Source organism: Triturus cristatus, chromosome 5_2, assembly GCF_964204655.1.
Source record: "Triturus cristatus chromosome 5_2, aTriCri1.1, whole genome shotgun sequence".
NCBI lineage: Eukaryota > Metazoa > Chordata > Amphibia > Caudata > Salamandridae > Triturus > Triturus cristatus.
The window spans coordinates 1,108,168,040-1,108,312,218 of NC_140588.1; the positions used below are offsets into that span (position 1 = coordinate 1,108,168,040).

The 144,179-nt window shown below is 45.8% G+C and overlaps 1 protein-coding gene across 1 annotated transcript; it reads right to left on the reverse strand.

The window, feature by feature from the left end:
- Positions 1–7,772: 7,772 nt before the first annotated feature.
- Positions 7,773–70,852, reverse strand: LOC146829791 (nicotinamide N-methyltransferase-like). Its single transcript, XM_085606732.1, has 3 exons — positions 70,675–70,852; positions 13,642–13,849; positions 7,773–8,582 (listed from the first exon to the last, which is right to left on the reverse strand). Exons 1-3 carry the CDS (start codon positions 70,820–70,822, stop codon positions 8,129–8,131), a joined length of 810 nt encoding a protein of 269 aa, XP_085462858.1. The 5' UTR covers positions 70,823–70,852; the 3' UTR covers positions 7,773–8,128.
- Positions 70,853–144,179: the final 73,327 nt, after the last annotated feature.

Below are 144,179 nucleotides of genomic sequence, written 5' to 3' on the forward strand. Positions count from 1 at the left end.
CCAGTCTGCAAATGTGACTACTAGTTAAAAAAACAAAGTAATTCACTGGGAAAAACAAAGGTTATAGGGACATTAAAGTTAGGATTTTGCATTTAAAAAGCCTTAAAACTTCACAGAAAAACCAAAAGGTTACAGGGATGCGACAGGTAGGTTCAATTTTCCCTTGTACAAAACTAGTGGAATCTTCAAAGGCTGTGTGAGGAAAGAGAGATATCCATTTATGAAGTGATGCTCTTGTGGCACAATTCCCCCTGTAAATGCAGCCCATATGTGTATGCATCATCATTATGGAGACAAATAGAAATTTAACATATTATGTATAAAACATTCAATACACACTAATCTTACCTGATTATAAGGAAGTGTAGCATCCAATTCTAAGTTACCTAAGTTACCTAAGTGACAGACATATATAACCACTTATATGCATTGTCTTAAATGACCTTATCATTTTATCAACAATCTGTCTTTATTTAACCTGTTGTTATCAACCCAGTAAAAATAACTCAATGGACTATGAATTGTATTTAGCAATAGGTTTTATTGATATAAAAATACAGCTAAAATATTATTATTAACTATGCAGAAAAATAAATAAAATAAATAAAACTAAGTCAAAAAATATATTTTCAGACACTGAAATAACAAATGTGATGGACATAAACTATCAGGGTAAAGACACAGTAGTTTGGGGTCCATGTTCGCAATAGATATTGTCACCCCAAGGCAAATGTACTCCAAGAGTGACTGCTTGTGTCTCAATAAAAATTAGGTGTTGTGCCTCTCCAAGGAGTCGATTGTTCTCTTTGTGGAGCAGTATGGCCTGATCTGCATGGTCTTAGTGTATGGAGACTGCTCCAATGATGCTGTGGCCCATAGTCTTAGCTGTCCCAATGTATGTCTACCCCTATCCACACTACACTCTGGCCTTTGAACAGTGTGCACTGTAACTGTGGCTACAGGCTCAACTGCAGATGTACATTGGAATCATATTTTTACGTCCATCTTCAGTAATGTCCAACACAAAGTTAGATGTATATTTTGAATGACACATTACTCCTTTATTTAAATCATAGCTGTAAAGTGGCAGATATATGTGGACCATACGACAGAGACCCATTTCCAAATATGTCATCAGCTGTCGTACTTACTAGTACAAAATAACAAAAACAAAATTCACAACAGAATGTTATTGGCAACAGCAGAAACAAGCCAGGCATAGCCAGGTTTCTCATAAGTACAGTATACATAATAGCAATAATGATGTTGACTTTTTGTTTCCAATAAAATATTTGAGGATCAAATGCAATTAAACATGTTACACTAACAATGAACTGAAGTGTCATAAATCCTATATATAAAACAATACATATCAAGTAGCCGGCCGATCGTAAAACAAAGCATTTACAACCATTTTCATCCCACATCATGCCTGTCCCCTCTATTGCTAATCTATTAAAACAGCTGGAACAGGTTTCAAATACAGTCCCTGATAGTCTAACCATCTTTTCAATATCTTGAGTTGATTCTGGGGGCATCCTCTTGCTTTAAATATAGAAAAATCAAGACCCTTCTTCTATACCCCAACTAGTGGCGGGGAGGCATCTTTCCAAGCCTTTGCTATGTTGAGTTTCAACAGTGTAAGGCCTAAGAGTAATAAGTGGCATTTGTATGTGTTGCCCCCAATGCCATCAGTAATGTGGAGATGGGCAATTGGTGAGTAAGGGATGGCCCACCCAAGACTTCTGACAGACATGTAATGATCCCCGCCAGAACCTTGAGAGCGTTGTTCACTGCCATACAGTATGTATTAGGATACCATCTGTACCATGGCATCGTAGGCAGAGTGGAGATTCAATTAGCCCAGCGTTCCAGAGCCTATATCTACTGTAGTAAGCCCGGTGGAGCTATTTAAATTGTATAAATCATAGTTGTGCTGCAATGTCTTCACCTCGTGGGGACTCTTGTGATTCAGTCCAATCAACATCTTTGTCTCCCTGCCAAGCCTTGCGTGTTTTGCTGAGCATAGTGGAGCTATTCGTTATGAGTGTGCAATATATTTTGATGATCCTATGCTCTCCAAGTGCCCCCATAAACACTTTAGCTTCAATAGTATTAAAGGCTGGTATGGTCTGTTGGTGCGTGAGGTATAGGGTGAAGGCATGGTGGAACTGGAGATAGTTATAGAATTGCGATTGAGGAATCTCATATTCTTGTTGTAGGTCCTGGAAGGTTTAGGGTCTGACCGTAGAGAACATCTCCCACTGTAGAGAAACCAGGCAGCCCGGCCAGTCGTGGCAGAAGACCATTGTGTCTAAGTGGTGCCTCTTTTGTTAATCTGCTCCACCACCCCATTTGATGCAGTGTTCATTTCCAGATCTTGAATATCGTGGCTGTTGCTGGCAGTAGCATTTTCAGGGTCAGGCTTGCATGGAGGATCGTGCGTAGGGACATATTGCCCATCAGCCATCGTTTCACTGCATATGCGAGATAGCACCTATCTCCATACTACCAGTCATTCAGGATAAGAAGGTGAGGCCCCATAATATGCCTGGACATCCCGCATTGCTAAGCCTCCACAATACGTAGACTGGAAGCATGTTTTCAATGCTACCCAGGACGAACCGCCACCCCATCAAAAGTGTTGAAGAATTACATTCAATTGCCTAAACCGGATTAATGGTATCAGAAACGGGTGGTTTTGGAGTTGATATAATATGCGGGCAGGGAGACCAGCTTGAAGATGGCAGATCTGCCAAATAGGTAGAGTGGTAAACGTGACTAAGAGCAAGTCTGCTCCTTGATTTGCACCCACAGCGGGGCCAAATTCCTTTCCCAGTACAAAGGCTGTGATGATGCCAGGAAATCTCCCAAATATTTAAACCAGTCCCACACCCCCATTAAATTGCATGACCATTTGCCCAGGTGACCACCACCCCATACAGGCCACATCTAGGATTTCTGGGGACTCATGTAGAGCCTGGATGTTTTGCCAAAAATCAGCATAATCTTGAGCAGTCTAGGTCCCAACTGGTCTGATTGCATGAGAAAAAACTGGAACATCATCCGCATAGAGTGCTATGCGGTCGCAGACTTCCCTGGACCACTCAACACCACAGACTTGTGGATACATTCACACCCAGGCTGTGAGAGGTTCTATGGCCAATGCAAAGAGATAAGTATAGAGGGAATAACCCTGAAGGGTACCCCACCCTATGGGGAAGGTTTGTGATGTAGAGTCTGCGACACGGATGAAATCGGTGATATCCGTATAAAGAAGATGAATGTACTTAAGGAGGCCGGGGCAAAAATGTAATCTACTCAGGAGTGCAAAGATGTATGTCCAGCTAAGAGAGCCGAATACCCTGTCAATTTCAGCCAGTAGGAGTGCAGCAGGGTTTTTAAGACTTTCCACTGATGCATTGGCATTGTGTGCACAGCGGATGTTAAGTTGTGTGGCGCAGCTCGGTATGAAACCGGCTTGGTTGGTGTGAACTAGATCTGTGATGTGTGGTACTATGTGGTTGCCATGACCTTAGAAAGGAGCTTGGCCTCCATGTTGGGGAGTGACATTGGGCAATACGAGGCGTAATACTTGGGGGGCTGGCCTGGTTTTAGAAACACCACTATTTCTGTATGGTGCCAGTCCTCTGGAAGGCTCAATGCGACTAAAGCAGAATTAAGTGCCACTAGATATGGGGTCACCAGAAGGAATTGATATTTCCTGTGGAATTCACACGGGAAGCCATTTGTGCCTGGCGCCTTACCCGGGCGCATCTTGGAGAGTGCCCTCAAGAGTTCCTCTTCTGTTATTGGGTCATCCAATCCCTCTGTTGCTGAGTCAGTGAAGGCATGTGGAGGCATGTTGTCTATGAATTTATGGACAAGGTGTGGTGAGATAGCCTCTATAGGGGCATACACATCTCTATAATAGTCTGCAAAGCTTGCTGCACTTGTAAGTACCTCCCAAGTGGTGAGGGGGAAAAGTGCCCTCTGACAAAGGCCATGTAGTAGTGCACTGGATTTATCCCCAGTGAGAAGTTGGCCTGGCATATGCTGGTCACTAGTTATAGTGGCCACCTTGCACCAGTCCAATTCGACTCTTATGGTAGATAGGTTTAAGACAACCTTTTAAAGAAAGCTATCCTAGTGGTAGCTGTGGATAGCAGCCTTCAGGCTAAGTCTCAGAGGAATGTAAAGCAGCTTGTTTTACATTATAATCTCTTGAATTACCAAATGAAAGGACACCACACAGGTATATATATCAAATATATATGTGTTTATTACTAGACACACTCTACTATTCTCTTTATGAGATTAGAAGCCAGAAACACATTCAAAATTCAACGTTTCACAATAAGTTAAGCACAAATATGGCTGGAGCCCTAGGGGCGTACCAGACCATATACTAAAAAAATGGTATAAGAATGTCTACTTGCAAAATGACAAGGCCTAGGGCCTGGGGAATCGCTGGCACTTCACTACTGCAGTGTTAGCAGGTAAATAACAGGCCTACAGGAGACGCGTGCAGTGTGTGAACACAGCCGCGGGTTCCCCATTGATTACAAAGGAGCAAGTCGCGGTTGGAATTTTAAAGTTTTAGGGTACTTCGAGGAAGTCTACAAGCAAGCCACTTACAAGGTATGTATTTCGAGGGCCAACACACACTAGGGCACTGGAGTGCACGAGTTACCTCACCCACGGAAGCCGGGTGCATAGGTGTCTTTTGGTGTCGGGTCGCGTCGCTGTTTTCTATGGAGACCAAAGAAGACTTTCTGCTTGCGTCGACTGAAGAAGTGTCCGGTGGAATCCAAGGGTGGATTCAAGATGGAGGTGACCTGAAAATTGAGGAGACAGTGTTCAAAGTCACTTGCCAGTGACCGGTGGCCAGGAAGATGGATGACCACAGATGTTGGGTGATTTCAGGTCGTCGATGGTGTTTTGACTCTTCACTCACGAGGTCCAGGAAGGATCGACGATGACCAGCACCTGGATTCGAAGTGTCCCACAAAGTCTGCAGCAGACTGCGGTGTTGGCAACCGGATTGGAGCCAACAAGCCTTGGCAACTGCAAGTCTCGTGTAGACTGACGAAAGTCGATTGTGCAGACCAGCAAGGTCTGAGGGACTCACCCAGCAAGGGTAACTGAGGGCAGGCCTGGAGCAACCAGGAGAGCTCTTTTAGAAAGTCTTCAAGGGACCCACTAGCCAATGGGCAAGGGATCGCAAAGATGCCTCTTCAGGAAATGCTTCACAGGAGCCCATGGTCACTCGGGATGGGGTAGGCCTCTGATTTTTGCTGCAAAACCTGCTGGTGACTTGTGCCACAAATGGTCTAAAGCACAAGTTTATAGAACTTCGTGAAGGGATTGCACTTGACAATAGTGCTCAATCCCTGGGTATAGCTATTCCTCGTCACTCGTGGGGTCCACTCGCCACAGCTTTGCTGGGGACTCACAATGGCTGTCGAGAAGTCAGGAAATCTACTTCCATGGCAGCAGGGACTTTGAACTCCGGCGGGAGCGGGAACGTTTGCAACCGCTGATTAAGGTTTTTGGTACCTGCCAAGCAGGGGAGTCACTCCTTGACTCCAAGGGAGATTCTTCTGTCTTCCAAAGGTAGTGAAACATCAAAGGGCCAGTATTCTTCTTGTAGAGCATCATTCAGTGATATCTAGTTTGCAATGGCAAGGTTTGCTATCTTATACTGAAAGTAGGGGAGGGACCAGCTCTATGACCACTCCTCTGGGAGGGTCAGGGTATGGGGTGGTTACACCCACTTCCCTTTGTCCAGTTTCATGCCATAGCAGGGACAGGCATATGCACAGAGGAGCCTACTGCTCCCCCAGTGCAGGACTTCAAAGCACTCTAGAAGTGCACCCACCCAGCCCCAATACACTAAATCCTGTCTGGAAGGTGGTGACACCTCCCTGTGACAGGATGCCTTTTGTTGGGCTTCCTCCACTGTGAGTTTCAGTCAGCAGGAGGAGGGCATCCCAGTGTCTGTGCTGGTGGCATACATTTTGTGATGCCAGGGCTCTTTCAGATTTCCATTGTTTTACATGTCGTCCCCTCTAGAAGGGTGTGATCATGCCCCCACAGCATGGACTGATGTGGGGGTATGTTTCCAAGTTGTTTGACACCAAACACGACATGTTTTGATGCAGTCATTCCAAAGTTAGCATTTACCGTTTGGTTATAATGCACTTAAGAGTATATGGTTTAACTGCATCCACAAACAGCCACAGAGAATAGACTCTGCCAGTTGAAGAGGGGTCCTGCTCATGCAGAGGCACCCCCTCGCATATTAAACCAAGCACCCTGCCCTCAGGATTGATAGGGCCTGCTATAGGGGTGACTGATTGGTTTATATGTGGGTGTAGGGTGAGATATAGGAACCTATACCACAGTGAGGAGTGCTTACACTACCTCACACAGGCTGCAGTAGCAGGCCTGTGGTGTCAGATTGAGTCTGCTTCCCAGGGGTGGATAATACATGCTTCAGCCCTGGTAGGCCTGTGAAGTACCAATGTCCTAGGTACCTAAGGTACCACATACTAGGGGCTCATAAGGTACCACAGTATCCAATCACTAGTGCATCTAATATGCACACCAAGTTTTTTAGAGAGAACAGAGAGACTGGAGCCCTGATTAGCAGGGACCCAGCCAGACGATAGCCAGAAACCAGTGTATACATCAGAAAAAATGTGGGGGCAACATAAGTGCAGATCCTACTCTCCTACATCCCCCCACTGGTATATCCTGCTACGGGTAGCTAACCATGCCCCTCTAGCCTCATCCATCAGCTCACTGGCATATATCTGCTGTGCATTAAGTAGTTGTCGACGTGCAGTGTTTCCTTCTTCCCACCTAATCTTGTGCTCTATATTTATAAGCTGGGATTCCATCTGTGTCAGCTTTTCATGGCGCTCTCTTCGCCGTGCTGTGCCTTATGCAATATCTACCCCCGAGGTTTTGGCTTCATGGCCTGTTCATCGTGTAGATGCCATGGAGATAGTCACCAGTGGAAGGGGGGGTGTTTCGAGTCTAGTTGCAGATCCAACTGTACCGGGGAGTGATCTAAATGTCCCTTGATAATATCTCTGCCGCCCTGAGTCTATGTACATGTGTTCTGGTTATAAAAACCTAATCTATGCAGGAGAAAGACCTGTGTGTGCTGAAAAAATATGTGTAGCCTAAGTCAGTTGGGTGCAATCATCGCCAGGTATCCACCCAGTCCATCCCCTGCACCAGGGACTGTAGTTTCGACTCACGTGTTTCTACTGGTCTACCTGTGCTTCGGTATATATCTGTATGGGGTCATAGAATATCATTCCAAAAAACCCCATCTAGAGTCAGGCTGGGGGGAATATCTACCCACAGTCTCATCAAGCGTTTTCCTAGATTCCATGCAAACAGAACCTCTTTTGTGGTAGTTCTGTTGCTATATGTTCTTCTAAATATTTATTAAAAATTAATTTAAACCTAAAATGAGTTTGCAGAACTGGATGGATCAACTGCATCACATAGTGTACTACAAAATACCGAAATACATCATTAGAATTACTATTATTACACATTTAACTAGTGCATTTAAAGCTGTATTTAACTATTGTAAAATGCACATCTGGAATTCATTGACAGTAGAAAGAGTGCTATATCTTGTTCTCCAATGGGAAATATCCACTGGATATCTGAACCTTCTATTTATGGGCATTGATGGACACACACAAAGAGTTAGAACATTGTAGAACAAAACACACAAGATTTTAATTCTTTGACAAAATGGACCATCATTTTATTGTAAGATTTAAATAATCTTTCCAGCTGAAAATGGAATCAAATGCAAGATCAATTCATCACTCCTCCCCGCTGTTATTGACTGAGCCTCAATCCATTTAACTTTGCAGTAAAGGACAAGGGGATATTGACTGAATCAAAACCTGGCAGAGCCAAGGGAAGGCGGTCCCAGCAAAAGCAATGACAAGTTGTCAAGAAGTGACGAGAGGCAGAGAGCAGAGCACCACTGGTGTCAGCAGCAATAGGGTGAACAAAGGAGGAAACAGAAGAAATTTGATTCAGGACAGGTACAAGCTAATCCTTTCCTCTCTGTAGACATTATATCAATCAATTAGGATTCATAAGTACATAAAACCGGTATTTCTTTTCGAGCATGAACAAGTATTATACTACTGTAATCTATCACGTCATACAATTGATTAACCGTCCTGGGAAACACCTGCAGCTCCACAATGACATAGTCAGCATCCCCTAGCGCTTTCCTTATAAAACTCTCATCCATACATAGATGGGGAAACTTAAAGCTCCCACTCATGTAATAAGTGGCATCGAGGCCCCCTATCAGGATTAAATGCCCTCCATTTTTTAACAGTGATGAGACATTTCTTAAAGCACTGCAGAACTCTTCTTTATCTGTCGTGTGGATCTCCAAACAATGAGGCAAAATCAGACAGTCAGCCTTGGGCAGGATGGTGGGAGAGAAGGGGTTACTTTGGCTGACGTCATAGTTAAGAATGCACTTGATTCTTCTTTGTAACATATTTTGCTTCTCAGCCCACGCGTCTCTGAAAATAAATATACAAACACAAATAATTTTGATTTCGTTATTGATTAAAAAATGTTCTTAACTCACATGCTTTGATAATTCTTCAAAACACTCAGTGGCCGATTCACAGAACTAATCTGAGATAAAATCCTAAATGTACTACTTTCGGTATTCACAAAAGGCATTTAGTAGAAGTAAAGTTAGGAATCCATGCAACTGGTGGGCGTGCATGGGCAAGAGGAAACACCTGGATCTGGATTTTAGATGATGAATTTTATATATTTAAATAGCCTGTATTTTATCAAAAAATGTACATGCTCTAATGTATTTGTTACTGTCTACTCTGGAACATTTAAAATGTTGACTGTTCTGATAACCTGAGGACAATTTTAGAAATTAATTGCTGTTTACTTTATTGGTTTGGTTTAAATTGTTCTCACTATACTTTTATGATCTTAATTGTAAGATTGAATAAAGTTTTGTAAAGTACAGTTGGCAGGATTTGAACAAAACTATAGGGCGTTTTTTTACAAGCCCCTTGCGTCACACCTATGTCACTTTTCCTGTGTTGAAAATGATGCAAAAGTGGTGCAAAGGGCTTGTAAATAAGCCCCTCTGTGTCCAAACAGAATGCAGAGTCACCATTCCATTCACCCTAGTCATATACTGCCTTGTCATTGGCATGTATACCCTGCACAATATATTCATAAGGGACAGATTCATGGTTGTATTGCTGTACCATTGAATCAAAACTCTATGCCACTGTGCTTCACTCTATGGCACTTTATGTGCAACTCCCTTTCTGCCACTCTACCCCAATTTACTCAACTCTAGTCTATGACACACTACTCCACTGCCCCACTACTCCCTCTACGCCACTCCACTCAACACCACTCTATGCCACTCAATTCTCCAACATTCTACAACGGTTTTAGTAACACTATGTATCAAATGCCACATCAGTACACTGTATGACATGCCAATCCACTCTGTGACACTTTACTCCACGCTGCACTACACCAGTCAACTCTACTCAACTCTACTCAACTTCACATCATTCTACTTTACAACACAACACCCCACAACACTTTATTTCACTCTATGCTACGCCAGTCCACTCTGGTCCACTGTGTGAAACTTTACCCAACTCATGGACACTCGATGCGGCTCCACTTCACAACATTCTACTTTACTCTATAGAACTCCAAACTACAACACTCTACTACACCCTACACCACTGTAAGAAACTCTACTACAATCTGTCGCAACACACCACTGTACAACTCTGTATGCCACTGTACGACACTCAACTCCACTCTAGGACACACTAAGCAACTCCTCATATGCCACTATACTGCAATTTATGCCGTTCTCCTCTATGACACACTACTCCACTGTATTCCAATGTACTCCACTACTCCACTGTACACCACTTCTTTGTATGCTGCTCTATGCCACTTGACTATATACCACTCCACTCTACCACCCTCTACAGCACTATACTTTCTAACACTCTACAAATTTCCACTTCACTCTAGGGCACTCCACTCCATGGTAGTCCACTCTACACCATTTCACTCCACGCTATCCCACTGTACGCCATTTCACTCTACCCAACTCAATTCCAATCCACTCCTTTCTACTCCACTCTATGAAACCGTACTCCACTTAACAACACTCCAGGCCATTTCACTCTTCCACACAATACTCCACTTTATTGCATTATTTTTTTCTTACATTTGAAATAATGAGTTAGGCCATTGACATTGAGGGACACAACAGTAAGTGGTGATCTCTGTTCTTTGGTGGCATGGTTGTACTCAGACAAGGGAGAGGATGCGGCCTTACGGCTGGAGCGGTTGACCTCAAAGCTGGGGAACTGGGTTCGAGTCTCTGCAATGACGCTGAACATCCTGTGATTCTGGGCAAATCACTTAATCTCACTGTGCCTAACAAAAATGAGTCCATCTGTAACTAAAGTGGTGCTCATGTAAAGCACTGTGATACCTGAAATCTTCAGGTCAGGTTTGCACTATATACCTTGGCTTTAGTCATAAGTTTGCTGGAAAATTAACAGAGGAAACTGGCCTTCTGTTTTGCGCTGTTGTGCTGATGTAAATAATACTATAAGTGATAGAATTATGCTGCTTGGACTCAAATGCATTGTAATTTATAATTTGCTTTAATGCTACATTCGGATTTGAAGTCACATATCTGAAAATGCCTCTTTTTCTTGTCCTAACCATTTGTGCCTTCTTTCAGGGTCACCTGAATGTTAATTGATCTGGCGCTAGGGTTTGTGTATTCCTTCCAGACAGTAACACAAAGGTGACTAGCTGTTGGCAGGATGGCTGGACTCAACGTTCTCTATGACCCAGCAAGTCAACACAGTTCCCTCCTCCTGCTTCAACACCCTCCGCATGCTCCGCAAGATCTACAGATTGATCCCCACCAAAACCAGAAGAACTGTCACCTAGGTCCTCGTCAGCAGCAGGCTGGACTACGGCAATGCCCTCTACTCAGCAACCACACTCCGGAAGAGTATCCAATGCATATAAAACGCCTTTGCACACCTCATCCTTGGACTCCCTTGCCACAGCCATGTCACTACCCACCTGAGGGATCTGCACTGGCTCCTGGTCAACAAGTGGGTCTCCTTCAAGCTCCTCACCCACATGCACAAAGCACTCCACAACACCAGACCAGCAAACCTCAAGGAACGACTGTCCTTCTAACACTGAACCGCCAGCTCCGCTCCGCCGAACTTGCACTCGCCACCGTCCCACGCATCCGCTGAACATCCTCATTCTCCCACCTCGCCACCAAGACATGGAACACTCACCAAATCCACCTGCATCAGACCCAGAACCTGCTGACATTCAGGAGATGTCTCAAGACCTGGCTGTTCGACTAGTAGGTGCTTCCCTCTCCCCTCAGCGCCTCGAGACCCTCACGGGTGAGTAGTGCGCTCTACAAATGACTGATTGATTGATTGATTGATTGATTGATTGATTGAGCACCACATGCTCCCAGCTCACCACAAAGAACACCACAGCCATTGTGCACCCATGTCCCTACCACATGACAGAACTATCAGCAATGATCTCACCTACATCTTCAACACATCCATCACCTCGACTACCTACCCAGAAGTCTGTAAACATGCTGAAGTCAAGTCTCTCCTCAAGAAACCGTCTGCCAACCCCAACGAGTTCAAGAACTACTGGCCTATCTCAATGCTCCCATTTAATGCCAAAGTCCTCCTCAACCTCTCACAAACCGTGGAACTATGAGCCACTATACCCTGATCAAGAGGCTTCATCAGGTCAAATTTCAAGTGGTCATCCGTATATGGATTGCATCCTTAGTCACTGGAAGTACCCAGAGAATCCACGGACCTCACAACCCAAGAACATAATCTGCTGCATCCTTCAAGGTTCATCCTTCATGCCCACTGAAGAGCCATCCCAATGAGCGACGACTTCCACCTGTGCATGACCAGTGGCGCTGACTGGATGCAAAAATAAACTATCTCAAACTTACCTGCAAAACAGCAGTACTGATCTTCAGGAATGACACCTCCCTGTGGCAAGACTCTTGGTGACCCATAGAACTGGGGCCCTCACCCACCCCAACTGACCTTGCATAGAACCTTGGCATTATCCTGGACAACAAACTCACCATGAAAAACCAGATTAACACAGTCTCCGTTGCCTGCTTCCTCACTCTGTGCATGCTCTGAAAGATCTTCAAGTTTCTCCCAGTCACCACAACATGCAGTGTCACCCAAGCCCTTGTCACTAGCCTCTTGGACTACAGCACTCTAAGCAGGAATCAACACAGACTTCCTGAAGAGATTGCAGACTATACAGAACTCCACTGCAGGACTCATCAACCTCCCCAAACAGACACACATCACCAATCACTTAAAAAAACTCCTCTGGCTCCCCGTCCACAATTCAAGATGCTAACCCATGCCTACAAAGCCCTGCACAATCAAGGACCACTGCATGAGATTCCACCAACCCACTAGACACCTGAAATCTACCTCTCTCGCCTTTGCTCACACCCCAGAAACTACCAAAGTGACGTTGGAGGACTGGGAAGGCTGTTAGGTCTCCAGAATTTGGTTGGAGGGTGATAACTTCCTCTCCCCACTCTCCCGCTACCCGCCGAAAAAGCCTTACTCCACCTCGGGGAGGGTTTGAACCAGAGTACACACATAATACGTTTCTCAAAAACACATCATGTTTACACAGCCTCAATGAAGGTTTGTTAGTAATATAGGGCATCTTTCCCTCATTCTTTTCTCTCCCCACTATTATTTACAGTCCTGATGAAGCGCTTCAGGATCCATTAGGGACCCAATGACAGCGCAAAACATATTGAACACTCTTGACTTTTAAACATCACAAGAACACTGTTATACACCTGAGAGTAGTGGAATTATATCTGCTCTATCCCCTCTCCATTAGCATAAAGTGCAACTCCATCCCCGTCCTGTTTTTAACCTAACCCAGAGGACTCACCAATAAACCTATCAGGGTACCAACGGGTTATTTTAACATCACTCACTATCACCACTTGCACAACTGCGGCAACTCCTAAAAGATCTCCAACAGAGAGCCCTCTTGTAGGGCTCGTGAGGGACTGCAACGCCACCCCCACGAGGAGCAGTGCCCAATGATGATGCTTTACACCTGAAATGGTGTGTGAGGGCACAACACATACAGGAGTACCACTCCCCACTCTTACACATGCATTCCTCATTTGGAGATACCTAACCTTTCTTGCAACCATAACAGGCTGCTGTCCCTCTATCTTTCTTTAGGAAATCGTACCATTTGTAGTATTTTACATTGTCTTTAGGAGCATTGGTCCAGGACCTCATTCCAAACAGCACCCTGTCCCCCCTCTTCAGAATTTAGTTTTTTACTCTATAGGGTAACATATCCTGCTGGGGTGTCCGGTATCAGTCTAGACACCAATGCCTTACTTTATTTTATCAAAACAATGAGCAGATTCTACAAATTTGCAGAAACTACATGACAATACATCATCAGGTTCAGAATACATACCTATTGCCCTGAAGCTCACAGACCTCCTTTGCTACATGACTCCAGTCAACAGCTCCAGGTTCATTTCTCTGCCACTTCTCTATCGCTGCAACAGACTGGTCAGTGGAGCGACCAATAATGATGTCTGAAAAATAGTCACAGGCTGATAAAGTCCACTGGAAGAAGGGCGCATAGGTCAGCTCGATCAGCAGCTCCCCCTTTACATCACCTGATAAGAAAAATGTACACAAATAGACCATTCATTAAGTTTTTGAAGAAATTAAATGAAATGAAATTAAATGCAATGAAATGAAATTAAATTAAATTAACCTCTGCTCACTGCCTAGTAGCTTGGCTCAGAGCAGTCAATCTTAACTTAAGAGGCAATTTATAAAGTATTTCTCAAACACCTCAAACAGTATAACAGTGAAAACACCACACAAAAAGATACCACACCTGATTAGACAAATAGAGTTTAATGTAGTGAGCATAATAAGACCAAAACAACACAAATCCAATAAGCAGAACTAGAGTTATGAATTTATAAAAAACACAATGAAATCTTTTGCCTGAAAGCAGAAACCGCCAACTTGGGCTATCTGGTCATGGGTGACCAGACAAAATGTAAAAGTTCAGGCCGACGATGATGGAGCATGGGCCTGGTACAGAGACCAGGGTTGGCATGCTGCATAGTACCTCGGTTGCATCCTCAATGGAGAAGAGATGTTTGGTTTGAATTGGGGAGCATTTCGGTAATGCCAGTAAAACATGAATAATATCCAGGAAGAAACACCTTTGAGATTTTGGAACATTCTGTGATCACTAGTCACATCATTTTAGCTGCTATGATCACAAAATCATTATCATTTCGTTATAAGGTAATAATCCAAAACATATTCTCTCATTTCAAATAGTCACTTATCTTAAGCTCAATACTAAAAAGACAGAAGTACTGATCTTTGGCAAGAATACTTTGCCATGGCATTCCAACAGGTGACTGCCAAACTCAGTTCACACCCATATCCAGCACTGACGCCAGGAACAACATAATCATCTTTGACAGCACAAGTCATGCTGCTTTCCACCCTGTAAATACTTATGAAGATCTTCAAATGCCCCCCCTGGAAAGACAAGAAAAAATGCCACTCACAGCCTAGTAACCAGCATGTTAGACTACAGGAACACCCTTGATGCTGGGATCACCAAGCAACTCAACAAAATACTACTTATCATCCACAACTCAGCAGCCAGACTCATCCTCAACCTCCCAAATTTAGCCATATCTCACTACACCTCATGGAGCTCCATCAGCTTCAAACACAGAAACATGCACATGTCAAACCTCTAACATTCAAGACAGTACACAAATTAGGATCCACTATCTTAAAGAGTAGCATCTTTTCTGTACCCCCAAGGACCTGGGCACCAGATATCTCCTACTCACCACATCCCACGCATAAACAGAACCAGATCAAGAGGATGGCCATCCGCTCACATCACTCCTAAAGTGGGGAATGACCTCCCATATCCACATCGAAGCTTCCTCTTCTCTTTTTGAATTTTGGAAGAAGCTGAAGACCTGAATTTTCAATTAATCAACCTACCCTAGGCAGGGCTAAACACACTCAACTGCTCAGTACCATGGTACCCTATGCAGAAAGCAGTAGCCTGTAAAGGAGAAAAGATAGAGAAGGGCACAGAATGACCAGATAGTAAGTTTCAGTTACAAACAGATAAATGTTATGTTTTAAGAGAATAAGGTGATGATTTTGTTGATGAGTTATTGGTTTCTTGTCCTCTTCCTCCTTATTCCCCTGAACGGTATACCCCACAGTCCTGACGTCTCAAACCTCGGCCTCTAGTGCCTCCCCCTCTAGTGTTTCTGTTTCTGGTGCTACGGCCTTAGCCCCGGCCCCACTCGCTTTGCCTCTACTCACACCAGTTACCGGAACGGGTGCTGTTAGCTCCCCCTCCCTGTCTATTGGTTCCCTGTTGGGTGCTACTCCCCCTTTCACACCTACAACCCTGTCTCCCTTCATGACAGTACATGTGTCTGCGTTTGCTCTTTCCCCCATGAGTGTGACACTCCATGCACTGTTGAATGCCAAAACCCCTGCGCGTGGGATTCAGGAAGCGAATTAGGCAGCAGCACGAGACCAAAAGGAGAAAGTATTGGTGCGTTCTGTTGTGGGTGATGAGGAAAAGCAAATGGTGGCAAATCAAGCAGCTGAGTGGGCTCACAACCCGATCTATAGTGTGGAGGATGTGTGGAGTGTGATGAAAGATTACGAGCCGTTTATACAGCAGCACGCCCTTAAGCACATGTTGGCCATGCTGATAGGGTTGTTGGAACAGTGTTTTCAAGGTGTTGCAACCCCAAATCATCTATGACATATGGGACAGGGTATATGCTACAGGTATGTCTCCCAATTAGGTTTTTAGCAATGTAACACCACTGGTGGGTTAACGAGACAGATTGCTTCAGAAGGTTCCGACGATAGGGATGCAGCATCCCATGAGGGAAGCCCATCCCATTTACCACCCTGAAGTTCCAGACTGCGTGATTCCACAGATACTGTGATTAGACCATGATTCGATGCTCGGTTTCAGGAACAATGGATCTATACTCCTTGGAAGAGGAGTGAGGCTCCTATCCCTAAAGAGCCAGCTGCCGGACCCCCGGAAAACCCTACTACATATTATTAAGAATTGATGGAGGCGGCCTCCTCCACAGTGATGACGCTAGCTGATATAGAGTTGTTTTTTGGTCTGTTGGTGCCGGTGGATATATGGAAGCATGTTCATACGCAGTTTCGTGCACTAGAGTTGAGTGGCACATGGGATGAGATCAGGGCATGGGCTAAGGAAAGTAAGCCCAGCGACAAGCCAAAAGCGGAACTCCTGGCTTTGCCGGGGTGTATCATAAGTTACATGTACTCCTTTACCACACCGAAGTGAGTGGACTGGGATACGTTGACTGCCTGTTCTCAGAAGTAGGACGAAAGTGTGTCGGATTTCTTTACTAGATTTGAAGGGGTATTTTTAGATTTTAGTGGTCAGGACCTGTCACAGGAGGGTCATGTTTGTCTGTTTGTTAACAGATTTGTCACTAACTTGCTTCCCGAGATTGTGACATGGTTGCAGGCTTCAGAAAGCACTTGGATGACCTCATCCCCATCAGTGATTTTGAATATGGCACAGTATTATGAACACAGAGAATGAGGACTAGGAAAGGGTAGAGAAAAAGTAAAAGGATTTTAAGACGAGGTTTTGATGCAGCAATTTGCGAGGTGAGGTGGAAGAGGAAGAGGGTCAGGTTCGGCTCCATGGCTACCTCGGTCTAACAGAGGTGGTGCTTCGTGCGTGCCCCTTGGACTTAATCAATGTGCGTACTGTTTGAAGGATGGACATTGACCGATGGAGTGTCTGGAATTGTTGCAGAAAGGTGAGGCCCCGAGAGGTCGAGGGTTTCGAGGATGCAGACATGGAGGTGGAGGCCAAGGGGGCAAGCAGTCATAGGATATCTCACACAATAGGCAGAGCGGGAACTATTTTGACGACCCCTGAGGGAGACAGTACTATCATGACGACTATGACATGGATGAAGTGACAGGGTTGTCTCACATCTAGGACATTACACCAGTTTCCACCAACCGTCACTGAAGAACCACTTACCATTTTCACAACTACTCAGGGTGAAAAGAATTGTGTCAGATCACTCAGAATTGCAAGGCCAAACACAGGCTATGGCACGCCGATTCACCACCCGCGGATATCCCCATGAGATAGTACAGAATTCCATCACCAAAGTGGCCAGCACACCACGTGATAGGTTGCTACAACCGTCTGTACGAAGAGAACAGCATCGCATGGTGATGGTTTCCCGGTTTTCCACCATGAGCCAAAAGTTCAAACAATCCATCAGAAAACATTGGCCAATGTTGGCCCTTGAAACAGACTTTAATGGCATTTTCAGCAATCCACCGATGTTTGCATACACCAGGAGTAAAAACATCCAAGAGTTAATCCGACCAAAGATTGAAACACCCATCACGCCATTTCGGGGGACAGTCCCCTGTTTAAACTGCAGCAACTGCAACAACATCATTAAGGGTAATACAGTTGCACATCCCATGAGAGGTACGTCGATTAAACTACAAGTTAATGCCACCTGTGACACAAACAACGTGATCTATCTATTGAAATGCCCATGTGGCCTTGTGTACGTGGGCAAAACCGTAAGGAAGATCAAGATACGTATACATGAACACAAGAGCAACATACGCATTGGCAATTTGAAATCAACTGTGGCAATGCATTTTCTTGAAAAACAGCAAAACATCGCACATCTGAAATTTCTGGTACTGGAAACTGTGGCAAAGATGGAAGGCAGAGACAATGACACCTTTTTGTTACAGCGTGAAAACTATTGGATTTACAAACTGGAATCCCTGAAACCTAAGGGTCTCAACGACCGCTTGGAATTTGCTTGTTACCTATGAATTACGATACTATCAATTTATGTGCATCTCTGCATTGTTTTTCCAGTTTACTGCTTATCTCTTTTTTTTTTTTAATTTTTTTATTATGTGTTGTGGCACTGTGTACACGAAGTATGTTCCCCCCATTAACACAGTTAATTGACAGACAATGTGGGAAGGGGCAATGTGTTTGCGGATCAGATAGCTGAGGAGACAGCTAGATCGAAGATGAACAAGATGTTTGTGGCAGGTCCCACTAAATGGGTTCCAGACAATGGAATGTTTGAGGACACATTGGAAAATGTCATGGAAATACAAAGGGAAGTGACTAGAGATGAAGTGGCAGTAAGGGAGGAGAGAACAGGGCGTCTGGACGAGGATGGGTGTAGGACTGACTTGTCGGGGAAACAAAGGTGGTTGTTGCCCAACGCCTATGTTCTCCCTGTTGTTACTATGGCTCACAGCCCAGCACACATTAGTGCTAAAGGAATATGTAAGCTACTAGACCCAGTATGGCAGAATGGTAATATCTATAAGGTAGCCACACACCTAGTGAAGCACTGTATTATCTGTCTGAAGCACATTACTGGGAAGGTTACCCCGATACCTGCAGGTAACTTTGCGCTACCTTCCTTCCTTTTTGAGGTCTTCCAGATGGATTTCCTCAAAATGAAATAAGTAAACAACTTGAAATATGTGCTAGTAGTGATTTGTGCATTCAGTAAATGGATTGAATCTTACCCCACTAAGCAGAATACGGCCATGGCGTCGACGGATGCACTTTTAAAACAGTTCTTTCTGTGCTATGGATTGCTATGAGCAACAACGGAAGTCACTTCAACTCAAAAGTCATTGATTTGGTGTGCATGGGCTTGCATATTAAAAAGAAGTTTAATGGTACTCTCAAACTGAAGCTAGCAAAAATACAAGAAAACACAGGATTGCGATGGCCAGACGCATTACCGTTGCCTTTGTTGTCTACAAGAGCAACAGCACATTCTAGAACAGGGTTGTGCCTTTATGACGTGGTCTTTGGGCGCCCTGGCAACGCCTTGGGCATCTCAAGACCTAAGCGCTTCTCTGAGATAGAGTCCTCCCTGTTGATAGGTTATTTGTATAAGTTGTCTAAAGATCTTCGTTCTGTCTACCAACAGATTAACGCCACGCTGCAACCAGTACCAGAGGGCCCCGGGCATCAGCTGCAGCCCGGTGACTTTGTTATGGTGAAATATTTTCAACAAAAGAACTGCTTGGAGCTGAGGTAGAAAGGGCCCCTCCTTCTGTTGCTTGCTACGAGCACCGCCGTGAAGCTAGAAGGCTGGAAGAACTGGGTGCATGCATCGCATGTGAAGAGGGTATCTCTACTCCTTCCATATTACCATTGGGTCCTCGAAGGCATCGCTGACCAGAAAATGGAGCCGGTGCCCCGATTTGTTCCTTTCTCTGATGCCCTATTGAGGTGGGCGCAAACAGACGAAGAAAGCAATGTGGCCCTATTCAAGGCGGTCCCCCTGGAGATAAGGGCCACACCGGATGCTCACGCTTCTGGTGCACAGATACCTGAGTCTTGATGCCCTGCTGAGCCTGAATTTCTTCCCCTTTTGTTGATGTGGAAGTACCTAGGACTGCAAGGTACAACTTGCGGCCCCGACGGATGGACAGTGTGCCAGAAGGGCAGTCCAGGAGTAAGAGAAGGACTTGAGCTTAGGGCAAAGGTGTTGTGTCTATGGTGCCTGTTTTAGATTAGAGTGAACAGCATTGGTGCACTGCCCTGGACACTTGCCAGGATCGTTGAGGGTATTTGCGCAGGAGGGAGGGTGGCCTATCCTGAAAGAAGAGCATTTGTTTTTCTGCAAGGGCTGTGATCGTGCAGCTCCCCCGTGGGAGTGCTTCATAGCACCATTGTTGATGAATAATAGGAGCCTACCAGTGAGGCTCCAAAGGACACTCAGTAAATTGTACCCCTCTGGTCGGTTGTATTTTTTTGGCTCCAATTTGTGAACATGTTTCTTTTGAAGTTTTTGAAAATGTATCCTTTTGGTCATCCTATCCATGATGAGGAGGATCCCTTTGCAGCCGCCATGTCCTACTTCAGATGGGCCTGTTTGGTCCTCTTGGTCCACTAAGAGTAAAGCAATGTTTGTCAAAATAATTTTGCTTTCCCTGATAATTGTATTTGGGGTGCTAATGCTATTCTTCCTGGAAGAGAACTACCTTGTGCACGCTTGGATAAGTACTGCACCAGCATCTCCTGAACATAAAGCAGAGCACCAGAAGTCCTATGAAGACAATGTTTTTATTCAGACGTCGCACCAAAAGCATGCTGCCTATGATACAACAAAGTGTTGAGTATGTGGTTTGCTGCCTTCTGTTACACATCAAAGTGAGAACTTGTTGCGTATGCCCTTATACTATGTTAATAGTTGTGAGGGGTGGTTTACCTTACTTAGTATCATCCTCTCGGTCTCTCAGGTTGACTCCTTGGAACAAAGAGACACCCATTCACGTTCCTTGACAATGAATGTGTATTTCCAGCATAGGGCGCTACTTGGTGTCCCCCCGCGAATGGGCAGTTTCATTAAGTATTCTGGAGCTCTTGTCTCAAAGCAGCAGATCGAGGTAGAAAGGCAAATAGAACAGAGATGGACAGAAATGGGTTGCTCGCAGTTCAATGTATAAGAGTATTATCAATTTTTCCAAGCCCACAATGTCACCGAAGATAAGCCCATACCCCTGGCAGTGGTAGATGTACTGACTCTTTTTTGCATTCAAGGGCCGGAAGACATAGAGGTGACATAGAGGTTTGAACATTCATCACCTTTAGGTGCAGCTGAGTTATTGAAAAAGAAAACTGGGGATTTCATTCCGAAACCCACTGTGGTATTTTATTAGTTTAAAAGAAAGGATACTGTTACCGAAACTGAACCCACATGGGGAATACTTTGCTTGGACTCAAAACTACAGGTACCAGCATGCTGCAATTGTGACTCACATGAGAAGCCCACGTGGGCTGTATATATAATGCATGCAGTTATTGGTGCCTACCTTGCATTTCAGTTTGGCAGTGTCATCCTCTGAAGAAAGAGCCTGGGGGCTCTGAAACGCGTCAGGAACTTGTAAATGTTTGGAGCTGAAAATGCCGGTTTTCAACAATAAAGGCTTTTGAAAAGCAACTCAGCTGGGAAGTTGCGTCCTTGCTTCAGGGCAAACTTTTTTGTGGATTTATACTCGGCAGCCTGGCCGAGAAGGATGCCTCACCATGGAGTCAAAATGGGGCCACAGAGGTTTGAACATTCATGACCTTTAGGCGCAGCTGAGTTATGGAAAAAGAAAACTGGGGATTTCATTCCGGAACCCACTGTGGTATTTTATTCGTTTAAAAGAAAGGATACTGTTACCGAAACTGAACCCACATGGGGAATACTTTGCTTGGACTCAAAACTACAGGTACCAGCATGCTGCAATTGTGACTCACATGAGAAGCCCACGTGGGCTGTATATATAATGCATGCAGTTAATGGCGCCTACCTTGCATTTCAGCTTGGCAGTGTCATCCTCTGAAGAAAGAGCCTGGGGGCTCTGAAACGCGTCAGGAACTTGTAAATGTTTGGAGCTGAAAATGCCGGTTTTCAACAATAAAGGCTTTTGAAAAGCAACTCAGCTGGGAAGTTGCGTACTTGCTTCAGGGCAAACTTTTTTGTGGACACCACATGCAATACAACTTCTATATTGAGGATGCACAAAAGACCACCCTTGATCCCACCGACGAATGTTTATTTTGCTTGCAGGTCTTGTGGTTATGTGAGGGCTTGTCTGGGCGATGTTACCTTTTCTATCTCCTCTACCCAGTCTATATAGCCCCTCCCAACTACCACAAAACTCATCTCTTACAGAGTAGAGGTGTCCTAGCTTCCCAGTTTAAGAGGATGATTAGTACAGATGCATAGACAAAGGCTGACATGACCTTCCAACAGTTTACTGACGTAATGAAAAGCATCCTACCCTTCTGGGGCCCAATGACCAATTGCCTCAATATTAGACGACTCACCCAGGTAGTAGAGGGGGTCATCAACATGATGGCAGGAATATTGATCAACATTAAGGTAGAAGTTCAGGCTACGAGACTCATTGCTCTTCAAAACCGGATGTTTTAGACGTCATTCTCAAAGATGGGGTACAGCTTGTCGCGTCATCGGTAGCAGTTGTTGTGTTTACATCCCTGACCACGCCCCCACTGTCGATTCTGCTATACAGAAGCTCCACAAGGTTAGATCTGACATTCCCGTCCCCTTCCTGTTCCCAGCCCCTCCCCTTCTTATGGTGACCGCTGTGCCAGGACCGCACTTAGCGCCTACACCGCACCAAGCACCATACCCCTTGACACCCGTAACTGCCACAACACCCGCTACCGCTACGAGGCACATACCCTCCATGCGCTCAATGCTGGCTGCTTTCCCACCCGCTTCCAGACCACCCCAAAGCTCACCCATGGACCCTTTATCTGCCAAAACTGCAACTACACCTGCCAGCGCACACCACGTCCTGCCATCACACAGCCGCTGACCACAACAAACTTAGCTACATACTAGTCAACACCCGCTCAGTCCACAAACACGCCGTCGAACTCTGGGAGCTGCTCGACTCCGCAGGCCCGGACATTGCCTTCCTGATCGAGACCTGGATGAACACCACCTCAGCGCCTGACATAGCCATCCCGGACGGCTACAAGATCACCCACAGAGATCGTGACAAAGAACCAGAAGGAGGAATCGCCATCATCCACAGGAACACCATCAGAGTCTCAACCAACACTGAAGACACCCTCAGCATGGCAGAACACCTACACTTCCAGGTCCACGTCAATCACAACACCACCCTCAGAGGAGCTCTTGTCTACCAACCCCCGGGTCCCCATCCACAATTCAGCAAATCCATCGCCACCTCATCAGCACGCACACCCTCGCCTCCACAGACTACATCCTACTCGGAGACCTGAACTTCCACTTCAAGAACGCCAACGACAGCAACTCCACAAGGCTGATCGGCAACCTCACCAACCTCGGACTCAAACAGCTCGTCACGACACCCACCCACTCTGCCGGACACACGTTCGACCCCATCTTCTCCCCCAGCAACCACATCACCTTCAGCCACACCACCGAACTCCACTGGACCTACCACCACTGCATCCACTTCTCTGATAAATACACCGCGCACAACCAGCTGCAACAGATCCCTCACCACAGCTGAAATAAAGTCACTGAAGACAAGCTCATCATCACACTAGCCTGAAACCCTCCAACGGCACCCCCCGAAACCGACGCAGCAGCCCATAACTTCAGACAATGGATCGACAACTGTGCCCACATCCTCGCCCCGATCAGGAAACCCTCCAACAGGTGCACCAACACAAGAACCATCTGGTTCAACGCCAACCTCCAGAACTCCAAGCACACCTGTTGACGACTCGAGAAGCAGTGGCACAACAACCAGACACCTGACAACCACACCACCCTCACAGACGCCAGACGCAACCACCACCAACTCATCCGATCCGCCAAAAGAGCCTCCTTCAAGGAACACATCGACATCAACAGACACAACAGCAATGAGCTCTTCAACATCATGAAAGAGCTTGCCTCCCCAGCTCCAGCTTCAACAACATCCCACCATCAGATGAACTCTGCAACTCCCTGGCCACCTTCTTTCACCGCAAGATCGCAGACATCCACAGCAACTTCGACATCCAGACACCTACAACAACAGACTCCGACACCCCCGACTCAAAATCCACAAAACATACCAACCTCCTGCTCTCCTGGAACCATGTCAATGACGAAGACACCATCAAGATCATTAACACCGGATCTCTGACAAAATATCGAAGGTCAAAAAAACGAACCTACAAAAATATTGCAGCAAAAATATCGATGTCAAGAATATCTACATCCTATCTACAACATGGTAAGTACAAAAATATCGAATATAAAATATAGATGTCAAAAATATCGTTATTAAAAATATCGTTTTTTTTAGTAATTTAAAAAAATAAATAAATAAATAATACTTATAAATAAAATAAACATAATTAAATATCGTTTACAATGTTTAAAATTAATAATTAATATATATATAATTTAATAAAACATTAATTAAACATATACATATAATATATAATATATATACTTACTTAATAATGTTTTAATAAATATTTTAATACATTATAAATTATTTTAAAATATTATAAATTGCAAATACATCATACACATAAAACAATAACATGAATAAAAATTAAATAATTATGTATAACAAATTAAAAAAATTACATTTAATTTGAATACTGTTAAAATTGATTATATATTACATAAGCTAAAATAATAAAACAAATATTAAATAGCAGAGAGCATAAAACTACTACTCCAGCTCCAAAAAAAACAACAGAAAGGAAAATGTTGGATAGCGTAGGCTAAAAATTACTATATCCACTCCAGGGAGGGTAACAGTAGGGAAAGTGTTGGATAACGTAGAGGTATAAATTACTATTCCCACTCCAGGGAGTGCAACAGTAAGGAAAGTGTTGGATAGCGTAGGGGTAAAAATAACTATTCCAACTCCAAAGAGTGCAACAGTAGGGAAAGTGTTGGAAAGCGTACGGATAAAAATTACTATTCCAACTCCAGAGAGTGCAACAGTAGGGAAAGTGTTGGATAGCGTAGGGATAAAAATTACGATTCCCACTCCAGAGAGCGCAACAGTAGGGAAAGTGTTTGTTAGCGTAGGGGTAAACATTACGATTCCCACTCCGGACAATGCAACAGTAGGGAAAGTGTTGGATAGCGTAGGGGTAAACATTACTATTCCAACTCCAGAGATTGCAACAGTAGGGAAAGTGTTGGATAGCGTAGGGGTAAAAATTACTATTCCCACTCCAGAGAGTGCAACAGTAGGGATAGTGTTGGATAGCGTAGGGGTAAAAATTACGGTTCCCACTCCAGACAGTGCAACAGTAGGGAAAGTGTTGGATAGCGTAGGGGTAAAAATTAGTATTCCCACTCCAGAGAGTGCAACAGTAGGGAAAGTGTTGGATGGCGTAGGGGTAAAAATTACTATTCCAACTCCAGACAGTGCAACAGTAGGGAAAGTGTTGGATAGAGTATGGGTAAAAATTACTATTCCAACTCCAGAGAGTGCAACAGTAGGGAAAGTGTAGGATAGTGCAGGGGTAAAAATTACTATTCCCACTCCAGAGAGTGCAACAGTAGGGAAAGTGTTGGATAGCGTAGGGGTAAAAATTACGATTCCCACTCCAGACACTGTAACAGTAGGGAATGTGTTGGATAGCATAGGGGTAAAAATTACTATTCCAACTCCAGAGAGTGCAACAGTAGGGAAAGTGTTGTATAGCGTAGGGGTGAAAACTACTATTCTAACTCCAGAGAGTGCAACAGTAGGGAATGTGTTGGATAGCTTAGAAGTTAAAAATAACATACTTATAAATAAAATAATTATTTAAAATAATTAGTGATTTAATTATTAAATAACTCAAAATTATTTACAACTACCAATAAATATTTATTAAAAACATAACTACCAATGAATAATTAATTAACAATAAATTAATAATAAATACCAATAAATAATAATTAATAAATATTAATTACAATTAAAAAATATTGAACAAATACATTTTTATACCAAAAAATAATAGTTATTAAACATGAATTACCAATTAAAAAATATTGAACAATTAAATATTTTTTATACCCAAAAATAATAATTATTAAACATTAATTACCAATTAATAATTACTTATTAGTATATTAATTAGAAATATCAATAAATAATATGTAATCACATTTAATTACCAATTAATGATTAATCAACAATAAATTATTTTTCATAACCAAAATATTATATTTTAACATATTTACCAATTAATAATTAATCTCCAATTAATTAATTATCAATACCCAACAACAAATTTAATACTTATTTAATTAGATTTCAATTACTTCCAACACTATTCCCCTATAAACGCACGACACACTCAAATAATAAAATAATACACTTAACATACTTATCAATTAATCAATTAATAAAAACTAATTACCAATTAATAAAAATTAATTACCGATTAATACTTAATTAACAATAATATAATTATCAATACCAATAAATGAAAATAAATTATTACCTAATTACAATTAAATTACTTCCCACCCTATTCCCCTATAAACCCACAACCCGCTACAGAATTTAAACTCAAAAATTAACTAAAATTAATTTATAATTCCTAAAAATGTATAATTAATTTCAGATAATTAAATTACTTCCCACCCTATTCCCCTATAAACCCACAACCCGCTACGGTACTAAAACGCATAATGTACTTAAAAAAAAATTACTAACTTCTAAAAATGTTATACATATATTCTAAAACTAGTAAAATAATTAACAAAAAATATAAACACGAACATTTAAAATAAATAATAAAATACAAAACACTAATATAAATATCGATATTAGTAACATCGATATTTTTGCTATCGATATTACTAACTTCGATATTAACAAAAACGATATTTCTTACCTTCAGGTCGATATTCTGGTCGTCGATATTCTTGACTTCGATATTGTGTCCCTACGATATTTGAAACTCGATATTATTGTAGGTCGAAATTAAAAACTCGATATTTAGACTGTTTACCATTAACACCATCCACTCTGGCTCACCTTCCGACCCCTGCCCCCACCACATCAACAAGGCAAGCTCCATCATCGCACCCCAACACTGAAAAATCATTGACAGATCCTTCGAGACCGCCACCTTCCTGGAAAGCTGGAAACATGCCAAAATCAATGCCCTACTCAAGAAAACCAAGGCGAACCCAAAGGACCTTAAGAACTTCTGACCCATCTCCCTGCTCTTCTTCTTGGCGAAAGTCATTGAGAAGACTGCCAACAGACAACTGACCCGCTTCCTGGAGGAGAACAATGCCCTGGATCACTCCCAATCCGGATTCCGCAGAAAACACAGCACCAAAACCACCCTCATCACCGCCACTGATGACATAAGAACCATACTAGACAACGGCGAAACCGTGGCCCTCATCCTCCTAGACCTCTCGGCCACCTTCGACACCGCCTGCCACCACACCCTGCGCACACACCTCCACGACGCAGGGATCCGAGAAAAAACCCTCGACTGGATCACCTCCGTCCTCACTGGTAGAACCCAGAGAGTCCGGCTTCCCCCTTTCCACTCCGAAGCCACCACAATCATTTGCGGCATGCCCCAAGGCTCGTCTCTAAGCCCGACCCTCTTCAACATCTACAAGGCACCACTCGCCAACATCGTCCGAGCACACCTCCTCAACATCGTCTCCTACGCCGCCGACACCCAGATGATCCTCTCCCTCACCAAGGACCCGGCCACCGCCAAATCCAACCTTCACGAGTGAATGATGGCCGTCGCAGACTGGATGAAGACTAGCCGGCTGAAGCTGAACTCGGACAAGACAGAGGTCCTCATCCTTGGATCCACCCCCTCAGCATGGAATGACTCCTGGTGGCCGGCTTCACTGGGAGTCACCCTGACACCCACCAACCATGCATGCAACCTGGGTTTCATCCTGGACTCCACGCTCTCTATGACCCGACAAGTCAACGCCGTTTCCTCATCCTGTTTTAACACCCTCCGCATGCTCCGAAACATCTTCAGATGGATGCCCACCGAAACCAGAAGGACGATCACCCAAGCACGGTCACCCATGCACTCGTCAGTAGCAAGCTAGATTACGGCAACGCACTCTACGCAGGAGCCTCGGACAAACTCCAGAAGAGACTCCAATGCATACAAAACGCATCAGCACGCCTCATCCTTGGACTCCCTCACCACAGCCACATCATCACCCACCTTAGAGGCCTGCACTGGCTCCCAGTCAACAAGAGGATCACCTTCAAGCTCCTCACCCACGCTCACAAGGTGCTCCACAACACCGTACCAGCATACCTTAACGAACGACTGTCCTTCTACACCCCAAACTGCCAGCTTTGCTCCACCAACCTCGCCCTTGCTGCTGTCCCACGCATCTGCCGAATGACCACCGGTGGCAGATCGTTCTCCCACCTCGCCACCAAGACGTGGAACACCCTCCCTGCACACCTGCGGCAGACCCAGGACCTGCTGAACTTCAGGAGACTCCTCACGACCTGGCTGTTCGACTAGTAGCTGTTCCCCCCCTTAGCACCTTGAAACCCTCACGGGTGAGTAGCATGCTATACAAATGCACTGATTGATTAGCACTATATTCACACTCACTTAATTTTACCCACTCATTAACTTTCATTCTCACTCATTTTCTGTCATTCTTATTTTCACTCATTCTCACTCATTCTCATTCATTCCCAGTTGCATTCACTCACTTAAATTCATTCATACTCATTCTCACTCATATTCACTCTTACTTTCACTCACTCATACTTGCTCTCTCTTTCAAACACAATTGCAGCCACTCCTACCCTTACTCATTCTTGTGTGGTCTCATTCACCGTGCCCACTCTTCCTTAGTCACAGTTAAATTCACTCACTCTCATTCATTCTTGATCACAATTATTCCCACACAAACTTCATTATTTCTTAAGTACTCTCCTATACTCATATTCACTCACTCACTGATTTTCTCTCACTATGACTCTTGGCACTCAGGGGTTTATTACGAGTTAGGGGGTCCATCCGCCTGAGAACCACGTCATTCACGCCACTGCTGAGTTGGCGGTCTCTCGCCTAACATATTACAAGTTGTGTCATGTGACATACCGACCAATGACATGCCTTTCTACCCAGTTGGACTGCGGCATTCTGAAATGTCAGCAATACATCCAAAGATGTTACCAGGTTTACGGTCCAGCCAACAAGGATATTACAACTACACAGTCATACTCGTAGTCTCACAATGGTGCTCAACAAATGGAGGTTACCCAGTGGCGTTCGACTGCCATGGTATGCACCAAAAAACACAACACAACGCTGATCATTGGATGGATTAAAAAAGTAAACACCTGATGAGTTTTGGCAAGTGGACACACTTACAAATCACACTGTAAAACATCCACTCCATAACCAGAGTCATTTGCTTCCAAACTTCAGCAAGGTAGACAGCCATTTACTGCACTTTTTAGATAAGGTACCATTAAGATAAGGCTTCTCATTTAGCACTCATCGCTACCTGCCATTTTTCTTCATTTTTGCACCTTTTTAGCTCTATGACTTGTTTGTTTGTCATCTACATACTCACTCACATATTTGTCTTTATCACCATTCCTGCCAAAAAACCTAGCTTCACTGATCAAGAGTAGAGCCACACATTTTTGGGCCCAAAGTCCAGCAGACTACTCTCAGTAGAGAAAGAGTGGGGCAGCATAGCCAACAGAGTGAATGCTGTTGGTAACACTCTGCGCACACAGTGAGATATTAGGAGGAGATGGAACAACCTCCGGCTGAAGGTCTGTACCTAGTACAAAAAACACCAGCTGGAGGCTGAGATGACTTGTGGTGGCCCTCCCAGTGCATGATTACAACTCTTACTCTGTGAGGAGCAGGACTTGGCTAGCCTGCATATGGAGGGCTTATCAGGAATAGAGGGGGGTGGACTCTGGTAAGTTACAGTTCAAGAACTGCCACAATATCACAATATCCTGTTTGTTCTCAACTCTGCTTTTCCTAATCTGTTCTCTATCTACTTTCCTAATGTTTAATGCTCAAAGTAGCTAAGATGTTACCTTGTCTGTGGCAATGTGTGATGTTGCAGATGAGACCACATGTATCCAAATCTAGGACATGCCATGTGTTGGGATGCTGTATGTAAGTGCATTTCCATTAAAATATCTATAGAGGACCCATGATATGTCTTAAAATGTGAATGTATGCACCGTCCCAAATGCATGTTGCCTACATCTCTGGTATACTGATGGTTTCTTAAGTGTTGCTAAAGTGATATTGAAGTGACTAGAACTACCATGAGGCCTTGTCACTCAAAGTAAGATCAAGCTGCTACACTCCTTTTGCCCCTTCTCACTTGTTTCCTATGGTACAACTGATGCTAGCTGTTCATGCAGGTTGCCATTTTTCAATTGCTGCTAAAGACACATTGAAGTGACTAGAAACTGCCATGAGACCTTGTCAATCCAACTCTAACCAAACTGCTGCACTCCTTTTGCTCTTTCTCAATGGTCTCCCATGTTAAAATTGATGGTACCTGTTAATGCAGGTTATCATTTCTCAAAAATTTGAAAAGAGCTTCCACCCAGCTCTGAATGTGAAGCTGTTGCTTTTAAATTGCTCTCAGGTGTATTTGAATAACAACATTGGCACCGCTAACATTTCAAGTGTATGGGATTGTATGAAAGCATTCGTCAGGGGGGAATCCTTGTGTTTTATCTGTCATGTTCACGGCGCCTGCCGTTTTCCCCGCTCCTCCGCTTCCCCGCTACCACACACAGAAACGGCCGAGAGACTCACTTCCGGCTGGGAGATGAGTCACGGTCTAGTCTTTAGACAAACAAAGCAGTTCACGGAAGCACTTCCGGGGGAAACGCTTAAACACCGCGTTTCCCGCCGGCTCTGTGCTTCGGATTTCGCTAGATGTGCTGAACGACACGAGACGCTGTTTCTGCTGCACGGAAGACCTTGGAAGCGGGCTGTGCCTTCCGGACTGGAGCCCCGCTGTGGTCTTCGTAATCCCTCTGGGAAACAAAAAGGTACTTTCGTTCAATTCTGCTGGAGTCACCGTAACGCGGCTGCGTTATGGGTGATCAGAAGTAGATCCGCGCAGGAGCGCTTAGAATATTGATTTTGACCGCGCAAGAGCGCCTTTTGATGATTTTGTTAGATCCGCGCAGGAGCGCTTAGAGTATTGATTTTGACCGCGCAAGAGCGCCTTTTGATGATTTTGTTAGATCCGCGCAGGAGCGCTTAGAGTTATTGATTTTGACCGCGCAAGAGCGCCTTTTGATGATTTTGTTAGATCCGCGCAGGAGCGCTTAGGGTTATTTTGTTCTTGTTAGTTCTCCTTGGGTTTCCACTATTTGCTTTCCAGGGATGCCAGTATTTTGTTAAACCCAGACACGTGGAACTGACGCGCAGGAGCACTATTCCTTTAGTTCTTGAGAGCCTAACGCTGCCATCTCGTCACAACTGTACCTTCCTTGAAGCTGTATTTCAGGGTTCATTAGTTGCAGCCACTGGTGAGTTCTAGGTTGAGGAACAGGGCTTTTCTGTGTGTGTTTGGCGTATCTTGCAACGGGGAGTTGGGTCCTTCACTGATCTGGGTCTCTTTGTCTTTCAGTTGGCTCCGAGACACCCTTCACCTCAACCCCCTGCTTTCATTCTGGCTCCCTTCCCTGCGTCCATCTCATCCTTGCTGGGTTCTACTGTCCACACGGGTCAGGTTGGTACAGGGGTGGGCGCTCCTGTCGTCTCTGCGGACTTGCTCCACAGGCAGAGGTAAGCATTGTGGGGCACCTGACAGAATCCGAAGCCCACGTTTATCAGTCCACCTAGACGACATGGGCGACCCGGAGGTTACCTTACAAGACATCGCAGTCATGCTGGCTGCCATGCAGGCAGAGAACCACAGTCTGCGCCATGACATAACCGCCCTACAGGGCCAGATGTCAGCCGGAGTCACCAGTCCTTGGGGAACCAACCCGAGCCCCAGGGTCAGCCAGGAGGGTCTTTTGCGACAACCTATTTTTACCTTTGGGGGGTCCTCCGCTGCCACCACTCCGAATACAGCCATCCAAGTCATCGCCCCTCATTCAGTCCAGTTGGCACCACCTGAACGCTTCTATGGGGACAGTACCAAGTATGGTATTTTCATGCACCAATGCCACCTGCATTTCATGGCCAGACACACGGCGTTTCCCGACGACGCAGCCAAGGTGGCTTACATCCTGTCCTACATGGGTGGAGACGCCGCCCAGTGGTCCATTGCGTTGGTAGAAAACGACGATCCCATGCTACACCACTTGCCCACCTTTCAGGAGTCCATGCGGCGTATGTTCGCTCGTCACACCTTTGTGCAAGCAGCGGACAACGAGCTGCTCAACCTCAAGCAAGGCAGCCAGGACCTCCTTCATTATATCACCACGTTCAGCAGGCTTGTTATCGAATCCCATTGGCCTGAAGACAAAAAGGTGTCTGTGTTCTATCGAGGATTGCGCGATGATCTGAAGGATCTCATAGCGCAATTACCCAACCCACCGGAGGAGATAGGTCCTTTCATCGATCTAGTGGTGAAAATGAATTTCCGATTACAGGAACGAAGGACCGATAAAGGGAAAGGCAGTGAAAACCGTTTCTTATCCTTCGGGGACAAAAGCGTAGAAAAAGCCAGAGAGGACCCTGCTTCCGCTTCCCAAGGCGAGACAACCGAACCAATGCAGATCGGGGGCATCAGAGGGCCCTTAACAAGTCAAGAAAGGGAAAGGCGAAGGAGGCAGAATCAATGCCTGTACTGCGGGAAAAGCGGCCACTTCGTCAGAGAATGTCCGGTGAAGCCAACGAAACCCCGGGGCAGAAGACCTTTCGCATTGCCCATCACCAAGACAGACAAGACGGGAAACGAAAACACCCAGTAGACAAGGGGATCCGTCCTCTGGGTTCTTCGACTTGCACCTTGGCGATCCCTGCGGTTTTTGACGGCAGTCACCACGTAGGAATGGAAGTGTCCTTACGGAACCAGGCGGGCAGGACCTGGCAGGTGACAGCTATGTTAGACTCCGGTGCTACAGGCAGTTTTATCGATACTGCTTTTTCCTGTGCCCTGGGCATGGCTACAGTGCCAAAAGACCAACCTGAAACCGTCAAGGCTGTTGATGGTACGGATCTCACCTCCGGTCCTATCCGGCATCAAACAGAGAGCCTGATCATGTCTTTTGTTAATCACCACGCCGAATCAATCAGCTTTGATGTTATCGATGCCCCTCAATTCAAGGTGATATTGGGATTACCATGGTTGGTGAAACACAATCCCCATATCGACTGGGTGTCGAGAATAGTACACCTGAATTCGGAATACTGCAGTGAAACCTGTTATGCGAAGGACGATCTCCTGGGGAGTCATGCTATACAAGCACAATCGCTTCCTCTCCGAGGAATGGGGATAGTCTCCCAGGTAACTACACCAGCCATACCAGAGGAATACCAGGACCTAGCCGAGGTGTTCGACAAGAAGGGGGCTAACACCTTGCCACCGCATCGGTCGTTCGACTGCCGTATAGACCTCGTTCCAGGCTCCACCTTGCCTTGTAGCAGAATTTATTCGCTCACGGAAAAGGAGAACATCCACCTTCGCTCCTATTTGGATGAGTATCTGGACAACGGCTTTATACGTCATTCCAGGTCTCCGGTTTCCTCTCCTCTTTTCTTCGTATCGAAGAAGGAAGGTGATCTGAGGACCTGCATAGACTTTCGAGCTATGAACGCCATCACCGTAAAAAACCGTTACCCCCTACCGTTAATCACCAACCTTCTGGATCAGGTAAAGAACGCCTCCGTATACACCAAGCTCGACCTCCGTGGGGCTTACCATCTCGTCAGAGTCCGAAAGGGTGACGAATGGAAGACCGCCTTTCGGACGAAATTCGGTCTGTTCGAATACCAGGTCATGCCTTTCGGACTCTGTAACGCCCCCGCGGCGTTTCAGTTCTTTATAGACGAGGTGTTACGGGACTACCTAGACGTCTTCTGTATCGTCTACATAGACGACATCTTGATATATTCGCACTCCATCACCGAACACGTGCAGCATGTGCGTTCCATCCTACGACAGCTGAGTAAACATCGCTTGTACGTGAAACTGGAAAAGAGCGTTTTTCACGTTACCTCGGTGGAGTTTCTAGGTCACATCATCACTCCGGCAGGCATTCAAATGGACAGCAAGAAGGTGGACGCCATTCTGTCCTGGCCTCCTCCGGAGTCCGTAAAAGGGGTTCAACGGTTCCTGGGGTTTGCCAACTACTACCGGAGATTCATCACCGGATTCTCCGGGATGGTAGCTCCTATCACCCGCTTGTTGCGGAAAGGAGTACGGTTTGAGTGGAATCAGACAGCAGACGACGCTTTTCAGGAACTAAAGAGGCGTTTTACCATAGCCCCGGTCCTGGTGCACCCAGACACGGAACAGCCCTTCATTGTAGAGGCAGACGCATCTGAACACGCCATTGGAGGGGTGTTATCTCAAAGGAGTACTAGCACAGGACAGCTGCATCCGGTGGCTTTCTACTCCAAGAAACTGCAACCAGCCGAACGCAACTACACCGTGTCTGACAGAGAACTTCTCGCTATCAAGACCGCATTCGAGGAATGGCGCCACTTCCTGAAAGACGCTAAGCACACGGTTACCATCTACACGGACCACAGGAATCTCCAATTCCTGAGGTCAGCCCGTGCCCTTACCGCCCGACAGCTTCGATGGACTCTATTCTTTAATGAATACAATTTCGTGATCACATTTCGACCTGGGAAGGACAACGCCAAGGCCGATGCCCTATCACGGCTAGGAGAATCCGACGAGGAGGCAGAAAACACCGAGCCTGTCCCCATCATCGCTGAGACACGCTTCCAGGGGGTTGTAGCATCCTCGGACTTCATGCTTCAGGTACAAAAGGACACAAAGCAGTCCGGCCTGGAGGTTCTGGCGGACGGACAAGGAGGGGTAACGTGCGTAGATGGGTTGCTGTTCCATGGACAACAATTGTATTTACCGGGGTTGACCAGTCAGCAAAAGGCAGTCTGCCTGTGCCATGACCATGTTCTATCCGGCCATCCGGGGTACCACAAGACGCTTGAGCTCGTACAACGACAGTTTTGGTGGCCATCGCTGGTGACGGACACCAAGGACTATGTGGCGAGCTGCACCATCTGTCTCTTAGGGAAGAACACATCCGAGCCTCCTAGGGGTCTTCTACGTCCCATCCCGGTGCCACCGTATCCGTGGCACACCATTTCTATGGACTTCGTGGTGGAACTCCCTCTCACCAAGACGGGGCACACCACCATTCTCACCATAGTGGATCATCTCTCCAAGATGGCTCATTTCGTGCCTTTGGTGAAACTACCCACGGCTGCGGAACTGGCTTTGATCTTTGTACACGAGGTGGTTCGCCTCCATGGAGTTCCATCGGTGGTGATCACGGACCGGGGATCGCAATTCATCTCCCGCTTCTGGAAGGAAGTATGCAGGATCCTCGAACTGGACGTGCGCCTGTCCTCGGCGTACCACCCTCAGACCGACGGTCAGGCCGAAAGAACCAACCACACCATGGAGCAGTACCTCCGTTGTTTACTGCTTATGGTTGAAAAGGAATGGTCCGAGGTGTTATGGATGGCGGAGTACGCCTATAACAACAGTAAACATTCGGCCATTGGAATGTCTCCTTTCTTTTGTCTTCATGGCCGTCATCCCCGCACCTCCGCATGGGAGGGTCCTCCCGACAGCAGGTTACCCACAGTCCGGTCATATCACGAATCCTTGCGCCGCATCTGGCAACAAGCCCGTTTTGAATTGGCCAAGGCTAAGGACACCTACAAGGCACAGGCCGATGCACACAGACAGAAGGAGCCCTCGTACGGTGTGGGTGATCGGGTGTGGCTGTCCATTCGGCACCTCAATGTGCACGGTCCCAAGAAACTGTTGCCCCGTTTTGTGGGTCCGTTTGAGGTCGAGCGGGTGGTTAATCCCGTGGCTGTGAGACTCTCACTCCCTCCACACATGAAGATTCACCCGGTCTTCCATGTCTCGCTGCTGCAACCGGTCCGTTCTGGTGTCTCTCTTCCCTCTCCTCCTTCTCCGGTGGTGGTGGAGGACCATGTCGAGTATGAGGTCAAGGCCATTCTGGGTTCTCGTCGTACTAAGGGTAAGCTCTTCTACCTGGTTGACTGGAAGGGGTACGGGCCGGACGAGCGTTCTTGGGAGCCCTTGTCCCATGTTCGCCATGCTCCCATGCTGGTTCGTGCCTTTCATCTGAGCCATCCGCTCAGTCCTCGTCCTGTATCCCCCATTTAAGGTTCTGGCGGGGTTGAGGGGGGACCTGTTTTGGGGGGGGGTACTGTCATGTTCACGGCGCCTGCCGTTTTCCCCGCTCCTCCGCTTCCCCGCTACCACACACAGAAACGGCCGAGAGACTCACTTCCGGCTGGGAGATGAGTCACGGTCTAGTCTTTAGACAAACAAAGCAGTTCACGGAAGCACTTCCGGGGGAAACGCTTAAACACCGCGTTTCCCGCCGGCTCTGTGCTTCGGATTTCGCTAGATGTGCTGAACGACACGAGACGCTGTTTCTGCTGCACGGAAGACCTTGGAAGCGGGCTGTGCCTTCCGGACTGGAGCCCCGCTGTGGTCTTCGTAATCCCTCTGGGAAACAAAAAGGTACTTTCGTTCAATTCTGCTGGAGTCACCGTAACGCGGCTGCGTTATGGGTGATCAGAAGTAGATCCGCGCAGGAGCGCTTAGAATATTGATTTTGACCGCGCAAGAGCGCCTTTTGATGATTTTGTTAGATCCGCGCAGGAGCGCTTAGAGTATTGATTTTGACCGCGCAAGAGCGCCTTTTGATGATTTTGTTAGATCCGCGCAGGAGCGCTTAGAGTTATTGATTTTGACCGCGCAAGAGCGCCTTTTGATGATTTTGTTAGATCCGCGCAGGAGCGCTTAGGGTTATTTTGTTCTTGTTAGTTCTCCTTGGGTTTCCACTATTTGCTTTCCAGGGATGCCAGTATTTTGTTAAACCCAGACACGTGGAACTGACGCGCAGGAGCGCTATTCCTTTAGTTCTTGAGAGCCTAACGCTGCCATCTCGTCACAACTGTACCTTCCTTGAAGCTGTATTTCAGGGTTCATTAGTTGCAGCCACTGGTGAGTTCTAGGTTGAGGAACAGGGCTTTTCTGTGTGTGTTTGGCGTATCTTGCAACGGGGAGTTGGGTCCTTCACTGATCTGGGTCTCTTTGTCTTTCAGTTGGCTCCGAGACACCCTTCACCTCAACCCCCTGCTTTCATTCTGGCTCCCTTCCCTGCGTCCATCTCATCCTTGCTGGGTTCTACTGTCCACACGGGTCAGGTTGGTACAGGGGTGGGCGCTCCTGTCGTCTCTGCGGACTTGCTCCACAGGCAGAGGTAAGCATTGTGGGGCACCTGACATTATCCTGGTTAAAAACTGATGGTCTGCAGAGGTGGTTGAACAGGTTAGGCGAGAGCCCTTAGATTTAGAGCGTCAGCTGGGGCAGTCGCTGTTAGGGGTCCTGGGGCTCAGCTAATTTATCTTCAGATGTTACAAATTCAATCAAAAATCAATAGAGGGTTAGTGGATAAGATTGTGTCTAATTATCATAAGCACAAAACTCTGCAATATGAACACTGGGAGAGGGTGGGGCGGATGTTAGCCCTTCAGATTGCCACCCAAAAGGCCAGAACCAATGTTAAATCTATTAGAGAGGAGGGTGCACCAGTCCTTCACTCAACCACAGGACATAGTGGAGCAATTTAGGCTGCAATATGCTGACCTATATTCATCTGCCCCCTCATTCTGCCAACATACCTGTTAAGAATATCTGCAGGCGAGCCATTTGCCCCACTTGGACTCTGTGGACAATGAAGAACTACAGAAAGACATTACTGTTGTCAGAGAAGCTTTCAAGTCCTGGCCCTTTGGCAAAGCGGCTAGTGAAGTTGTCATCCCGCTCAAATTTAATTTTATAAGGTCTTTCAGGATATTTTGGCTCCTGTATATTTGCAGTTGGGTTCTGATATTACTAATGGGGGTCACGCTCCCGACTCATGGAGTATAACTAATATTGTGGCTTTCCCTAAAGGGGAAACTGAATGACGATAGATGTTCTTATCATTCAATACCGTTAATTAATGCGGATGTCAACATTTTCTCTAAGATTTTGGCTTCCCACTTAGCCCCTCTCATCCATAAGCTTGTATCAGTGCAACAGCATGGCTTCGTTCCTGGTAGAGATACAACGGCCCAGATATAGCTGCTTTTGACGTCTCGCGCAAACTTAACAGATGGGAATGGTTATGCTCGACGCGGAAAAGGCATTCTATAGAGAGGCCCGGAAGGCCTCATGGCTTACTATGATGTAATTCGACTTTGGCTCCACGTTCATCTCTGATGTACAGAAGCTTGCGGAGTGCACGGACGATATGAGTCTTCTCTGTCAATCCTGGCAAAGCCATTACACATATTGTGCAAGAGGCTGAGTTATTCGGTTCCTTTTCAGGATAAAAGTTGAACCTAGCCAAAACTCAGACAATTGTCAACTTTCAATCTGAAGCCTTGCCTCCAGCATTAAGGTTCACACGGACCTCAACTTATCTCAGGGTGTGTCTCAGAAGACAGGTCGATGATATTGTAACACTAAACTATAACCTCCTCTTGAAAACTGTGTTGGCTAAATTGTGTAGCTGGAATCGGCTCCCTCTAAGCATCTATGGGAGCTGAAACGTTATAAGAATGAATTTTCTCCCCAAATTTCTATATTTATTTCTCCCTTCGTCTTTCTTTAGGAAATTAAACAGTGTCATAGGTAGCTTCATCTGGGCATATAGGAGACCCCGGCAGGCACTCAAGTTTAAGAAATTAGCCTATGCACAATGGGGTTTCAAGCTCCCAGACTTCCACCTTTACTTTTGGGCTTCTTTCTCAGTCGGATTCCCGGCTTGCTCTGTAGGCTGGATGCTGGCCCAACATTGCTATGTTATAAGCTTGCCTGCGTTCAGTCGGTGGGGTTCACGCTGTATGAAAATTCTGATCCTAACTACTTTAATCTGGTAAAGTTTAAGGTAATCAAAGACATAACTCAGATCTGGTTAGACATATGTAAGCAATACTCTCTTACGGTGTTGCATCAATACACTGTGCTATGGGGTAATCCTATGCCGATAATATATTCTAGGACAGCATTGGGAAAGACTGGAAATGTAAGGGTAATACACAGCTGGGTCAACTTTACGATGGACTGGGGTTTCGCTCTTTTGCTGCGCTCAAAGACGAGTTTGGTCTTTTGCAAAAAATGTTTTTTAAATACTTTCAGGTTAGGGACCAAAAGCTATTAACAATGTCAAGCTGGTCCGAAATACTGGTCGGAATATATACATGTCTCGGCCTAGAGGCTGTCGGCTCAGACTATCAAAAATTCCTGACTTACGCCAATGATGATAGTTTACTGATCGCGGTTAAACTAAGCCGGGTTCTACGGGTTGAAATAGTGGTAGAGGACATACAGGAGTGCATGGATGTATTAGACCAAGGGGTAACATCGGTCAATTTAAAGTTGCAACAGCATCGGGTAGTATCTATGTTGTAATACACACCTGAGATTACATCTAAGCGGGCTTCCCAATATTTGGAAAAATCATCCTGCCTGAAACGCCATCTATATGCTGCAGACCTCAGGCACATGTTTGTTGACTGTCCAAAGCTTGACAGGTTTTGGACTGGGGTCTCCAATATTCTCACTTCACTTCTCAGCCCATATTTTCAACTTACCGAGAAAGAAATATTCCTAGGGAATAGAAGTGAGATTTCTGGTGGTCGGAGTCTGTTGGCAACTATTGTTATTGCATGTGCCCGGTTATGTGTTGATATAGTCTGGGTAGATAATTTCATCCCTAGTGTTATTAATTCTGGGTATAACATAGCTGGTATGCAGTGTGAGGGCATGGAGATTGCAGAATTTGCTCGCTGATTGATTTAGAAGGGGAAATGAAACTGGGGAGATCAAGAAGAACCTTGCATTCTGCCAAAAGGTTGTCAATACCATTTAGTACCTCGCCACCTGGGATTAGACTTGGTAACTTTTGACTTTTTTTTTTGCCTTCTTAGCAGGAATTTCCTTTGTTCCTCCATCTGTGGTTTTTCTCTTCTCCATCCCTGCCCTAGATAAGTCTACACCTAAACTGAAAAGAGAAGAGCTAGCGGTATCCCTCTAGGACAGCACTGGATTGTCGATTAACCCATCATATTGATTGGTGATAATTTAAGTTCACCCCACGTGTGCACTCTTGAATAGCACCCGCCAGCACAGTGCTTCCCCAGGTTCTGGAGCAAATGTGAACAAACAGCAAAAGGTGCACCACTTCAACAGATGTGAAATATGTTAAATTAGTCCATGTACTTGATGCGTTTTCTTTTAAAAAAATCTTCAGTTCTCTCCCTTTTTAAACTTAACTGAGCCCGTTTCGATATAATAAGATGATGATTACAATCCAAAACGATGTTCTCTTTTTCTCGTACTTTTTCGCATATATCCTTTTGTTAGTTTTGAAGTCTCTGATAAACACTAGCATAATTAATGTAGATTTAACCTAGGAATGAGCCTATCGCTGAAATTAGAAAATTTATTTTATAAATATATGCTATTAGCTGTTGTACAATTGATCTACGTCTGTATGCCTAGTTGACTTTCAATTTCGACTAGCCAAATGGAAAATGACGATCACAAACTTTTCTATAAACAACTTGCATTAACTGTTGGCTTGATGGCAGTTTTTAGCTTTTTCATGTCTTCTTAGTTTTGTTATAAGTGATGTCTTTTTTTGTAATATTCATATGAATTGGTTCTTTGTTTTAAATTATGTTATAATTTATGTTTGTTATGTATAGTTCGGCTTTGTGATTTCAAAATGTTGTTACATGTGTTATTTATATATATTTTTTATATATGCACTTTTGCAGCCCTGAAGAAGTCCTAAGTTGGACGAAACGTGTCGGCTGCTTTGTGTTCTTAATGTCAAAATAACAAATGAATAATAAAGAAGAATTTTTTGAAAAGAAAACGCATCAAGTACATGGACTAATTTAACATATTTCACATCTGTTGAAGTGGTGCACCTTTTGCTGTTTCTCTACACCTAAACTACCTGCAAATCTGAAGCCCTCTGGAAAAAGTACTCTAATAGAAAGCTGGGGCTCACTAATAACAATGCAAAATTTGGATGCCAGAGACACAATACCTTCTGAACCTTGAACCGTCTGTTTCTTCAGAGTTTTGTAGTATTTCAGGGAGGTGGCCCAGCCCGGTCTCCCTTGGGCTCTGACAGGCGCAGACAGGCCCGCCCTTGGCTTGGGCTTCGCCCAGGCTTCACCCAGGCGTGGCCCAGGCAGGCCCGGGCACATCCTGCAGCCATTTTTAGAGCGCCTGCTGGCACTACGCGATGATGCAGGTGGCCACGCGCTTCAGAGGAGGCAAAGGATGCTGGCTGCAGAAGTCCCCCTGTTCCGGCAGCAGGAAATGACAGGCAGCAGTAGTCTGTATAGTCAATACCAAGCAAGAACTGGGTTGCATGCACTCAGAGGGACGCAATTTGTGCCCGCTGCATGCATCACCATGCACATAGGCAAGCAGGGGGCCCTACAGAACCGCCAAGTTTTTCATGGAGGAAAGACCTCCATGACACCCCTGGCAGGCCTGAAACTCATAATTTGCATATGCAACTGCCCAAATTTTAATGGGGCGGTTGGACTGCCAGTGTGGCAGTGGCTGGACCTCCACTGCTGTACCCCTGAATGTCAGGAGGTCCTTGAAATTGTAATTAGACCCCAGTGAAGGTGTTGAACCATAAAGGTGTGACATTTCCTATTCCCTCTCCAATCTAAATAATTTGAGGGAGGTGTTTAAAGCTAAAGGGGAGACAGTGAATATTCCCTCTCCAAGCTATACCAATTTAGGGAAGGCGTTGGACACTAAAGGGGTGACATTTACTATTCCCACTCCAATCTAATCCAATTAGGCCAAGGTTTTGGATACTAAAGGGGTGGCATTTTTGGTAAAGGTAAATGACACTATTTTAAATACCAATTTAAAGCAATTTGGGTAAGGTGTTGGACAATAGTAATTTGCTATCCCCACTGCAATCTGAAGCAATTTGTGGAAGGGGTTGGACATTACAGCAGTGTCAATTACAATTCTATCTCCCCCATAGATCAATTTGGGGTAGACAGAAGACACTAAAGGGGTGTTATTTACTGTTCCCACTCCAATCTAAACCTATCTTGGGGAAGGGTTGTACACTAAAGGAGTGGCATTTACTATTCCCACTCCAAGCTAAACCAATTTAGGGAAGGTGTTGGACACTAAAGAGGTGAAATATGAAACACACAAAAGGTGATGGGAGGATTCCTTCCAATTTGTCTAACCACTGGCAATCATATATAAGTTTGCTCACCATGCTACCTTTGTTAGGAACCAGCCATATGCAAATCAGTACTGACCCTAATAAAGTCCAGCCCAAACTGATTTCACAGTTTGGGCTGAACTGTTTCTATTGCAGCAGAGTTAAAACTGATTTGCATATAGCTTGGTCCAAACTGAGATGGCAGGGTGTACAAAATAATGATGGACTGTGATACTGCCCAGGGTGAATACCAGTGCCTGAGATTATTTCAAGCATTCTATCTATAAATATTTGGAATTTAGTATGTTGTCCTAAGCAGGACGTATATGCCCAGACATTGCTCATTTACACTTTTCACTGGAGCCAAGCGGTGCCCGGCTGATGAGCCCATAACAATTGTGAAACCAGTCCTGGTTCGCTTGCGTTCTGGTTCAGGGAGAACATGTTGCGGCAGTTTGGTTTGTACGTTTCCTATTTAAGGTGACATTGTGTGCAAAATAATTAAAGTCTGCGAGTGGCGGAGAGTAATTCATGCATTCTGTCAATCTATATATATGTATACTTTAGTAAGGCACTAAAAGGGTGACATATATTGTTTCTACTCCAATCTAAAACAAATTAGGGAAGATGTCGGACACTAAAGGGGTGACATTTCCTAATCCCACTGCAATTTAAAACACTATATGCCAGGTGCTGGCGCTGAAAATGTGATACACAATCAATACTCCATAAACACACACACATACATAATTTTTTGTCTATGAAATAAACTAAAATAAAAAATGACTTAAAAAACACAAAACCCAACATTACATTTATATATTTATAAATATACATTAAGGCGTCGATTCCGATCCTGTAAAACCCGGGTACGAATGGTCATACGGAGCGTATTCTCCGTCCGACTCGTACCCGGAAAAAACAGCTTACAAACCCGCAAGTACGATTCGGACAGATATACCATTTCTGTACGAATCGTAAAAACTAAGTGCGGCGAAAATGTACCCACAATTCCGATCTGGGACATCGCGTACGTGACGTCCGGACGGAGTCAGGCAGCATTTTACGGACCAGTAAGTACGATCCGTGCCCACATCACTCCGCACCGCTAATTTTTTACGGCAGCCAAAAACTCCAGCAAAATTGAGGACGACGCGAAGAAGGTGTCCCGGTACGCGACGGACAGCCATGGACCCCAACCTACGCATCATCCTGGCCCTCATAGCCTACGACCTCGTGTTCAGAAACCAACGCAGGCGCCGCAGAAGGTCAGAACAACACCCAGGGGCAAAGGGGGGTGGGGGGCTGGGGCAGGAAACATAACCCCCACACAATTAAAAATATACATATGCCCTGCACATAAATGACCTCCAGGCACTGGTCAATCCGGGGGGCGTGTCGACCAATCCCACGTCCTGCCACAACGGAAGTGGATATGGACGCGTACCCGTCACCACTACAATGGTGGCACGGACCGTACCCATGCCCCCCAGAGCGTGGGTACGGGCCGTACCACCATTGCAGTAGTGATGTAGGGGTACGCGTGGTATGGCCCGTACGCACGCTCGGGGGCGTGGGTACGGGCCGTACCACCATTGTAGTGGTTATGTAGGGGTACGGCCCGTACCCACGCTCGGGGGGCATGGGTACAGGCCGTACCACCATTGTAGTGGTGATGTAGGGGTATGCGTGGGACGGCCCGTACCCACGCTCGGTCGGCGTGGGTACGGGCCGTACCACCATTGTAGTGGTGATGTAGGGGTACGCATGGTATGGCCCGAACAGACACTATGAATGCAGGGATACGGGCGGTACCACCCGTACCCCTATGGCCCCATTACATGATGGATACAAGGCATACACACGCCACGAATGTTGGTGTACGGCTTGGTACAGCACATCCTCCTTTAATTGGGGGTGGTGTATGCCCAGGACAGCAGTGTACCACAGCAAGGGTGCAAGTGGGTGGGTGGGTGGGTGCAGAGGAATACCAGCAGTGGACAGGGACATGGGGGTGGGTGCATATGAATACCAGCAGTGGACACAGACATGTGAGGGGTGGGTGCAGAGGATTCCCAGCAGTGTCCAGACATATAAGGGGTGGGTGCAGAGGACTCCCAGCAGTGTCCAGAGACATATGAGGGGTGGGTGCAGAGGACTCCCAGCAGTGTCCACACATATGAGGGGTGGGTGCAGAGGACTCCCAGCAGTGTCCACGCATATGAGGGGTGGGTGCAGAGGACTCCTAGCAGTGTCCAGATATATGAGGGGTGGGTGCAGAGGACTCCCAGCAGTGTCCAGAGACATATGAGGGGTGAGTGCAGAGGACTCCCAGCAGTGTCCACACATATGAGGGGTGGGTGCAGAGGACTCCCAGCAGTGTCCAGACATATGAGGGGTGGGTGCAGAGGACTCCCAGCAGTGTCCACACATATGAGGGTTGGGTGCAGATGACTCCCAGCAGTGTCCACACATAAGAGGGTGGGTGCAGGGGACTCCCAGCAGTGTCCACACATATGAGGGGTGGGTGCAGGGGACTCCCAGCAGTGTCCACACATATGCGGGGTGGGTGCAGAGGACTCCCAGCAGTGTCCACACATATGCGGGATAGGTGCAGAGGACTCCCAGCAGTGTCCACACATATGAGGGGTGGATGCAGAGGTCTCCCAGCAGTGTCCAGACATATGAGGGGTGGGTGCAGAGGACTCCCAGAAGTGTCCACACATATGAGGGGTGGGTGCAGAGGACTCCCAGCAGTGTCCAGACATATGAGGGGTGGGTGCAGAGGACTCCCAGCAGTGTCCACACATATGAGGGGTGGGTGCAGAGGACTCCCAGCAGTGTCCACGTATATGAGGGGTGGGTGCAGAGGACTCCCAGCAGTGTCCACACATATGAGGGGTGGGTGCAGAGGACTCCCAGCAGTGTCCAGACATATGAAGGGTGGGTGTAGAGGACTCCCTGCAGTGTCCAGAGACATATGAGGGGTGGGTGCAAAGGAATCCCAGCAGTGTCCACACATATGAGGGGTGGGTGCAGAGGACTCCCAGCAGTGTCCACACATATGAGGGGTGGGTGCAGAGGACTCCCAGCAGTGCCCAGACATATGAGGGGTGGGTGCAGAGGACTCCCAGCAGTGTCCACACATATGAGGGGTGGGTGCAGAGGACTCCCAGCAGTGTCCAGACACATGAGGGGTGGGTACAGAGGATTCCCAGCAGTGGACACAGACATGTGAGGGGTGGGTGCCAATCGCTCCCAGCAGTGGACACAGACATGGGGGTGTGTACATCATTATCAGATGATCCCAACTCCATGGGTGTACCAACGCATCCCGAAATTTGGACTATGTTGATAGTGCCATAACAACACATCACTGACAGCCGTGTCCCACTCCCATGAGAATGGATGTCTTTCCCCCACGGCATGACACACCACATGTGGGTGTGAGGACAAATCACACATGCATACCCACCCCTGGTGGATGCAGCACAATACACACACAGAGATCATGCCACAAGACTGTATGGTCATGTCAATGCCTACTAAACTAAGAGAGACAAAGGGAACACACACTGTCACGCACATCCCAGGACTGATAGGAATGTACAGGTGCTGGGACAGCCACCAAGATGTTATCTCTCATGGAAGGAATAGGGTGGACTTCCCACAGATACAATGCCCACAATTGTGAGTCTGATGCCCAAATACCCTGCAGAACAAGTACCATATGTGTGCTAGGCTGGGAATACACATGCATAGTGCGGAAACGGGACAAATTCTCCATGAAGGCATGGCAACATACTCTATACACAAGTACAGTGAGCACCAAGGATGGCACAGACGATGCAGCTGGACACATTGCTGAGCAGGCATGGCCAGAGTTGAAGGGATCCATCACCAACAAAGAAAATGTAGACACATGTCAACACAACAATTGTTCAACCCTCTGCAGGGGAGATGTCAGGTGCCACAGAGGAAGGAACCCTCCTAGGGACAATGTCTCCAAACACAAAGAGCAGACATGACCAAAGAATCTTTGCAGAGACCTTGTGAGGGCACACAGATACCAGGTTCCACCCCATGAGATGCAGACTACAACATTTCCATGAAACATAACACATTCCCACAACCCCGACTCCTGGAGCCTCAGCATCAACATCAATACATGAAATGCAAGTTTTTTCCAAAAGAAAAAGAAAATGCTTTATTCAGCATGAAAAAATAAGATGTAGTAAAGAACACTATGTACAAAGGCCAATGGCCAGTCCAGATATGAAGTCCTTGGGGGGGACACATGGCCATGCATCTCCCCTACCTTGCCTGCACATCAGAAGACTCTGGTTCGTCGACTGGGGGGGGGGCATCATGTGGGGAAGGACCAGGCACCGCAGGGACAAGAGGGGGAAGGGTAGGTGTGGTGGGTGCAGGGACGGACGACTCCACCACAGGGGGTGTGGCAGCGCCAAAGGTGGAGGTGAGCTCGGTGTGCATACTTCTGCCAGATCTTCAAGCGTCTCCCCTGCACCCAGAGAAACTACAGGCCCCAAGGAGCTGGGGGGAGTCGGAGGGATGGGTTGCAGTGCTTCTGGGGGAAGTGGTGGACAGGCTGGGGGACTTAACTCCCCTACCCGTGGAGTGCCTTGACCGTTTGCGGCCAGGTGAACTACTGGCGCTGAGGCCCAGCCCAGCAAAGTAAGCCTCCTTCTCCGATTCTGGGGTAGGGGAGCCAAGGGGAGTGACATCGGAGGGACTGGGGAGTGAGTCATGTGGACGAGGACTGTGTCTGCGTGCCTGCCTGTGTGCCCCAGACCCAGTGGGTGTGCCTGCTTCCCCCTGAGTGTGCGAGTCAGGAGGTGTGCGCTTGCCCCTACATGGTGGTGTGCTGCTTGTGTCTGGTGGGGTGCGTGTGTGTGGATGTCTGGGTGTGCTTGGGACAGGCATGGGTGTGGGACTTGTGGATGATGCAGGGGTGGGGGGGACGCAGCGCTGCAGGTGACTCACTGCTGCCGTCAGTGACGAGTCCAGGGACCTCAGCAACATCTGTTGGTCAGACATCGCTGATGACATGCCCTCCATGTACAACACCAACTGGGTCAGCAGTCTGGTGTGGCCATGGAGGGCAGTCAGGATCGATGTCTGCCCAACCTGCAACTGACACAGAATGCCCACAGACTCGGCAGTGAGGTTAGCAGGGGGACAGGGGCAGGGGGTGCGGTGCCTGGCACGAAGGAGACACGGTGTTGCCTAGCTCGGACAGAAGGGACCCGAGCAAGTGGGAGGACGGTGATGGGAATAGAGGGGGCGGTGATGGATGGAGTGCTGCTGACAGCTGTTGGAGCAGCCTCCGCCCCCTCAGGGAGTTCAGCCTCGGACCCATCAGCCACGTAGTCAGTGTTGGTACTGGGCAGGTCCTCCGCCGCACTCCCCTCGCCCTCTGTGGAACTTGACTCCGCCGACTCCTCAGCAGTGGTGGCATCAGTGCTCGATCCCTCCTCCAAGTCCGTGCCGGTGTCTGTGGGCAAGGTGGAGAGACAGGAAAAAATCAATCACCTGTATTCATCTGACACATGAGTCCAAACAAAATAGGCAACAGTGCATATCAGGAAAGGCATCATGAGTAACATCTAGAATTCTCCCCACATATGTAAGCCCTGCACTCCCCAGTTGGTTGACCCACCATGCCACTTTGAAAAAAAGAAAATTAGGACAGAACAGCAAGTAACTTGCAATCCCAAGATCATGAGAAGCTAGTGTCTGGGATCAGTTGAGCACAGTAAGACTATGAAGGCATTCCACCTCTTGTTCACTGTGAACCAAACAGTATTGTCGAACCCAAGGCCAAATACCACATTCCAATGCAGAAGTTGTCCCCACACTCAGAGACCTGTGAGTACTTTGGAAACCCCAAAGAAATACATTGTGATTCCTGGAGGATCACAACCCTTTACACAATGGACATGTCTAGAATGTGTGAATGTGGCACTTTGTGAACCGAACACACATGTGTCTGTATAGCAGAAGTCACACAAGGAGGTGCACACCAAACTACATGTACACAGTCATTGTCTGAGCTGGCAGACTCATTCAAATAAGCCACTGTTAGGCAGAAATGGTGTATCAGTAACTACATATACATGGCACCACAGTGGTCTGGATGACTTGACACTCGTAAGTTGGTATCAGCAACAACCAAGGACTAACCCAAATGCTACCACACTGTGGGAACATGTATACGTATGAACTCAAAACAAGTTTTGTTCAAACTGTGCCTTACTTTAAAATGTGCTAGCGTATCCCTGGAAAGTGTAAAGGTGGTGTCTTGTGCACTTCCTTGGGAGACATCTGTCATGCAGGCACATCATTGTCCTTCACAACAAAACAACAAGGTCAAGCATATGAAACATTGAGACATGTTGACAGGTGTAGTGAGTGCCAAGGGACATTTTCTCTGAGTAACAACTTGAATAATGTCATTTGTCACATGGCTATCCATCAACTGATTACACAGTTGGCTGCACATATGACCTACTGACTGTCATCTGGAGTGGCACACATGTCCACACCCAGGACAATGCATAAGCTAATGGGCCTGCAATTGTTTATCAAAAACGCCTAGCTGTACTGTGGGGACACCCTCATGGCAAGGCAGAATGTACCCACAGATGTCAGCACACAAAGTCACAACTGTGTAGCATCTGAACCACAACACAGGTGCCAAAAAGGTGCAAGCAGGATACATGATTGTCAAAAACTGACACAGGCTACGAAGCACGAATATTAAGCACTGGCCGACATCACGGGGGCACTGCACGGTGACTTTCTGTACTGCGAATTATCACACACAAGTCAGGACTGTCAATGAAAATTTAGGGTTGAACATGTACGCCCCTCCCGCACACACTCACCCATACCTGAGTCAATGTGATTGATACCGATCATGAAGTGACACCTCTTATTCAGGGTTACAATAACTGTGCTTGAAAACTAGCTTCATTAACACAACTTCACCTTGTAGGGCTGGCAAAACATATTTGCCACAAACAAACATCAACAGATTGTTGTGAATAGCCACACAGGCACTTCCCAGTGTGAGTATGCAGAAGCAAACTGGTGTATCCCTGTCCAGTGGACACATGTAGCACACATGTGAGAAATACAACCTAGGCCAGGGAACAATGCCACAGAGGCAGAGCCATGCTGAACCCACAATGAATGTGCACAGTGTTGGATGACACACATGATTAGGAGGGCAGGCTGTGTCAGGGGACTGTAGTGGGCACACTGCTCCATGGTCCTGGAATGAGCTGACTGTAACAGGAGCAACCGTCCCGGCACTACGCATATCTCCCACTCATGCACATCATGTCTGAGGCCACAACATTGGTAATGCATGCTGCAAGTCTGTTCATTTGAAACCTCACACTCCTATGTTGAGACTAAGCATCAGTGCCAACAATTATGCACCCCCAAATTACTGAACAGGACAGGGCACAGGCAAGGTACCAACACATGTCACAGACCACCCCCACACATGATGGTGAAAGCAGTGTGCACCTTGATTAACTGGCAGCCTAGATGACCATGTGCAATAGTGATAACACACAGACCAGGTAACACATGTCAAGGAGGGGAAGGGAGGAAGAACAGCACAGGTTGACTTTGGGGAACAGGATATGCACTGCACATATATAGCCTGGCAGTGTATCCAGGCGACTGAGCAGCTACAAAAGCTGGCGACACATAACAAACACACATGTACCTACCCCCTTCCTGCTGCTGTAACTCCTGTATCCGCCTATCCAGGTCAGGGAACACCACCGCCAGGACACTCTTCATCTGGTGGGTCAGGCGCCGGCGCCCACCATGCTTGCGAGCAGCCTCCTCCTTCAGCATGACCCAGGCGATCCTCCGGGTCCAGCACCAGATGTCCTGCCATCTCTTCCTCACTTGTGGCAGGCGCCGACTGCGACCCTCCACCGATTGCACGGCCTTGACGGCATCCTTCCAGATCTTCCCCTACTGGTAGGCGGTTACCTGTGAGGATGACAAAGTGGGACAACATTACTACACCTGCACCATGTCACAGAGACACACATTTGAACATCTTTGATTTCTTGAACAGGGCATAGTATGCTGGCAAGTAATATCACCTCACTCTGCACATGTGCCACTTGCCAAGGGGGTGTCACAGGTGTGGGGCTAGCTCAGCAAGTCAGACACACAGCACGGCTTACTTCTCACATCAGAAGGGTCGAGCAGTTGCCTCCTCCATGCAGCTGTGGTGCAGCACTCCACTTAGACACTCACCCACATGACAAGGAACATTCACACACATCAATGTCCAGGGGGCGTACACATCATTTGGACACTCTCACCACAGCTCCACTCAACTCACACACATCTGTGGGTGCAGTAACCTGTCACACCGGGGTGACCACTGAATCACCGCAGGACAATAGAACAAGAATGCCCAAGAGGATTAGCCAGGCTGAATGTGCCATGCACTAGGCAGTGAATGTCACAGTAAGCACAATGCAAGTGAGGAGTGCACACATGAACTACATCAAGCCCTGCATGAGAGACATAAGACATCCACCCCCGCCCTGGGACCGACTCCAACCAACATTGCATGTCTGTCACGCCTGGACACAATGCCAGAAGTGACAGACACAAAAAAGGTGCACAGGCAAAGGGAGTGGAGTCTGCACTCACCCGCTGCCCTGGTCGACCATACAGCATGGGGTATCCAGCAGGGCCTCATTCTCCTCCTGGGTGAAAGGCTGGGCCCTCTCCACAGTCCTTGACATGGTGCCAGAGGGAGACAATACAGCAGCAGTGGTATCGACTGACATGTTGTGCAGGCAAGTGCCCTCTCATGGGTTCTGCCTGCCTTATATCTGCCTTGCTGGCCTATTTCATTTACAGGAGTACAGAGTGATTGGTCAGACTCATTTGCATCCTACGTTTCCTCCAATCCCCTGAAACTTACACCAGTGACAGCATTAGCATTTTTCAAAATTGCTACAGTATCTAAAGTCAACAACTACTTTGCAACAATATATAATGTGGCCAACTGCTTTTTCCAGACCACATGATGTAAAGTTTTGAACTTGAAACTCGGTATCCATGACAACCAGCATGCATTTAGGCCCTAATACTTGTCCCTCATGTGTCCCCTATGTAGTTTTTAAATCCCAACACAGGTACGGCGCGTTTCACATGTACCCCTAGGGCACCATGACTACAGTGATACGGGCCGTACTCGCGCATATACGGGCCGTACACGCGTGAGCACGGGCCGTACATGCGTGAGTACGGCCCGTTCACTATGGCCTACGGTAACACTACTATGGTGATACGGGCCGTACTCACGCGTGTATGGCCCGTACTCACGCGTGAGTACGGCCCGTATCACCATAGTAGTGTTACCGTAGGCCATAGTGATAGGGCCGTACTCACATGAGTACGGCCCGTTCACTATGGCCTACGGTAACACAACTATAGTGATAGGGCCGTACTCATGCGTGTACGGCCCGTACTCACGCGTGTACGGCCCGTACTCACGCGTGTACGGCCCGTACACGCATGAGTATGGCCCGTATCACCATAGTAGTGTTACCTTAGGCCATAGTGATAAGGCCGTACTCATGCGTGTATGGCCTGTACTCACGCGTGTACGGCCCGTATCACCATAGTAGTGTTACCGTAGGCCATAGTGATAGGGCCGTACTCACGCGTATACGGCCCATACTCACGCGTGTACGGCCCGTACACGCGTAAGTACAGCCCGTATCACTATGGCCTACGGTAACACAACTATAGTGATAGGGCCGTACTCATGCGTGTGTACTGCGTTTCACAGCTTACACTGGTGATAGGAGGCGCACACGAAAGGAATGGAGGTGTCAGACTCGCACAAGGCTGTAGTCAAGTCATTGTCAGTGCAGTCCTTCATGTGCATGGCCTAGGTGTGTCAGGCAGTGATGTGGCACATGTCTCCTCATGTTGTGGCACAATAGATGTGTGATGAGCTGTTTACACATGTCATGTGTGATGGGGCACTCAGTGGCACACTTTCCCTTCACACTTTGCACATGTGTGCATGTAGTACAAACGTGTCAAGCACTGCATCACTGGTATGGCACAGTCACCAACACCCGCAACTGTCCCCTGATGCCAGGTACACGGATAATTACACCTGACATGTGACTACCAGCGTGCCACGATGTGACTATGTCATGTGTGTGTCATGTGTTCCCATGAGCTTGCAGTCGGTGTTCCGTCAACCCCATATGCTGTTGCAGCATCCAACATGTGTCTGTGTGCATATGTGCATGGCACACATATACGCACACCATGCCACATGTGGACTCACACGTTACATGTGTCAGGATGGTTCGAAGATGACTTCCTGACATGAGGCAATATCTGCGTTGTCTCAATGTCTGTGTTATCTGGTATTGGCATGTACCCCTTCATGGAAACGTGTGTTTTCTGTCCTTTTTCAGATGACATGTGACCTGTGCGTCTAGCCTCCCGCCAGCTGTCTGTATGAGATAACATCCTTCATATGCTGATATGTGGATGTCTGTCACTCCTGTAATGTGTCTGGCTGTTCACTTACACTGGCCCACAGCTCTTTTCATGGCATGTCACGTCAACATTGCCAATCAACTATTGTGACTGGCTCTTCGTAGGAGTATCACCTGGCTGGCATACGTGTCCTGGATGTATTGCACAGACCATACTCTGTATTTAGCAGATGTGTATTAGCTGTTGAACATGTGCTCACCTCATTGACATTGGTGTTGTAATGTACTCACTCTTCGTTATTCCTTCCAAATCTCTGCAGGGCACCGCCTCTCCCCAGACCAATGCCAGACCTGGATGCCATGCTTGAACATAACTGCATACGCAGATACCGCTTCTCGCAAGAGTTGATAGAGGACTTGACCGGCCGGCTTGAACCACACCTCCAACCACAAAACAGGTATCCTACAGCTCTGACCCCCAAGATGAAGGTGATGGCAGCCCTACATTTTTTTGCCACCGGCACGTTTCAATTCACCATAGCTGATGTAGGTGGCATGTCCCAGACCATGTTCAGCCGTGTCCTGCATGATGTTTTAGAAGCCATGTTGGAGCACCTGGATGAATTCATCCATTTTCCCAATTGTGAGCAGTTGACAGGTGTCAAGGGTGAGTTCTATGCCCTGGGAGGGATGCCTCACGTAATTGGGGCCATTGATGGGACACATGTGGCTTTCGTACAACCACGGGCACAGGAGGTAGCCTTTAGGAACCGCAAACATTACCACTCTATCAATGCCCTTGTGGTGGGTCTAGCTAACATGTTCATTTCCCATGTCTGTGCCCGTTTTCCAGGGTCCGCACACGATGCCTACATCATGAGGCGTAGCAGGATGCCAGAAATGATGCTGCAGCTGCACGCCGAACGAGCATGTCTTTGTTGGTGGGTATACTCTGTTTGTCCTGTGTTCAGCGCTATCTTTGTATCTTACGGCATCTCCTGACCCACTTCTTCACATGATGTTTCCATGTAGGGGACTTTGGCTATCCCAACATGCCATGGCTGATCACGCCTCTCCGCAACCCCAGAACAGCCGCAGACCACCAGTACAACGACGCCCATGGGCAGACGAGGCGCGTGATTGAGAGGACGTTTGGACTCCTGAAGAGCAGATTCCGGTGCCTCCACAAGACCGGCGGCTCCCTCCCATATGCCCCGGTGAAGGCCTGCAAAATCTTCCTTGTGTGCTGCATGCTGCACAACATGGCAGTGGAGAAGGCCGTGCCACTCATCCTTGATCCGGATGAGCAGGATTGAATTGAATTGAATTGAAGAGACTCTTATATAGCGCATGGCTACTCGAAAGCATCCCAGCGCTCGAACAACAAAAAGTAACCCAAAGACAATAGAAGCACCGCTAGCCAATCCAGATATACACCTTTAATTTCTTGGAAAGAGCCAAGTTTTCAACTTCTGCCGAAACACAAGTAGACTAGGCTCTTTGCAAAAAAACAGAGGGAGAGAATTCCAAAGTTTGGATGCATTCAGTGAAAAAAGACGGCCGCCCGCACGGGATCTGTTGATCCGAGGGACTACTGCCAAGTTCTGATCATTAGAGCGGAGGTTTAAGGAGGACTTATAGGGGGTTACCAGATCTCCTAAAATGGGGGGGCCTTTCCCATGGAAGATTTTATGTGCCATACACAATGTTTTAAAGAAGACCCGCTCTTTCACCGGGAGCCAGTGCAGGGATTTTAATGCGGGTCTAGCCGAAGTTCGCTGGTTAATCCCCAGTAAGAGTCTTGCCGCTGAATTCTGAACGACTTGAAGTCGTTTAGTCGTGAAGGCCGGCGCTCCCAAATAAATGGCATTCCCATAATCTATCCTAGATAAAATCAAAGATTGTACTAGGATTTTTCTGGCCTTTTCTGGCAGTTGTGGGAGAATTTTTCGCGTAGATTTAAGAAGCCCAAAACAAGTACCAGCAGTTTTTCTAGCCTGAGTTCTGAACGTTAGTTCGGAGTCAAGCCAGAATCCAAGGCTTTTGATTTCCGGTCTAGGAGTAGGGCCCGGCCCCATGCACGAAGGCCAGAGGATTGCATTGTCAAAACTGGCCTGTCGTCCCAACAGCAGCAGCTCTGTTTTCCCACCGTTCAATCTGAGATGGGTCTGATCCACCCAACCTGCAACGGCTTCTAAGCAGTTGCGCAGCAACAGCGGAGACTGTGTGAACTGGTTCAGGGAAAACACCAGCTGGGTATCGTCGGCATAACTCACCAGCTGGACCCCGAACGGAGCCACTACTTCCGCCAGAGGAGCCATATATATGTTAAACAGTGTGGGGCTAAGGGAAGACCCCTGCGGAACCCCACACTGCAACGAAATAGGGTCAGAGCGATAGTCATCTTCAAAGACCCTAAAAAATCTGTCCCCAAGGAAAGATTCCAGCCACTTAAGAGCCTTGTCCGTAATTCCCATGTTGCTGAGACGGGAGACAAGAATGTGATGGTTAACCGTGTCGAAGGCGGCACTGAGGTTCAGGAGGATAATGGCAGCACTGCCACTGGCATCCAGAATCCTCCTGGCCTCCTCCACCACCCTCAACAAGGCTGTTTCTGTTCCCTGACCTTTCCTGAACCCCGTTTGTGATGAGTGAAGCAGTTTATTTACTTCCAAAAAAGAGGCTAATTGCATATTGACGAATTTCTCAGTCAATTTGCTAATCCCAGGTAGCAGGGAGATAGGCCGGTAGTTGGAAAAATCCCCTGGATCCAGATTGGGTTTCTTCAACAGAGCCCTGACCATTGCTATCTTCCACTCTCTTGGCACCACAGCTGACTCCATAGAAGCGTTCACCACATTCACAATAGGTTTACTAATAATAGGATAAACTGCATTTAAGATATTCATCGGAGCAGGATCAAGCGGAGAACCACTTTTTATGGAATTCAATAGAGGTGGCAGAAGATCCTCCCTAAGAGGAGAAAAGGAGGAGAGCCTTGGGTGGTCCAGATAGTCCTGACTGGCTGCTGACCGTTGAAGGTCCATAGGAAATATAGGAGGGAGCGTATCAATGATCTTTTTGATTTTTGTACTAAAAAAGGTTGCCAGATCTTCACATCGACTACCTACTTTTTCCGTATCAGGCAGCGGGTCAGGAACTTTCATGAAAGACTTTACAATTCTAAAAATCTCCCTAGGGGCATTAGCGGAGGACTCAATTTTACTAGCAAAAAAAGCTGATTTAGTAGTGATCAGAGGGGTCTTATATTTCTTTAAGGATGCTTTGTATCTACTTTTCTTTTCACCACTAAACTCTTTCCTCCATTGTCTCTCTTCCCTTTTACACTCTTGTTTAAGAGCTCTTAACTCGCAAGTAAACCAAGGATGTTTATTGGGGCCTTTCTTAAGAATTATCGTTTTTTTTGGCACCAGGCTGTCCAAGGACCGTTCTATCCACAGGTTAAAATCCCTGTTAGCTCTCTCCGCGTCCAGATGGACTGAGGGTTCAGTGTTCCTCAGGATATTTGTCCATTTAGACATCTCAAGCTTGGACCAGTGCCTAGCCAACCCTCTATGAGGAGTTGAAATAGGATTAGGCCGAGGCATCTTCCAAATAAAAGGAACTACCATATGGTCTGACCAAGGAACTGGAATGGGGATTTCGGTAGTAAGGCCAGGAAAGTTGCAAAAGATGGGGTCCAGGAGGTTACCCTTTGAATGAGTGGGGTATAGTACCTTTTGGCTAAGGTCATAGCTCCCCAGATCTTTTGTGGAGGATGAAGGGCTTGGGCACGGGGCAAGTGAGGATGAGGATGAGGATGAGGACATCCGGAGTCAGCTTATCCGCAACTTCTTCCCATGATGGTGAGTCCTTGGGTCTGAGTGTGCACGCTTTGAGCCTTGTGTGGCATGTGTTGCAATGTGTGTGTCCAGCTGACTGTGTGCTAAGTGACTTGGAGGTGTGTTCTGATGTGTCATTCAAGTGATGATGTCATTCCACACATTTTAGCTGGGACACTAAAGTTTTTAAAGAGCATGGTGACAACATCATTCCTGTAGAGTACATGTCCTTGTCTGCGGATAACTAGCTCTTCGCTGACTTGTTGTGTGTCTGTCCTCCCCAGGTTCTTGCACCTGTCGTCTGCTCGTGTCATCGTTGCCCTCCTGCTATTCCTCATGAGTATTGCAACGTGTGCTGGATCATAGTTACATGCACGGACATGGTGAAAAGTCATTTTGGGTAAGCAGTGCAGCAAGGCATTTTGTGGGTGGTACGTGTTTGGGATATGTGGGGACTGCTCCTGTGCATGTTGTGTTACCATGCATACATGTCGACTCACCATGGGGCACATGACGTGTTGCATGGCTCCCATAAATTGATAGTCACCCTTCCTGACAGTCATCTGACATGGTTTGTGGATTCTGATGAAGGCATCAATGTGTGTATAACGTCCCTCAGGGACATACGGGATGCTAATGGTGGACATAGTGTGGGACATCCCCATATGAGGCTCAATGGGAAATTGCAGACTCTCTGTGTGCAGCAAGGGTTGTTAGGCTCACCCCCTTCACTTGTGTGCCAGCTCAGTAGGATTTACCACATCTGTGTGTTGCAGGGGGTGTCCAGTGTAGGTCCCACATGGTCAGAGGAATGACCTGTGATTCTGTTCAAAAGGATGCTTTTCCCTTAGTGTGAGCCTGAGTAATAAAGGTGTTCCTCACACTCCAAGGTGCCTCATCTCTGTCAATGCAGGTCTCTTGCCACTTTGCATGCAGCATATCTGGCATAGTTGTGGAAGATCATGCATAGGAGTCCATGTGTAGTTTAGCAACATGCATGCAGTTGCTCATGGATTATGATCCCTATTGTGCATGAAGTACATGGTCGTGTATGTTTTTTGGCATGTTGGTCCACAAAATGGGCCATCAACACCTGCTGAGGGTGTGTATTCTGTGCGCAGCTGGGCCTTCAGTTTCCTGATCCGGTGTCATGCATCTTTGGTGATTGTTCATGCATTGTCTCTGGGTGTGCCATGTGAAACTGGACACTCCTTCCTTTCCACACGCGCCTGTTGCAGTTGTCCTTCTGACATCCTAGTCTTTGTGTGCAAATTCTGGCATATTTTCCAGGACATGCCGCCTGCTGCTGCGGCCCCTGCAGCAAGGGCCCACAGAGTATCCCGATTTGGCAACACACACGCCTCCAAGATGCTCTTCACTTTCTCCCTCCACCCATTCATTTGGCTGTCCTCAGCTTGTCTATGCCACTGTTTCTGCCACGCGGTGGCAAAGGCTGGACCATCAGCATATGCAAGGTGCACATTCCACCACCATCCTCTCCTTGCATAACCCACGTCACACTACAGTCTGATGTAGCAGCCACACTCCAAGCTATGTCCATCCGCACATCTACCGCCTGCTGTCAGACATACTCTGGGCACACACACGACACCTTTGCATGCTGAGTGTACAACTCCAACTGCCTACACTGCGCTGCCCCGCCTTCCAGGCCCTGTCACACCAACCAGGTCATGTCCCTAATACTCCCCACTGGCTCTGTACTCCAGCAAGGGTATGGGAGGGGGACTCAAGACTTCAGCATGTAGTATGGTGTCATCGTCTGGCACATGGCACAGGTATCATCTCTCAGCATGTCAATCTACAAAGTGTCCAGGACCCCCCTCTCCACCATCACATGCGCACAGCACCTCATCATCAGCTCGTATGCCATTGACAGCCAGGTGCTCCTCACCCTCAACAAAGACACAGACATTGGCAGTTCCATTATTCAAGAAGGCATGAGATCCATTGATGAATGGCTGAACACGAGCCACCTGAGGCTCGACTTGTACAGGACTGAGGTGATCATTTGAGGATTGTCCCCTTCCAGCTGGGTCAAGTGCTTGTGTCCCACCCGCAAGAGCCCTGCACAATCACCCAGTGGCCACACACAGAAGATGGTAAGCATCATGTTTTGCTCGCTCACATTTGCCATGCTAGTCCACAGCATCTGTTCCTCATGCTGCAACACCCTCTGCATTATGCACATGATCCACAGATAGATCCACTCCAAGAAAAGACAGACCATCCCCCAGGTCCATGACAACACCCGTGTCAAATACTGCCCTGCCCTCTACGGAGCAAGTACAGCCAAACTCCAAGGAAACTTGTCAACATCCAGGGTGCATCTGCACAGCTCAGCTTCAACACCATGTGCCCCAGCCACCTCACCGTCCACCATAGCTAGCTGCAATAGATCACTGTCTGCTGCAGGATGACCGCCACACTCCCCACCCACACTCAGGAGGCAGTCCAGAACCCCGACACCAAACCAACCTTGTACGTCTGTCATCCTAGACCCGTTGGCCCATCTCGGTGCATCCATCCTTGCCCTGGCCACCATTCTTCACATCCACCGTACTCCAGCATACAGGACATTGTTCTCCCACCTGGCCACACATACCTGGGACTCCCTCCCCGGGAAACTCCACATGAGTCATGACCTCAACGCCTTGGTGATAATCTCCCAAATAGGTCTGTCTGCACAGTATTGCAAGCCCCCCCTCAGCAGCCAGAGACCATCACAGGTGAGTGTTGTGCTCCATGCCTACATTGAATGATACCTTGTGACCCATGTGTGTCCTGTACCAGACTCTGATCCCAGGGTATGGATGGCTGGAGTTAGTTCAACACTCAGGCATAGTTTGACATTTCCACACACATATGTTGTTGAATAATGCAAAATAATATATTTATTTGCGGTGGGGTACGTGTCTTGGTAGATGAAATTAGGTGCTCTACCGGGGGAATTGAATCCAAAGTTCACAGGGGGAGATGGTATCCTTGGCACTGGAAGTCATCAGAGTCCAGAGCACAGTGTTGGTCATCATTGGTCAGACTGTGACCAGCAAGTCCATGTGGCAGAGAATGTCATTGGATGAGGTGCTGCTGTTGCGCCAGAGGGCCAGGTGCCAGGCCAGGTGACCTGGGAGATGTGAATGGTCCGCTGACTCTCACGGTCTTTTCCGTGGACGACCCACCTTCCTCCGGGGACCCTCAGATGAAGGCCTTGACAATGTTTGGGATGCTGTGTCAGACGAATCCTCCTCCTCCTCCTCCCTCCCTGTGGCTGGTGCAGGTCTACGCCTGGTGGCACAGGGAGGGTTGGCCATGCTTTGGGCGATCTGACGGAGTGATTGGCTCATGTCCCTGTGCACCGCCAGGAGCTCAGCCAGTCTAGCCTCCATCCGTCCTTGGTGTTTTTGATGACTGGCATGATGCTCGACCTGCAGGTTCTTTATCTCATCGAGGGTCCCCTGCATCTCAGAGAGTCTCGACACAACCTGGTTGATGCCTCTGGTGTCACGCCGGTATGTGTCCAGGATGTTGCATATGTGTGACATACCGGTGTCCTGAGCGGGCTGGTCAGGTTCGTGCCTCCGCCTGCCTCCACTCCCACCACCCCTGCCCACTTGAGCCTGGCCTGCCGTTGTGGGCACATCGGGTCTACGGGACCCCTGAGGGATGGCATTTGCAGGGTTGCCTGCCTCCTCCTGGGTGCCCGGTGAACCTTGTCCCTCCTGGTCAGACTGGCTCTGTTCAGTGCGAGCAGGGCTCCTGGGTGTCTCCTGGGATGTGGCAGGAATGGGGTGGTGGTTGGCACAGATGTACCTGATGCAGGTGCTGCAGGGGCTTGGGCACCAGAGGGTCCAGGTTGGTCGGGGTCATCCACGGAGTGGTGAGAGTCGTCACTGCCGGTGGGATCATCTTCACGCGGAGCCTGGGACTGTGATTGTCCTCCCCCAGTGTTAGGGGGAGATCGACGACGTTGCCCTGTGTGTGAGAGAGAGACAATGTTAATGGTGTTTCATGCGACATCTATGTTTCATACATATTCAAGTTGACACAGTTCTTCCAGGTAGTTGGATGTGCCTAGCATTCCTCTCAATGTCCACTTGGGAATGGGTATGTTGCGGGGGACAGATTGGGAGGTTCTCATGAGTGTTTGACCTGTAGATTGTTGGCTATGATGCTTATTTGGCTATGGATTGGTCTTGTTGTGTCACATGTCCATTGTGGGAGTGTGTAAATCCTTTGCCTGCCCCGGGGGTGTGTGCTTGTGTTAGAGGGGTGGGTGTGACCGGGCCTGCTGTTGTGTGTAGTGTGAGTTGTCAGTGGGTCTCCCAGGTGATGTGTCTGTCCCCTCATGGTGCATGCTGGCATGACAGTGAGAGTGAGTTCCTGTGCTAGATACCTGTGCTTGTGGAGTTGGTGTTTGCATGTACAGTGGTCCCAGGAGGGCCTTGTGCTGCATACAGCAGGGCCAAGTGTCAGCTACCTTGTCAGTACTTTGCCAGTCCCTGTGCATTGTTCATGGGTATGTACCTATGCCATATGGGCTGAGGGCATTGGTGTCTGCGTCTCGTGTTTGTGTTTGTGGTTGTTGTAGCCTTGGACATGGCATTGCCTTGATTTGTGAATGGTGCATGGAGACGTTGGTGGCATGAGCGTGGTTTTTGAGTGTAGTTGTGTGCGGTGAGTGCTTTGGGGAAGTTGCGTGCATTTGGTGTATTTGTGGTGTGGACCCCATTGCCCCCATGTTACGTAAGTTGTTTGTGTACTCACCAGGCTCTGCGACTCCTTCAACTCCGTGTACTCCCACCGGTGGAAGCATGGCCATCACCTTCTCCTCCCAGGGATGGTAGTGTACGGGTCTGCGGGGCAGCCCACCTCCAGTGATGTTACTCTGGGCATATTCCTCATTCATTTTCCTATTGACTGCCCTGCGCAGATCGTACCACCTGGCTTGGCATTCATGCCTGGTCCTTCGGATGGGCGCAACAGCATTCACCTTATCGACGATCCTCTGCCACAGGCTGGTTTTTTGGGATATGCTGGTCTGTCTGACCAATGTTCCAAACAGCTGTGGCTCGACTCTGATGACTTTGTTGACAAGGATGTCCAGCTCCGCCCTTGTGAACTTTGGATTCTTGTCTGTGGGCATGGTGTGGGGTGTGGGTGTGGATGGTTGTGGGTGTGTGGGTGTGAATGTGACGGTGTGTGTGTGAATGTGAAGATGGGGATGGTTGTGAAGGAGGGTGTGTGAGTTAAGGTGTAGTTAAGGTGTAAGTAAGGTTGAGTGTTTTCTCTGTGGGGTCTGGCAGCAGTGGGTCTGTTGCAAAGGCTCATGGGTTGTGTGTGTGGGCCCTTTTTATTGGTCCATTTGTGGGTGTGGCTGTGTTTGAATTTTGGTGGGTGTGTTATAAGTGGTGGTTGTGATTTTGGGCCTCTGTTTGCCTGTTTGGACGTGCCAGGTCAGTCATTGAGATGTATTTTGTCATGTAGACGTGTTTTGTGGTGTTATGCGAGTCGAATTGACCCTCCTTGTGCTGTTTTACAGTGTCCTGGTTCTGTAAGAGTCTTTTTCGCGTAGGTAAGGTCCGTTCATACGCGATGCTGGGTGAGGGTGCTGGGGTACGGTGTTGGAGTGCGGTGCGTACATGGGGGGTATGGTGCGTACATGTGGGGGGGGTACAGCGCCTACAGATGCGGGCCTGGAGTACCTGCATACATGGGGGGGTACGGTGCGTACATGTGGGGGTACGGTGCGTACATGCGGGGGTACGGTGCATACATGCGGTGGTATTGCGCGTACTGGGGGGTACGGCGCCTACAGGTGCGGGCCTGGGGTACGCGCGTTCATGGGGGTGGTACTGTGCGTACATGCGGGGTACGGTGCATACATGCGGGGGTACGGTGCATACTGGGGGGGTACGGCACCTACAGGTGCGGGCCTGGGGTACTCGCGTACATGGGGGGGTACGGTGCGTACATGCGGGGGTACGGTGCATACTGGGGGTGGGTAGGGTACCTACAGGTGCGGGCCTGGTGTTCCCGTGTACATGGGGGGGGTACGGTGCGTACCCCCACCCCATGTAGGTACGGAGCGTACCCCCACCCCACCCCGTAGGTACGGTGCATACCCCACCCCCGTATGTACAGTGCGTACCCCCACCCCACCCCGTAGGTACGGTGCATACCCCACCCCCGTATGTACAGTGCGTACCCCCACCCCACCCCGTAGGTACGGTGCGCACCCCCACCCCACCCCGTAGGTACAGTGCATACCGCCACCCCCCCCGTATGTACGGTGCGTACCCCCAGCGCTACGCGCTGGGGTACGCACCGTACATACGGGGGGTGGGGGTACGCACCGTACCTACGGGGTGGGGTGGGGGGGTACACACCGTACCTACAGGGTGGGGGTACGCTCCGTGCCTACGGGGTTGGGCTGGTGGTACGGCGCGTACTTGGGGGGGTGGGCTGGGGGGGTGTTCGGCGCGTATGCGGGCACATGTTTGGACATCTCCATGGTTGCTCTGGGAGTTCGCTCCGTACGGTGTTTTTTCCATACGGTTGTGCATTCGGACGGACGGGACGGATCGTACTTGCGCGCTCGGACTTCAGTTTCCCGATTCATTCGTAAAACTAATATGAGAAAGTGCAGTTATGTATCTATTAGTGTAACACTGTACCGTGTTCACATACACACACACACACACATAGGTTATGCATATACATCACTAAATAGTTAACAGTATGGACATGTTAAACATTTGAAAAGAAGATTTTTGAAACAACAATGTACAATAATTTCACATTCATAGTTGAATTCCTTGCTTCCTGACATTGCTACAAACACCTGTGCATTATGTAAAGCTTGTAAATCATTATTAGATTCATTATCCTTTATTCACAGAGATAGTTGTTCAGTTGTGGAAGTGTGACATCTCAATAGTTATGCCAGTTTTGTGAGGATAATCAGACATAGTCTCTAATGTAACCATCATATACTCTGTGTCTGTATAATAAACAAGGCATTTGTGATAGTATAGCACATTCCTGCACACACATACAAACATACCTGAACCACAGAACTCTTGCACTATGGTGTAGTAGCAACTGTGGGCCTGGGCTGAACATAGTGCACCTAATGTAGATGATATATGGATGATGAGCGTGTATTAGCACATTTTATGCTTTATGAAACAGTCCCTTTCTAGATGCACAGCCCACCAAGCATGACCGTTTTCTACCAATGCCCTGTTTTGGAGTGACGACAGAATGTTCTGCTTCACATGTGACCTGGCGTTATGTAGCTATGTTAATATGACACATACACATATGTCCTATTACACTAAAGTGTGTAGATGACCGAAATTACACATATTGTGGATTATTGAGAGTGTTACACTGTAACAAAACACATCTTAGATCATGATGATGATACTAAAGTTAGATTCTGCTACCTCTGTAGTAACTGTCCTCCATAGTTATCTGACGTAATTGAATACACATACACTATAGTCTTCTGTGTGTTTACTGACTTTGCATTTTCTCTTGGGCAGCCCTATCTACAAATTTGTACACTGTAATTATTTCCCTTCAATTCCTTCAAAATACAAAAAACATTTGTTTGTTGATGTTTGTTTGTTTGCAGTTTGTCACCACTCCTTGGCACCCTGTGTGATGCAATTCCGAGTTGCGGCATGTAAAATTGTGTTGCAACGCACAGCATAGCTTTGTATCATGTAGGTTTCAGTTCTGTTGCACCATGATGCACTAAAACTACAACCTTTCATCACGCTGCATGACACATCTATTGACCTTACAGTTTGGTGTGCTATATAGTAAATATGCTACAGCCATGATGCTCAAAAGTAGCATAACGCAGTTCAACGTATTCTTAAGCAGCGCTACGCAACACAGCGCTGTATGAATGGTAGTAAATCTGGGCTTAGATATTTTTGAGATCCACAAATTAGAATAAACCCTAACACATATATGAATCACACACACATATATGTGTATGTTTATATAAATATATATGTATGTAGTATTACATAATTAGTGGAATTTATTTGCATTACATTATATCCATTTTATATAATATAATTTTTAAAATGTACTAATTGAAACTGTATATAGTTATGACAAAATGATATTTTCTATGTGTCCAGATGATATTAGTGCCCACAATAGTTTAAACATGTTTTTGTCATTTCCCTTATAAGTATAGGAATACTCTATTGTGGCACACTATATAGTGGACATGATATTGTTGCCAACAATATTGTGCTATTGAACAATGTACCATGACCAGAAGTGCAATCATGGTGATTCCTGTCAAGGTACAAAAGGTTTTGTGGATGGCAGTCACTGGTTCTGTAGACTGTCCACTCACTTACCTTATTCTGAAGTCTGGAGCAAGGACAATAGGGGAACTCTTCCACAACAACCTCAAAGCTTTCCTCAAGAATGACTAAAGGACAGAAAGGACAAGCTACACCATGATAACTATAAGAAGCTCAGAGGAAAAGGCACCAAGATGTAAAGACTGTACCTAAGAGAGGAAAGAATACAAGACATAAGAAATGGCTCAACAAAGCAAACAAATAAGCAATACTAAAAAAGAAATGCGTAAGCACAAAAAAGCACAAAGTAACCCAGTAGGAATAAACTAGGGACTGGAGTTCAAGGTCATACATACAGTACTTGTCTTACCGATGTCTAACCACTAGTCCATAACAAAGCAGAAGTCTTAAACCCCATTCTATTTAGTCCTGGGTCGAGTTCATGGAGCTCGGAACTCCGCAAGTGACAGAAAAACTCAGCGGAGTTCTGTAAGTGTCGGAGTGTGGCGCGAGCTGCCGCTTGTGCTGATCTTCCTGCTGTTTGGATAGAAATTCTACCCAAACAGCAGCTCGCACTCGTCAACTTACCGTCAGGGGAAAATACTCTGTTGCACTACATGGAGCAGAGTGCAGAAAACTCTGTAAACTGCGGAAACCGAGCGGAGTTCACCACCCATGCCTATTTCTATTTGTTCATATACTTTTGCCAAAAATCAAAAAGGTGACTCATATAGGGGCCTTTCGTATGAAATGAATGAAAGGGATGTGTCTCTTATCCTGCTGTCTATGCACTGAGGTACATATTTACAAAAAAAGTGGCTGCATGCCGCTATCACCATGCAACCTAAAAATGTGATTTATGAAGCCAAGCAGGGCCTTCTTGTGTGGACCTGAGTGACTTTATAAATCTGGACTAATACAACACAGCAGAAATCACTGCAATGTGTCACACTGCCATTGGCATTGTGTGGGTGTCCCCATGCAAATGGTAGACCTGGGAATGCACCAAAGAAATTTGATATATTATAGGAGGTGTAACGAGGAGAAATATATGTATTTTTCCTTGTTACTTCATCTTTCTATGTGTGGTGCATTCTGCAGCACACATAGAAGGAGAAATATATGCCTCTCAGGATTATTTTTGCCAAAACAACTCTGCATGCAAAACCGGCACCCTTGCAGCATGGCGCAATGGTGCCTGCATTGGCACTGTGCAGCCAAAATAGTACCAGCACAGGAACAAAAGCAGGAACGCACTGTATTATTTTTAAATCAAGGGCAGTCTCACCCTTTCTCTGTCAAGCAGCGCAGCAAGGTGACTTGCTGCGCCATGCTGCGTGAACTTTTATAAATATGCCCATAAGTAGCAAAGGGGCTGTTGCTCAGTGCGCCCCTGGACCAGCCTGCACTGACTGATGAGGCACCATCAGGCTGGCACCATTCTCGGGTTGCTCATGTTTCATTGGTCAGTCCCCACAGGCACCATGCATGTCAGAATCTGCTGCGCTTCACACACAGTGGTGGCCCGAAGCATAACAAAAACAGACAAAAATAGGTAACCCTGTCTCCACGGAGCGTTTCCAGATCAATATCTGTTGTTCTAGGTTTTACTTGACAGTGAGAAACAGAAAAAGGCCCAAACACTATGCTTTAAATAGGGTGAGCTGGTGGGCTGTGTTTTTAATGTCTTAATGTTTGTTTTTAATGTTTTTAAGTATTTGAAATACTTTAGTTTAATTATTTACTAATGTAGTGAGGGCTGCAATTTATATACGTACATTGCTAAGTTAGCATAAGCGCGTTAGATGTTAGAAATCCATCTTGCCGCTTTTGCTGCTTTTGCACACAACACTCCAGATACATGTTATTATTTGAAAACTGCTTGCACGCCTTTTCTTCACATGAGAACTGCCTGTTGTTCACATCCCTAGACGTGTGCTGCGACCTTGGTCTGAAGATTGTGTAAAGAAACAGTCTGGGTCACCAGACAATGCATGTTTTTGAGTTCAGGTTGATCAGCCCACTATTTAGCCATAACACGCACACAGCTGCAAATACCTGAAAGTTGAGTGCTTTTAATATGGCAGGCTGCATGCTTAAAACACATTCTGAAGAAGAACTTTCCCAGGAGCAGAGCAAGCTGATCCTGTGATGTGATTCAACTGAGCTCTTCTTTTCGGTATGGGGCTCCCCATTCAAGCCTAGAGACCTTCTATTAGTCTAATAATATTAGCTTACTAGTAAAGGGAAGGTGGCTGTATTCCACTGTCATTTATAACATGATTTTTCCCTTTATTTTCTATGGTATTGTAACAATACTGATGGTTTTATTTTTAATCATTTGTCTGCTTATGTTAGCCAAAGTACTGCATCTTCGGACACGTAGTTTATAAAATAAACATTTTAAACTTTACTGTGTCTCTGTTTCCTCTTGTTGTGGACTGATATGAGAATAATAACAAACAGGTATTTCTGATTCCCACCATTCCTGAGAGTACTCTAAATCGCTTGTTCTGGGTTATCTATACATTAGGACCTCCGAGATAATACGGATAACGAATGGGACACTGATGCTGGTCGGATAGGGGTTCTGGATTCTGAGGTGAGTTTTTTGGTACACCACAATTCACTGAGGTCCTGGTTTCCTGCGCATAGTTCTGTGCATGAGCAGAATCCCTGCAACACTAAGAGATTTTATTTTTAGACCCAACCTCCATTATTCACTATGGGAGGGTATTCAATATCAGTCGTTAGCCATGTATGGTGCTGGGCTTGTAACTTTCCACTTATACATCTGGCTTTTTCCCCTGATTCAGGGTGTGTGGAAAAGTAAGTCTACATTTTTGAGTGACTTTACACTCCTATTTTGTTAATACCCAAAGTTGTAAAGTACCTAAAATAATAGGAATACATTCTACTATTAGTAGATTTACCTTTGTGAATAGCACCACAGTATCCCAATAAAACACAAAATGTAAATGTGTGACAATAGAAATTCCACTGCCATCTACAGAAATGTGGCAGGCAGTTGTACCTTTTAATGCAGCCATTGAATGTGCACCAATGATGCTTGGGGCAAGCGGAAGGGTATGGGGGTTAGGATTTATGTCTGATGTGATGTTCCGTCTAGTTTACATAATCTATGGAAGAATATCTGCAGTTGTGCATACAGACTCAGGTATAATTGTGTTATCATGAACAAGCGAGATATAAAAGATTCATTAAAAGAACTAGGGTGGGAGTTGTGCCTAAACTGCCCATAAGATGGCTGCAGGTTCTTTAGGCTTCTTGCAGCTCCAGTTTACAAAGCAAGATGACAGTTTCCACCTGAAGGACTTTACCTGAGCATGAATACCAGGGCACACAACAAGGAATATGGTATCTTTTGGACAGCTTTTGAGCCCTCCTTACACAAACCTTTCTCCCTGCGTCATTCCCCTAATGCTTGGAAGCCATTTTGTCAAGACATTCTTGGCAGCCCCTTAATTGTCACTGCACTGCTGGGCCTGTTTTACATCCATTATACATCTTTGTGAACATTGTCATGTTTGCCTGTTTCCCTTAATGTAGCAATTTTTATTCATAAAGATTACTATACTCAAGTTCCTTGTCACACACACGAGTATTGCTCTGGTTTTTGCTCCAAAATAATACAGAGAACTGCTGAAATTGTTGGAGGCCTGCTCTCCGGCCCTTTTTGCCTGCATAATGTTTGCTGCTGCCAACAAATGATGCCCTGACAACTAACGGTCTGGCATTTGCTTATGAATGGAGAACTTTGCTGTTGTTAACTGAGGTTTGCTCTGTCTAGGGGTACTTATGCCTGGCTCCTTGAAGAGTTCCCTCTTTTTTCAGAATTTCTGCTTATTTTAACATCCAATTCATTCACTGGAGTTCATGGCTCAGTGACAGAGGGCTCCTTTTGTGGCATTTTCTCCTTGCGCATCCACCGCCTTTACTAGGGCTCTGCTCCTTATACTGTGCATGGAATCTCACTCATCCTCTTGTCTAAAGGCTGCAACCTCATCTGGAAGTATGTCTTCTACTCACAAAGAAGTCAGCACTGCCACAACATGACACACAAAGATACCTGGTTCTCCAAAGAAGTCTCTATTACCATTGACCTTAGATGACCCCATGGAAGAAAGAAACCTTTGAGGCCTTTTGTAATGGAAACAAAAGCTACACTTCAGCAGATTGAAGAAAATTCTTGACTCTAGGGTGATGGACATAGAGTAATGGTTTAGCAATGTGCAGGGTGTGGCAGCAAATAATGTTCCACATTTTAAAGATACTGAAGTGTTTTACTGATTTATATAAAACCTTGTATATGCCAATCTTGCTAAATTGCTCAAAGACAAAGCACCTGGACCTGATGGTTTCCAACTATAGACCTTATACTAAATTTGAGCTCTTAGGATTCCTTATGTTATTCCAGATATGTGAGGTCTACAACAAGTTGAATTTGTTCTGATAACTCAAGAGTTTTTCTGGATATTCTACACGTTGCTTCAGTAAGTAATATACCTATGGCTCTTATCATTCTAGATGCAGAGAAGTCTTTTGACTGTGCCCATTGGTGGTTTAAGATGCACGCTCTTGAATGGCTTGGCTTTAGTCCAACTTTTCGAAAATACATCGCTCTACTTTATTCATCTTGGAAGACATCAGTATTTCCTAATATTATTCAGTCTTTTTATTTTTTTATTTCATGGGGGACTAGACAAAGTTATATGCTGTCTCCTAGTACCGTTTCTGCACACCTTTCACCACTCCTCTTCCTTTCATGATTTCCGACATAAGGAAGCTGAAATAAAGCTCTTAGCTTATAAGGATGATGTAGTCCTTTTTTTATCAGATCCGCAAACATCAGTTCCTGTCTTTGCTAAACTTTTTCATCTTATTCTGGTTTATCTGGATTCAAATTAAATTTCTCAAAATCTGAGGTTCTCCCCCTTAATAAATATTGTTTAAAGGACATGTTTGTTTGCATGAGGGCTAATTTGCCGAACCAGTTAATCTTTCATCTAAAATCAAAGCATCTTACTTTATAATCAATATTTGCATTACATAACCCTCATATATCCAAAATCTAAAGTGGAGTTGTTATGGGACAGAGACCTACCACACTCTTTTTATTTAAACTACAATATACTTCCTGTAATGCCAGTCAAAAACCCTCTATTAATTCTATATTAGATTGGATATCACTCCAATTTCTATACATAAATACAACCCAACGTTTCCAAACACATGTTGGTCTTGTAAAACATTACCTGGCACATATTTGAATATGACTTTTTCAGTACCCCCCAAATAAATTCATCTGGTTTAAAATGTTTAGAAGTACCTCCACTATATGTTCAATACATTTTCCATTTGATATTCAACATATTTTTTGGGAAGCTCTTTTTACTGAAATTACGTCAATATGGTCTATTCCTGCTTTTACTTCATTAGCACCATAAATGTGTAATAAATATATTGATCATTCTTATCTTTCAATAACCAGAACCAATGAAACAACTAATGCGTCAAAAGCAAAGAAGCTCTCATACGATTTTTCAAAATTCGAGGCATAAACATAAAACATATTTTTTACAACAGCAATATTTATCCACATCTTCAGCTTGGATAACAGGAGTTATTGAAAAAATACCTGAGGTGAAGATTTTGTTGAAAGAAGGTAACATCTTTGTAACCACGTCATCAAGAAAGGGAGCATCCTTTGCCGTATATACAGTCACCGTCGCAGTCGTGTCCAAGTGTTGATCATGGAGCTCTTTCAGCTCAGAAAATGATGCCATGTTCAATGAAGAAAAGTTTCAAACTTAACTGCTTCTGTTTATGCACCTATTCTTATATTAAATAATCTAAATTGCAAATTATTGATGAATAGATATCTTTTTGATGTGTGCGCGCTCCAAACATCATTCCAAATTCTATCCTTGTTTAATGTCAGCTGAGGGAAGCTTATAAACACATTTCATACTGTTTGCTAAACGCAATGTTGTCAACTGTGCCACATGTCCCATCACCTTAACTGAAACAGATATAGCAATGCTATTTCTGCTGCTACAGTGAATATAATTATTGTAAAATTCCTTCAAAAACATGCACTTGCTATTCTTACTTTGAACAATCCTGAAAGTGAATAGTATCACAAAATGCTCAAAACATAAAGTAGAGCCATGTTTGTCCTATGAGAGTCACTCAAAATCTATTCAATGTTCCAATGGAGGAAATAACCATGTTGCAAACATTTCTTTAGAAAAACCAACTCTAAAACCCACTGTGGTTATATCAAAATAAAGTAGTGAGAAAAACTCCAATGAACCACTGGAGCTTTATCTCAAGCAACCTGCAGGCTCCAAAGAAATGTGTGCTATATTGAAGTAGCACCAACAATTTCAAAGTAAAGAATTAATCATCTCAGAAAAACATCCCAGTCAAACGTGTTACCTCCTAGGGCCCCTCAATATCTTATGTAACATCGTCAAGATATGCTGCACAAGCTGATTTTGTCAGCAGCTGCTCTCTATGGGACAAATCTGGATTTCATGGTCACTGGAAAATGCTTCAGAAGATTTATTTCACTGGTTCAAGGTTTTACCTTTGGATTTAGTAATTTTTTTTTGAAAGTAGCAATCTTCTTGCAGGGCATGCCTGAGCAGGGCTCCACAATGGAGTAAGAACTTGACCTCCAGTCTGGGTCAAGTCTCTCCCCAGCTGCTCCGCAGTGCCGTCCCCACGCTGCAGCTGTGAGACCTCCTCCTGGTGATGGCTCGCGCCTGCTTCCTGTCAGACTCCTGCCTGCATCTGCACTCTGCTCTTCCCTTCATTCACCCAGCTTAATGACATTTTACCAATCTTTAATTATTTATCACCCAGGTTAATTTAATTTGAATATCCTCATTCTCAGCCAGTTTCCCACCGCTGCTGCCCCCGCAGCTGCTCCTGCCTGGTCAACCCCCGCTCCCAGCACCTCAGCCTGCCCCATCCCCTATTTAATGGCAGCCTCAGCGGGGGAGCGTGAATGAAACATTGACCTCTAGTCCGGGTCAACTCTCTCCCCAGCAGCTCCGCAGTGCTGTCGCCATGCCACTGCTGTGAGACCTCCTCATGGTGAGGACTTGTGCGAGTAAGACCTTGCCCTCCAGTCTGGGTCAACTCTCACCGCAGCAGCTCAGCACTGCCAGAGCTGTGAGATCACCTCCTGGTGAGGGCTTGTGCCTGATTCCTGCCAGACTCCTGCCTGCATCAGCTCTCTGCTCTGCTCCACATTCACCCAGCTTAATTTAATGTCACCCAGCTTTAATTATTTTTCACCCAGGTTAATTCAACTTGAATTTACTAATTCTCGGACGGTTTTCCACCACTGCTGCCCCTGTGGTCCCTCCCATGTGGACAACCCCCACTCACGCCTCCCAGCACCTCGTGCCTCCCCTCCCCTATTTAATGGCGGCCGCTGCGTGGTTGCACAGCGGACACGCGCAATGGATGCATGTAGCAGGCATACTGCTGGCGCACCAAAGGCAAGCCCGTCTGCACACGTCCATGACCTGACTGTGACCAGCGACAGGGTCCATGCAACTCGACCCATCCACCATTACAGCACAGCTGCCCTCCACGCACTCAACCCCGGAAGACTCAGACTGCCAACAGACCACGCCAAACATGGCCAGTTCTCGTGCCTCCACTGCTGCAAAATCTTCACCACCATCCCTGCCTCCAACACCACCAAGCAAACACCGGCAACACCGTAAGATGCATCCTCCCTAACATGCGCTCCATACACAAACACGCCGTGTAGATCTGGAACTTACTCAACTCTATCTCGCCCGACATCACCTTTTTCACAGAGACCTGGACCAACGCCTCCTCTGCCCCTGATATCAACACTGCCGTCCCGGATGGATATAAGATCCAGAAGAAGGACCACCCCAACCACCTGGGAGGGGGCCTTGCCATTGCCCACAAGAACACCCTCCACCTCCAGTGAAACCTTTCCCTCTGCCCAACACCTGCACTTCCAGATCCAGACCAGTCCCAACTCAACGCTCCGTGGAACCCTCGTCTCCAATCCCCCGGGCCCCCTTCGCCACCACCATCACCGGCCTCATCTTACACCACGGCATCGCCACAATGAACTACATTCTCATCGGAGACTTCAACTTCCACCTTGACAACCCCAGTGACCCCCAACTCCACCACCCTTTGTGACAACCTCAACAACATTGGACTTAGACAGCTCATCACCACAACAACCCACAGGGCAGGGCACACCCTCAATCCCATCTTCGCAGCAGGAAACAGCATTCACTTCAGCCACAAAACGCAACCCCCATTGACTGATCACCACTGCGTACACTTCACTATTGACAAACCCAAGGCACCCAAACCAGCCCCTTACCCACCACAAAGGAACTGGATCAAGGTCACCAATGAGCAACTCAACTCCACCCTCACCCAGGACAACCACATCTCGACATCCGACACCAACATCGCAGCCAGAGAACTCCACACTTGGATGTCCAACTGCACAGACGAGCTTGTCTGCTACGCAACCCCAACAAACACTGCCCAAGGAAATCCAACTGGTACACCACCAATCTCCAAAAAGCCAGATGTACCTGCAGATGCCTGGAGAAAACTGCATAAACACCAAGATACCCGAAAACTACACCACCTACAAGGATGCCATGACTGACTACCACAACTGAAACAGAACCACCAAGAGGACTATCATCCACAACATAATCCTCCCAAACTCCAGCAACTCTAAGGAACTCTACCCCGTCATTCAGGAATTCACCAACCCCCACATTGAAGCAACAGAAATCATCCCATCCCAAGACCTCTGTGACAAGTTTGCAACCTAATTTCACCTCAAGATCAAAAACCTCTATGACAAACTTTGTTAACAATCCACCAGAAGGCACAGCTGGCCCAACCCGCAGACACACTAGCCTGCCCACAATATCCACCTGGATGCCGATCACAGTCGAAGACTCTGCCTCGACCAACAAAGGCATCCACTCAGGGGCCCCCACTGACCCCTGCCCTCCACACATCCACCATAGTGGCACCACCTCCATCGCACCCAAACTACAATGCACCATAAACCACCTTCGAAACAGGCACCTTCCCGGACAACTGGAAAACGTGCAGAAGTCAGGCCGCTGTTCAAGAAGCCCTCAGCTGACCCCACCATTCTCAGGAACTATCGGCCCATCTCACTGCTCCCCTTCGCGGCCAAAGTTGCAGTGAAAACAGTCAACAAGGAACTGACATGATGCATTAAAGAAAATGAGTCCTCGACCCCTCCCAATCCAGATTCCAAAGCAACCACAGCACAAGACCGCCCTACTCGCCGACACAGACAACATCCACACCCATTTGGGCCAAGGCCACTCCACAGCCCTTATCCTATTCAAACTATCCACAGCCTTCGACACCGTCTCCTACCACACACTCATGACCAGACTACACAATGCTAGCATACAAGGAACAGCCCTAGAATGAATCCGATCATTTCTCACCGGAAGAAGCCAAACAATCAGACTGCCACCCTTCCTCTCCGATCCAACAAAAATCACCTGCGGAGTTCTACAGGGGTCATCACTGAGCCTGACCCTTTTCAACCTCTACTTGGCCCCCCTTGCCGCCATCGTCCGACAGCACAACCTCAACATCGTACACTAGGCTGACAACACCCAGCTTATCCTCTCCCTCATGCCAGACTCAACTTCCAGAAAGGAATGCAGGATGTTGCAGTTTGGATGACCAACAACTGCCTAAAGCTCAACGCCGAGAAGACAGAAGTCCTTGTCTTTAGAACCACCCCTTCAGCATGGGACAACACCTGGTGGCCGACTGCCCCCGGAAGACCACTAACCCCCTCAGACCACGCTAAAAACCTCAGCATCATACTCGACTCATCCCTCACCATGAACCAACAGGTCAATGCCGTCTCTTCCAGCTGCTTCAACACCCTCCGCATCCTCTGCAAGACTTTCAAATGGATCCCCCTGAGTCAAAGAAGACCGTCACCCATGCACTCATCATCAGCAGAATGGACTATGGAAACACACTGTACAAACTCCGCAAACTCAGACGATACAGAACACCGCTGCCAAACTCATCCTTGGCATCTCCCGGCACAAATACATCAGCCAACACCTATGAAGGCTCCACTGGCTCCCCGTAGAGAAAAGAGTCACCTTCAAAATCCTCACCCACGCCCACAAATGCCTACAAAAATCCGGACCCAAATATGTCAACAACAGAATCAACTTCCACGTACCCAAAAGAAACCTCCGACCTTCCAACCTCGCACTGGCGGAAACGCCTCGCATCCACAGAGCCAAAGCATGGGAGAAGATCCCAGCAAACATTAGACGCTCCCCCTCCCTGAACACCTTCAGGAAGACTCTCAAGACCTGGCTCTTTGGCTAAGAGACCTGCAGACCCCCCTACCTCAGTGCATTGCTGACAATCCCCTGATTGATTGATTGATTGATTGATTGAATGCTTCATACCTTTGACACAATGTCCCAATGAACCTGAAACTACATACTGCTGCAATTTTGTGAATCAGGCCATTTGCAAGCAGAAAAAAGCTTCTTAAATCTGGCCCATTGTGTTTGAAAAGACAAAATGAAACTTTGAAGTTTCATTTCGAGGTCTCGCCTGATCCAGCGCATGCACTGGCCTGGCCGAGACATTTAGTAGCTGGTTTGAAAAGTGGTACCAAAGCGGCCACCAGCTTACTGTCACGCGCACAAGCGCGCCCGCTATTGCGTGCGCATCCCTAGCGTGCTTTAGCGCGTCATCGCGATCACGATCACTTACACTTTCAGAGTGATCGCGATGACTTTCGCTTTTACGGCCGTTGCATTACTTTTACTGCTGCGTGGCCAATGCTTGCTATTGCCATGTCGCTTTTACATTTTTTGCAAACCCCCAGATAAGAGAAGCCTGTGAGGATCTGCTTTTATTATTTCTCTTCTGCTGCTTTTTTGGTTTAAGGTGCTCCATCCGAGAGCACAGAGAACAAACTCTTTGAAGGCAGGAAAGCATCCTGCAACATGTAAGGAATGTGAAGTTTCAAGGATCCTTCGGTGGTACAGCTTCTGTGGATAACTAATTCCACTGTGGGCTCTTTAAAACCCAGACTTTTTTTTGTAACAGTTGGGCACACTATGGCGTCTTCAGCAGCTTTGTACCACACCTCAGCTGAACAACTGAATATTGCACTAGGATTCAGGTGTTCCTTCTCCTCCAAGGCCTCTCTATTTGCTTCGGAGAGCAATAACATGAGTGTTACTGGTTTGTCACAGTGAGTAAGAAAACAGAGTATGCAAGTAGGTCACTGCTTCAGTTCAGCTCAGTTCAGCTGGAAAGGGCTCTAGGCAGATTCTCAGTCACATTCTTGAAGTTTATTCACAGACTTTACTGGAGGCTGTTTGCTAAGTCCCAGAGTAGTTGCCTTCAGCTCTCCTCTTCTGAAACACCAAGTCCATTATTTCTGATCCAGTTCCCATTTTCTTTGGCCCACCTTTGTATTACTCTGTGAAGGGATAAAACTTTTCTAATACTAATGCAGGGTTTTAGGTTTTACGGAATGCGATGGCGCCCACAATAATTACGTAAATGTTTGAAACTGAAAAGTAAAAAAGACAGTGCAAAATGGACGAGGGGAAAACAAACCCTAAACCCCTCCAGTAGACCGAAGTCTAGAACAGGAAACAACAAAGAATGTCCATGCACACGTTATGAGTAAGTACTGTGTCAATACAGAAAGTAATGGCAAGAACAGTAGTGTAGACCAAATTACAGTAATCCAACACGATTCTTTTTCTTTGTTTAATATGATTCCGTTGCCCAGCCAACACGTGTTTCGTCCGGGTGTAAGACCCACGACTTCTTCAGGGCATAAGGCGCAACATGAGTATTAAATGAATCTCTCCGCCGGTTATAATTCCGTCCCGGCTGACCGGGAAAAGAAACCAATAAAGGTCACTCATAGGACGAGTTACACAAGGGTGAGTAGCCCGAGTGAGTCAGGACCTGCAAGACGAGTGCGTCAGGAAGTGTCAGTGGAGTCAAGTTCGTGAACAACACGGAAGTGACACGCCCCGCACGTTATAACGTGGGAGGCTGGGCAACGGAATCATATTAAACAAAGAAAAAGAATCGTGTTGGATTACTGTAATTTGGTCCACACTACTGTTCTTGCCATTACTTTCTGTATTGACACAGTACTTACTCATAACGTGTGCATGGACATTCTTTGTTGAAAACTTTTCTAAGTTGGCCCAAGTTTTGGAAGTTTAATTTCTACCTACTTGTAAGTTGTTATGCATTATTTATCCTCAAGTGTATTTTTTCACAATTAAGTCTTAACGATGTTCAAGAGCAATTTGGACCATTTCACGGAGGAATTGGTACCGTTTTTATATTGTCTATTGAGATCCTGCGTGTCTTGATTGCCGTGCAGGACAGTGTTCAGTGTTAAAGCAGACCTTTGACTTGTTTGTCCATCCAGAAATCCGTTCTGACTCATTGAATCTGTGCTCCATCTGACTGAGCAAGTTTAGATGAGCACAGTAGCATGAACGTTCTGCTCTCAACCACCGTACACGTGAGCGTGGCCATTTTGGCCCTTTGCACATCTGTATAAATGAGTAACATCACTTTGATAGCCCAATATATGGAGTCGACAGTCTGTGGGGCAATGGTCCAGACTGAATACTTTCGAATGAAGACGTTTAGTTGAGCAGGGATTCTCTATGGTTGGTTTCCATGTGAAGGTCAAGTAGTAAATCATTATTTTGGAGTGGATGAAATTTGTCCTTCGCTGTAAAAATGTTAACATGAAGCACATGCTGGATTCATGCTTGTTAGGCATGTCATTACAAGATGTCTGGATGAATATGGGCTCATTAGAAGCCTTTCCTGTGAAAAGGTGTTTTCGGCACCCGTTTTGCTGAATCTTGTTCATACCATCTGCCGTATAATTTCTTCACTACTAGTCGGTTTCTGAAAAGAGCATTAAGGTCTGATGCCATGATTACTGCTGAAAGTCCTGCTTCAGTAGGAGTCGGAGAATTGCCATCTGGTTAATGCGGGTAGGTTGGTCTTAAGAGTGACATGTAGACCAGTGGGGACAACAAGCATTGGCATAGCCAATAGGTCTTGCTTTTGGGACCTTATAATTATTTTGTTATGCAGCACAATGTCCTTATAAGGTACAAGGTTTAGCCATGCAACAGCTGATATTGTTGCACCAAGGATATTGTGCTGCAAAACTAAATACTTATAAGGTATCAAAAGTGAGACCAATTGGCTATGCCAATGCTTGTTTGTCAATAGGCAGCGGTCCCTTGTACCACTGCCTGACCTTAAAAAATATTTTCCAACCCTTGTCAAAGAGGAAATGGGTTCCTTGAGGACTCCTTTACATTTGCAAGTGAGCTACCACTAACTTTCAACTAGCAGTAAATTGCAAATGTTTTGTGACCTCATTTTAGTTGCAAAATATTTGTACACACCATTCCAATTCAGGATTAGGAAGGGACTCCCTCAACACACCTCTTCTTAATACCAAATCACAAAACCCATCATTGAGAAAGATTGTTGGACATATTTGCTCTCACTCGCATGTGGTTAGCATGTGATTGAGTTGCCCAAATCCTGTATGCATAACTAGTCACTGTATCAATATGCACGCTCCTCAAGGCCCAAGTACATCCAAAGAAAAGATATCAAACATCATCAGTTAATATTTTTAAATCCTATGAATAAATTGATACAAATAGGCAAAATAAATCACTGTGATTTATAAAAATGAAATACTGAAAATAAAATGTACTAGTAGAAAATACTAACTTAATTGACAGAAAAGACATTCTGTTGATCATATGGTATTTCAACCAACAGGTGTTATACAGCGTAATGTTAATCTTATGACTAGGGCCCAATTCTTAAAGAAAGACTGAAGATTATGGAAATAGGGAAACCAGAAATCACTGAAAAACTATTGAAAAAATTGAATTTTCGATCGGTCCCTTTTTCTGTCTGCCCTCCGTTTGACTCTGTGCTATGTATTTTGATTGTACTTTGTAATATTGTTCTTGTATTCTGTTTGTTTTATTCCCTGTATTTCCTTGCATTGTTTTGCTCTTGATTTCTCTGCCCGTTCTGCTCTCTCACTTTCCGCCTCTGCGTCCCCTGCGGCCCGTCCCCCCCGCTCACCCATTCGTCCCGCTGCCGCCTCCCAGCTGCTCCTCCCTCCCACCTCCCCTTCTTATGGCAGCCGCTGCACGGCAACGCGCCAAAGGCGAGACTAAGGCAAGCTCGTCTGTGCCCGTCCAAGCCTGGACTGCGCCTTGCACCAGAACCCCTGGCCCCCATGAACGCCACGACACCCGATGCTGCTATGACACTAGCACCCTCCATGCTCTCAACGCTGGCCGATCACACACCTGCTTCCAGACCACCCCAAAGCGAACCCATGGACCCTTCTCCTGCCGGAACTGCCGCTACACCAGCATCCAAACCACCACCATGCCCACCGGGGTAGGAGGCAACAGCCTCTGATGCCTTCTACTCAACACCCGCTCCGACCGCGAACACGCCATCGAACTCTGGTACCTACTCGACTTCACCTTCCCAGATGTCCCCTTCATGATGGAGACCTGAATGAACCCCTCCTCGGCACCCAACATCGCCATAGCTATCCCCGCACCAACGGAACAGAAGGAGGAGTTGCCATTGTCCACAGAAACACCCTCAGAATCTCGACCAGCACCGATGACACACTTATCACAGTCGAATACCTGCACTTCCAGATCCACACCGACCCGAACACCACCCTCAGAGGAACCCTCATCTACAGACCACACGGCCCCCAGCCGCAGTTTAGCGACACCATCACCGACTTCATCAGCACGCACGCCGTTGGACTACATCCTCCTCGGAGACCTGAACTACCACCTCGAGAACACCAACGACAGCACCTCCACCACCCCGCTTGACAATCTTGCTAACCTTGGACTCAAACGACTCGTCACGACTTCCACCCACTCCGCTGGACACACGCTTGACCCCATCTTCTCAGCTAGCAACCACGTCACCTTCAGCCACACCACCGAACTCCACCGGACCAACCACCGCTGCGTCCACTTCTCCTTCCAGAAGACAACCACTCACCACCGCACACAACGGACCCCCCACCACAGCTTGAGCAAAGTCACCGAAGACCAACTGGTTACCACCTTTGCCTGAAACCCACCAACGGACACTACCGACACCGATTCTGCTGCCCTCAACCTCAGGGAATGGATTGACGACTGCGCCAACACTCTCACCCTGATCAAGAGACCCTCGAAGATAAGCACCGATAGAAAATCCATCTGGTTCACCGCCGACCTCCAGGAATCCAAGCAGGCCTGCCATAGGCCTGAGAAGAAGTGGCACCACAAACAGACACCAGACAACAACACAGCCTACAAGAGCGTCATCCTCAAGACACCACCAACTCATCCGTACCGCCAAAAGGACTTCCTTCAAAGAGTGCATTGACAATAACACGCACAACAGCAAAGAGCTCTTCAACATCATGAAGGAACTCTCCAACCCCAGCTCCAACTCCAACAATATCCCGCCATCACAAGACCTCTCCAACTCCCTAGCCCCCTTCTTCCACCGCAAGATCGCAGACATCCACGAAAGATTCAGCAACCAGGCCCCCCGACAGTCACAGACACCTCAGACACACTGCCCCCCAGCCACAGCAACATCGAACCCCTGCTCTCCTGGACCCATGTCAACAACAAAGACACCATCAAAATCATGACCACCATCTATCTACTCCGGCTCACCATCCGACCCCTGCCCACATCACATCTTCAAAAAAGCAAGCTCCACCATTGCACCCCATCACATAGATCATCCACAGCTCCCTCGAGACCTCCACCTTCCCGGATAGCTGGAAGCATGCCGAGATCAACGCCCTACTGAAGAAACCCAAAGCTGACCCCAAGGACATCAAGAACTTCCGACTCATCTCCCTCCTTCCGTTCCCGGCAAAAGTCATCGAGAAGATCATCAACAGGCAACTGACCTCCTTCCTCGAAAAGAACAACATACTGGACCTGTCCCAATCTGGATTTCACAGCAACCACATCACCGAAACAGCCCTCATTGCTACAACAGACGACATCAGGGCCATGATGGACAATGGAGAAACGGCTGCCCTCATCCTCCTGGACACCCTCTGCACACTCCTTCACAACGCAGGGGTCTGCGACAAAGCACTGGACTGGACCACCTCCTTCCTCACCGGCAGAACCCAGAGTGTCTGCCTCCCCCATTCCGCTCTAGACACCAAGATCATCTGTGGCGTAACCCAAGGATCGTCCCTCAGCCCGACACTCTTCAAAATCTACATGGCACTGCTCGCCAACATCGCCAGATCACACAACCTCAACATTGTCTCATACGCCGACGACTCCCAGCTGATCCTCTCCCTCAACAAGGCCTCCACCACTGCCAAATCCAACCTCCACGAAGGAATGAAGGCCATCGCCGAATGGATGACGATCAGCTGCCTGAAACTGAACTCGGACAAGACAGAGGTCCTCATCATCGGATCCACCCCCTCTGCCTGGGACGACTCATGGTGGCCGGCCTCACTGGGGGCTGCACCGATGCCCACTATCCACGCATGCAACCTGGGAATCATCCTGGACTCTGCACTGTCAATGGCCAAGCAAGTGAACGCCGTCTCCTCCTCCTGCTTCAACACCCTCTGCATGCTCCAAAAGATCTACAGATGGATCCCCACCGGTACCACAAGGACAGTCACCCAGGCTCTCGTCAGCAGCAGACTGCACTACGGCAACGCTCTCTACTCAGGAACATAAGCCAAACTCCAGAAACGACTACAACGCATACAGAACACCTCTGCATGCCTCATCCTCGACATCGCCTGCCACAGCCACATCTCAGCCCACCTGAAAGACCTTCACTGGCTCCCTGTCAACATGAGGATCACCTTCAAGCTCCTCACCCATGCTCACAAAGCTCTCCACAACACCGGACCAGCATACCTCAACGAACGACTCACCTTCTTCATCCTGAACTGCCAGCTTCGCTCTGCTGACCTCGCCCTCGACACCGTCCCACCGCATCCGTCGAGCGACTGCCGTCGGCAGATCGTTCTCCCACCTCGCCACTAAAACCTGGAACACCCTCCCCATCCACCTACGACAGACCCAGGACCAGATGGCCTTCTGGAGACTCCTGAAGACCTGGCTTTTCGAGCAGTAGCAGCACCTCTGCCCCCCCAGCACCTTGAGACCCTCACGGGTGGGTTGTATGCTCTACAAGTGGACTGATTGATTGATTGATTGAATTTGTATGTCTATTAAGGTAGTTTACAAATAATAACAGTAACATTATCATCCATATTATTATATGGGGTTGATATTATCATATTTATGTTATGCTTATCATTTAATTGAAAAAAAAAGAATTAATTATCTAAACATTTTGATGTGCATTACCCATCATTTACTGACAAGGGACACATGGATCTGGTGACAGAAGCATCATTGATCTCGAGACAGCTGGGAATTTCTGTCACACTGGTTGTTACCGGTGAGGACTTAACTGTTATAGACACTAGGGCCGCAAAATGTGTTTACAGATGACATCAACATTGTGGATCATAAAAAATATTTTTCACAGATTGTGTTAACTGTTAATTTTATGTTAGTAAATTTGTGACAGAAATGTAATAGTTCAGATTTGCTCATAAGAGAAATAATATCTTGCAGGAATAGATTCATGGCACCTGAGCAAGGCATTCAAACGGAAGCTTCTCATAACTCTAAGCATGGGAGTGGAGTATTAGGAAATATTGGTTCATCTTCAATTACACATCTGAGGATATTGATGCAGCGTGGAATCCAAAATCCTCCCTTCGTCACAGACCGAATATCTCACTAACGCATTCAATCAATACATTCATTGGTGGGGCCAATAACACCAACATTCATACATCACTGGTCTGTTCTTTCCGAGAGATGAATGTTCCAAACGCTGACATGAAAGGAATACCTTATAACCTAAAGGAAAGTAGATTTACATAACTATACATAAAATATATATATAATCCAACACATCCTATACCTAAATTTCTAGATATTCCTTCCACGTAATCGATGGATCTAATTTAGTTGTTTGGTAAGGTGGATCTTCAAATCTTCTAATTTACATTTTAGATTTAAACATTCTCTACGAATAAACAACCCTACTCATTTGTCAGTAATCATTAACAAACTTTATCTTAATTAGTGTAAATTAAAATGGACTGTTATTCGAACCACAGATCACCTTATTTACCTATTCTGGCTAATCGTCGTCCTCTAAGTCAATCAAGTCGTCCTGCAGCACGCTACAGTCCCATAGATTGGGTCGAGACCATAAGCGCGTACCAGTCAAACTCTGCCCATTAGATCAAAGATTTCAGTTAATCAGGAAATTGGGCAGCAATTCAGTCCGTCAAAGATTCAGGGAAACAGTTGTCCTGCAGTGTCACCGTCCTCTCCGTCAGCATAGCGTCAGGAAAAGAAAAAGAGCGCGCAACTCACTATCCTATTGGATTTTTATAATAAAATCAATGTAAAATTGTCACAAATATCAGTTTTAGACAGTCCTCATTGGTGGGTTTGGGGTCGATCTGTGAAGTTCTCACTAACAGCCTCATGCATCAACCCAAAATCCAGTCGGCAAAATACCGATTCGGTAATAGCTCCCGGTATTAAGTAAAAAATACCCAATCCCAATGCATCAACCCAAAAGCAGAAATCGCTATTTAAGGAATCCTTAAATAGCGATTCTTTAAATAGGGATTCCTTAAATACCGATTCCTTAAATAGCGATTGCATTTAAGGAATCCCAAAGTGAGATTCCTTAAATGCAATGCATCAAAGTTAAAAAATTAGCGATTTCGCTAATAGGGGGAGCAAATTACCATGAAGATGAACTGCATGGTAATTTGCAAAAACTTTGAAAAATGCACTTTTGTGCATTTTTCCAAGTTTCATGTTGCGCACACACATGCCCTTAGAGCATGTGTGTGTGCAACATATGTGCACATATCATTTTCAGGGGTGCAACAGGGTGTCCTTTTGACACCCTGGCACCCTTGAAAGTGCTCCCGCTATTAGCGATTCGGTAATACCGAATCGCTAATACAGACTGGCTTTACATTCATTCCTATGGGCCTCCAAGCCCATAGGAATGAATGGGTAGGTATTCCTTATTACCGATTCGGTATTACCGATTCGGTAATAAGGAATATTAAGGAATCGCTATTTGAATAGCGATTCCTACATGCATAGCCTTTTGCTATTCCTTATTAGCGATTCCTTATTTTTCGCTAATAAGGAATCGCAAATGGCATTGTTGATGCATAGGCCCCATAGTTTATTAAGTTAGGTCATCGCACTTGCTGGTTCCGGTTTTTAAAGACAGTCCTTTGTTTGGTGTCTCTGGCAACTCTCCCAGTATGTCCTTGGTTAGTACAGTTTGCATGGGGTCAGGACGAGGCCACTGTTGCTCACGGTAGCGCAGGCGCACTTCACCCAGAACCTCGTGGAGTGTTGTCAGTCGCGTCGAGTCAAAGGAGCGGCCATCTTTACGAAGGCCCAAATGGTCAACTTAAGTAAAACAAACACAAAATGTAATTAAAACATGGAAATGGCTAATAAAATGTTAAACCCTCACTAATTCCCCTATGTGTATGTAATTATCTAGCATAATAGCAACATTCAAAGCGTTCATACTGACCCAGTGATGTCATCTGGTGCGACTTACAATTACGTCACAAAAGCAACATATAACATGCAATATTCTAATTTTTCTAATATTAGTATGCGTACATATTTTAGTTTACAAATTATTTTGGCCATGCAAATGCAAATCCCACGTGTAATTCATACATTAATAGGATCGATTAGTATTCCACTTCAAACACTTAATATGGTTATAATTAATTGATTATTCTAATTAGTATGCACATGCAAATTGGGGGGTATACAAAATGTTGTACTACCCGCTCCAGCAATATCCCCTTTTATTCAGGTCAGTGCTAGAAGGCCCTAAAAAGCACCTGTTAGCTCTGGGGTTATAGAGCATGGAGCACATACATTGATAGTTGTTCTACGCTCATCCAATCTGGACATATTACAATTACCACCACAGGCAACTCCTTATGTATGCTATTGAAAATGCCCATTTGTTTGCCTGCTTACCCTAGTGCAAATTGTATGTGATTAAAAAATAAGGTTGCTCACTGGTTTTATTTTTTGATAAGGCAATTGAAAGGATTGATGGTAAATTATTGTAAGAAATTGGGTGTTTGAAAGTTTTTGGTGACAACAAATCTCATTAAACCTGTGTTTAACTGTCTAGCAGCTTGGCACCAAAAACAGTGAGGCTTCATTTAAAGGTATGGTATGAAGTATGTATGCAGCACCCACACAGTAATAAAGTGAAAACATGACTAAAAATTAATTAAATCTAATGAGTAGAACTAGAGGTATGATTTTTAAAGTTTTTAGAGAAATCTGGCGCCTAAAAGACCAAAGTACCAATTGCTGCTATCTTGCGAGTAACTGGGTAAAACTTGTAAGTTAAGGCCTACAGCGAATGTGGGTAAAATACACGAGGTGGGTTAGGCCTAATCTTAGCTGAACTTCAGACTTAGAAAGATTTCTGAAGAAAAGTCAAGGAGAAGGTAAAGTTCAGCAGGGCAATGCAGCAGAGTGTGTCCTAGGAGGAGTCATTGGGGGCTCTGGATGAAGTCTCAGTGAAGCCGTTGATGATGGCAGGAAAAAGATTCAGGTGAGAAAAGTTTGATTTCTAGGCCCAGGATGTCACTGATGGGGAGCCTGTCATTGTTCAGCTCCAAGACAATTTTTAACTTTGGACTTGTAGGCTACCCCCACATTTGGTTGTGAAAAGTTATTCTCTTCTGCTACCAAGGCTAGAGTGACTGAAGACTAGTGTCTGGTTTCTTTGTGTGTGCTGGAGGCAACCCTTTTTAGTGCAAGTAGAACAGGGAACTGCTTCACCCATTATCATACTGAGAGGATGGCCCATCCTGCCAACTCCTAGTCATCTTTTTTTCTCACTGTCTGAGATCAATACACACAGGGCAACAGCTACGGTATTCACAGTCATGTGAGGAAATATACAGGCAGCAGGCACCAAATGGTTAATGCAAGAAAATGCAACTCTCTAAAAGTGACATTTTCAGAACTGTGACTTATAATCCGACTTCACCATTAAAGAGGATTTGAAATTGTAATTCATTGAGTCGAGATCTGACATCCTTATCTGCACCCTATAAAAAGGTAGCATTTTTACATATAATCAATTAACCCACCGTTTCCCATTGGGAGAGAGAGGCCATATGGCATTAAACAATACATTTAGGAATGTTCCACTACTATGACAAGTAAAACCTTATACCACATGTCCTATATTTTAAAGATAATGCACCCTTTGATATTGGCTATTTAGAGCTCACCTCAGCAATGACTAATGTGTATTAAAAAAAAGACGTTTTAGACCTTGCAAAAGGTTTATTTCAACAGGTCAAATGGGCACATTATTACTGCACTTCAAGCTGAAATGGCAGGTCTGAGGCACATTTGAAAGGGATACTTTAGTGGGTGGTAAAATCAGTACTGTGACCTCACTGGTAGCCTTTAATAGCCCACAGCCTACCGCCTCTGCAGGAGGTTCCCCCAGGTCGGATTACAGCCTTATCGAGGTTGGATCGGGTGAATGTCCTTTTAATTTTCAGCCCACCTTATTGTGGTGAGAACTTTGGATTTACTCATGCTGGGGTTATCATAACGTTGACTTTATCGTGCTTCCAAGAGAAGCATTTATCGCCGTTTTATTAACTCCTGCTGAAACAAACTCTTGTATTTTTGCTCGTAATACTCACCTCCCTCGGACACTCTGACACTTACTTTTCTCAGGAGTGCCCGTTGTTGTTTCTATGCCCTGAAGAAGTCCATTTCTGGACGAAACGTGTCGGCTGTGGCTTTTTAAAAATATTTTGAATAAAACAAGGTACTTGAACACGGACATAATAATTTGTTATGTGTCTGTTTTGTCTTGTTGCTAACTGGTGCACCTTTGCGATTTGAAATAGCCAATAAATAATTGAGTCTGAAACAAGGTATCAATAACTTGTTATTCTTTTTGTCCAATTTCAAACATTTAGTGGCAGAGATTAATTTGCCAATGGAAAAGAGAATTCAGTTTCCCGTGCCTTCCCTGGGCACCGGTCCCCGCTAATGACCCTTCAGTTCAAGGCTGCTCACCCAGTGAGAATGCGGAAACTTCGGACATGCCTTCAAATCCTCTCACATCAGGTTCTGGAAACGCTTCCAGACAGGTCGCAGGGTAAAGGCCATGATCGACGGCCTGGAAAGTATGTGGTGACGAAGTCCTTACAAAGTCCTTCCAGAGAGCCAGCTCCCTAGCCCCGAGGTGGCACGGCCCTGAGCAGGTGCTCTTGGCTACCAGGACTGTGGTGCGAGTAATCAACCGAATAAAATGGGTCCATGCCACCCACTGTCGATGGGTTCCGCATGACCTAGTCATTTCCCTTTCATTCCCTTGCCATTTTTACATAAAGGCCACAAAGGACAACAGCAGACTTTCGCCCCTGGCCCAAACGCACACCACACTTTGTTCCCAGCCCCTGGAGGGGCTTGAAAACTTTGGCCGCGGTCCTGCGATGGCGGGAGAAAGCAAAGGACAACAGTACACTTTCGCCCCTGTCCCTGGCCCAAACGCACACCCCACTTTGTTCCCTGCCCCTGGTGGGGTTTTAAAACTTCGGCCACCGTCCAAGGGACGGCGGGAGACCGCAAAGGACAACAGCAGACTTTTGCCCCTGTCCCTGGCTCAAACGCATACCGCACTTTGTTCCCGGCCCCCGGAGGGGCTTGAAAACCTCGTCTGGGGACCCACGACGGCGGGAGACCGCAAAGGACAACAGCCGACTTTCCCCCCTGTCCCTGGCCCAAATGCACACCGCACTTTGTTCCCGGCTTGAAAACCTCGGCAGCAGACCCGCAGTATGGGACGCGTGCGGGACGTGCCCAGGCTCGGCCCGGGCGAAGACCAGGCCAAGACTGGCCCGTCATAGACCAACAGAGGCCGGGCTGGGCCACATCTCTGTCATCTACTGCTGGAAAGGTATTGTGCAACGTGTCTGAACCTTACAGGGCCTGATTGATTTTTGAATATTTATTTGACTTACTCGAGCCCGTACCATTATTCCTGTGAAGGAAGACAGACGGAAGCATAATATAAACTACGGATAATTTGACTTCCTGATACATGGTCTATTTTGGACAGTTAATATTTATCTTTTATTCATTTTTGTTGTACATCTAAACTGTTCTCTGTATAATTTTTTATTTTTGTTTTTTGATCGGTATTTTTATTTTAATTTAAATTATGGGAAAGAGGAAACTAACAAGCACACAGAACAAAAAGTTGGCAAAACCTGCGGAGCAATCTCGCCAGTCCCTTTTAAATTATCTGACAGGCGCTGTGGGAGCTATAGAACGGAAAATTTCAACTGTCGCAGAAGCATTGAAGACGGGCCTGGAGGGGGGCATTTCAGGAGGGGGGTAGACTTATTGATTCAACCAAAGCCCACAGTAGTAATTTGGTCAGAAGCGGCTGTGTGGTAAACATCTCAGGTCATATATCGTGTAGTGAACATGATTATGAATCGCAACCGCCGATTAAGAGACCAAGGAGCCCCAATATTTGTCCCCCATCGCTCAAGGTAGTAAATTTAAATGCTAGTAAATCTCCCCCTATAAGAAATAACAAAACCGCAAAAAAGGTCACGTCCCAAATATCTGAGAACTGGGAAAAATCAATACTTAGCTCCAATGCGTGCACTCAGAGTTAAGTGGGTAAACTAAAAGCTAAGCTGGAGGTATTAGACTCATACCTTAGAGAATATATGAATAATTTGACATCTAGACTCGGATTAATGGAGTCGACCTTAGAGAAATGCATGGATAAACTTCATGGGCAGGGAGTTCCCCCCACAAACCGAGTGAACAGGTCGGTGAGTTGGGTTGTCCAAAGCCTAAAATTGACACTCGCACTGCAGATCCTCTTATCGACACAGGACTCAGAAAAACTAATATACTGTCACAGCCACCCAGAATAAATATTTGGGTGCCCCCAACTACTATTCCATCAGCTAAGATCCCATCTTTGCGCAGCCCTATTACTGATAATGTCTAAGATATGGTAAATGGAAGGCACATATCATAATTGGACTTAACATGAGCGGCCACACCATTCATATTGGTGCTGGCTAACGTCCCAATATTAGAAAATGAGAAAAAAGAATCATGGGAAGTACTAAGGAATAAATCACTAAGGTTGCTTAGTACCAGGACGGGCCTTGGAACTGAGTTGTTTGGGGAGTTCAAGATGGTGAGGAGAATAGGTTGGGTTGGCAGAGGCAAAAAAACCTTTCCAGGTGACTGTGTTGTTTTGACTTTTAAAACCCCTCGCCTTGTAAAACTATTATTGAGCAGAGCAGGAGACCAAACTGAGCTAGGACAAGGAATCAAAGTTTTTCCCTTAGGGTATTTCTATTGACCTATTTGGAGTAACAACGTAAGAAGAAACTGGGAACCTCATACACTGACACCTAGAAATCAGTATAACATCGAAACACATAACCGTTTTGAGACTGACTGAGCATAGAGGGTCTAGTTCAGGTGAGAATCCTGAATAGTGTAGATTCTGGTCCTAACAAGGATTTGCTAGCACCACGAGCCAGAAATTTACTAGAGGAAATACAAGAGAGAGACCCGTCGGAAAAAACACTGGTAACCATGGACATAGTCCCAGACACTTTGGTAGCGCAAACCTTACCCCTGCCAGTACAAACACAACCTAACTCCCCGTTGGGGGTGGATAGGCTGAAGGGATACAGGAATAAGGGTATTACCAAGAAAAATAACTGTAAGTTCCTTTTTTGGAATGTGGCAGGGCTCAAGTCTAAAGTGAGTAATAATATCTGGGGTGATTTTGTAAATAAATATGAGGTCTTCAGTTTTAAGGAAACGTGGTTAGAGGATCCTATCCACATTTGCGGTTATAAAACATTTTAGACTCCAGCGAAAAGATCTCCTCACGGTAGAGCCAAAGGGGGCTTCTGTACATATGTTTCCAACTACCTGAATTTGAGGAAAATTAAATTGACCGTCTCATGTTGGTATTATCAAGTGATTCATTTAAATGTGGATCAGTGTTTTTGTATAGCATTGATACATTTTTATAATAATGTACCACCGGAAATACTGGAGAACACGCTGCGTAAATTAAATAGTGAACTGCATAATCTATTTTACTACGCAGTTAATGATGCTTTGATTATATGGGGTGGAGATTTTAATTCCCCTATCTGTCTAAGGGAGACTAAGGGGGTTTGCGGTATTATGTATGAAAAAGGTTCCGGTTTCACCCACTTCCCTCATACACTCCATGGAGACCTTTTGAATGACGTTTTGTTTGCTTATGATATGGGTTTCTCAAATGATTTATGTGCTCCTGTGGTCCCCTTCCGACCGACATTCAACGGTTGAGGTACCTTTTCTACAATTGACTATATATTGGTCACATGTAGGCATTCATCATGCATTACTGCTTCTAATACCCATGACAGTGCTGTTAGTGACAACTTTCCACACAGCATAGATGTGTTATTAAACAAAAAAGATGTTCATCTGAGGGGTAATTGCCCTCAGTATTTGACGAACATCACCTTAAACAGACAAAATGGGTATGCTTTCAGATGGGGGGACCCCAAAGTATTTGTCACAAAATTTGTCTCAAAGTGTAAGCACATGATTTATCTGTGCCTTGACAAGATGTCCTCTCAACAAGCAATTATAGAGAATTTTTTAATCATTTCATTTCATTAATCATAAACGAAATAAAGGATACACTATACATTAAAGCAAGAAGGAATAACACACCTAGTGAGGGTTGGTTTGACTCCCAATATACAAAAGCTCATACTAAACTTAAACATGCTCTAAATCCTAGGGTGAAAGACCAGGAGCTCATTAGGGAATCAAGGAGGACCTACAAGAGGGCCGTGAAGGATAGGAAGAAAAAACTGAAAGAGGAGGCTCGGAATGCCCTGCGTGAGGCCTCAATCACCTGAGATCCTTCTGCCTTCTGGAAGGCGGTTAATGCGCCTTTCTTGTCTGAGCACAAAAAAGCGACCATAGAAATTGCAATAGGCGAATCGGAGTGGATTACGCACTAATAAAAGTTATATACTAATCAAACTAGTGTTGAACAGAGTAGTGTGGAGAAAGGGACTGACCCTGGACCTCCCCCTCTTTTAATAAATTATCTCTGGATATCACTTTGAGTGAGGTCAATGCCGCCAGAAACGCAAGCTGTAGCGGTAAAGCCCCGGGGCCGGACGGGATACCAGTGGACCTATTTAAATCAAATCTGGATTTATGGGGACCACTTTTAACTCAAGTTTTTAATGCATGTTTCAACAAGGGATTTTTAATGACCTGGTATCAATAATCTCCATTTTTAAGAAGGGAGATAGAGCAAATCCGATTTCTTTATTGGATTCAACCGTGACAATTATAGGACGGATAATATTAGAAAGATTGCAGGGATGGGCAGAGGAGAAAGGAGTTATTCGTGATTTAAAATACTGTTTCAGTAAGGTTCGGGGGACAATTGAACAGGGACTGAACCTACATATTCTATTGGAGAAATACACGCATGCTAGAAAAGAAAGGTTGTTTTTAACTTTGGTCGATTTAACAGCTGCATTTGATGACGTCGTTCATGAAAAATGATGGCAGATTTTAGAGGGGCAGGGGGTAGATATTTCTTTGATCTCCTTTTTAAGGCAACTTTATTCAGGGGTTAGGGTATGCTATGGACAGGACGGGGATTGTACAAAAAGTTTTAGTGTAAAGAAAGGTGTTAGGCAAGGTTGCGTCCTCGCTCCTTTTTTATTCACATTGTATATAAACGAATTAGAGACCTGCCTGATCAAGGAGTGCAGCGATTTACCACTAATAGCTAACCGCCCTATCCCTGTGCTGGAGCGGGTAATGCAAAAATTGTATACCCTCCCCATTTGCATGTTTATACTAATTAGAATAATCAATTAATTATAATCGTATTAATTGTTACTAAATCAACCCTTATTAATAAATGAATTATACGTGGGATTTGCATTTGCATGGCTTAATTAATATGTAAACTAAAATATGTATGCATACTAATACTAGAAAAATGTGATTATTGTATGTTATATGTTGCTTTGGGAAGTAAATTGTAAGTCGCATTAAATAGTAAGTATAATTGCTTTGATTGTCGCTACTATGCTAGATAATTGCTCACACATATGGGTATTAGCAAGGGTTTAACATTTTATTAGCCATTTCTATGTATTAATTATAATGTTCAATATAATGTTTTGCTTAAGTTGACCATTCTGGCCTGACACAAAATGGCCGCCTCTTACACTCGACGTTACAGTCACCACTTCACGAGGTTCTGGGTGAAGTGCGCCTGCGCCAACGCCAGCAACAGTGGCCTCGTCTTGACCCTAGCCAGACTGTACCCATCAAGGACATCCTTGGAAGCCCGCCAGAAACCTGGGAACAATGGAATGTCTTTAAAAACCGGAACCAGCAAGTGTGATGACACCATGGACTAAACTTTATGAGAACTTTGTAGGACGACCCCTGACTGGCCAATCAGAACAGTCTAAAAACTCATTCTTGTTACATTTTGACATTGAAATCACTATAAAATATGGTAGAATAGTGAGGTTGGATGCTGCTTCGCTGCTAACTTCTTTTCCTGACGTTATGCTGACGGAGAGGACGGTGATGCTACAGGACAGCTGTTTCCCTGAATCTTTGACGGACTGATTTGCTGCCCAACTTCCTGATGAACTGAACCAATTATATGGGCATAGATTGACGAGTACGCTCTTATGGTCTCAGCCCAATTTGTGTTACTGTAGCGTGCTGCATGACTACCTGATCGACTTAGAGGACGACAATTAGCCAGAATAGGTAAATATGGTAAATTGAGGGTTGAATAACATTTCCTTCCAGATTTGCATTTAATTTAGATAAAGTTTAATTATTGATCATTCAAATGAGTTGTGTTGTTTATTCATGAGAAATGTCCAAACTAAAAGGTAGAAGAGAGAATTAGAAGTTCATCTAAAGCTGCAACTAACACAGATCCGTCGCGTCGCATGGAAGGGATATTTAGAAGGTTCAGTATATGATATGTTAGAGCATAGTTATATATTTTATCGTTTCCTAGACTAAAGCGTATTCCTGTCATGTCAGCGTTTGGAACAATCATCTCCCGAGAAAACAAACCAGTGAAGTGTGAATGTTGGTGTCATGGGCCCCACCAGTGAATGTATTGATTGAATGTGATAGTGAGACCTCTGGTCTGTGACGAAGGGAGGATTTTGGATTTCACGCTGCATCACCTGCAATCTTATATGCAGACGATGCGGTCCTTATGGCCCGCACACCTATAGGCCTTCAAAGGTTAGTTACTTCTTTAACTAATTGGGGGGCTGACTATAAACTGTTCAAAACGTTTACCATGAACTGCGGCAATGGGTCTTCTAAAAAGAGTAATAGTATTTTTATCTACAGCAAGGCTTCAGAGAGTACCAAAACTTTTTCTTATTTAGGGATTTTATTTGATCAAGCAAGGCTTGGACTAGGGCAGTTAGATTAAGAAGGCTTTTGTTCAGCAAATCAGTGATGGCGTTATCCAATTTTAGCCGAAAATTAGGAAATTGATCACCAGGGGAATTGCTTCACATTTATAAAGCGAAATGTGTTGCGATTGCCACTTACGGAGCGGGTATATGGGGCTTCGCAAATGTAAAATTATTACAGACGGTAGAAAACACATTCCTTTTATCATTACCCGACAGTAGATCTAACTTTACTTGTCATGATGAACTTGGTCTGCCCTTCTTGGAGGATGTGATTAAGATCCAGCCAGTCCTTCTCTGGCATAGTGTGTTGACCACAGAAGAGACTGCTTTTAATCGTCAAATTTTAAAAGACATTTTGGGGCTGGAGGGTGTAAAACACATCAGATGGCTGGAATATGTTTAAAAAAATGTAGGCTGTCTGGGACATCAAGAATACTATAAGGACACATACACCATGTGTAATTTGAATAGAAACAATCTCAAGGCTAGTTGTATGAGGTACTTGAGCGAAATGAGATCTATGTCTGAAATGAAGAAATCAACGGTCCAGTCACATCATCTTACTCTGGCCTTTGAAAACATTCAACCATATGTTTTATGAGTCACCAGCGATTATGAGAGATTTCTGTTAACGCGCTTTAGATTGAATATAATTTATACAGCCCTAAGTTTCCCTGAATGTAACGATTGGTCTAGAATCTTATGTAAATGCCCATGTGACGACGTTTCCTCACAATCCTCCTTACAGATCCTGTTTTTTTGTAAATTTTACCTTATTCCTAGAAAAAGATGTATTATGCTAGAGTTAAAAAGACAGGGACTGAGACAATGCCGTCCAGCATTTCTGGCACTACAATATCTTGACAATGAATTTACCATTGCCTCGATTAATGTTCTTTATTAAAATGTATTTACACTACGGAAATCAATTGTGATATAATATTATGTACAAAAGACGCCCAAGGACTGTTTTAATTAGATTTTCATGACTTGTGCTTTTATGGTTTACTTTGTATAGTAACCAAATAAAGTTATTTTGAAGTTGAAGTTGAGAAGTTATTTGTTTTATAGAGGTCTATCTGATGCGCTAAAAGGATGCTAGAATGCTAAAATGCTAGAATCAAACACATTGCAATGAACACACAATAGTGCGCTGCGTAACAATATAATCCTGTGCTGCACAATGGATAAATAATACAATGCGTAACAATACACCCCGGTACCTTGCAAGGGGAGAAATAATGCAATGTGCACCGCAAAAAACGTGTACTTTGCAATGAAGTAATAATGCAATGCGTAGCTACAATCAAGTACTTTGCAATGAAGAAAAAATTAAATGCGGGCCGCTACAACCCTGTACTTTGCAAGGGAGAAATAATGCAATGCGTAGCGCTACAATTGTGTACTTCGTTATGCTGAAATAATGTTGGCATCATAAGACAGTTCAGCAGTTCGTTAGCATCAATATTGGCAATGTGTATTACGAGAGTCAGCCTCTTCGATAAAAGTTGCACCCCACATGGATCAATGATGACATTCAGTACAGCTTCTCACTCGGGCCTCAGTACTGCCACTCCTTTGGTCAGTATGGGCCCCAACCTGAGCCGAAGCAATGTCTCACGTTGCCTGAAGAACTAAGAGGTAGAGAAAGTGTCCTTCCGAGCCCTCACCCCACCCAGGCAATGCTCCACTTTACCTGGGGGCGTGACCCCACTCTCCTCTCTTCCTTCCACAAACTGGGCCTTCCATGTAGAACTTCCTCAATGGGCCTTAGCGGCTCAGCCTGGCAGCTCAGCTCCTCTGGGGTTGCTGGGCCACGACTGTTATGAAAGTCTTGCGCGGCTGCAGGGCACATGTGCCCCACTCCTCTGAGATTGCTTTACTTCGGGTCCATGTTTACCACCTCACCCTCTGGGTCTCCTCTGGCACAAAGCCGCACACAACGCTGAAGGGACTTCACGTCGACTCCGAGTGCACACTCATCAGGCACTCCTTCCTGCGGTCTCATTTGGCACCAAGACACGTGTTGCAGCGTGGAATCCAAAATCCTCCCTTTATCACAGACCAGAGATCTCACTATCACATTCAATCAATACATTCACTGGTGGGGCCCATAACACCAACATTCACACTTCACTGGTCTGTTTTTCCCGGAAGATGATTGTTCCAAACACTGACATGAAAGGAATACCTTATAACCTAAAGAAACAATGAATTTACATAACTATGCTTTAACATATTCTATACCATATTTTCTAAATATCCCTTCCATGTGACACGATGGATCTGTGTTAGTTGCGTGTTTAGGTGAACTTCTAATTCCCTTTCTTACCTCCTGAATTGAATATTTCTCATGAATAAACATCACAACTCATTTAGATGATCAATAATTAAACTTTTATCTCAATTAATTAAAATCTGGAAGGAAATGTTATTCAAAACTGCAATTTACCATATTTACCTATTTTGGCTAAATGTCGTCCTCTAAGTCAATCAGGTTGTCTGTCCTGCAGCACGCTACAGTCCCACAGATTGGGTTGAGACCAAAGGAGCATACCTGTCAATCTATGACCATATAATTGGTTCAGTTCATCAGGAAATTGGGCAGCAATTCAGTCCGTCAAAGATTCAGGGAAACAGCCGTCCTGCAGCGTCACCGTCCTCTCCGTTAGCATAACGTCAGGAAATTGAGTTCGTCAAAGAAGAGCAAGTTTTTTTGTTCAATTCCCTACCTACTTTTATAATGAAAATAATGTCAAAAAGTATCAAGAACGGGGTTTTAGAAAGTTCTGATTGGTCGACTTGGGGTCGCGGGGTAAAGTTCTCAGGGTGTCGGTGTAATGAACTCATCGCACTTGCTGGTTCCGGTTTAAAGACAGTTCATTGTTCGCCCAGAACCTCGTGTTGTCAAGGCAGCCACGTTCAACGTCTCGTTCAGCCATCTTAACTAGGCCGAAATGGGCAACTTAAGCAAAAGAAACACAAATCGTAATTAAAACATAAAAGTGGCTAATAAAATGTTATTCCCTTTCTAATACCCATATGTGTGAGCAATTATCTAGCATAGTAGCGACAATCAAAGCAATTATACTTACTATTTAATGCGACTTACAATTTACTTCACAAAGCAACATATAACATGCAATATTCTAATTTCTCTAATATTAATATGCGTACATATTTTAATTTACATATTAATTAGGCCATGCAAATGCAAATCCCACGTGTAATTCATTTATTAATAAGGTTAGTTAGTACTTCTCACTTCAAACAATTAGTATGATTATAATTAATTAATTATTCTATTTAGTATAAACATGCAAATGGGGAGGGTATACAAAATTTTGCATTACCCGCTCCAGCAATCCCCCCTTTGGTGATTCTATCCCCACACCTATCAAAAATGTTTGTGTTTCCCTTCATGGAAATTCTTTAAATGTGTTCTTGCTCTTATTCATAATTCAGCTTCCCCTAATTCTTCTCTTTTCGCTGATTTATACATGCTCTCCTTCCACTCTTCCAATTCTATCTATTCAAATTCTCCATATTGTTTCTTATCTTTTCTCCTTAATTTTTTTCTTTTTTATCTTTTCTGGGTTTTATTATTTTTACAACAAATACAACCTAATCTTATCACTAATATTATTGAAATTACACATGTTAGTATAAACAATATTTTACCTATAAATGTACTACCTATCTTAACTGAGACATTTTTAGTAGCTGATATCTTCTTTCCAATCCTTTCCCAAACACCTTCAACTTCCAGTGGTACAATTTAGTCATGCAATTCTGTAATATTTTTCATGTAAATCTTTAGATCACTACTTTCATCCGGAATGTACGTACAACAGTGTTGAACTTTCATCATTCCACAGACTCCACCCTCTTTTGCTAATAATATATCAAGGGCAAGTCGATTTTGCATTACCATAGCACGCATGGCAACTATTTCAGTGTTTACCAATAAGAATCCTCAAGCGGTGCTTGTTGACAAGCGATCCACTACAGTTGATAATTTTCTAATTTTGTTTGCATTCAGAGATATTCCCACTGCTGGTATCAATGCTCCAAAAATGTCCCCACAATTTCTGTCTAAGATTCTCTCTTGCTACATACTAGATAATTACCTAAACTATGTACACCATCTTCTCCTCTATCCATATGGAAGATTTTAGGAAATACCAGGCCTACATAACATGTGCCATACCAATGGTCTGGCAAACGATAATATGCCCTGTTCCCACAGAAAAAATATAATCCAGGGAAAACTGGATCTCTTCCACCTTTAAATCCCCATCCAACCATGATTTGGTATGTATCATGGCACTCACTGTTACCTAAAAAGTAATTATCATAAACAGTTTGATTCCTTCTTATACAACATTTCCCTTTCTGAGGCCAATCTAAAGCCATAGTTGGACTAGCTTCACCTTTCAAATGTTTTTCCATTTCTACATCCCAGACTGTCTTTTCAACCTTTCCTTCAGATGCCTTTCTTTGCATTTTCAGTCTCCTTTCTTTAACCATGTCTAAGAATGTCTTTTCCTCTTTCTTCAAACTAAATATGGATTCTAATGTTAGTTCTTTAGTTTCTAAGAAAAATTCACCTAATTCCTTAGCAGGCTTTACCTTATTTAGTTTATTAATTGCAGGCACTTGTGCGAAAATGTTATCTACATCTGAAAAATAATATTCTAATGTTCCTGTCTGATAAAATAAGCTAGCTATTACACTACATGTTATTCCATATGTTACTGGAAGGTGATGATAAGTCACTCCTTCTGAAACAGAGGCAGGTAACTGCATGCAGACGTAGCAGTCCCTTACATCCATTGTCTTTACATATTCATACAACAATTTTGAAAACACATTGTTAGAAAAATCAGTTATAGACCTATCTTTATGTAAATAATTTTTATCTATCACAGTTGGTGCTACCTTTGGAATTTTCCCTACATTTGTTTTATTCTCACTATGTCCTTCTAGTGTATCTATAGTAACCTTAAAGGAAATTAAAAGGGCAAGTATGCTCCATAAAAGCATTAGTAATCCTGTACAACAACAAAACATTTTACACCATCTTTTCAGGAATGTACATCTACCTTTGCTACTATCTATGTTGGCCATCTTTGCTAAAATTGGACCGTGTCATTTGACTTAGCCTCTTCTACTTCACAACTAGTTTTCTAACCCAAGGTTCTAAACCTTCTTGGTTCTACCAGTTTTATCTTTGTGTCTTATTCTATTATTTCTTCATCAGCAACTTCTTTGATCTATTCAGTTTGGCATCTCATCATCTTTTGCCTCCTTTTTGTGATCCAAATACAGAATTTCCTGAACTTCTGTTTCTTCTTCCCCAATGTCGGATAAGAGAACTCTCAGGATTTCTGATTCTTCCTCTTCTTCAACCACTTTCAGTACAGTCTCCTCTGGATTTCCTTGACTATCTGCCTCTTGTTTTCTTTCAGGCAGAGCCACGTACATCCATTCCGGTGACTTATACTTCTGGTTAGGTTTCCTTACTCTTTTGCTTTCTTTATTCACAATTGTTTCTTCTTCTTTTGATTTCTCCTGACTCGTCACTTCATTCACCTGTTCAGCCCTTGGTGAATTTAATTGTGTCAGTCGATACCTCAGTTTCTTTATTTTATTTGGCCAGACTTCGTCTTTTGCAGCTCTTTTCAAATTACTCCCTTTGTCATTCTTTTAATTTCTCCAAGCTCTCTTTCTTAGAAATCGACCTTCAGATATTTCGTTTTCGCTTTCTTCAGACTCTGTCTCAACTTGCTTTTTCTTTTCAACAATCTCTTTTTCCACCACTTGTTTTGATTGCCCTACTTCTGTCCCTCATCGAGTCTCTGACACGCAATTTTCATGCTGACTACTTGTCCCTTCACCAAACTGGATGTTGCAGTTCCCTACACCTCCTCGAGAGGCTTCCGCAGAAATCTGTCCCTCTCTCTCTGTACCTGTCCCTTGTTCACTTAAACTGGATATTTCAGGTGGAATTTCTCTCAATCTTTCATCTGGTACTTCCTTCTCACTGATTCCTTGTATTGTCTCTTCATTGTCTTTTTCTTTGATCTTTTTATGTTCTTTCCTGGAATATTGCTTTCCTTGTTCCTTTTCAGAATCTGAACTGGTATCAGAAATCTGCATTCTTCTTCTCAGAGAGCTACTTCTGGGGACTAGTGTTAGACTTGGTTCTGTTTCCCCCTTTCAGAGTTTTCTCCTGTTTTTGACTCTCCTTCATCTGACTCAGTACTTGATTCTGATTCACCAAAATACTCTTTTTCTGTGCTGTCCACTGGATTTGGAATTCTCAAGGTATGACTCGCATGGATCCAATTTTTCAGTACAGCACACTTTACAGCTGTGGTCGTGGTCAAGATGACTTGTCTCGGTTTTCCCCACCTTGGGACCAAACAGTTTCTTCTTCTGTGAACCTTTATCCTTACCCAGTCCCCTGGGCTCAGATCATGGGCTGGCTTCTTTTCAAGGGTGGTGGCATCCGCTCCAACCTAAAGAAACACAGAATGAACTGGGTCAGCCAGGCTTTTACAGTATTCCAACACCATGTCATCAGTTATAGTCATCAGCTTGTTGACTGGTATAAACACGTGTCTCATGGCGCGTCCCATGATGATTTCATGGGGGCTTAACCCTGTAGTTCTGTCTGGAATTGATCTAATAGTCATGAGTACCAGAGGCAAGACATCAGGCCATTTCATACCTGTGGCTAAACACATTTTCCCTATTCTATTTTTGATAATACCATTCATTTGTTCAACCACACCAGAAGCCTCTGGTAGATAGGCACAATGTAGTTTCTGCTGTACATTTTATGCTTCACAAATCAATTTTATGATCTCATTATGGAAGTGTCCTCCTTGGTCTGATTCAATTGTCACTGGAAACCCAAACCTAGGGATGAATTCTCTCAAAAGTACCTTTGCCACTGTCATCCCATCATTTCTTCTTGTTGGAAATGCTTCCACCCGCCTGGAGAATAGACAAACCATAACCAAAACATACCTCAGTCTGTTACAGGGACCTGATCATAGCGTCTCTCCCGATGTGTCCTTGGCCATGATACATCCGTGCCATGCTAGACATCATGCTACCAGGCATAACTGGCCTTCCATCTCGATAAACCCACACCTGATCTTTATCTCTTGGTGCACATCCTGCTTTTATCCACTGTTTCATTTCCTCATCTCCTGCTTCTTCCTGTAATTGTCTTACTTCTTCCCATGTTCCCACAATGTTAGTAAACTTCAAGTATCAAGAAAACGTTTCTTTTTCCTTAGCCCGATTGATAGGATTCTGATTTTGTGCACAATATTGTGCCATGTCATTTGCATACCTGTTTCCCGTATTGATGTAATCACCTCCGTGACTATGAGCAGCACATTTCACAACAGCAAATTGCCTAGGCAGCTGTATCGCCTCAAGGAACTTTCCAACCACTTCAGCATTCTTAATCGGAGTTCCACTCGAGGTTAGGAAACCTCTCTGTAGCCATAGTTGGCCAAAGTCATGGACAACTCCAAAGCCATACCGGCTGTCAGTTATCACATTCACTCTCACGCGTTTCCCAATCTTACATGCTCTAGTTAGGGCCACTAATTCCGCTACTTGGGCTGATTTTACTCCTTTCAGATAGGATGCTTCCAAAACTGCCGCGACTGTGCATACTGCATATGCTGCACTCAGCACTCCTTCATCTGTTCTCAAACAAGACCCATCAACAAACATCACAAAATCACTTTCTGGTAAGGGTACATCCTTTATATCTGGTCGTGGTTCTGTGCAAAAATCAAGTACATCCAAACAATCATGATCTGCTTCATCTCTGACTTCCACATTCTCAGCATCAGGCAACAATGTTGCAGGATACACATTTAAACATCTCACAAGGCTTACGTTAGTTGCACCTAATATGACCTTTTCATACTTAGTCAGCCGACTATGTGTCATATACTGAGTACGACTCCTTGTTAAAAGGATCGCCACATCATGAGGTACAAACACTTTCAATGGATATCCCATCACAATTCCCTCACTCTGCTCAAAACTTCGACATGTAGCTGCTACTGCTTTCAAACACCCAGGTAACGCTTCAGCTACTGGGTCGAGCATTGATGAAAAATATGCAATTGGTCTCCTCATTTTCCCATGCTTCTGTATCAACACAGAAAGTGCACATCCATTTCTTTCGCTGAAATACAACTCAAATTCCTTCTCATAATCAGGCATACCTAATGCAGGCGCTTCACACAATCCATCTCTCAATCGTTTAAATGCTGCCAATTCTTCCTTGGTCAAATCAATGGGATCTTTCACATCACTTCTCGTCAATCGTACCAAAGGTTTTGCAATTAAAGAGAAATTGCTGATCCACTGACGACAATATCCAACTATTCCCAGAAACATTCTCACCTCTCTTTGGGTCATGGGAGCTCTCATTCCTTTTATGATTCTGATCCTGCCTATCGTTATTTTTCTCAGTCCTTTCTCAATGTTATGCCCTAAGTACTGTACTTCCTTCTTACAGAATTGCAATTTTGATGGTGACACCTTCAGCCCTCAATCTGCCAAATGATTCAACAGTGCTATAGTATCTACCTCACAGGCTTCACGTGTTTTCGACGCCACAAGAAGGTCGTCAATGTATTGAACTAACACTGAATTTTTGGGCATTTCTAGACTTTCCAAAGACTTTTTCAATAGCTGATTAAATATTGAGGGGCTTTCTGTATACCCCTGGGGGATTCGGCACCTTGCCAAGATACGCTCGCCAAAACAAAATGCAAAGACTTGCTGACTGTCATGGTGCAATGGAATAGAAAAGAAAGCATGGCATAGATCAATCACTGTATACCATTCTGCATCATGGGGAATCTGATAAAGAATCACTGATGGATTTGGTACAATTGGACAACATGATACAACGATTTTATTCACCTTTCTCAGATCTTGTACTATTCTGAATTACCCATTAGGCTTTTTCAGTCCCATTATTGGTGAATTACATGGGCTACTCATTATTTCTCTCAAAATTCCTTGTCTGATCATTTTCTCTATTACAGGAGTTACTCCTTCAATTATCTCAGTTGTTAATTTATATTGGGGGACATTTGGATAGCGTATGCCTTCCTTTACGGTTGTTTTTATTGGGTCCACATTTCTAATTAATCCTACATCTTCTCAGTGAAATCCCAAACTTCCGCTTTTACAGATTGTTTCAATTCTTTAGGCAATTCATCAGGGTTGGATACAGCATAGGTTTCAACAGCTTCATTTTCTCTATTGGCTATTGTCATTTTATACAATACATCATCATCTGGTAATTCAAATGCTATTCCATCTGGAGTACAAAATATGGTGCAATTCATTTTGCACAGCAGGTCCCTGCCTAATAAATTCACAGGACTAGTATCGCACAGAACAAAGCGGTGCATTTCTGAGAATTTCCCTATGCCATCTTTCACTGGTTCTGTAAGTTAAGTTTTAATCTGTCTGTTGGATACACCAACTACTTGGAGAGGAAGATTCTTAACATCAGCTGATCTAACAGTTGATCGAGTAGCGCCAGTGTCAACTAGGAAAGTAATATTTTCATCATTAACCTTCCCATCCACAAATGGTCCTGTCTGGTCTACTTCTAGATTTGTGCCAAGTACGCACACTTCTTCCTCCCTTTGGCACCGTCAATAGCTTTCTTCTGAGTCACTCTCATCGCGTTGCAGCCAGTACTGCAAAACAGCGCTAGCGCGTGGCAGCTTATTTACCTGTTCTTCATCGTACAATCCCAATTCATTACTATACTTCTGTGTGTTTCTGCTCTGTGGAAAAGGCACCTGATTCTGTGGTGTAAGAACCTGCTGCTGTTGCTGCAGTTGACCACTCACCTCAATCTGCACCTGTGGATTCAATGAGGGATTTCCATTATTAGTACTTGGGGGAAATTTACACTCGGATTTCCAATGCCCTATCCTACTGCAATTATGGCATTGGAACTTCTTCTTAGCTTCGTCTATGTTAAAATTTCCTTTTCCTTTTCCAGAACCAAATTTCTGTCTTGTTCCTGTATTATTTGCTTGTTCTACCAATTGTGCTTCCTGCCTTTCCGCTACCTTTACCTGTGACCACATAGCCTTTTCTTTCAATTTTCGCTGTTTTGCTTCAATCTCATCACGAAAGTATTTAGCATGTCTCAGTACTTGTTGTTTTATCATTTCACTAATTTCTGGACGTAGACCATATACAAACCTGTATACTGAAGTAATCTAATAGTAATCCCAAGTGCCACACTTACCAGTGGCCCGCAATATCAAGTCAATAATAAGCAGTTAGCAACGTAGAAGGTTCAAGCGTTTATTGGCCACAACAGGACTCTACATAGAGGAGCCTCATCGAACCTCACCCAGCAGGTGTGCCGAAGAAGACCGCTGGCTCCTTGACAGAACCACACTTATATACATTACGGTTTCAGCATACAAAGCATTGCAAGTGGAAAAGTACCAGTTAGTCCTAGAGCTCCTAAAATTAGCTCATACCATCTGCCCGTATAAGGTTACTATCTTGTTCAAAGAAGGTCGGCCAGGTGACTCCCTTTCGTCTCGGGCACAGAGGAATTTAGCTTAGTACTCCCTTCTGCAGATGTGACCTTGGGCCTCAGCCGTAAATACAATTCACCCTGTCTTTAGGCTGGTACAAGCTAAATCATACAGATGGTGTTTACAGAGAGTCACGTGACCTAGGCCTAGTCAGTCGTGATCCAATATGGCTGAACTGTGGCTTTTTGGCCCTTTCCATCATGCAGGATACTGTAAAGAATAAGCCATCTTAGGAAGCAGTTCTATGTACATTGAGGGAGACACAACCCTAGATACGTTATGCTAACTTTATATACTGGCCTGAATCCCACAGAACGGCCCTTTTTAGCATTATGTAGCTATTTACGGAACTATTCTTCGAAAATTCCCTCGTCTATTTGCATTATGTCTTGTATCTCTTTCTGAACTAGTTGAGCATTCATCTTACTGGGATTTGCTTTAGGAGTGGGTAAGGCAAGGCGGACTTGGGTGGCACAATAGGAACAGCAAGCGGGCCCACATTAGATGCAGATACAACAAGTGAACAGAAAACCTGCTATTCCTAGAAGGCACATGAAGATCTTCCAACCCCAAGTGGTAAGGAGATCCCAAAACCAGCCTGAAATAGACCAGGTTCCGGTCTCCGTGTGAATCTCGGATGCCAACCGATGTAACTTCTGTATGGCCAGATGGACTGAGGGGGCGGAGTCAGGTATATATATACAGCAGGAGCTGCCAATCACTCTACATGCTCCCCCACGATCGGCTAGAATGACGTCTAAAACAAGGCGGTTCTGAAGCGTCACAAGTCGGGTCACTTGACGCTCGACTGTGATATTGGTCAGTATACCAGCAGTGGTATTTATTACTCCTTCTACCACTCTGGACGGTCTTGTAACTTCTTTACTGGTCACAATGGGTCCCCACATAGGCAGAACTCCCTTTATTATTTCGACAAAATGTTGGGCAGGGGTATCAGTCTGGTCAGTGGCATCTCCGTCAGTTTTTACTGAGTTTAAGCTTCGCCGGTTCAGTGAATGAGACCGGTGATAATCAGAAGGTGCTATATAAACAGGAGGATATAAGAAGGACAAGTAGCATTTACCTGACCATCCTCTCGGAAGCCAAGTGTAAGCATTTTCTCCACATACAAAATATACATTCGGGGGGGTGAGTATAGGCGGGCTGCTAAAAGTTTGTAATCTATAGGTATAGTTACATCTACTGTAACCAACAACTAAATGGCCAGTACCATGTATGCAAAAGGAGGATGTGCTATTCAACACAGGGACCGGGAAGACTTTTTCATTTGACACATTTCGCTCCTGGAAATATCTAAAATACTCAGTAAAGTTGAAGGACACGAAATCTGATACCTCATCCCTTAACCAGGTGTCATTCTCATGTTCAGTATATACATTCATACAAGCGGTAGGATCCAGGGTACCGTCCGAACCTTCGGCGTTTGGGGTGAATCCCTGATGTCTTTCTATATAGGCCAGAATCAAATCATAATCCTTCTCTGAAAATCGGTGTCCATCAACAGCATAATGTTCGTACATCATTGACAATAATCTAAACCATGCTTCACAACTGCCTAAATATGACAATGGCATTAAAATGAACAGATCATGTTTGTGCATTACTGAGGGGAGGAGCCCACATACCCAGCAGTTTATGGTATTCGTTGAACTGTGGGTTTGGTGCAACATTTCAATGAAAGCATTGTTTACATAGGTCTGGCGGTGTCTTTCTTTATGCGGGGCAAAAGTCTGAAAATGGTGCTCCTCGGGGACGGGAGTGGTAGCTATCAGGGTATGTACAGGATAACGGAATTCTAGATAAATGAATATTCCTAAACATAGCATTAATGAAACAATTATTATGACAATAAAAACAATCTTGGCACGCAAGCTCCAAGTAGAAAACATTGGCAAATGTGGATGCAAAGGGCGGTGTACTATGGGACGCTCCTCTTCAGGGACAAAACGGCCAAAAGGGTACATTCTCACTAAAAGTCCAGTTATAAGCTCGGGAAATCAGAAAATCTACAAGCAGTCCAACCTGCCGGAGGGTGCTTCTTTCCTGTGTCCGTTATAGAGCCCCACAGGCAGACTCCTATTGTTCCAGGTAATTTCAAAGAAAGGAAAACTCCACCTGGGCCCCACCGGTCTACCAATGTCTCTCTCTTCTTTCTGAACAGAGCAATATCAAAAAGTTCCAAGCTCTCAACGGGTTCAGTCCAGTGTTTTTACTTATTCCCAGAGGCTACTCAGATCTCTCGCTCTCATTCTTTAGCCTGAGCCTGGGATCTTTGCTTTTGGTCTGGGCCGCAGGTTATAGCGAACGTGACCCGGTGTTCCAGGATTAATGAAAAGAACAGGCACAGTGGGGTCAGGTAAAGGATTGGGTGTGTGACTTCTCTTGTCACCCGTTGTAACCCCAGATGCCTGATTACCTTTTACAGATGTCTCCGAACTTTCAACACCCTCCTCTCGCCCATCCGTTTCTCCTCGGGCGTCCGGGGAAGGTGACTCTTCGGCTGACTCGTCGCTTTCGTGTCTCAACACCTCGCTTTGGTCCCGCTGGTCATCAGGCAAGGGAAGGGGGACCTTCTTGAGGTGAGACACATGAATCCAATGCCGCTTCCCATCGACCTTCACAGCCATCCTTGTGGCCAGAAGTACCTGGAAAGGCTTGGTCCAGCGTGGGTCTAGACTCGATTTCCGTTGGTAGTTCCGAACCAGAACCCACTGTCCAGGCTCCACTCCGTGTCCGGGACCCTCCGGCAGAGGCTGCAGCACTGCTGTTATCTGTTGGTGAATGGAACGAAGATCTTTAGTGCATAAAGGTAGTCTGCCAACATAGGGTACTCGATGTCTCTAAGGGATTGTGGTCGCGGCACGCCCCATACATTAGCGGGTCTACCAAATATCACCTCATATGGTGATATTCCACTACGGAATTGAGGAGTGGTCCTTACAGATAGTAAAGCTAGAGGTAAGAGATCGGGCCACTTTAGACCTGTGGTGTCCTGCAACTTGGCCAGCTTTAATTTAAGGATTCCATTATATTTTTCCACCAATCCTGCTGATTGGGGATGGCGAGCCGCATGAAACTTCTGCTGTATTGCCAGGCCCTTGCAAACATGTTTAACCATATCGGCATTGAAATGTTTCCCATTGTCACTCCAAATCACCCGGGGTACCCCATAGCGGGGAAAGAACTCTTTTACCAAGGCCTTCGCAGTGGCTAAGGCAGTATTTTCCTTGGTAGGGTACGCCTCCACCCACTTGCTAAACGTACAGACCACCACCAAAACATACTTAAGATTATTAACCCGTTCAAACTGAATGAAGTCCATTTGTAGTACCTCAAAAGGTAGGGTGGGTGGCGCGAAGCTACCAGTCAAAACAGGGATGCTACTCCCCGGGTTATGCCGTAGACAGATCACGCAATTTTGAACTAGATGCTTCGCAGTCCTGTGAATGTTGGTAATATACAACACAGGATCCAGGATTGCGCAAATGCCTTGAATTCCCACATGTGCCGGACCGTGTGCCATGGACACAACTGCAGTCACAAAGGCGTTCGGTAGCAGCCACCTACATCTTTCAGACAGATCAACCCAACATCCATTGTCATCCAGCTTCCCTATCTGTTCTTGCCAGTATTGTAGTTCTTCAGGGGTTGCTTCTGATTGCAATTCTCTTACGCTGTCTATAGTGTTACTGAATGCCTCCGCCTCTATCATCCCGTTATGTGAACTTGTTACAAACATGGAAGTGGTATTGGATTGGGCAGTCTCTTTAGCGATTCTGTCTGCAAAGGAATTACCCTTACCCACATCATCAACTATTGCTTTGTGCGCACTGCACTTAACAACTGCTATAGCTTGGGGCAGGGTCAGGGCGGCTAACAATCTCAACACCAATTGACCATTCTGTATCTTTTGTCCATGGGATGTAAGGAAACCTCTCTCCGCCCACAATCTTCCAAAGCTATGTGCTACGCCGAAGGCGTACTGGCTATCGGTGTAGACATTTATCCTCAACCCTTCACCCAATTCACAAGCCCTCAGTAGTGCGACTAACTCGGCAGCCTGGGCCGATCGATAAGGTACCTTGGCCGTCTCAACTACTGTTTGCAAAGTTGTTATCACATAAGCAGCAGTTGTAGTGCCATTGGGTAGGCGAAAACATGACCCATCAACATACAATTCCCCTTGAGGGTCACATAAAGGAATGTCTGTCAAATCTATCCGCCCCTTCGTTTCCTCTTCTGTCTGAAATATGCAATCATGTATATCTTGACTATGATCCTCCGGGGGAAGGGGTAGTAGCGTAGCAGGGTTCAAGGTGACACAACGTTTTATAGTAATGTGTGGTACAAACAGGGTCAATTCGTACCCCGTAAGACGCGCACTAGTTAAGTGGTGAGTCTGTGTCCTGTTCAATAATACGTCCACAGCGTAGGGCACCATCACTGTCAGGTCCGTATTCAGGATGAGCCCTTCCGATTGTCGGATCGCCACAGCAACAGCAGCCGTGGCTCTCAGACAACTGGGAAGTGCCCAGGCGACATTATCCAATACCGCCGAAAAGTATGCACAAGGTCTTTGCTTACCACCAAATCCTTGTGTTAACACTGAAAGCGAGCAACCGTCCACCTCATGCACATAGAGTACAAAGGGCTTCCGGTAATCAGGGGTGCCAAGCACAGGAGCAGAGCAAAGAGCAGATTTCAGAGCAACAAAAGCATTCTGACATTCAGCTGTCCAAGGTAAAGGTTCATGCACGTCTTTAGTCATTAAATGCAAGAAAGGTTTAGTCAATAGAGAATAGTTAGGGATCCATTGGCGACAGTAAGAAGTTATACCAAGAAAAGCACGGACATCACGTTGCGTGCAAGGAACAGGCATGTTAGATATGGTTAGAATACGATCAGGGGTTAGTCGTCGTCCCTCCTTCGACAGTAGATGACTTGAGATAGGTCACCTCCGGTCGACAATATTGAAATTTAGACAACAAAACTTTGTTACCGCGGTCCGCCAGGTGTTGTAACAAGGCAGACGTCGCCAGTCGGCAACCATGCTCAGTATCAGAGGCCACGAGAAGATCATCCACATACTGCACCAAAACGTTAACGGGTGGCAAGGTTAATGTATCCAACAAAGGTTTAAGCGCTTGGCTATAAATACTAGGACTCTCTGTATAGCCCTGTGGGGCACGACAAAATCTGAAGCTGTGACCCCCTAAGGAGAATCCAAAAAGATAACGGCTATCTTGATGTATGGGAATACTGAAAAAAGCGTTCTTCAAATCAATGACAGAGAAAAATCTAGCTGTTGGGGGAATCATAGTCAGGATAGTAGTGATGTCAGGCACTACACGATATTGGGGTACAACAATCTTGTTGATTTCTCGCAGGTCGATCACAAAACGATAAGTATCAGCATAATCAGGACTCTGATCTATCGGGGCACGTTTAAGAATAGGAAGAATAGGGCTGTTGCACATGTTAGAAACCGTCTCTTCCACTACCCCCATGCGGATCAAATCGTGGACAATGGAGAGTAATGCCCGCTCCCCCGCGGGGGCAATTTTATACTGCGGGACTCTGGGTAATCGAGCATTTTGTTTCAGAGTGATCGAAATGGGTGGTATGCTTAACAACCCGACATCAGTATCTCCAGTAGCCCAGAGACTCTGTGGAATCTTGGCGAGCTCAGGGGGCAAAGGGTCCGTTTTAGAGAAACATTGTGCAGAGGGAGGTAAGGGTTTCCTAATCGTTAAGTAGACACCATCAGGAGAGAAATAGATGCGGGCATACAGCCTCTTCAGTATGTCCATACCCAAAAGATTCTCCCCACATTGTGAGGTCAGAAGGAAAGGTGAGTCAATTGAAATCGGCCCCAAGTTAAGAGAAAGAGGTTGGGAGATGGGGCTTACCACTGGAGTTCCGGAGAAACTGACAGACACATTATTCTGGCCAGACAGAGCAGCCCCAGGGACGAGGGCGTGTGAAACAGAACTATTCATAGCCCCTGTGTCAACTAGAAACTTACCTGATGCATCCATTAGACGAGCATGTACATAAGGTCCGTTTTGATCGATCGGAATTGACACGCGTCCCCCACTCTGTCCTCGGCTTCCCTATGCCTCACTGTAGCCTGCCGAGTCATTACTTACACATCCTTCGTTATAGTACTGTTTTCCTCGACCATGATCAAAACAATTCTGGTTATCCTCACCTTGCTCAGCTCCGTCTTGTCTCGTATATCCACCTCGACGACCACCTCCGTGGCCTCTTCCTTGACCCCTCGAAACCCCGTTCTGCGCCTGCAGCAACGGACACTGAGCTCGCCAGTGCCCTTCCTACTTACAGAATGCACACTGATTTATTCCTAAATCAGTTCGTCCCCCACCATGTCCGAGCCCCGCCCCTCGCTGGGCGAAATTCTGTGTTCCCCTACCCCTACCGCGTCCCCTCTCAACTTGCTGTAACAAAACCCTAGTTTTCAAGTCCTTTGATCTCTTTTCCGTCGTTTCCTTACTCTGGAAATGGTCGAGGGGGTTGATGTAGTCCAGGTACTCTCCCCAGCCTGAAGTCGGGCCGATATCTCAGGCAACAGGTTAGTTACAAATCTGTTGACAAACAGACGTATGCCACCCTCCTTGGACAGGTCTTGCCCACTAAAATCAATAAAAACCCCCTCGAACCTCATGAAGAAGTCGGACACGTTCTCGTCTTTCTTCTGCTTGCAAGCAGTCAATTTGTTCCAATCCACCTTCCTGGGGGGAATTAGGGAATGCATATAGGTTATTATTTTCTCCGGTAAAGTCAATATCTCATTTCTAGGCTTATCTCCTGGCTTACGATCCCTGTCCCACTCTCTCAATTGTTCCCATGTTCCTCCGAACTCTGCCACATGATCCTGGTCGTGTACCTGCCGCCATATGTCCACCGGTACCAATAGAGCAAAGAATAGCTCAATGTCAGCCAGTGTCATTACTGCCGAGGAGACGGCTTCTGTCAGTTCCTTATAATATGCGGTAGGGTTCTTCCTGGGGTCAGGCAACTGAGTTTTCAAAGAAAGTACCTCACTACGTTTCCAGGGGGTATATACCCATTGTTCCTGAAAATGGGCGGCTACCCTGGGGCGGGTGACCGCCCCTTGTGCGTCTATTATCTCGGTTACTTCGGGGTAATAAATAGGGTGCACATCACGCATCGGGAATTGCTGTACCCCTATAGAGCTAGCTGTGGGCAGGCGCATTCTGTAATTGACTAAAGTGTTCACGTTCCCATACACCGCTTCTGGACTCAGCTGCGATTTATGGGCCTGAGTGCAAATATCATACAGGATGGCCGGAGCTCTGTTCCCTTTATAGGCTTGTTCCCACAATGAGATGAGGCGTTGGGCCATATGGGCCAGCGCGTGTTGCTGCATTACTGGTTCATAATCTCGCACGGTGTTCCATATGTCGGTCAGGGTATAGATGGGTTACCGCATCCACTGGGATGCCTGGACTGCAATGGCATCCTTCTCCTCGGTTCCTAAGGCTGATCGAGTGAACAACTTCCTACCATCTAATGAACCGGTCGGATGTACTGGAGTCGAAACAGCTGCGAAAGGGGTTGCGCTCGCGGAGGAAGAAGTCAGGGCGGAAGGGGAATACATGGCCCCCGGAGACAGCTGTGTAGCTTCAGCTGTCGAGGCCGACAGCAAATTGGGCCATAGGGCCATACTGTCCAAGACAGAAGAGGACAGCCGGGAATGATCAAGGACCGGCGCAAGGGAGGGGGGCTGAGGCGCTAGCGCGAATGAAGTTGCTAGAGAGGCAGCTGGCGCCAGCGCGGGGTCAACAGCCTGTGCCCCGGCCGATACGACAGCAGCTGTTACCTCCGGATACAACCATTGCGGGACATACGGGGGTGGCGGTCGCATGTCCAGCAGGTCTTCTATCTCATCTTCTGCATTGGGTCGGGCCACATAACTTTTGTCAACTTTTAACCCAAACTCCAGATTCATACAATCTATTCCTTTCTCTACCCTTGCTCTGTCGTAGCCTACAGCTTTCTGAGTTACGGTCTGCCCTGCCTTGGCTCTTGCCAACTTCTCTCCCCTCATTCATCTTTGCTTGGCCTCTTTCTGCCAGGCGTTTAAGGCATCAAACATAGATTGTCTACTGCGCCTGGAGAATAGTTGCTCCTGCAAGAAGGCAACTTTCTTTTCGTCAAAGGAACCAGTCTTCGGCCACTGCAACTCTTCATTACCTCAGGGTGTTAAACAATATAGGGGCAATTCCGTGCTTCACATACATGAAATGGCTGGGACTGCCCTCCGGAGGGGCAGGCTGACTCTCGGCCAACCGAGAGTCGCTGGTCCGACAACAACAACCAAAACAATTCAATTTGCTGAAACATGACATGTTGGTTAGTTAGACAAACACAAATACCATATAACAAACTTTACACCACAAATAACATGTATGTCGACATTACTTTCTGCAGTTCACCCTACCAACATTTGATGCATCAAAACAAACGAACAGAGCCCGTCGATTCCATTTCATGGAGAATTATTCAAAAAGGATCACCACGATCACAACAAGCCGTATTTGCAGGAGACGGTCAGACAGGGGTAACCACGGACTGGATTACAGACCATTCCATGACCTCCCTGGTTCACCACTGAGACTGTTCTGATGTAGACCAAGCCGTACTTCAGATGTGTCTCATGGCTACCCAGTTATAGCCACAGGCGTTTCCGAGTGTAATCCGGCCATGTATTACTCACAGGTAACAACTAGGCATCTGATCAGTATCTCGAAATATCACAAAAGATCCGCGGAGTCTCTACAGTCACTCCCTACCGGACCACCCTGCAAGACCTCCGTAATTCTCCTGGGGTACTCACGACCCCTCAAATCAAATACAGTTAACTGTTCCAGATGCACCGCTCAACAGCGTGTGCTTCAAACCAATGCACCGCTCAACAGCGCATATTTCAAACAAACAAATTACTCACCGGGTTCACCCAGGTACGAATGTTCGTTCTCCGCTGCCAACTTCTTACCACCAATACGGTCAGCTCCTGGGTCAAGCCCGTAGGACCCCGGTGAAGGGTCACTACTAGCAGAGGGTGCCCCGAGCGGGAGCGCGGAGCGGACGTAGACTCCCCTCCGCCCACCCGGCCAAGACACCCCCGATCCTCTCACCCGCTTACGGGGAGGGAGAAGACCCTGTCACGGGGTCCCTTCGTGGTCGTCAACTGAAGTAATCCAATAGTAATCCCAAGGGCCACACTTACCAGTGGCCCGCAATATCAAGTCAATAATAAGCAGTTGGCAACGTAGAAGGTTCAAGCGTTTATTGGCCACAACAGAACTCTACATAGAGAAGCCTCATCGAACCTCACCCAGCAGGTGTGCCGAAGAAGACTGCTGGCTCCTTGACAGAACAACACTTATATACATTACGGTTTCAGCATATAAAGCATTGCAAGTGGAAAAGTACCAGTTAGTCCTAGAGCTCCTAAAATGAGCTCATACCATCTGCCCGTATAAGGTTACTATCTTGTTCAAAGAAGGTCGGCAGGGTGACTCCCTTTCGTCTCGGGCACAGAGGAATTTAGCTTAGTACTCCCTTCCGCAGATGTGACCTTGGGCCTCAGCCGTAAATACAATTCACCCTGTCTTTAGGCTGGTACAAGCTAAATCATACAGATAGTGTTTACAGAGAGTCACGTGACCTAGGCCTAGTCAGTCATGATCCAATATGGCTGAACTGTGGCTTTTCGGCCCTTTCCATCATGCAGGATACTGTAAAGAATAAGCCATTTTAGGAAGCAGTTCTATGTACATTGAGGGAGACAAAACCCTAGATACGTTATGCTAACTTTATGTACTGGCCTGAATCCCACAATACAAAATGACTCAAATCGTTTTCACTCAGATTCTCATCTCCACTAAACTGTTTAAAATCTAATATTAGCCTTTCATAATATGCACGTACTGACTCCTTACTTTCTTGATGTGTTCGGTCAATTTTGACCAAGTCTGTCTCTTTAGGAGGTACTTTGTTTTTCAGGAATGCAATAACCTCTTCATATTTCTTCATTACCTCAGGGTCTGGAGCTCCTGTTTTTGGTATTCTTGAGTTGGCCAATTTATCATTAATTTACACTCGGTCCATAAATCTGCTGGTACTATTATGTCAAACAGACTATTCAGGTCAATCCATAATACTTTAGACAATTTCACAAATCTATCTACCTGCCTGTTCCACTTGACAGGCTTTTCGCGCAGTCGAGAGAAATCATTTGTAAAAGACAAAATGTCTTGTCTTGTCCATGGGACATGTACATATCCTCCTCCTGGAATCTCTCTCATAGGGCATTCTGTTACTACCTTTTCTTTTTCTCTTACAGGAAATGCTGCAAAAGTTTTATCTGAGGCATCATCACGTTTTCTGTACCACCTATTTTTCCATTTTTCCACATCTCCCCATTTTCTCAACAAGACAATTATATCCTTAACCTGACTTATCCGTCCCGTGGTATTCAAATTTTCAATATCCTTTTCAGTGAAATCAATTCGATATGGTTTCTGCAAGGCTTTTACCTTTTCAATGTCTATTCCCATTTCATTTGCAACTTCTTCTAACCTCTCATGTAGGTTTTTTGCTCTCCACGTCACACTTTTGCACAAAAATAATAATTCCTCATCCTGGTAAGTTTTTGATTTCTCTGTGGGGATAGTTCCTACTATTAACTCTTCTAATACCATTCGTAATTTGGCCACATCTATTGATTGGGATTCTTTATCTTTTCTCTGTAAGCTTCTTAACCATTCACTCAATTCATCTGTAGATGGTCCTACTTGTTGCTCGATACTACTTTGTTCGGAATTCCTTTGTGGTTCTAATAATGACTCCACTGTCGTTCTATTCTTCTCAGGAAAATTCTGACTTATGAATGGATTGTTTGAAACATTTGGTTCAATCATACTTATTGTCTGTCTCCATGGATTCTCATTTTGGCTCGGTTTTGGCTGTTCAACCTGTTTATGGCTCTTATAAGGAACTGTCAAACAATGTTAGCTATCTTTTTGTTTATCGAATATGGGCATTACTGGACCTATCTTTACTGGAACAGTTACAGCTTCCAAATTTTTAGTCAATTCTCTTATTTTCTCTGTTAATTCTAAAGTGGTTTTTGCCAATTCTGCTGAATTTTCACCATTTGTTCTATTCTCTGACTTCTTTTCTACCTCTCTAATGGAGTTACTCTTCTCTAACTCTTGCGACATAGGTTCTGTCTTAATAATTTGCAAGGTTTCTCTCATTGCGGCACTTGGTGTTAACATTTCTGGTTCTGGTCGATACAGTGGTGGATTTTTATAAAACATGTAATCAAGAACATCATCCTCAGATTCATTCACTCCATACCCTCTTGATTCTACATTATGTCTTTTTTTGGTACTCTTTCGTCCTTCATTCTCCTCTGCAGTTCGTACAGGAAACAGACCTTCAGTCATGCTAGCATTCCGCCACCTTCTCATTTGATCATCGTGATTTTCATGTCCGTACTGTTGACCAAACATGTACCTATATCTTACACCATTCCTCTGTCTTTCTCAATCATGCATCTCCTCTTCCCATTCTGTCAATGCCTCAAATTGCGTCGGTCTAGGTTTTGGATCTAAAGTCATCATTTTCTCTCTCAGGTTTCTCAGAACCGCCAAATTAAATGAACCATGTTCTGGGAAAGCTAGGGCTCAGTCATCCTTTGTGTACCTAACCCAGTTGTCTAACCAAATACAAGTATGATATCTATATTTCGCAACCATAAAGGATGTGGGGGTTTTCGGTGGAGGAAGTAACTGTCCTTCCCTTGTTACAATCGGTTCGACCTTTTTAAACCACCTTTTTATTTTGCTAAACCAAGACTTTTTTCTCTTTTTCTGGTGGATCGTAATACATTTTCCTGTCTTCCGTGTATCGCTAGTCTCTCTTTACAACTGTACCCTTTTTCTGTCCAATCGCAGCGCGACTCACACTAACGCACCAATCCAGAGCTTCTACGACACCTCGCTGATTCTCCAATCTCAGCGCGACTCTTACTAGCGCGCCAGTCAGGAGCGTCTACGTCACCCTGTAATTCTCCAATCCTAGCGCGACATACACTAGTGAACCAATCAGGAGTGTCTACGCCGCCAGACCACTAGCCAATTCCAGCGCGGTCATTCTCACGTCAGCAGCCGCTGCTCCTGCTCCTGCTTCTACTGACCCCTCCTTTACAAGAAATTTCGGTAAGTTTCTCAAACCTCTCAAATTTACAAATCTGTTAGTAACTACATAAAAACACCACCATTGTCCACTTCGCTAACCAAAGAATAGTAAAAAGACCTTTTTCACAGGAATTCCGTCTTTCCCGAGAGCAGCGCTTACCTCTGCCCTACTACGGAATCGTTACTTCCGTTGATAAAGTAGCACATCCCTCTACCTTACCCTTCTAGCAAGCTATAGCTAACCACTTCTCTAGATTTAAGACACTTAGTTGGAGACCCAATGCTCCTGAGAAATAAAACCAGAGTTTCTTAATTACCCGGAATGCCTTCTCATTCACTCACTTTCATACAGGAAAAATGTAGTACAACCATACAGGATTCTGTCTTTCCCGAGAACAGCGAACAATCTGTTCTGCTACAGAATTATAAAATTTGTTAACAAAGCAGCGCTTCCCTCTACTCTGACCTTCTAGCAAGTTCAGAGAACACCTGCTACCTTTTCAGTGATAAGCGTTATCAGAGTACCTTCTGGCCTCCAGGTACCTAAGACCAAAATTTCACAGGTAACCTTTGCTATCATACACACTTCTCTCATACAGAAAATGTCTCTAATGGCAATATACGACGATGCTACCGAATCGAACCCAGACAATGCGTCGTGCGACTTCACTCATCACACGTTTCTCCCGTGTACCTACGGGCAACAACAATTCCGTCTTTCCCAAGAGCAGCACTTACCTCTGCTCTACTATGGAACCGTTACAAACTTCCGACTTCCTACATCCCAGGAGCCGTGCAAACAACAAAAAACTCCACGTAACCCAACATAGAGTGTTAGTACATAAAACAATCAATAATCAATAAGCAATAAGCAATGTACAAGCAATATTCACCAAACCCAAACAATACCAAACCATCATCCTGCTACCAGACAAACTGTTGCAGCGTGGAATCCAAAATCCTCCCTTTATCACAGACCAGAGATCTCACTAACACATTCAATCAATACATTCACTGGTGGGGCCCATAACACCAACATTCACACTTCACTGGTCTGTTGTTCCCGGGAGATGATTGTTCCAAATGCTGAAATGAAAGGAATACCTTATAACCTAAAGAAACAATACATTTACATACCTATCTTTAACATATCCTATACCATATTTTCTAAATATCCCTTCCATGTGACACGATGGATGCGTGTTAGTTGCATGTTTAGGTGAACTTCTAATTCCCTTTCTTACCTCATGATTTGAATATTTCTCATGAATAAACAACACAACTCATTTAGATGATCAATAATTAAACTTTTATCTCAATTAATTCAAATCTGGAAGGAAATGTTATTCAAAACCGCAATTTACCATATTTACCTATTCTGGCTAAATGTCGTCCTCTAAGTCAATCAGGTTGTCTGTCCTGCAGCACGCTACAGTCCCACAGATTGGGTCGAGACCATAGGAGCATACCTGTCAATCTATGCCCATATAATTGGTTCAGTTCATCAGGAAATTGGGCAGCAATTCAGTCCATCAAAGATTCAGGGAAACAGCCGTCCTGCAGCGTCACCGTCCTCTCCGTTAGCATAACGTCAGGAAATCGAGTTCGTCAAAGAAGAGCAAGTTTTTTAGTTCAATTCCCTACCTACTTTTATAATGAAAATAATGTCAAAAAGTATCAAGAACGGGGTTTTAGAAAGTTCTGATTGGTCGACTTGGGGTCGCAGGGTAAAGTTCTCATGGTGTCGGTGTAATGAACTCATCGCACTTGCTGGTTCCGGTTTAAAGACAGTTCATTGTTCGTTTTTGTTGGCACTGCTCCCAGTGCGGCCTTGGTGGGTACACTCTGCCTGAGGTCAGGAGAAGGCCAATGCTGTTCTTTGTTGCGCAGGCACACTTCGCCCAGAACCTCGTGTTGTCAAGGCAGTCACGTTCAACGTCTCGTTCAGCCATCTTAACTAGGCCAAAATGGGCAACTTAAGCAAAAGAAACACAAATCGTAATTAAAACATAAAAGTGGCTAATAAAATGTTATTCCCTTTCTAATACCCATATGTGTGAGCAATTATCTAGCATAATAGCGACAATCAAAGAAATTATACTTACTATTTAATGCGACTTACAATTTACTTCACAAAGCAACATATAACATGCAATATTCTAATTTCTCTAATATTAATATGCATACATATTTTAATTTACATATTAATTAGGCCATGCAAATCCCACGTGTAATTCATTTATTAATAAGGTTGGTTAGTACTTCTCACTTCAAACAATTAGTATGATTATAATTAATTAATTATTCTATTTAGTATAAACATGCAAATGGGGAGGGTATACAAAATTTTGCATTACCCGCTCCAGAAATCCCCCCTTTGGTGATTCTATCACCACACCTATCAAAAATGTTTGTGTTTCCCTTCATGGAAATTCTTTAAATGTGTTCTTGCTCTTATTCATAATTCAGTTTCCCCTAATTCTTCTCTTTTCGCTGATTTATACATGCTCTTGAGAAAAAGAGTCTCCTTTGTTTAGTTCAAGGAAGCAGAAAAAAAGGTTTTTGGTACTCTGAAAATAAGTTTCAGCTCTGCCACAGTACTTTGGCACCCTGATCCCACACTTCTGTTTGCGGTTGAAGCTCATGCCTCTGAACACACTGGGGGAGGAGTCCTGTCCCAACAAAATCAAGATTCAGGTCAACTACACCCAGCTGCCTTGTTTTTAACCATATACATGAGGGGTAGAAAAAACAATATGATAACTGAAAGAGATCCACTTGCCATTCAGTTAGCTTATAAAGATTGAAGTCATTATCTACTAGGGGCCCATCACATAGTTACAATTTATTAGAATTACAAAAATCTTCATTTTCTGAGATATTCAAGAGCTTTTATTCCACATCAATTAAGGCGGATGCTTTTTTCCTGTGAATATGACTTTCTAATTATCTAATTGCCTTTAGACCAGGTGGGCAAAATGCCAAAGCTGACACCCTGTCCCAACTAGGTGCACCAGAGTCTGCAATTTCATACCTGTGAACAGAACTTTATCTGCATTCAATATTAGCTCTTTTCAATCCCAGTGTAAATCTTAGATTCAGAAATTAGATAATAATGATTGTGTAAAAAAGGAAGAACACACCATAAGGCAAGGATTGTTTTTCAAGATCAATTATCTTGGCACCTACCAGGAAACTCCAACTAAAGGTGTTCCATTGGAAGCTTAATCTGTCTCTAGACAGGGCACCATGGAATTATTAAAACCATACAAAATGTCTTGAACATCTATTGGTGATAAAGCCTTTTCCAAGGATGTTAATGGTTTTGCTCAATCCCGTGCCACTTGCACTCAGTAAAAAGGTTCCCACATGTGGTGCTCAGGTTTATTACAAATTATGCCAAATCTTCACAAACCCTGGCATACCATCAGTTTAGATTTGATCACAGACTTGCAACCACTTAATGGCAACACTACTGGTGGTCAATCTCATAATCAAAATGGCACAGTTTGTTGCCTTAAAGAAAGTCCCTTCAGCTAAAGTTTTAGTACAAGTCTTCATTCACTTTGTAGCACAATTATATGGTTTCACATTGATAATTAGCTCTAATCGTGGTGCATAATTTTCCTGTTTCTGGAGAGAATTATGCGCTACCTTTAAGATAGACACTCATCTTTAATCTCCTTTTCCCCAACAAACCGAGGGGTGGCAGACGTGTCTCCTTGCCACTCACAAAAGTAATTGGGTAGAGGAATTCAATATTTCTGGATTTGCATATAATAACAGAACAGAGTCAAGTATTGGTGTTTCACCTTTCTTTTGTCTTACTGGAGAACTCCCAAGAACAAGAGCTGGAGAAAGTGTTCCTTCAGTGCATGAACATCAGAAAAAATTGGCATACATTCTTCAATGAGCTGTAACTCAATTACACGACACCAAGGTATAATTCAAACTGCAGGCTTACATGCAATTATCCAAAGAATTACCTTACCTAGAAGGTTAAATCGTGTGGCTCGCCACCAAGAACATGAAGCAAGAGGGTCCTCATAAATTGCAATCTAGATTAATTGGACCCTATAGGATCTTCTAAGTACTGAACTGTGAGACTAACTTTACCTGATGACGCATGGATACACCCTATGTTTCACATATCCCTTATCAAACCTTTTGCTGCAGGGACCAGCCAGGAACCTCCCCCACCTCCTATTCCAGTTGGTCAGCATCTGGAGTTTGATATTTAGCAATACCCAATGCAAGATGAGTTGATCGAGGAATATATTATATTGTGGACTAGAGGGTTTATAGGCCAGTGGATCACTCATGGGAATTTATGGGCCATGTTCACAACCCCAGATTGATATGGCTGTTCCATCACCAATCCTCTAAGAAACTTAGGCCTGTTGGCTAGCCCTTGGGGGCAACTGTCACGAACTGAGTGACATGCTGCCAGGCACGTCTTTTTCTGCCCTCCGCTCTTTAATTTTCTTTAGGCAATGATCCCACTCCAACCCCTCCTTTTAGTTATTGTCCTCATAATGCTCTTGAGGGGACCCAGGATGTTCCATGACCCGGTCCCTCCCATTTTCAGTCCTGCAATACACCTCTGGCTCTTGGCCTCCTCCTGTATGGTGCAAGTGTGTGGCTCAGGAAGTGCCATGAGATTTTGAATGGAATATCCTGATTTGATGGCCATCTTGATTCCCCTTGAATATCCAAGCCACTCAAAGCACAAATGGAGTTGCTTGGCTTTTTGGCGCCCCACCTAAAATGATCTATTACTTGTATTCTCCTGGCTTCAGTTTCCTGTGAGATCTTGTCTTCCAGACTCCTTCCTCATTTAGTTGTAGTTTTGTTGGCACCTCTAGTCCTCACCTGTAAAGCAGGAAAAGAGGTTAATGACTATAGTAAAAACAACAGTAAACTTCTATTATTTTTACAGAGCTGCACATCCAAGAAATCGTTTCGTACAGTGTTAAAAGCTGCTACAACAGTTCAAGAAATTGTAAGGACAAAGGCCCAAGAAAAAAACACGGATGTTAAACTCACTCTTTGGCATGAAGTGGGATATGCATGCCCAGACGTGAGTCTTGTGCTCTCTGTGTCACTAGAACCAAGCTTTACCTGGCTGATGAGCCCGTAATAGGGGGAAAACCATGCCTGGGTTGCTTGTGTTCTGGTTCAGGGAGGACCTGGCTTAGAAGTTTGAGCTGGGCTGTGCTCATTAGAGCAGAGTCAAAACTGATTTGTATTTAGCTGGGTCCAAACTGAGGTGGCATGGTCTTCTAGTAGTGTTTAATTTACAAACTCTGGGTACACGTAGTACCACATACCAGCAACTTATACGTAAATTAAATATGGCAATTTCATGTAGGGAAATGTTACCATGTATTAGGGAGAGAGAAAAAGCACTTTAGCACTGGTCAGCATTGGTAGAGTGCACAGAATCCTACAGCCAACAATAGAAATTTCAGAAAACAGGAGGGAGGGAGGCAGACAAAATGTTTAGGGGGAAACAATACCAAAGGTGTAAGGATTAAAAATCATGAATATGTTAACATCAATCAATCAGTGAAGTTTTGAGCATGCTACTCACCCGTTAGGGTCTCAAGGCACTGGGGGAGGAGGAGCAGCTCTGGTCAGTCGAAGAGCGAGGTCTTGAGGGTCTACCTGAAGATGTGCAGGGCGAAGGAGCATCTGATGTTTATTGACAGCTCATTCCAGGTCTTGGCTGTAATGTAGGAGAAGGTTCTTTGACCCGTTCTTGCTTTATGGATGTTTGGGGGGTTCAGCGAGGGCAAGGTCGACAGATTGGAGGTTCCTCTTGGGGACGTGGAAGGAGATCCTGTCGTCGAGATAATGGGGCCTGGTGTTGTGGAGGCATTTGTAGGCGTGGGCGAGTATCTTGAAAGTCACTCTTTTCTCGACGTGGAGTCAAGGGAGGTTACGCAGGTGCTAAGTGACATGTTTGTATCGAGGAATGCCAAGGACGAGTCCGGCTGCTGTATCTTTATGGCCTGGTGGAGGCGATGCTGCAGATCAGAGCTTATAAATTCTCCCTACTTCCACGGATAGAGTAAATCCACAGTCATACGCACATACACTCACCATACGCTAGGGCCCATCACACCAACATTCATTCTATTACTCTATCCACACTAAGTATACGAGAGAACTCCTAAATCAATCTGCATCTAATCTGCGGTCAATGCAACCTAATTGATTTGTCTCAAGTCATGATTTAATCAATAAGAACACATTTGAGATCTCAATAAATTGACAAAGAAATAACCACCCGACACTGTAATTCAAACAAGAAATTACTTTATCTAAATTAGTTCAAATGAAAAGTCATTCAATACCAAAATCATTATTCTCATAGTTACCTATTCTAGCTAAATGTCGTATTTAGGTCAGGACAGGTCTCTCAGTAAAGTCTCCCGAGTCGCCGTCCTCTCAATCAGCATCGATCCTCTTGAGCATAAGTTCAGGAAGAAGTGGCCTTAGACCCTCTCTAGTCTAACAGTATTTATACTAAAACTTACACATTAAAAGTTACAAACAAACTCTAAACGTTCATTGTTCGTTGAGCAGAGCGAGCAGGAAAGGATGTTGACTTGCAACATTTAAAAAATCTCCGCTCTCGAATATCTCAAAAATAAAAACACGGAAGAAGGAACCACAAGCTAAATCTGCAACATCCATGGATGCTTTTCTCCAGAATTATAGTGAAGCCACCGCAAGTTTATCAACAAATGTTCATTCGTGACAATCGTTCTTCCTTCAAGGATATCTGGCGACAAGCCCAGAGCTGCTGTTCTTTCATAGCTTTTTGCTCAGACAGAGGCCGAGGTCATTCAACCATATTCAGCGAGGCCTCTCTTCATATTCCATCAACTCAAATGCAGGCTGTAGATGTCGGCCATTTCTCAGTAGGCCAAAATGAGCAATCTTAATTAAAAGAAACACAAAACAGCGTTAATACATCATATTGATTATACAGTGTTAATTCCCACTAATACCCTTATGTGTATGTATTTATCTAGCCATTTGCGACATAAAAAAGCATTAAAGCATAATATTTAAAAGCGCAAACACATAACAAACAGCACATTAACCACACATATTTAATTAATTTGCTCACCAACTTAGTTCACGTATTAATTAAGCCATGCAACTGCATTCCCACGTGTAATTCTCTCATTAGTAAGGTTGATTAGTAAAAACAAACTCGACAAACTTAATATCTAGTAATAAATTATTAGTAATTTTAATTATGACACATGAACATATAAACTGAAGTTTGAGTTTAAATAGAAAACCCTGCTCCAGCAATCCCCCCTTTGGTGATATATCATCACAACAAAAATCCAACCCAAAAAAATGTAGACCCCTTTTTCTTAGGAGAAATTCAAAATGTCTTTTTGTATTTAAACTAAACACCAGTATCTCTTTCTTTATCCCTTTTAGTTTCAAAATACATACTCTCTCTAAATTCTTCTAATTCTATTTCTTGTGGATCTCTTTTTGACTTCTTTTGTCTCTTTTCAACATTTTTTTTCACTATTTTCTTTTTACTTCTCCTGTATCTACAACATAAACACCCTAATCTAAGAATCAATAAAGCAACAATCACACATGTCAATGGAAATAATATCCTACCAAAAATGGTACTACCTATCTTAGCAATAAAACTCTTAACAGCAATCATCTTATTAGCATTTTAGTCCAGATACTTTCAGCTTCCAGTGGTACTAATTCTTCATGCAAATCAGTAATATTTTTGATATAGACCTTTAGATCTTTGCTTTCATCAGGAATGTAAGTGCAACAATGTTGAACTTTCAGTATTCCACAGACTCCACCCTCTTTGGCCAATAGAATATCAAGGGCAAGTCGATTTTGCATAGACATGGCGCGTAAGGCAACCATTTCTGTATTTACCAATAGAAACCCTCCAGCGGTGCTTGTCGATAAGCGATCCACCACTGTTGACAGCTTCCGAATTCCATATGCATTTAGTGAAATTCCCACTGCTGGAATCAAAGCTCCAAAAATATCTCCTACAATTTCTGACCAAGTTTCTCTCCTAAAGCGTGTTAGTAGATTAATCTGTTCTGCATCTTCTATACTATCTATATGGAAAATTTTTGGAAAGACCAGGCCAACATAACATGTGCCATACCAATGATCAGGCAACCTGTAATAAGCCTTATTCCCACAAATATAATACACTCCCGGGAAAACTGGATCTTCTCCTCCTTTGAATCCCCATCCCGTTGCAATAAAGTATGTATCATGGCACTCACTAGTCCCAACAAAATAATTATCATACTGGGATTTCCTTCTGGTAATGCATAGTTTACCCTTCTGTGGTGCATCTAAAGCCAAAGTTGGACTGGCCCCATTCTTCAACTCCTTTCCCATCTCAATGTCCCACATTGTCTCACTCATTTTATTTCCTCCTGCCTTTTCATGCATACCCATTCTCCTTTTCTCTACCATGTCTAGTAAAGCTTTTTCTTCTTCCTTCAAACTACAAGTTAAATGGTTTCTAAAAATGTAATCTAATGTTAATTCTTCTGTTTCAATAAAAATCTCACCAAAAATGTTAGCTTCTTTAGCAGGATTCAGTTTCTTATTCATAGGTAATTGTCCAAAAATGTTATCCTTATTAGACATATCATAATCTATTTTCCCTAACAGATAAAAAATACTACTTAACACACTACATGAAATTCCATACGTAGCTGGAAGATGATGATAAGTAACTCCCTCTGAAACGGATGCAGGTAACTGCATACAAACGTAGCAATCCCTTACCTCCATTGTCTTTACGTATTCATACAATAATTTTGAAAAAAACATTACTAGAAAAATCATTAATTGAACTATCTTTGTGTATATATATATTGCTAATTCTAGTCGGAACTATTTTCTGTGAACTCTTCTCTATGTTAGTCATATTCTCAGTATGTATACCAAAAGTGTCTATTGTAACTCTAAATGTAACTAATAAAGCAAGCACACCCCATAGTAGCATCAATAGTCCTGTACAGCAGCAGCACATTCTGCACCATCTTCTAAGGAAGGTACATCTACTTTGATTATTTTCTGTGTTAGCCATCTTATTACTTTGACCGTGTCTTTTGTCTTAGCCTCTACTACTCCACTACTGAATCTCTAGAACACTAGATTATTACAATCTGTTAATTTTTAGATTTTCTCTTCTTCACTCTTCTCCAAGTGACTCCTTTAGTTCACTCAATTTAGATTTTCATCACTTTTCACTTCTTCTTCAGCAACATCAAATTGTATCAGATCCTGAACATCTGTCTCTTCTCCAATGTCAGACAAGATAACTTTCAAGATTCCAACAGTTTCCTTCTTCTCAACCACTCTCAGTAAAGTCTCCTCTGGATTTCCTTGACTCTCTGCCTCTTCTTCTTCTTCAGGCAGTGCCACATACGTCCATTCCGGCGACCTGTACTTCTGGTTGGGCTTTCTGATTCTTTTAGTTACCTCCGGTTCTTTTGGTTCTTCTTCTTTCGCTTGATTTTGGCTTGACACCTCATTCACCTGTTCAGCTTTCGATGAATTCACTCGTGTCAATCGATATCTCAGCCTCTTTATCTTGTTAGGCCAAAGATCTCCTTTCACACTTCTTTTCTGTTTCACTTCTCTATTGTTTCTTTCTCCGATCCAAGTTCTCTTTCTCAGAACTTGATCCTCTGGTTTCTCACTCTCACTCTCATCCGATTCTGTCTCATTTGCCTTTTGTTCATCAACAATTCTCTCTTTCTCCACAGTCCTCTTTTCCACCAACTGAGATTTCCCTGCTACTGTCCCTCCTCGGGTCTCCGACACGCAATCTTCTTGCTGTCTACTTGTCCCTTCACCTAGCTTATCAGGAATGTTCCCTACACCTCCTTGGGGGTCTTCCGCAAACTGTCCCTCTCTATCTTCTTCTGACCCTACTTCTTCAGAATTAATCTCAGGTGAATTCTCAATCTCTTCATTTGACTCAAATGTAGTCTATGTGGAATCACTCCTTTCTTTTCTTTCTTTCTCCTTATTTTCTCCACTGCTTGTTGAAACTTCAGGCGCTTTTACAGAATCAGAACTCTCCTCTGAGGTTCGCAATGTTCCTCTTGTAACTCTTGAAACTTATCCTGGTAAGAAAAAAGAATCACTTGACTCTCTTTCTGACTCTTCCCCCCTTTCAGGATTCTTTTTTCTTCTCACTATTTCAGTGTCTGCATCATCACTGGAATCTAACTCTTCAAAGTACTCCTTCCCAGTCCCATCCTTTGGATTTGGAACTCTCAGAGTATGACTTGCATGAACCCGGTTCTTTACACCAGCACACTTCACAGCAGTTGTAGTAGTCAGAATAACTTGCCTTGGCCTTCCCCACCTTGAAACCAAGCAATTTCTTCTCCTGTGTACCTTTATTCTCACCCAGTCCCCTGGACTCAGATCATGGGCTTGCTTCTTTTCAAGTGTGGTAGCGTCTTCTCCAACCTGGTGAAACACGGAATGAACTGCGTCAGCCAGGCCTTTACAGTAATCCAAAATCATGTCATCAGTTATAGTCATCAGCTTGTTGACAGGCACGAATGCATGTCTTATTGCACGTCCCATCAATATTTCATGTGGACTCAAACCTGTAGTTCTGTCTGGAGTAGATCTAATAGTCATTAGCACTAGAGGCAAGACATCAGGCCATTTCATTCCAGTAGCTAAGCACATCTTACCAATTCTGTTTTTGATTGTGCCATTCATCTGTTCAACAACACCAGAAGCCTCTGGCCTGTATGCACAATGTCGCTTCTGCTGTATACTCAGTGCTTCACAAATTAAACCGATGAGTTCATTGTAGAAGTGCCCCCCTCTGTCTGACTCAATCGTCACTGGGAACCCGTACCTAGGAATCAACTCTCTTAACAGCAACTTGGCCACTGTTATTCCATCATTTCTCCTAGTCGGATATGCTTCCACCCACCTTGAGAACAAACAGACTACCACTAGAACATACCTCAATCTATTTACTTGGGGCATTTCAATGAAATCTATTTGCATTCTGGTAAAAGGACCTCCTTCTCTGCCTATTGTTCCTAGGCTCACCACTGTTTTCTTTCCAGTATTAAACTGCTGACAGATCAAACATCTTTGACAAATGCTTTCAGCTATCAGCCTGAACTTTGCATTGTACCAGGTTTGTTTGAAGGACCTAATCATAGCATCCCTCCCCAGGTGTCCTTGGCCATGATACATTCTTGCCATTGTTGACAACATAGAATTTGGCATAACTGGTCTTCCATCTCGATAGATCCAAACATGATCTTTTTCTCATGGTGCATGTTGGACCCGGCCTCGTGGCGTGGTCCTTACCCCCGTGGATTGTGCCCGTTCCCCGCCCCGGCCTTCACGGGCCACCCTTCCGAACTGCACCGAGACCCCTCATCCCGAGTCGCACGAGGTCGCATACCCCTCGTGGCTCCGCCATCTTGTTGGCATCCACGTGACTCTGTGCACCAGCCGGCGCGACCCCGCTCAACCCGGCCTCGGCCCCAGCGAAGCCCCGACATCGAGGCACCAAGAACTGGCCAGGGGGTGCTGCAGGAACCATTCACCGCCCCCGGCGGAGGACAGTATCGATGAGACCCCCAACTGTCCCCCATCCCTAGGTGTGATCGCCCTGCAACTCTCTTTGGCCTGGCGCCTCTCCTGCTGGGCGTCTGGCCACCTCCACCCGGCCTCTCCGCCCCCCCGGGCGCCAGGGTCCGGACATCAAAGGGCTCCAGACCTATATCTGGGGCGACCCCGCCACAGATCGGCAGTTGTATCCCGGAGTCGAGAGCCCTGCTGATTGAATCGCGGCTGACCCTATGGAGAAGAACTCTTGTTGGAACTATCACGAGCCCTGCAGACTGCGTCGCGGCTCCTTCTTGTGAACACTTTGAAGCCCCCCCGGAACATCGGGGCCCTGCTGACGCTGTCGCGGCCCAACCTCGCTGAAACCTCCCTCGGAGCCCTGCTGACGACGTCGCGGCTCGAGCTGAGCAGAAACCACCTTGAGATCCCTGCTGACCTGATCGCGGCTCCCCACAAACTGAACGCCAGAGCACTGCTGACGCCGTCACGGCTCGACCCCTCCGGGATCCGGAGGTCCTCCAGCTTGAGGATAAGAACTGGGCCCCAGGTACCCTCGTACCGAGCTCCTGCCAAAGACTGTCCCGCTACCCCTCCCCTTCCAAAGAGACACTGAGACTTTTGGTGGATCCCTCGATCCCTTTCGTGTAAATAATGATCTCGTAACCTTTAAATACTGATAACGAATTGCTCGTCTTGAGACAACCTCCTTGAGTCCTGTGTGGTGGTGTTACTGTGCTAGTACGTGATAGGAGAAGGATCTCTCAGGAGGCTTCTCGGCAGCGCTCGGCTACTTTGTGCAGTGTGAGGGCCCCCCTTGGTGGTCTCGTCGACTCCTCGGGGTCCGCCTTCCAACATTTGGTGGCCAGCGACGGGATCCGAGCCGAACGCAGTACGTACCAGCCAGTACCCACTAGCTACCCATCCAGGCGAACAGTAATCATGAGCAGCCAGGAAAACAACGCGACCATGGAGTTCCAGCCCGAACGGTTGGAGGAATATACGCACAAAGAATTAAAACAGTTCTGCAAGGACAAAGGCATTGTAACCACCGGCCTAGGTACCAAAGAGGAGATGCAGAAAGCTCTGAGGACCTGGCTGGAGGCCGAGGCAGGCCACTCCCAAGAAGAAGGTCCCTTGCCCCTGACTGAGGCCACATCAACCGCACTGACTCCGGCAACCGGAGGAAGAAAGAGCCTAGAAACCGGCCTCTCCGAAGAAGAAATACGAGAGCGGGAGAAGGTCCGGAACCACGAACTAGAGCTCGCACGACTGCGGCTGGACGGCGAACTCCAGCTGGCGGAAAAGAAACTGGCCCTAGAGCAGCTACGGCTTCAAGAGGAGATAGAAGAGAAGAGACGGCACCAAGAGTTGGAGGAAAAGAAACTGACCCTTGAGCACGAGCGCAGTCTCAAAGAGCTCGAAATCAAGGCCAAGAACGGGGGGACCAACACCCCCAGTACTAGAGACACCCTACCGCCTGCCGAGGCCAAGGTACATATCCCGAAAGAGGTTGTCAAGGAGTACTATAAGAATGACGACATCCAACAATGGTTCAAGGCCTACGAGGTGGCCATGACCTCTCATCGGGTGCCCCGAAAGGACTGGGGCGCCGGCCTGTGGGCTCCAGCTGCCGGAGGAGGTGATGACCTCCTACGATCACATGAAGGAGGCCCTGCTCACCCGCTACGGGCTAACCGCGGAAATGTACCGCCAGCGGTTCAGAGACTGCAAAAAAATCCCGGGTACCACCTGGGTGGAATATGTGGACTTTTTCAGCCGGGCCCTAGAAGGGTGGATCAAGGGTAGCAAAGTCACCACCTACGGGCAGCTGGTCGACCTCATCGTGTGGGAACATCTCTCCAACAATTGCTTCGTGGAACTGAGACAACACCTCCTCGACAGCAAGATGACCGACCCACGAAAACTCGCCGTCGAGGCCGATCGATGGGTCAACTCCCGGGTCCCCCGGAACTCAATGGGGGAGTACCAGAGGAACCCCACCGGACCCCCCGCCAACGCGGTGGAGGGGGAGGGCCGAACAGGAACCGGGACCCCCCCGCCGGGGCCCCCAGGAGCCCCCCTCGAGGGCCACCGCAGCAACAACTCTCCCCGAGCCTAGCACGAAGGGGGGCGACCCCGGCCAGACCCGGACCACGGCCACCGGTAACATGCTACGGCTGCCAACAAACCGGACACTATGCCAGCGACCCGGTCTGCCCCCTGAACCGAAGAAGCGGGGCCGGCGGGCCCCCGCCCCGACAGCTGGCGGCCGCCGCCCTGGGAGAGGGAGAAGAGGAAGAAGAAACCCTCGACCGAGGGACCACCAAATGGGAGCCGGCAGCCATGTCCCTGGTCTGCCTGGGTAGCCGAGAAATGGTGCCCTGCACCCCCATCCCAAACAACACCCAGAAGTACAGGCAGCAGGTCACCGTCAATGGACAACGGGCCGAAGCCCTTTGTGACACCGGCGCCAGTGTCACCGCTGTCCGCTGCCACCTGGTGACCCCCGAACAGATCCTACCCAATGTGCTGTGCCCCGTCCGGACGGCCGACAACAGCGAAAGCCTGTGCCAGATGGCCCTGGTCCCCTTCGAGTGGGGAGGGGTGACCGGCCTGCTAAAGGTGATGGTCCACGATGACGCCCCCGTAGACTGCCTCCTGGGGAACAACTTGGAGAGTTCCCCCTGGGCTCAAGTAGAGTGACGAGAGCACCTCCGAATGCTGGGACTATCCGACTGGGCCTGCGCCATCACCCGGTCCATGACCGCCCGGGCCCCCCGCTCGTCCTCGGCCCCCGGTGCCGCCCAGCCCGAGGGGCTCGCACCACCCCCCGCCGGCAGCGAGGGGGAGGCGGAAACCGACCCTGGACCTAGTGAATCCTCCCCCGAGGAGATTGCTTCCCCGTGCGCCCTACCAGAACTGGCACAATGGCGACACGAAGGGGGCCCCACCCGGGAGCAGTTCCAGCAAGAGCAGCAGTCCTGTCCCACTCTCGAAGGGGTCCGACAACAAGCGTCCGCACAAACCAACGGGGACCAGACCGGCACCCACTGGGTCTACTGGGCCGAGGGCCTGTTATACAGTGAGCAAAAAGTGGCAGAACTCGGGGCCAGCCGCGTGTTGGTGGTCCCCCTCCGCTTCCGGGAGTTCCTGCTCAACCTGGCACATGACGTGCCCCTCGCCGGACACTTGGGGCAAGACAAAACTTACAGCCGTCTGGTGACCCACTTCTACTGGCCCCGGATGCGGAGAGACGTGGGCAACCACTGCCAGACCTGCCAAGCCAGCGGGAAGACGGGGGGGTCGGGTCAAGGCCCCCCTCCAGCCCTTTCCAGCCGTCAGCACCCCGTTCGAACGGGTCGGAATCGATATCGTGGGGCCCCTGGACCCCCAGACCGCCCTGGGCCACCGCTTCATCCTGGTCCTCGTGGACCACGCCACCAGGTACCCGGAGGCGGTCCCGCTAAGAACTATAACGTGGTAGGCCGGGCCTTGATGGGGATCTTCTCCCGAGTGGGATTTCCCCGCGAAGTGGTGAGCGACAGGGGCACGAACTTTATTTCCAAATACATGCGGTCCCTGTGGCAGCAGTGCGGGGTCACGTACAAATTCACAACCCCCTATCACCCTCAGGGGAACGGACTGGTTGAGCGGTTCAACAGAACCTTAAAAGGAATGATCCAGGGCCTGGAAGAGCCCCTCAGGCGGAGATGGGATGTCCTGCTGCCGTGCCTCCTGTTTGCCTATCGGGAGGTCCCGCAGAAGTCCCTGGGGTTCAGCCCGTTTGAACTATTGTACGGACATCCGGTCCGCGGACCGCTCAGCCTGGTCAAGGAGGGCTGGGAGACGAAGCTCCAAGGCGCCCCTCCTGACGTCTACCGATACCTCCTGACCCTCCGAAACCAGACCCGCAAGTTCCGAGCCATGGCCGAAGCCAACCTCGAGGCCAGCCAGGAGGACATGAAGCGGTGGTACGATCGGAACTCCTCTACCATCGAATTCGAGCCAGGCCAGAGAGTCTGGGTCATGGCCCCGGTTGAACCCGGCGCCCTCCAGGACAAGTGGACCGGGCCCTTCAAGGTAGTGGAGAAGAAAAGCCCCGTCACCTACCTAGTCGACCTGGAGTCCCCCCGGAACCCCCTCCGGGTTCTACATGCTAACAGGCTCAAACCCCACTTTGCCCGGACCGAACTGAGCCTGCTACTGGCGACCGACGAGGGGGGCGAGGATGACTCCGAGCCCCTGCCCGACCTCTTGCAGTCCAACGTCCATGACGGATCCATCAAAGGTGTCCAACTCGCCTCTTCCCTGACCCCGGAACAGCGTGACGACTGTCAACAACTGCTGCAGGACTACGCAGCCCTCTTCTCCCTCACCCCGGGGGTGACCCACTGGTGCGTCCACGACGTCGACACCGGGGAGAGCCCCCCCCGTGCGACACAGAGCCTACAGGGTACCCGACCGAGTGCAGGCATGCATCCAGGCCGAAGTAGCAAAGATGCTGGCCCTGGGGGTCATCGAACCCTCCGACAGCCTGTGGGCCAGTCCTGTCGTCCTGGTACCAAAGGCCGCAGCCCCCGGCCACCCCCCGGAGTTACGATTCTGCGTAGACTACCGATCCCTGAATGCGGTGACCAAGACGGATGCCCATCCTATACCCCGGGCCGACGAACTCATCGACCGCTTAGGGACCGCCCGCTACCTGAGCACGCTGGACCTCACCGCCGGGTACTGGCAGATCCAGCTCACCCCCGGCGCCCAAGAAAGATCCGCCTTTTCTACCCCGGATGGGCATTACCACTTTCGGGTGATGCCCTTCGGAATGAAGAACGCCCCGGCCACTTTCCAAAGACTTGTAAACAAGGTTTTGGCCGGGCTCGAGGCCTTCAGCGCGGCCTACCTAGATGACATTGCCGTGTACAGCAACCACTGGGCGGAGCACCTCCTTCACCTCAAAGCCGTCCTGGCCGCCCTCCAGCGGGCCGGGCTCACGATCAAGGCCAGCAAATGCCAGATCGGCCACGGATCCGTGACCTACCTGGGCCATCAAGTGGGAAGCGGGCAGGTGGCCCCTCTCCAGCCAAAAATCGATGCCATCCAGGCCTGGGAACCCCCCACTACCCAGACAGCTGTCCGGGCCTTCCTCGGTCTCACCGGATACTACCGGCGGTTCATCCGGGACTATGGGAGCATTGTTGGCCCCCTCACAGAGCTCACGTCCAAGAAGCAGCCCAAGAAGGTGCACTGGACACCCCGCTGCCAAGCAGCCTTCGAAACCCTCAAGACAGCGATGTGTACTGCCCCTGTGCTGCAGGCCCTTGACTACAATAAGGAGTTCATGGTGCAGACGGACGCCTCCGAGTATGGGATCGGGGCCGTCCTGTCCCAGGCCGATGAAAAGGGGCTCGACCGACCAGTGGCCTTCATCAGCCGACGGCTACTGCCCCGGGAGCTGCGATGGAGCACCATCGAGCGTGAAGCCTTCGCTGTGGTGTGGGCCCTTAAGAAGCTCCGGCCCTATCTCTTCGTACCCACTTCCGGGTCCAGACCGACCACCGGCACCTGCGGTGGTTAATGCAAATGCGGGGCGAGAACCCCAAGCTGCTGCGGTGGTCCATCTCGCTGCAAGGGATGGACTTTGATGTTGAACACCGGCCCGGCAATGACCACGCCAACGCCGACGGCCTGTCCCGCTTCTTCCGCCTTGACGAGGAGAATCCCCAAGGAGATGGGTGACTCTCCATGCCTTCAGCTGGGGGGGACGCCTGTTGGACCCGGCCTTGTGGCATGGTCCTTACCCCTGTGGATTGTGCCCGTTCCCCGCCCCGGCCTTCACGGGCCACCCTTCCGAACTGCACCGAGACCCCTCATCCCGAGCCGCACGAGGTCGCATACCCCTCGTGGCTCCGCCATCTTGTTGGCATCCACGTGACTCTGTGCACCAGCCGGCGCGACCCCGCTCAACCCGGCCTCAGCCCCAGCGAAGCCCCGACATCGAGGCACCAAGAACTGGCCAGGGGGTGCCGCAGGAACCATTCACCGCCCCCGGCGGAGGACAGTATCGATGAGACCCCCAACTGTCCTCCCATCCCTAGGTGTGTTCGCCCTGCAACTCTCTTTGGCCTGGCACCTCTCCTGCTGGGCGTCTGGCCACCTCCACCCGGCTTCTCCGCCCCCCCCGGGCACCAGGGTCCGGACATCAAAGGGCTCCAGACCTATATCTGGGGCGACCCCGCCACAGATCGGCAGTTGTATCCCGGAGTCGAGAGCCCTGCTGATTGAATCGCGGCTGACCCTACGGAGAAGAACTCTTGTTGGAACTATCACGAGCCCTGCAGACTGCGTCGCGGCTCCTTCTTGTGAACACTTTGAAGCCCCCCCGGAACATCGGGGCTCTGCTGACGCTGACGCGGCCCAACCTCGCTGAAACCTCCCTCGGAGCCCTGCTGACGACGTCGCGGCTCGAGCTGAGCAGAAACCACCTTGAGAGCCCTGCTGACCTGATCGCGGCTCCCCACGAACTGAACGCCAGAGCCCTGCTGACGCCGTCGCGGCTCGACCCCTCTGGGATCCGGAGGTCCTCCAGCTTGAGGATAAGAACTGGGCCCCAGGTACCCTCGTACCGAGCTCCTGCCAAAGACTGTCCCGCTACCCCTACCCTTCCAAAGAGACACTGAGACTTTTGGTGGATCCCTCGATCCCTTTAGTGTAAATATTGATCTCGTAACCTTTAAATACTGATAACGAATTGCTCGTCTTGAGACAACCTCCTTGAGTCCTGTGTGGTGGTGTTACTGTGCTAGTACGTGATAGGAGAAGGATCTCTCAGGAGGCTTCTCGGCAGCGCTCGGCTACTTCGTGCAGTGTGAGGGCCCCCCTTGGTGGTCTCGCCGACTCCTCGGGGTCCGCCTTCCAACAGTGCACAACCTGCTTTGATCCAATCTCTCATTTCCTCATCTCCTGCTTCATCCTGCAACTGTTTCACCTCATCCCATGTTTCCAGTACATTAGTAAACATCACAGAACAGATAGACATTTCCTTCTCCCTTCCCCTGTTAATCGATTGATTGTTCTTTGCACAATACTGTGCTATGTCATTTGCGAACCGATTACCAAGAGTAACAAAATCATCTCCCTGTCCATGAGCAGCACATTTTACAACTGCTAGTTCTTTAGGCAGCTGTATTGCCTCAAGCAATTTCCCAATCACTTCAACATTCTTTATAGGAGTTCCACTCGAAGTCAAGAAACCTCTCTGTAGCCAAAGCTGGCCAAAGTCATTACCAACTCCAAATCCGTACTGACTATCAGTCATTACAGTCACTCTCACATTCTTCCCAATTTTGCAAGCTTTTTTCTCAATGCTACCAATTCAGCTACTTGAGCAGATTTAACTCCTTTCAAAGATGAAGCTTCCATAACTTCTGAAACTTTACACACCGCATATGCTGCACTCAGCACACCTTCTTCTGTTCTCAGACATGATCCATCCACAAACAACACATGATCACTCTCAGGTAGTGGCAGATCTCTTATGTCTGGTCTCGGCTTTGTACAGAAATCAAGCACATCCAAACAATCATGATCAACATCATCTCTCACACTCACATTTTCAGCATCTGGCAAAAGTGTCGCTGGATTCACATTCACACATCTCTCAAGAGTCACATTTGATGCTCCCAGAATGATTTTCTCATATTTAGTTAGCCGACTATGTGACATATATTGAGTTCTGCTTCTTGTCAAAAGAATTGCCACATCATGAGGTACGAATACCGTTACAGGATATCCCATTATTATACCCTCACTCTGTTCCAAGCTTCTGCATGTAGCAGCTACTGCTTCCAGGCAACCTGGCAAACCCACAGCTACTGGGTCAAGTGTTGATGAGAAGTACGCAATCGGCCTTCTCAGTCGTCCATGTTTCTGGATTAACACTGAAAGTGCACATCCATTCCTCTCACTACAGTACAGTTTGGACTCCTTCTCATAGTCTGGCATCCCAAGAGCAGGAGCTTCACATAATCTGCTTTTTAACTCCTCAAATGCTGCCATTTGTTCTGCATTCAATTCCAATGGGTCTTTTACTTCACTTTTAGTCAATTTAATCAATGGCTTTGCTATCAGGGAATAATTACTTATCCACTGACGACAATAACCCACCATTCCCAGGAACATTCTCACTTCTCTCTGGGTCATTGGGGCTCTCATTCCTCTGATAATTTTGATCCTGTCATTGGTTACCTTCCTCAGACCCCTTTCAATATTGTGTCCAAGATAATGTACTTCTTTCTTGCAAAACTGCAATTTGGCTGGAGATACCTTTAATCCTCCATCTGCCAGATGATTCAGTAAAGCTATGGTATCTACTTCACATGCTTCACGTGTCTTCGATGCCACAAGTAGGTCATCGAAATATTGTACTAGTACTGAACTTTCAGGCATGATCAGACTTTCCAATGATTTCTTCAACAACTGATTAAATATCGTAGGAATCTCTGTATACCCCTGTGGGATTCGGCACCATGCCAAAATACGCTGTCCAAACCGAAATGCAAAAATCGGCTGACTGTCATGATGCAATGGAATTGAAAAGAAAGCATGACACAAATTAATTACTGTGTACCATTCAGCATCATGAGGAATCTGATACAAAATCACTGATGGATTTGGCACAATGGGACAGCATGATACCACAATTTTGTTAACTCTTCTCAAATCTTGCACTATCCTGAACTTCCCATTAGGTTTCTTCATCCCCATTATCGGTGAATTACATGGGCTACTCAGTAACTCTCTCAAAACACCCTGCTGAATCATTTTATCAATTATAGGTGTCATTCCTTCAATTTTCTCTGGTGTCAATCTGTATTGTGGGATATTAGGGTAAGTGATTCCCTCTTTCACTGTAATCTTTACTGGATCTACATTATTCATCAATCCCACATCCTCTCCAGTAAGATCCCAAACTGTTGCTTTTACTGTGTTTCTCAACTCCTGAGGCAAGTCATCTGGATTAAATACAGCATATGTTCCAACAGTCTTACTCTCTCTATCATCTAAAGTCATCCTGTACAAGAAATCCTCATCTGGTGTCTCAAAGGCTACTCCATCCGGAGTACAAAAAATTGTGCAATTCATTTTACACAATAAGTCCCTACCTAACAAGTTCACTGGACTAGTGTCACACACTACAAAGCTGTGCATGTCCGAAAATGTCCCTATCCTTACTCTTACTGGTTCAGTAAGACAAGTCTTAACCCCTTCAGCGCGGCGCGGATTTCCGCGCCACGCTGAAGGTTCTGTGCGCGGGCGGGGCCATGACGGAACGGTTCCGTCATGTGCACAGCGCAACCGACGTGCATGACGGAACCGCTCCGTCATGCGCGTCGAAGAGGTTAATCTGTGTATTAGATACACCAACCACTTGGATTGCCTCGTCCGAGAGAGGAAGATTTCTTATATCTGCTGACCTGACAGTTGATCTCGTCGCTCCTGTGTCTACCAAAAAAGTAACACTTTCCCCATTTATTTTCCCATCTACAAATGGTCCTGCCTGATCAATTTCTAGAGTTGCTCCAAGTATGCACTCTTCCTCCTCTCTTCGGCACCGTCAGTAGTCCCCTTCTGACTCACACCCCTCATTCTTTAACCAGTACTGTTGTACCGGATTCGTACGTCTCGGTTTGTTTACATGTTCCTCATTGTAGAATCCCGAGTCTTGGCCATACTTCTGGGACCCTCTGTTCTGCGGCAAGGGCGGTTTTGGCTCTTGATTCTGCTGCTTAACAACCTTCTGCTGTTGCTGCTGATGATTACACCCCTCGTTCTGCACCTGTTGATTCAAGGATTTATTCTCATTACTTACTAATGGTGGATTCGTACACTCGGATCTCCAGTGCCCCAATTGTCCACAGTTGTGACATGGGAAATTCTTCTTCGCCTCTTCTAGGTTCCCCATTAAGTGTTGAATTCTACACTGCTCAAGGCCCCTATCACAGATAAAGCTTTGTAAGTCTCTCATTTTTAACAAAGCACCCAGTAGCTGTGAAGGGCATGAGGGGTCATTATGCTATTCAATATCAATGTATTTCATTTAGATGGGTTTTGTAGGTACATTTATAGCTGTTTCATTATGTCACAACAGCACAGAGTTATTAAGATCTTCACTTTAACTTTACATAGACCATATTCTGTGACATGTTGCATGATTTTTGTACTGACACAATGGAAACAAATACACCGATTGAATATAGACTAAAGGCCTGAGTTACAATTTTTGTACTGGTTTCTCTGTCAATATGTGACAGATATCGCGTCCCATTTTATAGCACTGAACTTTTTTTTACCCTTGGTGTTCAAGTTCAAGCAGTATTGGAATGAGACGCCACAGTAAGCATTACACCTAAGTGATAAGATGCATGTAAATTTGGTGAGAGTGTGTTTGAGCGAGAAAATATGTGTGTTTGTGAGTTTGAGTTTCTCAGCATTTGTAAACATGTCTGTGTCTCACTGAAAATTAGTGAATGTGAGTGACTTGTAGTGAGTGAAAATGAATGAGACTGAGGGGTGTATTACAAGTTTGGCGGTCCATGGACCACCGTGCCAGAGGTGGCAGTCCGACCACTGAGAGCTTGGTGGTCTGCCCACCGTATTGCGAGTTGGGTGCATTGGGCTAGCGAAGACCACTGCTGAACCACTGACACCGCCTGTCATCTCCGAGCATGGCGGTCACAGAGTGGGCCTATGAGGCTGTGGAAGACTCCAACTGCCATTGAATCCGCCCGCCCAATTACGAGTTGCTTTTACATCCGGCATGACTGTGGCAGTTCAACTACCACATCTGAGACCACAGAAAGGCAGGGATATAAGGCCGAACCCTACCTCTTCTCACCTCTATACTTACTGTGCTGCCATGGAGTCAATCCTAAATGTCCTGCTGCTGCTCTCCCTGCTCGACCACAATAAACAACCAATTCCGTCATGGAAGAAATTGGCAGTAAGCCATTGATTCCTCAGTAAATTGATGCCCCACCATGAACCAGGCATTGGAGTTGGGGTGCCTAAGTAATTTGCAAGTATACAGAGACCCTGTCAAGGATTGGTTCTTAACAGTCATCCTAAACACATTTGTAGGGTGCCCTTCTGGGCCAAAACATTGGTACTGCACAGGCACACTGAACATAAATTTACATTTGATAGCAAATTATTTAAAGAGATAGCGATGTGTGCATTAATTTGTGTTTCACTACAGCACCTCCTCATCAATATCACACCTATTAATCTCTGTTAAACATACCTTTGCTCTTTCTTGCTTGTCTGCCATATCACTGCTGAACTTCACTAGTCATAAAGGTTACTATTGCTCAAGTGTTGCTAAATTGACATTGAAGTGACTGCAACTACCATGAGGCCTTGTGATTGTTACACTGACCAAGATGATGTAGTGAAATGCGACAGACTCTCATTGCACACATCCCAGGTCCTGTTTTGATGACAAAGGAACATTGAAGTAAAACACCTTCTCTGCTTCAACCCTGTTGTGGTCTCTCACACATCCCCGATGTGAAAAAGCAATGTCAGTGTAGTATCCTCAGGTCATGTTATTATGTTCCCTTCATTCTGTACCTAGCTGCTCAGCCAGTGTCAGTGTTCCGCGTAGAATGTTAGTGTGGGTGGAATGCTTAGATACTGTGTGGGACTGAGACAGTTGGGAAGATGGGCTGAGCAGCTAGGAGGCTGCTCCTGGTGGGGCTAATGCTGGGGCCTATGTTGGGGCCTATTGTGGAGCCTGTTCTGGGTTTACTACTTCTACACCTAGATCTCAATAAACCTCATCTACTCCTACCTGGCCACGTCTACTGCGTCTACTTGTACATCCTGCATACGTGGGGTCAGCCCACTACATTTATGGCGACGATCTGGAGCAAATCTCACGCGAAAGGTAACATGAAGTCAACCAAGAATGAGGAGTGGACCAAGAGAACGTGTAGAAAAGAACCAAGGTCATGTAAAATGAAAAAAAAAGAAACAAGCGTCAAGAGATTTAAAGATAAGAAAAGAAACCTGTTTAGCGACACAGTTGAAGTCAAAGGAATATGTCAAGCATGCCTGTCTGCCCCACCAGTGTCCACCACACCGGACAGCCCAGCCCAGGCATGTTGTGTTTTCATCTATGTGTCTTCAACACCGGTAATTATGTTTTAAAGCCTGCTTATACCTTGCAGAAGAACCTGTGCCGCAGTTAACGAGAACAAGAAACAAGAAAAGCTGCATCTCAATACTAGGAAGGTTACCAATGGTTTTCTCAGTGCTTAGTGCGGTGTTTCTGTTGAAAGTTAGGCGCATTTGTGACTTTTAAAAAAAGCTATACTATCCTGCCAGCGTTTGAAATACTGTCTCATTGGTGTTCGCCGGTTCTCTTTTCCTGCTGCAAGTCTGGGAGCTACACGGTGAGGAAAGTGTATAATCAAATTTGTTTTAATGGTATTGGTTTCTACAACGTGGCAAGTAAAAAGGACTGTTGCGCTTCATTTTCAAATTGAATGTTGGCTCGCGCAACTCACATTTGGTCGTGTTTTCCTTCACTTCAAGTTTCCCAGGAATTATACTGTTTTACATGTTAGGCAGTTCAACCGCTGAGCACAGTTTTAAAATACACGCACGAGTCAACTCGCTGCACGCGCAAGCCTACCTGTTTCTGTGGCTGGCGCGGAGTCTCTCCAGAACTTTGATGACGTCTTGTAACTTCATGGTTGTAGAGGCTGCCTGAGGACGTTTTGAAGTTGAGGCGCGCCATGAGCCATTCGGCGTGTTTCTCCTGAACGTGCCGCCATTTTGGAATTGGCGTGAGTGAGCATTCAAGCTGTCTTTTATGCTCCGTGATCAGTACTTCCTTTGGTATGCTGCCAACCATTGTTTGTTCATTAAAGTTATTCAACATCGGATTGTTTTTACCGTCGGGATGTGAAGAGACAAGCTTTTCATGAGAAAATGCAGCGAGCCTCAGCGCAAACACCACCGGACTGGGTGTCCAGCACATGTGATTCAACGTTATGTACGTTATGTACATTGAGCACGACGTCGGGTGCATAGATCAGATGCCCAAGGCAAGGACACTGTACTTTATTTCCCCATTATGTGGTGAGTTTTCTTCAAGGTCATTCGTTTTTACATCTTCAATATGATATTGAGTCTACTGCAAAGTACTTTGAGGCAAGCCGAGGCATCCTCCAGTCTTCAGTGGGCACTGCATCCTCTGCAAAGAAATTTCTTGTGGCATGTCCCCTGGGTTTGTTCAATTCCTGTCCCTTAATACCAAGGTGACTGGCACACCACTGACATTTTTGTAATGATAAGTTTTCACTGCTTATTTAAAATGAGTTGAACGCGTGTACATCATCATAGCGGTGACAGGCAAACCATTATCATTTTTATTGTAAGATTGTGGTGCATTTTCACAATATTTAAATGCCAAAATGTTTTCATTCACAGGAAAAAGGAAAAATGTATTTACAGTGTCTAGTTTTTGCTTTATGCCAAGGTTGTTGATTTTCTTTCCACAAGTACATGTTTTGCTGGCATGGGAGTGGGTACTAGTCCCATATCTCTTATTGATGTATTTTATCGTTTCAGATATTGTATCCCTGTATTGGGATGGGAGTGGGTTTTAGTCCTATGTCCCCATGTTTAAAATGGTGTTATCCCTGTCTAAGGGATAGGAGTGGGTTATAGTCCCATTTCCTTTAATGATAGTTTAATCCCTGCTTAGGGATGGGAGTGGGTTTTTAGTCCCATCACCCCACGTTCACAGTAATTTATTTGGGAATGGGTTTTAGCCCCATTTTTACAGGGGGTTTTAGTCCCACCTTTGTCACTTTGAGTTTGGGTGTTAGTCCCATTTACTCTGTTATAGGGGGTAAGAGTCCTACCTATTTATAGGGGGTTAGTGTCCCACCTATGTCATTAGTAATGGGTACCAGTCCTATTTACTAAGTTTAAAGGGGGTCTTAGTCCCACCTTTACGTGTATGTTGGGTATCAGTCCTTTCATTTACGTTTTCACTGTCTTGTGTGTGTGTAGTCTTCTTTTGATGCCACACCGTGCTGCATGTCGGTTTTACATTATGCACGTGTCAGTGGGTTTCAGTCCCATGTGACGTATTATTTAAATTTGGGTGTTAGTCCCAAACACGTGGGTTTTAGTCCCATAGTGTCCCTTACATGAGGGGTGGCGTTTTGAGTTTTTCGTCACAGTCTTCTCACGTGAGAAGTACTTCCTTGGGTGTTGTTCTACCCATAGACATTTATACCCGTAGGATTCTACTCTGGGTATCATATTCATTTGTCGTATGTGAGCTCTTATTTCACTTCTAAAAATGTTCCTTGTTCAGTATTAAGGGAAGGGGATGGTGTTAGTGTGTTGATCTATGCTTGCATCTTTCCTTTTCCTTAGTGTGTCTGTTTTCCCTCTCGTGATGTATTTCTACATGCATTCCTGGGTTTATGGACTATTCATATCTTGTGTACATTTCTGTATTTATTTGTTTGCTTATTAGTAGTTTGGGTTTATTTTAGGTTTTATTAATTTTCAGTGTAAAGGAAGAGGATGTGTAGTATCCTCAGGTCATGTTATTATGTTCCCTTCATTCTGTACCTAGCTGCTCAGCCAGTGTCAGTGTTCCGCGTAGAATGTTAGTGTGGGTGGAATGCTTAGATACTGTGTGGGACTGAGACAGTTGGGAAGATGGGCTGAGCAGCTAGGAGGCTGCTCCTGGTGGGGCTAATGCTGGGGCCTATGTTGGGGCCTATTGTGGAGCCTGTTCTGGGTTTACTACTTCTACACCTAGATCTCAATAAACCTCATCTACTCCTACCTGGCCACGTCTACTGCGTCTACTTGTACATCCTGCATACGTGGGGTCAGCCCACTACAGTCAGTCAATAGTATTACATAGAATCAGTGTGAGAAACATTCTAAGGGCACAGTGGAAACACTCTCTGCAGGATAGCAATGCCTCTATCAGGAGGAACCCTAGACTGCTAGGGGCCTCGGTCACAGTACGTTTTGTACATGTCTGACAAACTCCATGTGCGCTGAACCTGGGAACTGAAGTATATCAGGGAAAAACAATCAAATAACCAAGTGCCAGGCTTGTGCAGGCAATCGGTAAGTGCAACATATGAAAGCAAACATAGTATTTACAGCATGTGGCACACATCTAGATGAAGTAGCTGTTTGGAACACTCTGCAAAATGGACACATGTCCATATAGAACTACACAAAGGTATGACAAGTTGACACCCTCCATGTGTGATTACACAAATATCTAACTTCAACACACCTAACGCATACCCAACCTACATTATAGGTAGAAGGGCAGGTTAAATGACATTGACAGTGGCCAGACCAAGCTGAAATACTTACCACATAACATGTCACCAAATGCAATGTCTGCCTCATCTGGATGTCAACCCCCATAGACATCCATCCAACATTTACCCTTGTCCTGTCTATCTTCAGCACAGGCTCCAAGGTCACATCATACTTTCCATTTCAATTGGATCAGCAACCAGGGATAACATAAACACAACTGTACTCACACAGCACTAACTCTACAATAACATCAAACAAAAAGGTAAGTAATGGTAGGACTAATGTCTTCCAAACTGGAAAGTATTTTAATGAATGGATTTAAACAAATCCAAAAAAGAAACACAGG

Excerpts from the sequence above, each read along its gene's own strand:
- LOC146829791 (XM_085606732.1), bottom strand. The coding sequence starts at position 70,822 with ATGGCATCATTTTCTGAGCTGAAAGAGCTCCATGATCAACACTTGGAC. Across the intron at positions 13,850-70,674 it reads CAACAAAATCTTCACCTCAG|GTGATGTAAAGGGGGAGCTG; the intron begins GTATTTTTTCAA and ends TTTTCTTATCAG. Across the intron at positions 8,583-13,641 it reads TGTGAGCTTCAGGGCAATAG|AGACGCGTGGGCTGAGAAGC; the intron begins GTATGTATTCTG and ends ATTTATTTTCAG.